Source organism: Tetrao urogallus, assembly GCF_951394365.1.
Source record: "Tetrao urogallus genome assembly, chromosome: 21".
NCBI lineage: Eukaryota > Metazoa > Chordata > Aves > Galliformes > Phasianidae > Tetrao > Tetrao urogallus.
The window spans coordinates 5,128,849-5,273,027 of record NC_136834.1 but is presented as its reverse complement, the minus strand read 5'-3'; the positions used below and the strand labels follow the sequence as shown (position 1 = coordinate 5,273,027).

At 44.7% G+C, this 144,179-nt stretch overlaps 1 protein-coding gene across 2 annotated transcripts; it reads right to left on the bottom strand.

Annotated features, from left to right (window-relative positions):
• Nucleotides 1–40,019: 40,019 nt before the first annotated feature.
• SKI (SKI proto-oncogene) lies at nucleotides 40,020–131,432 on the bottom strand (the record flags this gene model as incomplete). 2 transcript variants are annotated; one of them, XM_079545672.1, is made up of 8 exons in its annotated part: nucleotides 40,020–40,208; nucleotides 41,953–42,183; nucleotides 44,353–44,654; nucleotides 45,569–45,834; nucleotides 47,444–47,559; nucleotides 48,057–48,182; nucleotides 107,160–107,270; nucleotides 130,521–131,432. In XM_079545672.1, the coding sequence occupies 8 exons, from the start codon at nucleotides 131,430–131,432 to the stop codon at nucleotides 40,020–40,022; spliced, it is 2,253 nt and encodes a 750-aa protein (XP_079401798.1). The 2 variants fall into 2 exon arrangements, with proteins under 2 accessions (XP_079401798.1, XP_079401799.1); XM_079545673.1 differs by lacking the exon at nucleotides 107,160–107,270 and having other exon boundaries at nucleotides 45,569–45,831.
• Nucleotides 131,433–144,179: the final 12,747 nt, after the last annotated feature.

The following is a 144,179-nucleotide window of genomic DNA, read 5'->3' as shown; positions in this document are numbered from 1 at the left end:
AGGTAAATGGATTTACCAAGGCATTGATCTTCAAAATGATGGGGAGCCAACATTTCCATTTATTACAGGATGCATACCAGGGCCTGGCTTTTCTAGAAGTGCAGTATAATGTTCCTTGCCCAAGAGTACACAATGATTTTGCACAGAATGAGGAACAGAACTTTACTCTTCTGAGTTACGGTGCTCAAACCAAACTACTTCTCTCAGTGTCATACAACTGAGAAAAAAGTTGAATGTTTTTTGCTCCTGGATACAGTGACCTTGGTTGTGATTTTCTCAGCTGTGTCAGGTTATTTTTCCATACAAATCATGAGACAAAGTTGGGGTAATTTGGGTTCTACCCAATCGTCTCCAGGCAAAAAGAAGTCTAAGTTCCTCGAGAGCCATTCTCACGCTCTGGTTAACCTCAGCTTATGTGTTACACACAAAGTGCATAACGCACTGGATTGCTCTCGTTTCTTCCTCTTTTTGTTGTCCATCTAAATGTGGCAAGATCTGGGAAATGCAATCAATGAGGAGAATATACAGGAAATAGAAGCCATAAACAAAAAAGATTGGTTGAGTCTCAGCGAGGTCTGGAGTACAGTTGCTGAAACCAATCACTGGTGACCCTGAAAGATCTGAAGCTAAACAGAATGCTTTCAAGATGGAAATGTGCAACAAAGATGGCAGAGATGAGCTGGTAATGGTCTCATCTTTCCTTTTGTAGGCTTTCCTCCACATGTAGCTTTAAAATAACAGCAGCATGTTGGACGCGCAAGAGGACATGCCTGAGAGTGAGGAAACCTTTATCTGCTGTGAGACCCACAATGTGACTTTGCCTTTCTAAACCTGGAGAACTGTATTTTAAAAGATTCCAATTGTTAGAGCTGAAGGCACATTATCAGAATGATTCAGTTTCCATTTCAGGACTCATAAATATATATCTTTAAAAGCTATTACTTGATGCAACTGGGATGTGCTATGCAGGAGACACTGTTCTTCCCAGCCTTAAAAATCTATGAGTCTGCAGCGTCCAGATAATCAGCATCCAGAAGTTTCAGGTTTTATCAGTTAGCACAACATGAAAACAGCATTGTAATCAAGAAACAGAGTGTAGAATAAGGATGTAAGTTATAGATCTCAATGAGAGGTACGTGGTCTTGAATGTTTGAAAATCCAGATATTCTTCATAGAAGTTAGAACGAAAACAGAGAGGTTTGGATTCTGACTTTTGGTGTGGATGCTAAACTTGGTTGAAAATTTTGGCTTTTGGTTATCTCATTGGGTTTTTTGTTTTTTTCTTTTAGGCTTTTGAAGAAATTGACAGTGAATGCCAAAGTTTGCTTTACCTTATTAGATTAAAAGTTAGTTATTTAAACCATGAAGTCAACAAGTAAAACATCCATTATTTTCACCAGCATGAGGCAGTGATCAAGCAGGTGCCTGCAGCTTGAGGTGGGTTGAAGCAGTGGTACATCAGTGACTGGGTGTTCCAGGTTTTGTGTGCCAGGCTCTTACGAACCCTTTGCAGTTCTGCCTCTTTTTGCTGTTTGATCTCTGGCAAGTTACATCCCTTTCCTGTCTCGATCTTCACAGCAGTGAAATGCAAACTACATGCGTCAGAAATGGTGTAACCAGGCCAGCAGAGTTTAACATCAGTAAAGTGGCTGGTGGGCAGAGCTCACCCCCAGGCAGCAGCAGTGGCTGCCAGGCAGAGGCAGTGAGGCATGCTGCAGAACTGGGCTGAGGACCTCACAAAGCTCAGCAGAGGGGAGTGCAAATTGTTCCTGCACCTGGGGAAGAACAACCTCAGGCACCAGCACATGCTGGGCTGACCGGCTGCAGAGCAGCTTTGCAGAAAGAACCTCGGGGTTCTGATGGGCACTGAGCTGACCAGGAGCCAGCAGCACATCTCACAGGAAGGAAGAGCTCGAGTCTTAACGTTAATTTCAGTGGCAATAAGAGCAGGTTCCAAGGTGTCAGGGTTGCAGAAAGCTCTTTATCTCGTAAGGCTTCTGGGCACCTTTTACTGGAATTAACAGTTAGGTTTTTTTCCCTTCAGATATTCTCCAGCCTTTGCAAAGGAAACTGCAGTAACAAATCAGATTCTGCAGTAACACTTTTTAAGTCCCAAAGCAAAATTCAGCAGTTTTATAGGGACAGTATAAGAGGGAATGGGGCGGGGGAAGTGGGGTGGGAAGTATTTATAATCCCTTTAATATTTTAAAATTTAATTATTTCCAAATTGGGTTAGCGAGACTGACAAGAATACTGCATCTGAAGCATGGAGCCCAGAGGCAGCATTGGAAAATGAGAGGAGAAATTAATAATAAAAAGAAACCTATTGCTTCAAGGCAGCAGACTGGAACACTGACATTCCATTACTCCGTCTGTCTGCTGAATTCATTTAGCATCTGTGGCCTAAATAGGCTAGTTTTAAAGTGGCATGTTCCAGATTTTATGTTTAGGGCTGCTGGAAGGGGGTGGGGATTGCCAGAGGATTTTTCTTCATCGAAAGCTGCCTCAGGAAAGCACATCAGATTTGTAGTTAATAGGGTAGAGTAACGCAAGCCTCTTAGCAGTTGTAGATAATACAGTATCTTGGAGTGTTCTGTAATGCCTTACAGGATAGGGGCTGCATCTAGCATCTGGACGACCGCCGTTAGCTTCTGGAGGTCAGTGCTGGAGCAGCAGTGTTGAGCCTTCTGCTGAGCACAGAACTGAAGCCCATCTGCAAGGCATGCCATCAGCCCATTAGCCATCACTGAAGTGCAGCCACTCCTGACATCTCTGAACTCAAAGCATTAAAAGTCTGGATTTTCAAACGGTGAGCCAAAACACAGCATTGTCCAGCTGCATCACAGTCCTTAACAGGTTCTGTTTCAGCAGTGCCACCCACAACCTGCAACATGCAATTTCTTCCTCAGGATGCTCCTTTTCAGCTGCTAACTCCAGTGACTCTTGTGTGCATTTTGTAAGATCTGAGATCTGAAGCCTGAGGCAGGCTGTCTGTAGCACCACAGAGAACTTCCAGGCATGTACTGGAGGCAAGGTAGACGGCTTGACAGCAGTCTGGAAGGGAGGGAGAAGCATGATTCTCCATCATCTCCTAGAAACCTACAAGTGTTTCACTTCTGGGCATTTTCTGAAACATCTGGATACAAGGAGGATAAAAGGTACCAGTGTAACCTCCCAGTAAGATCAATTGCTCAGAGTTTTCTGTGTATTTCTAATCTTCTTTGGCTTCCTTCCCAAGATCATAGAAACAGATCTGTGAAGTTCCTTGGAGTAGAATACAACATATTCTGCATATTTCTACTTTATGCAATAATCTTAGATTGTCTTCTCCCTAATTTATCATCAAATTACACAGAAAGGAAAAACAGGAATTTTATGGAAAGTCATATACAAGCTGTTAAAATTGTCTTTTTCTCCTCATCATCACAGTTCTTCACTCTCAATGTGGGTTTTTTCAAAAGTTCTTGTCAAGTTTAATGGAGCTTAGCCAGCAGATGGAAGTCATGATAAAGCTTCAAACGATTTTCTTGTTGCAGTCTCCCATGAAACATGGCCACACTTATTTGTTTCAAGCATTTAGGGTCTTAACCAGCAAGATTCTCAGAGCTACCTACAAAGTCAAAATCTTGAATTACCCCCCAGCTAGGTGAGCCCCTTTGGACCTGATTAACCATGCATCTTAGAGAATCAGTTCGTACTTCTTCATCTGTTTACCTTAGGCATTGCACTGTGCACATTACAGTAACCAGGACAACATCAAAGTTGGACCAGTGTCTTCACTCATAGTCTCTAGGACTGTGACAGAAAACAGTTTATTGTTATGTGGTTGTGAGAAACCTTGAGAATTGGTCTTGGACCTGGAAAATCTGTCACCCTGCTGCTGCTGCTGCTTGTGTTCTGCTTTTAATTTCCTTGCCTTCTCATCGACCAGAGTACTGCAGACCTCTGTAGTACTCATAATAAAGGGCTTAATTAGGTGACAAGAAGAACATTTAAAGGGCTAAGACCTTTAAAAATAATGGAAAACATCTATAACCCCAAACATGGTACACTTGACACGGTACACTCACTGTTCTTTAGGGATTTATCTCCATCACAAAGGAAATGTCCTGTAGTGTTGATAGAGAACTTAATTTCAATTATCATTATTTCAAAGAATGAGAATTATAGTTACAAGTCATCAGAGTTTGGGGTTGGTTTTTTTTTTCCAGTTTTCATTGAATTCTTTCTCCTTTGAGCACACATCTATTTTTCCAAATCAGCCTTTTCTAGTAAACATCATTCTTTCTTTATCCAGTCACATCTCATCACTGCCTTTCCTTTTTCCTCCTTATAGATGAATAATTCCCAATTAGATTTCTACCCAAAATTATCCAAGCTTGTTTGTTGTCTTCTTATTCATTTTACTTACGTATCTTAATAGCAGCATCTGCCTTATCTGTATTGATAATGAACGCTTCAGGGCTTATCTATTATTCTGCAATCACAGAAAAGCTAGAACAAGAAGACTTATTGTTGGTAAGCATATTCACAGTAATGTTAGAAATGTGTTTACTGATGATAATAACAATAACATTTTAAAAAAAATCATTGGTTGTAGTGATTTCACTGATTTGTATTTATCTGTGAAAAAGCAGAAGCAGCTACAGAAGTAATCTAAACCTGATGTAAACCCTAATAACTGCTGGAACACAACAGTTTACCATTAGATGGTGTTTTAATAGTTTGCCTCAAAATGCTTGGACACTTGCACCCTTCTGTAAAATGATATCAAGATGACAGAAGAAAAAAAAAGGCAAAATGTTATATTCTAAATAGCAGGCATATCCAGTGCTGCTATGACTTACCCTGTAGTGAGAGGGATCCTACCATCAGCAGGCATATTACTGCTAGAGCATCTCAGAGGTCCCAGCACAGCCTTTCTGCACTGAATGCAAATCCAAACAACCTCTGTAGGGTGGTGACCCACAGGATCCCTGCTTAGCCAAAATCCTGTAGAGCCATGCAGGTAAAAGTTGAACGTTTAAAAAAAAATACAGAAATAAGCTGCAAAAACTACCTTTCTAAATAATTTCAAACATCAGAATAGGTTATTAAGATAGAAGTGATCATGAAAGTATTTTCTGTTACATGCTTTTTACTCATCTTTAGTTTAGATCACTGCTGGCTCCATTCAGTGCTTTGAAAAGTTCCATCTCTTTAAAAACTTTCCTTTGGGGATCAGCTTAGTTCGTTTTTCTGCAGAGAAGCAATGCCCTCCCCCAGGTTGTTTCTTGACTGAAGTAATTGCTATGACTCCTCAGGTCCCAGACAACCAACAGCTAATTAGTTCAAATTAAGTTCTCTCACAGGTGCTTCTGAAGTTGCCATTTGGAAGCAGCAGTTTCTCCTGAAAGGTGGAGAAGGCAACACCAAAGTTCAGAGAGGAGAAACAGCATGAGATCAGTCCTGTGGTGGCTTTGGTTTTTGCTTGAGCGAGGTACGTTTGGGGAATCCTTTTTTGCTTTTGGAGATGTGATTGCTTGATGTGGGCTTTGCCCCCCGTTTCAACTGTAAAATCAGATAAGGGTGATCTTGGAGTAATCAGTGTGTGTGAGTCTGCTGAAGAGCAGCTCAGTGAGTACGTGGCACTGGGGTTTTACCACAAAGTAAGCCAGAGAGGATCAGTCCCAGCAGATTGCTGGCCTCGCCTGATTCACCTTGTGGTAACCCTGCAGCCATGTCCTCCTTCAGCAGTCGTGTGTGCTTGGTGGATTGAGTTGGGGTGAACTTTTGAGTTGCCTGAGAACTCCTTGGTGCTGAGCCTGACCCTTCTCTGATGCTGGCTTTCTAATGGTGTAGCTGCTGCGTTCTTGAAGTTGTCTCTCATCACTGAATGAAGGGAGAGATCATGTCTTTTACTTGCTTTAGCCTGCTGCTTTACATGGGAGGCAGGAGGGAGTTGCAGAAACATACTTATGGCATTATAAGGAGGAAAAGCATATAAATCTGGTGTATGAGTAAAAGCAGAAGAAAAACTGCAAGTTTTAATGCATTTCCCAACTGTCTTTATTTCTGTTTGTCTGCCTTTAGTGGTGATGTCAGTTGTGCTATCTTTTTAATACTATATGGTGTTCTTTAGTAACAAAAATGCCCAATGCTGGACTTGTAAGGTGTGATGGCTGCTGCTCTCTCTGCTTGCATCATGTTATTGCAGGGCCTGTTGCACTAGATTTCAGTCTGTGGAAATTGTATGAGCCAAAATAATGCTTTTTTATTATAGGTTTTGGAAAATAAGTGTAAGTAAAATGCAAGTGATGTTCATCTCTTCCCAAACTAGTGCCAGAATTGCATCACCTGCTCCCCCACACAGGTGGCACTGAGGCTTGCTTGTTTGTACTGACACAGCTGGGAAGAATAACCCTCAGTGGCGATTGCTGCAGAGTGGGGCTGTTTAACCCCAACTATGCAAGGAATCACATGAAATGGCCCTGAAGGTGCTCTCTAGACTTGTTGTCTGTGAATCCAGCATGCTCCTTGCTCTCAGTAGCTGCTGTAAGCACAGCACTTGGCTTAGGCTACACGAGCCTTTTGCATGTTAGGTTAGATATGCAGGCGCCTCTGGAAGGAACAGAAAGCTTCATGGCTGTGTATTTTCTGGATTGTAAGTATTTTCTCCTTTTGCCACCTATGAGCTCCACCAAAACATACATGTTAGCAGACATAAATAAAAACTGAATGTATTTCCCAAAGCGTTAAGGTAGGGCAAGCTCTGACAGCTGAGCACCGTTAATCTCAAATATGCTCAGACCCAGGCTTACCTTAGAGGAGAAAAAAAATCTCAGGGTGCTCAAGAACTCTGACATATAATCATGGATGAGGCCTCACCTTAGCCACTCTGTAGACCTGCAGCTGGTATTTGATTGAGTAGTGCAATTTTTCCATCTTATGATCATTAAAAATAAAAAAAAAATTAAAAACCTGAATAAATTTTGAAGTGTCTGGTAATTTAGGGATTGTACTTCTTTACTACAGATTGTGTATTAGATATTCACTGAAGATTAGCTAAACCTCCCTGAGCATCTTGCCTTTGAAGGCATTCTTCTGTTGGCTGTTTAGCAACTTCGTGCCATAGATGAAGTTAAGATAACTTCATTCTATAGCATTTGGGGCTGTGTCTTACAGCTGCAATAGTAAAGCTGTTACATGTATACTTGCAGAGTTCTGCCTTCAATTAAATGCTTCAAATAAAGTAATGTTAACCCCTACTTAAAAAATGGAAAAACAAACATGGCCATTAAAAAGGACTTGCTCAAGGTCACAGCAGATGAAAAGCAGAAATAGCATTTAGTTTTCCTGATTCTGTCATGATATTATCCAGACTACGCTGCTGCTGCACGTGTGTCTTCTATTGCAATTGAATGTTGGTAGGGTTCTTAGCTTCAACAAGTAACTGATGAAACCTCAGACAGCTGTAATCATCAAAGCATTAAAAGACTTGTTTGCCAAGCAGAAATATGTTTAAACAGCTCGCATTAGATAACTGAGATCAAGCAGGAGCAGCAGATAGGTTGTTAGTAATGATGGAAGATAAACATGAGTCGGCTAAGTAGAGGATATGTTTGTTATGTCACGCAAGTGAAATAGATACCTCACTTATATGGTGGTTTTTAAGGCAGCAAATTGCTACTAGAAATTGTATTCTGTTCTGTCACTCTTGTTTCTGTGTTGTGCTGCCTTCTCATATGGTATAATACTCAGTTATGAGAACGAGAAGGAAGACATATGGAGAACGCAGCTATGCAATCTAACTCTTGGGGTGAAAATTATACAACGCTTTTCCATGTTATTTATATGATTCATTTGATATTACGGGCTTCACTTATATGATTACTGACTCTTGGTACTTGATTCAGTTGGTTAAAGACAGATTGAGGAGAGTAAGTGTTTCAGTTTGCAGGCTTCTCTTAAAGACGTGGTGTTCCTCCATCTTTGCTATTGGGTTATGCCAAGCACAGGCTTTGCTCAGGCAAGGATAGGCATGTTTAGAATAGAACTGTGTGCAATGTTTCATCCCATACATATGTCTGAAATCCTGGAAAAAAAAAAAAAAGACTTTAATAACTGGGAGAATATTTACTAGTTCCCCTCTTCTATCTATGAATGTAGGGTTTGGTTACTAGAATTCAAATGCACAGGCCTCAGTGGCAAAGGAAGCATAACCATTCTTAAAAGGGAGGTGGGGGGAGGAAGGAAGGAAGCTTTAATATATGAATATTGTGGTTTAAGTTACCCTGTATATCACAATTTATTATTAGCCCAAAAGAAAAATATTTTCCCCCTTTTTCTATTTTTTTAAATCCAGGAATATCTCTTTCTAGTGATATAACTCAGCTACTTCTCATCTTGAGCGTGTGTAGATTCTGAGCCTTAAACCTATCACTTTCCTCAGGCTGCAAAATTCCTAACTTTGTATTCAGGCCAGTGCCGTTTTGTGAATAAAGTGCCACACTTTATGTGGGAGGAAGAAGACAGAAAAAATGTTGTGGCAGGTGGCTTAAAATAAATAAGAATAAAACAAGCTGTGTTTGAAACTGCTTGCAGCTTTGAAATGTATGAAGCAGTCTCTGCAAACCAGGGTTGCTGTGGAGAACACTTGTGGGAAGGTCAGTTGCAATCATCATATGGTTTTGCAATATTTTTTTTTTTTGCCTGGATATTCTTACCAACAACACAGTGTGTGTGCATTTACATCCTCAATGCATACTGATACTCAAACTAGCCTCTACATACCTCACCAAGACCTTAATTGTAAATCCAGAAATAGGGTATGTCTCATAGACCTGCGTGCTGAATATAATGCACTCGAGACTAGAATTTGGCCTTAAAGCTGCAGTCTTACTTAAGTTTTGCTCAGCTTGGATTATAATTTTAGTAATGTGAATAAGAAACTGTGCAGATGCTAACCAGATGTTAATATCAAACTAGTTCAGCATGTTTCCATGTCATAACTACAGCGTTACTATGGTGATAACAGATTCACTAGAGGTTTCATTTAATAAAGCAGGACTGCATGTTATATCTATACAGTTACCATAGTTTTAGTCACACAGTTGTGCTGCTTTTGAGTCATTTGATGGCGTTTCCACTGAGCTTTTGGTTTCCCTTGTAAATCTACTTCTTTAGAGATAAATTTGCTACGTAAGCAGATCTAGTATATTGTTTTGAATGACCTCTGTTCTCTTGTATCACAAAAAAAATATGAATATGAAACTAAAGCTTAGAGGCTTTATTCTTTTTTTCATTTATGCTGCATTTAACTTCAATGTTAATGATATTTGGGCCCAAGACTTCCCAGGAATGCCTAGAGAGGTGGAATAAGGGAAGGATCTAAACTGCCTTTCAGATGTATTTGCAAGTGGCAGAAAAGGGCACTCAGTGTTATTGCCACCCATCCACGCACCTAGGTAATAGATTTACATGTTATTATTTTAAGCTAATAGATTACAGATATTTAGGGCCGAGTTCTGCCCAAAGTTTGGAATTACCAACTCAATAGATTTGTGGTGTTGGTCTGAAAGCACAGCAGGAGAGCTGCCTGTACTTCATTTTGGTTCCCATCTCCCCTGCCTTGTGTCCTGACTAATCATTTACAATCTACAGGGCAGCGACCATCACTGTGAGAGGAGAAATCAAGTGAGTTTTCACTTGCAGCACTCAGTACAAGACACAGGGAAAGCTGGGTCCCAATTCAGGCAGTTTCTTCACTGATCTCAGTCCAACTGTTCCTTTTCTAAGCAGCAAAAAGCTTTGTAGCTTTTTATGGTGCCAGATCTTCTTAACCCTCTAGTTCCATTTACACTGCTGCTGTTGCACGAAATTGAGGGCAGTGTGTAGGTCAGAACTGGGAACTCATCTGTTTTCTATGAGACCAAGAGGAGCTTTTGGCTTTTTTTTTTTTTTTTTTTTCCTGAATAATAGAAGTAATAATAACAATAATTAATAACCATAATGATAGTGATAACCTTCCAGCTGAACACGTGCAATTTGTATTGCCTCAGCATTATTCCCAGGCACAGCCTCATTGATATGCGGAGCGCTGCCACGTCTGTCACTGCTCTGTGCACTTCGGGTCTGGAATCCTTGGGGAGCCTCACAGCTGTCAAATTGACTTCCATCATTTCTCTCTGAGCTGAGAGACAAATTATCCAGCCAGCCAAGGGTTCACAATGCAACCTGCGATCTCTAAGTGATAAAACACCGCATCCCGGGTCAGACAAATAGTTTGGCCTGTGAGGAGGACGAGACGGGCTGGCAGTACTGATGCTGTCTGCTTCTCAGTGTCCCTTTTTTTTATTATTTTTTCGAAGCTTTAATAAATCAATAACGAGGTTTTCATGGTGAGCCACAGACTCTGCGGGCTGCGCTGTGCTGAGGGAGCGCCGCGAGGCTCAGCCCGGCAGGCACAGCCCCAGCCGAGGTTCGGGGCAGGGGCTGCAGCTGAGGCTCTCGCAGCTTGCTGCACGTGCTGAGCACGCGGGTGCGAAGAAGCCTGGAAAGCCGCGAGGCAGCGGACGGCCTCCGTGCACAGAGATGGGGCGTGCCTGGGAGCGCCGCTCGGGGCACCATCCTGCAATGCGAGTGCTGACCCGAGCTTTCTAGGACCCAGCTTTTTTTTATTTGTATCTTGCATTCGCTTGCTTTTGAAACACGCAGCTGCTTAAAATGGCGGTGGGGCGCGCGTGGCAGCGCTGCGGCTCCGTGGGTTCCTCAGCGAGGGGGCCGCGGGCCTGTGGCACTGCCTGCACTGCCCGCCAGGGGGCGCAGCCGAAGCGGGCACGGGGGCTCGCCTCCGCTCTGCCGGCGGGGAGCGGGCGGCAGCCCGGGGCCCGCGTAGGGGCAGCTCCGCGCCCGGCGCTGCTCCGCCTCCGTGCTTCGCCTTGGCGGGAGCCGCCGGGCAGCGCGCTGCTGAACGCCTCGCGCCTGAGGAGGCTCGGCATCTCGCTGAGGGAGCGGCCCGGCACCAGGCTGGGCGGGCGGGCTCCTGCCCGGAGCTGCTCCGCTCCCGCCGGAAGCAGCATCGCTTTCTTGTCTAACGAGGATGTCTGCTTGCTGCTGCTGAGGGGCGTGAGGATGGAAGAAAGGCTGCAGCTGTGTTTGGAAGCTGATCGTGCGGGGAAAGCTGTATGAAAGGAAAGTAGCTGAGCCGCTTAAAAAAAAAAAAAAAAAAAAAAAACAAAAAAACAAAAAAAAACCCTTAGAAGGAAATCTCGGTTGCACTTGCATTCAGTTCTAAGAGCAGAAGAGCCAAGTGTAAAGCAGGAACTTCCTTCTCTGAAAAGTCTGGGTGGTGCCAGGGTGAGGAGGAAGCACCCATGGAGTGCCCAGAGGAGCTCAGAGCAGCGGCTGGGCAGCACAGCAGCGCTGACCTGGTCCTCTGCTGGCATCAGAGCAGGACTGGGAAGTGAAGCAGCAGGGCAGGTTGGCGGAGCGTGCTGACATCCATGTTTAGGTTGCTTTAGAGGCAGGCTGTGTGGTTTTGTGTCAAAAAAGGGCAGTTCTGCAGCCACTTGTGTCTTCCCCTAAAGCTGAGGTTGCCACTGTACCTGAAGTGAGGTAGGGATCTTAAAGCGTGACGCAAGAAAGCTTAGACCCTCAAGCAAACTATCCAGCATAAATTCCTTTGTCCTTGCTCGCCTCATCCTCATAGGCCTTTCCTAGGTAGTTGAGATCCAGAAGAACTAGCACCTCCAAATCCCTGCTGGGAGGGAACACAACATCTCAGTTTCTTAAGGCAGCCGTCACAGGGACAACAGTAGGTGCCCTTATCCAGGAGTTTTGCTTTTCCCCAGAGCATGTGTGAGGTCAAGAGTTGAGCTCAAATGAAAACATCTAGTGAAAAACCAGCACTTAATGGTAGCCTACACTTTCAAAGTAGCTCAAATTACACAGAATTTTCATGTCCAGGTTTCATAAAGCTTGGAAAACTACGTATGATGTTGCACAAACAAGCATGCAGAAAAAAGAAAACCCCACCTAGGCATTCCCAAATCAAGAGAGCACTTTTAAAACTTTCCTTTAAATTTGCTTAAAATGCTTGAATAGTAGGAGAGATGCATGAGTCATTCTCTCTCTGTCTCTCTCTAGAACAGGAAAGCTAGCAGAGGGTGGAGGCAAGTCAGCACATAGTGTGGTACGCTTTAAAATACCAGCTAAAATGACTAGGCTGAAGAAGTAGGAGGACTGATATTAGTCACACACTGTTGCACAGTTCAGAAGATAAAAGACAGAAGGAATTACCGGACAGGCAGATGCCAACTGGCCCAACGTTTTTACAACCTGAATCTTCGCTTCAGATCTCTTAATTCTTTCTTCAGAAAGCCTCTTTTTGCCTTACATTGTGAGTGTGGACGTTTATCTTGGCTAAACAGAGAAAATGGTAAAGGTTACCACGTAGTATCAGCACCTTGCACCCGTGGTCATTTTGCTCAAGCCCTTTGCTGCCTGTCTTGCTGGACAAGCGCAGCAGTTGTTTCAATATTCCTGTTCCATGTGAGTTATTATGGAAAGTGAGGATCTGTGTAGGAAGAGCCAAGATCACGGAGAGATGTCTGATATGATTTCCTTCCCTGCTGCAAGCAATTCAGTGTTAGCTATTTATCTGCACAGTGAAATAATATATTCTGCTTTTCTCAGGCCCTGTTCTTTCACCATTCTTGGCATTTACAAGGTTATATGGAGTTGGCGTACCTTGCAGAGAATTAGACTGCATTTTTTGTGGTGACCGCAATCCACCGGCCAAGAACTTGGATTGAAGCAATACATCACGCTTTGTGATTGCAGTAGTAAGAGAAATTAACTTGGTTCAAGAAAAAGGACAGTTGAATGTGTGAACTTCCCAGTTACAATGGGAGAAAACCTCCAAAGCAGCTGAAAGCTTTTTGGACCATCTGGAGTCCATTTAAAGTCACAGGAGTCTAACGTTGAATATTTACTTTTCTTCAGTGTCTGCAACTGAAGGATTTTTCAAGAGCTTTACAAACTTGATTTCACCTCTGCGTGCCCATCTTGCTCCCTCAGTGCACGTGAAGCTATTATTAAATCTATTTTATACGCAGAACTCAGGATAAGGGGACGGGCAAAATTGGCAAGAAATAGCTGGATTCACAGGCACTGGTTGAGCTCAGGAGCTATCTGGGTGAATTTGCGTGAGCTGCTTGTCCGTGATACCTTTCAATAGATTGCTAAAAATGCGGAAGCCACAGAAATGCAAATGACACAGCATGAAATCTTGTCTTGTCCTGCTGTATGGTTGAGATGCTTCCAAATGCCTACAAGGCTCCGTGCTCATCCCATCTTTCCCACATGACCATATCCATTTTCAGTGGGTTTTACGTCTAAACTGCAAGACTGTGCTGTGCTGAGCAGCTCTGGAGGTCAGTCCTTTTTGAGATGAATTCTAAGCTGATACTGGTGGCAAGACAGGTAGGGGGTCCCTGGTTTCCTAAGTCTTGCTGGAGTTATGTTGCTTATTGGTTTGTGGTTGGTTTGTTGTTTTTTTTTCCCCAAACGTGGAGAATTTTGTGCTTGGTTGTCTTTGATAGATACAACAGTTTGCTGATCAGGCCCTCAGCTTGTGCCTGTGGAGGCTTGCAGGATCTGGTCTCTTTATGTAGCTCAGATTTAACAGAAGGTGTTTCATTAAATAGCCCAGATCTTGTCTCTGTACTACTGCTATATCTCTCTGTAGTACAGCTGATAATCTTATATATCACATTTAACCAAGCCAAAAATAAAACCTGCAACAGACCTTCCCAGTTGTCTGTGACTATCTAAGAAATATATCTATCCATCCGTCCTGTGAGCTGTTTTGGATTTAGTCTTACACAGATTTCAGCCTGTTTGACGTGCAAGTGTTTTCCCAGTACCGCTGTTGGAGAAATGATGTAGATGTCAGCTATAGCACTTGTTTTCTTTAAAAAGAGGGAAGAAAAATCACCATCGTTTTCTCTTATATTCTGAAATTAATTACTAGCATTGTGCCATTCCTCTACCCTAATTGGATGGCTGGAAGGTATATTAACAACTGTCAAGAGTTCTCAAGTGAGTGAAATACTAAAGCTTATGAAAGATTTTATAAGTGTGCTGTATTCACTGGTGTTGGTGTATCATTTAACTTGGTGGAGTACCCGGAGTAGTTCACTCCAGAGTAGTTCATCCTTTCCACTTGTTAACATGCTGTGTCGGCTGGCCATGGCTTACCTAAGGTATGGATTGATGCTGCTTTTCGCAGTGAAACTTGGCTTACTGAGTACATTTGTTTGCTTTTCTCATTTATTTTCTTTTCATGTGAACCATCCAGCCCTTTCCTTTTTCGAGGAAAGTTCAGATTTGAAGTCTGCCTATTATGTGCCAGTTCTGCAGCCTGGAGCAAAAGAAGGTGGCACACACATCTCAGCTGACACTATGAAATCTGTCTCTCTTGGCATGCAGAATCCGCACCTACAGTCAATTGGTGATACCCTTGGTGCCTGTTCAGGGCTAATAATCCAGGCTGCAGTGTTACAGGTTCCCTCAGTTTATCAGAATTTTGCTTAAAAATGCAAAAGATGGTAAGCTGTTTTTTTTCATGAACCTTTCCTCATAGCGTTTGGAATGGCAGCTTTGTTACTTGCTTTGAAATACATTTTCCTTTTTCTCTGCACAGAAAATATTCCCAGCTTTTCCATTTCACAAGCTGTTTTTAAAGGCAAAACCAAAAGTGTTTGGATGCTAAGAGAAGTGCACCCAGCAGTAAAAGAAAAATATGTCACCAGTTTAGCTAGTGTGTACCCATTTGTGTGTAGAACCAAGGTGAGTGATTTAGCAGTGAGATCATAAGGCCTTCAGGAGGAAGCAAGGAGAACTGAGATGGGGATTGCTGTACTATCTGTGCTGTGTTTACTGTTCCACGAGCTTGATGGTCAGAATAGAGCAATAGAGTTTGTGTTTATGGCAAAGTGACAAAGCAGAGAGAAGTTCTGGGGCGCACTTGCTGTGTTTTGAGGGTGTGCTTCATTTGTCAGGGAAGCAGGGCTGTGCTGGTTTTGCCCCCAAAATGATGTCGTCGTTTGGAGTTGATGTGAAAAAATTGTTCACAATTTTTGGTAGTGAACTGTGAATGTACACCGCTGTATTTGTGAAGGGGTTACAGAAAGAATTGAACTGTCACGAGTTGCTGCTTCCAGTTTGAAATTCCTGGCTCTTAATTCAGAACTTGACCTCCTGAAATTCCAGAAACCTTTCAGGCAGCTGTTCACTATTTAATTTTATAAGCGCACCCCTGTTTTAATTTCTGGTTGGAGAGCACTTCTTTAAGGAGTTACTTTTCAGTATTCTGAGCTGAGGTTGGTGTGGTTTGTCTCTGGTTCTCTGTGCTCTGCAGATCTCTCACAAAAACGACAGATGTGTTGAAAGTGAGCACTGTTGTATGCTCAGCACGTCTCCAACACAAACCCATGCAGGTAGTGCTGGGGAGGTCTGTGCTGAGCTTTCCCTGCAGTCAGTGACCAGGTGTTTAAGCCTCTGGATGCTATTCCTAGCATCTTATTTCCTAACCAGACATAAAATAGGTCACTTTGTTTCTTTGAATTCTATAGTGGATCAGTGTGGGTGACCTCACAGCAGCATCCTACGATCTGGCATGGTAGGTTGGAGCAGCAACAATTTCTTCACAGCATGAACTTGCCACTGCCCTGCCTGGTTTTCTTTGAAGTAGGTCAAGCCTATGAACTGCTAAGGCTCTGTGTACCTCTCATGTATTATATCATTCTGCCCCCATAATGTGGAGTACAGAGATCACCTGCTTCATTCTGTCTGAGCAGTAGCGGCTTCTGTGCAGAAAACACAGATACTGCATGTTGGGTCTAAATCAGAGCGTCGTGCTTCAGCTGTCAGTGGAAGTGATTTTTATTTGAAGTCAGTAAATGTTGGATCCTTTGCCTTGTTTGTGCATGCATGTGTGTGCACGATTTTTGGTCTCAGGCATACTTTTGGGTGGAAATACAATAATTGTCAGCAAAAGTTACTCATTCATTCTAAAGAATGTTCAGAATTTAAACTAGGACTGCTTTAGAGATTATATTCTCTATCTTGTGTCTGGCAGGCTCCTACACCTTGACCACAACATCTGTACTTCATGTGTTTGTTTCTGACATAGTGATAATGTTATTGTAGCACTGTTTTGTACTGTTCTGGCATGTTTGGGTTTGCACATCACCAAAGGCTTCGCTAGTGTTAAGTACAGTCCTTTGAAGTCATTGTCCAGGTGTCCAAAGGGGCACAGATAGAAATACAAAAGCAATAGAAAACTTTTTTTTTCTCTTTCCCATTTCCTTGATGTCTCATGGTTTGGCTAAGACCTTTCTGTTTTTCCCTTTGAGTTCCTACTACACAGCTTTTTACATAGACCTCTTTGAAACTGTTCTTTGATTCCTAGGCTATTTAAGCCAGATTCCTATTCATTTTTTCCTGGCAGCAGCTACTTCACAGCAAGTACATTAATTACAATTTGTGCTTGTCAAAGTCTGTGCCTTCAATTTTTGTGTTAGCAGAATCAATCTTTTTTTCTAACCCAACTATGCAATCGCAGTGCAGCCACAGAGACAGTGTGCATGTTAAGATGCAAAGAACCAAGTATCACCTTGGGAGCATCGTTGTAAGCCTCATTGAGCTGATATGTCCTTATCCAGGCACACAATTTGCACTAGTGCAGTTCACCAACATCTGCCTTATTGAACTCAGAAATTACTGTTTTGTACTTAAAACTGTACAAACTGAAATAGAATTCTCCAAGTCAACTGCTTCAGACTGACGTGCCAACTGAAAAGTTTTGCATGCTCGTAAGATAGTTGGAATAGAAGAGCGCTGCCCTCGTGTTGTTGATTGTTCTAGCCCACTGCCAAACCTTTCAAATCCCTAATTTACCTTTTGTATACTTTTTGCACTGTTTGTTTGTTTTAAATTCAGATCCTGCTTAATAGCATTGTTTGTCCATTTGAAGCAAACAACCCAAAGGAAATCTACAGAAGCAAAATCCCTGTGCAGTTACATCCTGGGGCCTTCATGGAGCATCTGCCACTGCCTTTTATTTTTGTTCCCTTTTAAATAAGGACTTGGCTTTCATGTCTTTGAGTTGGATTTTTAAGCTGGTAAAAGCGAAGTGTTACTGCTGGTTTGTTTCATCTTTACTCATAGTGAGAGAAAGCTGATTTTCCTGGGAAAACAGGTATTCCCAAGGTTCAGTACTGAGTGTTGGATGAGAACCCTAAAGAAGCATGTACAAGTTTGTCACTGATACGGATGGGAATGTGTCCGAGATCCTCAACAGCTGGTCTCCTCCTTTATTAACGATATAGCAAAATTAGCTATTACATAAAGGTTTGTCATTGCACGCATTTTTAAGGAGGGGATATAAAATCTTCTTCATTTTACTGGCTGAGGAAGTTAAGACCCAGAGAACGGAAGTGATTATTCACAGAGACGGAGGGGATATTTAGTCCCAATTTCTGTATAATAGACCGTGTAGAGCATGTAACAGGCCCTGAAATAACCGTCACATTGCAGAGATGCATGTGTTGCTTTCCACTGCAAAGACAGAAGATATCCATTGCTTTTCTTTTTAACCAACTCTACGATCCCTCTTTTCTTTTTGCCCTAATTTTTTATTTTTTTTTTTTTTAGCTGGTATCTTGAAGTGATAGGATAGATGATTTGTTGCCAGCAAAACATTGGTGAATCATTTGAATACTTCACTAGAAGTAGTGTGGTCAGTGGTCAGGCTGTAAGGTCTTCCATAGCAGTCCATCAGTCACGATGGAACAGGAAGCACGCAGCTGTCTGCTCGGACATTGCCACTGAGCGCTTGTGATAGCAGGTGAAACTGGGGCTTCTGGCAACGTGGGGAGCTTAGCCTGCTACAGCAAAGGTGCTGAAGAGGAAATGGTGCTAGGAATATGGTGTCACTGGAGCCAGGAACACAGAAGCCCCGTTATTTGCTCTCTAACTTCAGGTCTCAGGCCACTTCTTTGAAAGTGCAACTACCAGCACTCGGCAGAGGGCTGATAATGTGTTGCCACAGCAGCACGACTTGTCCCTGTTGATGTTCTGGTGCGAAACACTAAAGGGAAACATCTTAAAGCAGATTGGCTCGGAGCAGCTAGGTGAATTCAATGTCTTCTGAACCCTCTTGCCTCCTCGGGGCCCTTATACAGCATGAGGACACCAAGCCAAATGCTTACAGGCCTCTTGGGCAGTTTGTGTCTTTTCTGCTTGTGTGACACGAGGAAGTTCAATGGACCTGGTCTTGTCAGACTAAAGCCAGCTTTGTATTTCCTTAGCTCAATATTTGCTGAGGTCCAGGAGAGCTGCCTGCACCTTGTGGTCCACGGCACTTAGTCTGCTGAATTCAGGAGGGTTCTTGCCATTAACTTTTCCAGAATTCTGAAATCATCTGTGCTTTCCGTCCATGGATACTGAAGTGGGCAACCATCAGTAGGCACAGCAATGGTTAAGAGGCCATCTTCCCATGTGCTGTAAATCAAGACTGCCACAGTCAGTTAAAGTCAGAAATTGGGATGGCTGGAGGAGGGGGGAGAGGCAGAAAGCTTGGGGATCTTGCAGCTGTTTTCACGTCTTTTCTCCAGCAGAATTTCTTCAATTAGAAGCAAGGATTTTATGCAGGAAAACTTGGGAGAAATCAGATTGCACAAATGCTTTTTTCTTTTTTTTTTTTCCCCAGGAGCTGCCATAAGTTGCATTATTGAGTGTTATTTTATTCCTCTCTTCTCTCTCTCTGCGGAACTGCAAAAGTGACAGTGCTTTAAATGGAAAGATTTGCAGCAAGCCATCAGTCATTGTGCATGGAGGATATATCTCCTGGTTTAGTCTTGCTCTTGCTTCCATAAATCAGCATAGCTAAAATATTTGTGGTTGTCTGTAGGAGATTTATGCAGGTGGGAGATTAGAGTCAGTCTGTCATTTTTGTGGGGGAAGTGAGAGATGGAACGGGCTGGGGAATGCTGGCTTGCAGGAAGGAAGGATTTATAATAATGTCAGTGGATATTTAGAGGTTCCATGGAGACAATTAGCAAAAAGTGTATGTATGTCTCTGTGTGTACGTGTCTACACATCTGATTTGGAAGCAGTTGTTCCTCTGCATCATTTTTGAGTTAATCTAGATGGAGAGTGACATTATACGGAGGCATTCCTTTTCTCAGATCTACATTCAGTCTGACTGGAGTACGTGTAGTGGTTTTTCTTAGGTCTGAAGTGTTGTGTATGTGGCTTATGCCTTGCTTTTGCTAGCATGTGCTTATCTTGCAAATGTGTTGTATTAGTGATCGCCAGGTTAAAATAGGCTGTCTGTTGTCGTACGGTGACTGGACGTGAGCTTTGCTACTATTGCTAATAATTATGACCCAGTGAGTTTCTTTGAGTAGAGAATGGAGGTGAAGGAGGGACATGAGTAATACATGCTCTAATATTGGCAGCAAAATTCAGGTCAGCTTTTCAGGTGGTTGTAACACTGACTCCGCTGACCCTAATGATGTTTTGCTGGTTCACAGCAGTTCTGAGTGCGGCCCGCTGACTGCACTGGAGACGCTCTGATTTACACAAGCCGACATCCCAACACTTCATTTCTGTGCAGCACAAGTGGCCCACCTGGAGTGCTGAGGATGGAAGGTCTCTGCCTGTTAATCATCCCTGTGTTATCTGAGGCCTGTGTGAAGGTCATTGCTGCAGCTTCTGTTTCGCCTTGTTGCTGATGAGCTCTACCTTGTTTCTAAATACTTTCCAGGCTAGGCAAACTTCAGTGGGTAGGGATGGACGCTGCAGAGCCCCAACATCTTGTAAAGAGATTCTGGTAATCTTAAGAGTTTGTAAAACATAATAGAAATTCTCTAGACTTCTCACTCCTTTTCTATGAAAGTGTGTTTCTGATTTTCCAAATACCTCTGTTTTGTGCCCTCTGACCTCAGTTTTTTTTGGGTTTGGTTTGGGTTTTTTGGTGGTATTTTGTTGTTGTTGTTTTCCAAAAAAACCTGTAGTGCAACACAAGCAGCAAGCAGCCTGCCTTCAGAGCACAGCCTAGGGAGAGCTGCACGGTGCCAGCAGACATCCTGCTCAAGTTTCTTTAGGATTTGAGGAAGGAGCAAACTCCACCTGCAGAGCTCCCCAGGTCAGCTTACTGAGCAGTGTCAGGTCTGACCCGGTGAGAACCCCGCATGCTGAACCAAGTGAAGATCCCCAATGCTTTACTAGGAGAAGAGGGATATCCTGTTAGTGCTGTTTAGGAGTAGTAATTTAAAAACAAAAACAACAACACAGAAGGGAATCCTACTTTGTTGAAGTAGCATTGCTGTGCTTTGTCACTATACTACTAAACCTAAGTGAAAATAATGTTCAGGAACATGTGTAATATGAAGGTACTGGTGGTTAGATCAGCCTTTTTTCCTGTTAGCCGTCTTTGCCAAGACCCTATAAATCTTTGCAGTTGTAGAGACAGCCTAAAAAAGCTGCTAACGTTTTCAACTACAGAGCATAACACTGAATAAGGATAGCTGAAAATTTTCTGTCAAAACTGTGTTTAATGGAAAGTGGAGTTTTGATAAAATAGCATTTTCACCAAAAATATCTGCTTTCCATGGAGAATGTTAGTTCTTCAGTATAATATTTTGACAGAAAATTTGAAATCTTGGGCTGAAGTATGTACAGCTGTTCGAGTCCGTCTAGTGCCATTCATATTTCTTCACCTCTTCAGATCTGAGGTATTTTGCCAACTCTGATTCTTAACATTGTGACACTTGGGATTTTTCTTCCTGCCCATCTCTGGAGTCGTGACATGGGTCCTTTGGCTTTTCCTCTCCAAGCACTGAGTTCCTATGGCTTCTGAGGTTAGAGAAGAAAATCCTTGTAAACGCAAGCACACCAGGAACTGGAAATCGGAGGAAGCAAATGAAAAATTCATTTTCTTCTTCCAAATGACTCTCAAGATCTTTCAGTTATTTAAAAAATTATTTTTCTGAATCGAAAGCGTTTCACAGTCTGACTAAAGATTTTGAATAACTTGAAGTTGGCAGTGCTTTCCCACATGAATGAGCTGAGAGAGTGCTGGACTGGGGCTGCACAAACTTTGATATGGCAGGGATGGCTGTGCATTTATCCTGTGACGTCTGGCACAGCTTTTTCTCCGCTCCATGTTCTGTTCAGTCAGTAGTTTAAAATCCCTCTAAGGCTGCTGTTGTCACGGTGCCAGGCCCTGGTTCACCTGTCCTGATGGTGGCATTCGTTTTAGGTCATTTAACGCATGTTGCTCTCTATGCTGACTAAATTAAATCAAGATAGGAACCGCTGTATTGGGTCAGGCAGAAGGTTTGTCTCTCCTAATATCCTGCCTCAGGGAACTGCCAGCATGGTGTCCCAGGAAAAGAGGATGAGATCAGCCCAAACGCATGGTGCTGATGTTTGTTTTCCTTTACTAGTGATTCCTCGCCTTCTGTTTGCATTTCTGAACATCGCTGATGGTTTTTATGATGATGATTTAATGGAACTTTGTTACAAACTGAAGATGTATCTGTGTGGCAGCTAGAATTGGTTTGTCTCAGTGTGTTAAAATTACACCTTTGTTGCACTGATCAAAAGAGACAAAGAGGATGAAAGAGGTGAAAAGGAGGAAAAGAGAAGCCTCAGACCTGTGGGCAGGAAGCATTGCTGTGGTTGTGCTTTCACTAGCAGAGACGCTTGACGTTCTTCATCATAGTTCGTTTTAATTCAAGCTTTAAGATCTCTTTTAAATTCCAGAGTTAAAATCTTCTGCCAGTGGTGTTTGCATTTCATCTACAAGCTGTCTTTCTTAAGTACTGTGGTTGTCATTGTTCATTCCAGAATAATAGTGCATCGAATGAGGGTGTCAGATAGCTGTCTGATGAACGTACAGCTTTCTGGCAAGTGAGAAATGTGCGTGTTCCAAACTGGACCAAAAATCTCTTTTTGGCAATACTGTTACTGTAATGTTCATTTCTGCCATAATCAAGCCTTTCGTTTTTATTTTGCATTGGGTCCTTTGTTCAGAAGATAACGTCCAAGTAGCAAAATGTTATTCTAGTAAGCATCTGGAAATCTTAGACTGTGTCCATGCTAGTAAAACCAGGGATGCCTGGGAATGTTCCCAGGAATGTTCTTCAAATGTGGAATACGATACTACACTACTGAAGCAATGGAATGCTTCTGGGTAGAGCTTTGGCCCATGCCAGCTAATGTTTTTCTGAACTGTTCCCAGGTACGGGTTGGAGTGGGAAACCATTCCCAACGAGCAGCTTATCTGCAGGCACCCTGCATGAGAGAGCTTTCTGATACAGGCAGGAGCCATTCTCTGTCAGCTGCCCTTAATGTGTTTGGGAGCATTCTCACACACGTTTCGTTTATTAGTGTAAGTATCTGTTACACCAAGTTAAAATCTGGCTGTCCCCCTCTCCCCCACCCCTTTCTGTGTGTCATCTTTTTAAAGAACATGCTGGTACCACTGAGCACATTCCAGGAAGTTGTTTACATGATGTTTATTTGAAATTAGTCTCCAGTGTGTGTCACTGTAGTTGATTCCATGTTCAGTGATTTCCTTTGATCAGACAGAATATATCAATTAAAAATGGTGTTTATGGGCATGAACTTCATGCAGCAGTGTGTGTGAATATGTTATAAACTTCTGAACTGTTTTCATTATGTTGTATTGGCTGTAAAGAAGGATCAAAGATGCACTTTAGGACAGCTTTTGTATGTAGTAGGAAGTTCCCACCCCAGAATAGTATGGTTTAGAGAGGTAATCCAACTAAAGAAACGCTGTAGATTCATTCTTATCTGTTTGAGGGTCCAGGAATAGTGGCTGATGTAAAATTCAGGCACTTCTGACATAGACATCAAGTAACTCAAAATTCAGTTGATTTGTCAGTGGGGCTCAGAAATGAGTGCTTTGGGTTCCAGGATGGGAATTCAGGTGTTGGCTCCGTGTTACTTTCTGACAGCGTCTTTAACAGCCAACAAAGAAGGGGTTGTAAATGGGCCCAAGTGATTCTGGTGAGCACCTGAGCATTTAGAGTGTGCGGTGTCTCAGTAATAGGGCAAAGCTGCAATGTGAAATGTGTAATTGAGACATGGAAGATATAAATGCTGTAATGACGGGAGGTGCACGCTTGCAGAAGGTTTTCCTCTGTGACTGCAAGCAGCTTTGCAGCTCCTTTAAAACAAGACATCAAGCAGGTGCCAGTTTGCTGGTTTCCATGGGGACTGTTACTCTGATGTGCAGTATTGTGGCCTCAGCAATCAGTTGAGGACTGGTACAAATGAAATTGGTAAAGAGCTGAGTCTGACCCTGCACTGAGACCTGCAAAGCCTGTTCTTATCTGATAGACAGCAACTCTTGCCCTTGGCTTGGCTCAGTTGATGTTTTGTGCAGAGTCCCCTGCCACTAAAAGCTTCTGGTCATGGAGAGGCTGTTGTCCTCACCTGAGCTCTTGGGATTTTCCTACTGAGTCACAGGCAAAGGGAGAGGCATTAGCAGGTACAGAATTCAGAGCCCATTAATATCCATGCAGCCCCTTCCAGTTGCTTCGTTGGGCTCCAGGTCAGCCCACAGAACAGGACATCAAGCATCCGTGCTTCCACAACAGAATCCAGGGCTCATCAAAGAGAATTTCCCAGATTTATTTGTAACCAAATTTTTGCATTGTTTGAGATAAAATAGTTGTCAAGTGTTTTATAAGCCTGCCTGGTAAATTTTACCCATGTGTTGGGGAATTCCCTGCAGGGGGTGGTAAATGTTGAGGAAAGAGCTATAATGTAATTGTGAAAGCATGAGAAACCATAGAAGGTTTTTCAAATGAATTTTCAGCTTCGTTCACAGCTTGGCTGAAGAGCAGCTGTGGGAAACAAACCCCCTGCGAACTGAAACCACTGAGTCTAGCTCAGAGTCACAATTCTTCTGCTAAGCAGGGAATTTAAGCATTTTGGTGTTGGGGGGAAATGAAACTGGCCCTTGCTCTATTTTGCTGGGTGAGAACTCAGCCTTGCTGTAGGGTTTGGACTTCATTACAGACCAAGTGTTCAAGAGACAGGAAGAAGAAACGGTTATTTTAAATTTTCTCTTGCCCTGAGACAGGGAAGCATTCTTGTTTGAAATTTCAGAACTAATCATCAATGACTTAATTTAGAGAGACCTCGAGTATTAGTTTCGAAAGCGTTGGGTCCCTGAGCTGCCTCTGAGTCAGCTGGAGAGCCATGGGTGTTCAGCACACGGGGTGCGAACAAAGACTGCTTTGTTTTTGGGCCGCTCTGAGCTGCTGCCCTCCTTGAACCTGGTATCTGCAGAGGTGTATCCTGAGCACCTACTGACTGAACGGGACATGGAGACGTGGTCAATATCACCTTCTCTTCAGCTCTCAAAACGGGAGGCTTTATCTCTCACAGGTCAGTCGTGCATTTACCGTGAGGTAAAAATGCATAACCTGTGGATGCAGCAAAGAGCAGCTGGAAGGTGGTTGCCCTGACGTGGTGTTTTCCACCAGACTGCGGTAGCAACCCACCAGTGCAGGAGCAGATTGAGATCAGCATCACCACAGACCTGTGGTTCACCTTATTGTTGGTAAGCCATCTGATGGGCCAAGTTTGACGCAGGTTATTGGTACACAGAAAGTGGGTGTGTGTGTGTTCCTCCTGTGCCGTAATGCTGACTGGAAAAGGAAAGTGTCATCTCAAACACTGGTACTGTATAATAAATTTGATTGTGCTTTAAAATCAGTGCCACGAGGATCCAGATTTTCAGAGATGCTTTACTGCCCAATGATTTAAATCAGAGTGAGGCATCTGTCTATCTTTTGAAGGTCTATGACCTTATTATATTGGCAATTAAAAGATAAAGAGGTGGTGGTGTTGTTAAGTCTGCTTGTCGTTCTGATAACTTCATCTTCTGTGTCTGCCCTCCAAGGCCTCCTCAACTTTCATCTCAAAAGCACAAAGTTCTCTGAATGAATTTCCATTTGTTGTCGGGCAGATCAGCAGCATCCATGTCGTATCCACCTGCTGCACTGCCTTCATTGACGCATGCAGTCTGTGTGGCTGAGACTTTATCAGATGAGCACTTATCAAACTGCACAGACGCACCCTGGACTCTATTCTTGTATTTCCAGGGTTACGTTGTAGTTTAGTCTGTCCCACAGGTTAACAGTCTTCATTCAGGAAAGGGTTTAAGCACGTACTTAGGCGTGTGAAGCACCCCATTCAGTGGTAATATGACTGCGATCAGCTACCAAGGCATGTATTTAGTGGAAGGAGCAAGTGGGTCCTATTCTCTTGCTCTCCAACCTGAGTTGCTCAATATTTCTCTGATCACTGATGTAACTGAGGCTGACAGCTATCCATCAACAGTGCAATCCTTGTGTGTGTGCTTGCAGAGGTGACAGACATTCAGCCCCAGGAGGGGAAGATTTCACTGTTTTCTTCCAATTTGCAAGCCAGATTGTTTTGGGGAAGGGAAAAAAGAAGTGCTGGAAGGTTGGCTGTAGTTACAGGTGACAGTGAATCAAAAAGAACTAATGCTTTGGTTGTTCAGTAAGGAGTCCTGGCTGACTTCACAGTATTGTCTGCAATCCTTTGAATCATGGAGGGTGTGAGCCTGTCACAGGTCCTTCGGGGGCTTGTAGCTATTTCTGCCTTAGAAATGTGGTTAATCTTTGAGCTGCAGGGATCCTTGGACCGATCTCCAGTGTGGTCACCCAGATAACAGCCATTACACGTAGTGATGCATTATACAGCATTTCAATTCATAGATGTTTTGTAAATGATTAATAGTTGCTTTAGTAAATAATTATTAACCCTAGCATGTTTAGTACCCCGACCTGTAAAATGTTTATGACATCTGCAAATAGTTTATTGCCTCCATATAAACTGCTTATAACTGGGTGCTCCGTGTGACTGAGTGCAGGCTGGCAGAGCAGAGATGGGCTCTGACCTGTTACCGAGATCCTCTCCGTTCTCATGGCGTAGCATGGAGCTGAGGACACTGTCTGGCTCTGTGACCAGAGGAGGAAATTGTCTCCCTTTGCACTTGGGCTATTTGCTGTACGTTATCTAGAACTTGTCAGGGCCCTTTGGTCTCTGATACAGATGGGATTTATCTGGGGAGCACAGATGAGTTGCTGTTATTTGAGTGCTGGCCGGAGCAAGTGCTGCCTGCTTCAGTGCTGGGAGGCACTGCGTGGTTACGTTTCCATCACTGTGTGATGTGGCACTGGGAGGATCAGTTCCTTACTATCTCACTGCCTTTCCTTGTCCAACCACTTTGTTTGACGTAACTATCTAGATTATGCATCATTTGAGGCTGGGTCTGAACTTCATACTCTGTCTGATCCTCTAAATTCTACTCAACTCAACAATGTACCAAATATGAATTACAGAGAATACAAATACCTGTAGTGTAATTGTGATAAGCACGTTTTACTTTATTCTTCTCTTTCGTCTTGCATTTAATGATGCTTTTGTGTCTGGCTTGGAGCTCCTGCGTTTCCTCCATTTGGATTGGCTTCTGGTGTGAAGTTTAGCAGCTGTACCTTTTATCCATGTGTTCTCTCTCACTGCTGTGTATGTGAAACTGCAGCTTTCTGGATGACAGACAGTTTCTTACGTGGTTACATCAGCCAGAAAACTCTTCAATACCAGATAGGAATCTGTGCCGCTGTTGTCTGGGGCTGGAAGGGCCTGTGCTCCATCCATCCAACAGCAAAGCTCTGAGGGGCAGAAGGATTCTGTAGTGCTCAGTTAAACCCCCCAGCATCCTGGTGTTTGTGTTGGCTGGTCATGGGCTCTTTTCCTTCTATAGATCCAATCACGATGCATCGTGTCTCTTCGCATTCTAACAAAGCAGGATCTGAGTTCAATCTGAAGTAAAAGGACAGGCTTTCTGGGACATTCAGGAGCTGGGACTTGAATTGCTGGCGAGAATGTGCAGTCCTGCAGCTTCTCAAGCATTTCTAGAGACCTTTGGTGCAAAACTTAGTTGGGTTTAGTTTGGTTTAGTCTTGTTCTTGTGTGTGTTGTTGCCTTTGTTTGTTAGTTGTGTTTGAAAGGCACCTCTTTCAGCCTAAGTGACTTCTGAGACTCAGCATGGATGTTTTGGGCATCACAGAATCTATGAGAGTTAGAGAGCTGCCAGAATTATTATTTTTTTCCCCACTGATGGGTTTACATTCGATAAGTATCTGGATTGTTTTGCTGTGGAATCCTCAGAGGATGGGGACCAGGAAGAAAGAAGAGGTTGTCAGCAATTCTGTGTTTCTTGGTGCCATTAATTTAGCACCTGTGTGAGATTTAGCATGGTAATTCCTTAAATCTTAGCACGCTGCTCACAGAGGTAGGATGTCATAAAGGTGTCTGGTAAACAGATGTTACATTCTTTATAAGTTGTTAGGAAAGTGTGCATCATTCTGAATGAATAGGGAGGCATCTGCAAATACTTGGGAGATCTTTTTCACTTTGGTAGCTGCGGCTTTGGTGATCTACAGGTACAAGCAGAGCGTGATGTACAGTGATAACAGCATCTTTTATTAAACCGATAATTGATTAATGGAAATGTGGGAAAATTAGCACCCTTAAATTTGTGTTTTGTGCAATGAAATGTAAAGGGTTTTCTGCTGAAGCCACTCTAGAAGGCTATGAGATCCAAAACAAACTCAGGGCTCTCGCCTGAGCTCCCAGAACTGCTCTGAGGTTTGAAAGAGACACGTGCAGGGAGAAAGGGAGCGTCCCAGCATGGCTGTAGTGCCGTGTCCCATGCTGCAGCACATAGGCCCAGTGGGATGAGCTGGGTGGGGGTTTCCACCGTGAGTAAAATTCTTCCTTCTTGGAGATAATTCAGCCTCCTTCGTTACACCATCTCTGGGATGGTTCATCCTTTTTCCACGTAGCTATCCATCATTTTTTGACACAGAAATTGCTATGACAAAACGCTGAAAGCTTTCGCTCTGGGCTATTTTTAATCTACTGTAGGTGAAAGATCAAAACACGTTTTTGGAAGATTTATATGCTGTAGCCTTGTGCTGTGCTGGATAGGATAAACAGGAGTTGACAAACTACAGGACAGGAGATTTAAACCATTGACCTCTGACACTGAGTCATCACAACTGTATGTTATGGCACTTATGCTCGGGAGCTGAAGGCTTTGCTCTAAGGGATTCTCATAAATGATTAGTAGGGGTATAGAAACAGTTCTTATTCAGTCTTTAAGTTTTATTGTGGCAATCAGTAGTTAAATCTCCTTTCGGGCCCTTGTGGATTTTAGTGCAGAGTATTTGTGAGCAATTTTTGAGTGTAGCTCATGTGCAGCAACACTTCTCTGTTTCTTGGAAAAGGTGTAACTACTTAATGACAGTTCAGCTGGAGCAGACTCACCGCTTTCAGCTGATCCTTTTACAGCCCACTCTCTCAAGCTACTTCCCCATCTCTGAACTATGTCCATTTTTGAAACAAAAGCCTTGATAAAGCAAAAAAAAAACAACCCTCCCCCCCCCCCCCCAAAAAAAAACAAAAAAAAAAACAACAAAAAAAACACAAACGTTTTCAAACGAAGTATGCCTCAGTATCCTGCTGAAGTAAGTCTCAGATTTGTGCAGTGCACTATAATGCAGGAGGAAGAGGATGGATGCATGTAACTGCTGCTCTGCCTGTAGGTCAGGAGTCGTCTAAAACACCTCCAAGCCTTCTTAGGATGCAGGGTTGAATGAAGAAAAGAGGGCAAAGCTGCTGGCATGGAAAGTGCATTGAAAGGTGATGGTGATGGGAAGGACAGCTTTGTGACAGCCGTTGGCAGTCACCAGGCTGGAGCTTTTTTGGTGTAGAAGGTCACAGCACTTTGTTGCCTTTATTGCTGTCTGAGGTTTTTGGGCAATTGTAGCTGACTAGCTGACCCTCTGGGTTTGCACACAGGCTCTGTGCAGTGTTGAGGACTGTTGGTGATGTTCAGAACGCGTGCTTCTTAAATTATACATCATTATGAGGAGCACATAGCCAATTAGTACATGGATTTGTTCTGCTTGTGCAAATCTTTTCTTGGGCTAAGGAAGTGTCATACAGAGACTTGGCTGAAGAAAAAAAGAAAATAGTTTAATCTTAAAAGGTAATTGTCATCCTCCAGCTAATGATAAGCAATATTACAGCCTGCATATCAGCTGTAATTAAGCGGTGAGACACAACAAGGTGTATGTTACACAGAGATAACACGGTGTTTAGGAGCCAGTGACCTGCAAAGCACATTATCTCCCAGCTGCACAAGCCCCACAGCCCATGTGTACATGTGAGCCAGCAAATCCACTGTCCCCTCTTCCCCTGCCTTCGCTCTGCTTTCTAAGGTGCAAAAAACTATGAAGGATGTTCCTATTTCCTGTTGTGTCTCATGATGCTTTTTTAAAAAGCTCTTTTTACATACATACATACCTACATACATACAAGTCAACTTCTGTGCATGTAAGAAGCCAGGGCGAAAGATTCTGAGGAGGCATTCACTGGAGTTCTGGGAAATCACTTAAAATGGGGCCCATCAGTGCTTTGTGAGACACGTAGGTGTGCAGCGTGCAGGGAAGGATTCTCACTGATGATGCAAGTACCAGACTGACAGTAACTCTTAATTTGCTCCAAGAAAGATTTCGTGGTGTTCTCAAAGATAGAAGAGGGAGCTTTCAGCTGGAACATCGTGTTAGATGAATCTTGTTTTAAAGTAGCATTGATTTTTGGTTAGAATTAAGGACTGGAAGTGTGAAGCTTGTACTGCTTGTACTCAACATGAAAATCTTTCCTATCAAGATGCCATTTCTATGTAAATGTCCTCAATAGACTGACTAAACCATGATCCTGCATGAACGACTGAATTGAAACCAGGGCTGACAGTGTGGGGTAAGCACTGATAAAAAGCACCTCGAGAAAGGGAATGAGGACATCTAAGTCCTGTTAGTTTGAGGAGGAAAACACACAGCTTCTGTTAGGTAGCACAGGAACCCTTAGTGTGGAACTGGTGTTGGAGGAAGGAACTGTTGTTGGAGAATGATAGCTCCCAAACAGCAACAGAAAACAGAAGGTGAGGTGGGATGACGTTGGTTTTGTCCTGCTAAGTGTGATCAGTTTGCTGAAGGAAAGGGGAAGGGATGGGAGCCTTTCATACAGTCTCACCTCTGAGGAAGGCCACGTGCACATCTTTGCTAGGTTTCATTGGCATATTCCTGGTGCAGGATGAATGCCTATGAGCATGTGAGGCTTCATTTTGGAACAAGTGGATATATGAGACTTCCTCCTTATATTTTTCACACTAAATTGTGCAAGGCAGAAAACTTTGTTGATCCAGAAAAATGGAAGGATAGTTGTCTTGTAGCTGGAGCCATTCTGTACATCGTCAGATGCAGAGAAAGGTTCTTTGGACTTAAATAGCACTTAGCCTGTCTGGATGCTGGTTTCAATTGGACATCCTAGATATTACTGTAATAAAAATGTAAATAAAGGAAGTTAGGCTTGATATAAGAGCAGAGAGACAAAGCAGAGGCACTAGGAACAGCTGTCTGTTCCTCAGAGCCCTTCTACTGGGTGAGACTGTTTCTGATTACAGCTGCAGCACTGTAAATGCCTGCTAGATGTCTGGTGATAATCCATTCAAAGCAATTACAAGGCATCCGTCACCAGCAGGGTCTGAGCCACAGGCCTCTTATCTGGGAAAATTGATGGAAGAGAAAGAGGCAGTGGGGGAAGAAATCAATGCCTTTCACCAATGTTATCTGCCAAATTGAATTAAGCAGCGTGGGATCCCAGCTTTATACACTGTGAGAGTCAGAACTTAAAGAATCTGTTTATAGTGAGCTCGATCGTGGGCAGGGCAGGTGAGGGATGGACACTTTCACTTACCTGCAGTTCCATCCATGCCTCCTAACATCAGCAGCACTTCTGTGTGCAGAACAAGTCCAGAACTCAACATACAGAATGCTTAACCTCACGGCACCACTTCCAGATGTGAACCTCATGTCTTCTTGAGGTCAGAACGTACCATTCCAGTTCTATTCTAATGGAGTGTAGAGAAGGCAACTATGATGACGATACAAGCAGGGGTACAATAACTAGTTCTGTTTCTAGGCGTGCAATGAAACTATTGCTTAAAAATGATCTGTTTATTGAACCTTTTGGCAGTGCACTTGTGGTATGTAGAATGTAATCCAGGACTGAGAGCTATGGAAAGTCATCAAGTCTGGAGTTCATGGGCAGGGGCACGCTACAGATGGTGGGGTTTTTTAGTTGCTTTTTGAGCCCGAGGGGTTGGGAGGGTGCAGGGTTAGGATGGCTGACTGGAAGTGGCCCAAGGGATGTTCCATAGTGTCTGACATGTGGAAGGAGCTTTGGAGGGGGTGGGACTTCATCTCTTCTGCTGCTCGGGGGGTAGCTGGGCATCAGTTGTGGGGTGGTGAGCAAGTGCTTGTGCATCCATCTCTCCAGATAGTCCTAGCTATTTTCCTCCTCCTTTATCTTAGTAAATATTTTATCTCAACCCACGAGTTCTGCTTTTATTTATTTATTTTTTTTAATTATTCTTTTCCCCCATCCCACTGGGAAGAGGGGAAGTGAGTGAACGGCAGCGTGGAGCTCAGCCAGCTGCTGGGTTAATCCAGCAGATGTTTACAGTGTGCAGATTTTATTTATTTATCTATTTATTTTAACAAATCTTTGCAGCAGTAACCCTGATTTTTCCTTTGGTCTTTGTAAGTTCAGTACTTTTTCTGTGGTTTCTTCCTGTCCTGCCCGTGTGGTGGTGGTTGTTGTTGTAGCTCATACGAATGGCAGAGACAAGAGTAGTCATTAGTGATAAGTGATGGAAAGGCCAGAGGACTGAGCTACCAGGCCAGAATAGGCTTTGGGGAATTATTTAGGAGCATGAAATTCTCAAGCTTCCAGATTAAGGAGCTGACTCAGCAGACAACAAATACAAAAGTAAATCCAAGAAGATGAGCCAAGAAAACCCACGGATACTGTACAGAACAATTCAACTCCATCAGTTCAGCACAGAGATCTGTGGAAGCTTTTTTTCCTCCCCAACACAAGTCTGTGAGAATTTGCATTGCAGTCAGGTATACTTAAAGTGCACATAAGCCATCTAATAAAAATTCCACTGGAGTGTACGTCACACAGCTGGGTTTTATTATATTTGTGCTCTCTTCCCACTGACAGTGCCTTTATAACTGGATTACTCACATATCATCATTAACTGTGACACTCCTGGGTTTTTACTGCTTCCCTGGTTCCTATCATCTTCTGCAAGTTTTATCCCTTCCTTGCAGATGTGCCAAGATGTATTTCTTTAATATCTTTTCAGCAGATGAACATGGGAGCACATAAAAAGTGTGGTTTGGACACCATGGGCAGCAACAAGAGCTGTCTTCATTTCTGCCCCAAATCCCTATCAAACCTCTGCCCTGTATGTGCGCTGAGTTTTCCCTTTGCTCCATCTGTTAGGTATAAATAAGGGTTGGAAAGGAGCGAGACACGGTGCTGAGCTCTTGTTTCTGGTTTTGATATTTCATAGCCATTTTTACCATTTGTCCTCCATCCAAGAGCTTTCGTCGAATACAGGCACCATGTTTGCAATTGGTGGCTTTAGGAACGTGTGACTTTGCCCTGTATTTTTGAGAGCAGTCTCCTTGCTCTGGTTACTGTGTGCAAGTGGATATTTCGAGTGATACAGTGATGAAACTATCCTGGTACCTCTTGAACTGCAGCTGTGTGGGCAGAGGCAGGTTGCCAAAGGAAAAGACTACAGAAGTCCAGGAAAGGTGAGGAAATGGAGAGAAAGCAAAGCTTTGCATGGGCGAGTGAGTATCCTGGACACCTCCATTTCTTGCTGCCTGCTAAGAAACTGACAGGCACCTAACTTAATGGTGTTGGAAAATGCACTACTTCTCAGCGTGGCCCCAGCTGTCTGTCTCAACTCACAAACCTCTTCTGAACGCCTCATTTACGATGTGACATTAAACTGGCATCCTTGTTACAGCTAGCAAATCAGCAGCTATGGATTTCTCTTAATCATTTTTGTTTCTGTATGTAAGCAAGTTAGTATTTAAAATAAAAAAAAACAAGATAGTAATTGCGTGTATTGTTTTGGGTTTTGCCAAGTTTGACCCGTGTCTCCATGGTCTTCTATTACAGCAGCCATGTATTCATCCTCCCTCCAAAGGACGTGAACTCAGAACTGCGGAGGAGGCGAACGATCTACAGGGGTCTGCTCCATGCGTTGGTGCCTGTGATGTGGGTCAGTGCAGTGAAAGCTCCTGGAGTGCAGAGCAGCCAGATGAATTTGGGATAGCTGCGTAGGGATAGTCCAAGAATAAGGACAATGTCAATAGCACTGGGAGCTGGATGCAGACATCTGAGACTACTGTATGTGCGGCCAGGCCTGACTTCCAAGTTAGCCTCAGCTAACTTCAGAAATGAAACAAACGCGATTTACTCCCAGATTTATTTGAAAACTGTCTTGAGTTCGATGTCCTTATCTGAGCTGGGAACCTGGCTCTAACCCAGGACTGCATCACAACAGTTCCGTCTCAGTGCTGGGCGGTGGGTGAGCTTGAAGCTTCCTGTTCTGGAAGGTAACTCTGTCTTGTCCTTCTCTTCTTGCATAATAATTTTGAATTATTGCTACACTGTTCTTTATCAGTGTAGTAGGATCCTTTCAATCTGTGTCTGAGTTAATTTACTGATTTGCAGTGCAATGGTAAATGAGGTTGAGGACTGTCACCCTATTCCTAAAGGAAGGAATTCTGCTGTGTCCTGTTGAGCTGGGAGTGTGACTGCTGGTTGTGCCCACTGCTAATGTCCAGGTGGTAGAAACAGGAAATAAGCCAACACCTTAGAAAACAAGGCCAGATGAGTCAGAAATAAAAAGTACCATTTTTTTTAAGCTTCCTTTGATCATTCTCTGGCTTTTCCACTGTTTTACAAGGGCACATTAAGAAATGTACCAGAGCTGTGGAAATTCTGCAGCCATTTCTCAGAAAACCATGAGAGAATTACTTTAACATATGTTTCCATCTCCTGCTTTTTGCATTTTTCCCCTCTTGTATTTCTTTTTCTTTGACCTGGTACAAACTGTTATGTGCTTACACGTCTCCTCTTCAAAGGAAATGTACTGAATCCGCTGTTAGGATTTTCCCGCGAAGAGGTGCGCATCATTTCTAATTAAATTCCTTTCTTCTATCAGTATTGCCACGTGCAGACCTGAGAATGCCTGTCTAAGTGGTGCCTCAGAGCCTCGTGGCAGGGCTGGCTGGTGCTCTGGTTAGCACGCAGCCTCAGGTTGCCTGTGGGCCTGAGAGCGTTTAAAGCAGTCAGCCTTTTTTGTTGTGTTTTTTTTTTTTAGGATGCTAAAAAAGATAAACCATGGCAGGAAATCCGAGCTTCCCTCCAGCATCTATGACAATTTAATGCCACTTCCACCCATAGGCAGAAGGGGTTTTGTGTTTTTTTTTAGGGTGTGTGGGTGTGTAGCAGATGAATGCATGGCTACATTGCATGATCTCAAAACTGGAACACAAGGAATTGGCTTGCAGGCTAAAAAAGTTTGCTGTTTGACAGAATATGACTCGTCCAGATCTATATGCACGCATGCAATAAATATACATATAGTATTATTAGCACATAATAATAAATTGTTCTGTCATCAGACTTGTGAGGTGGCTCATGCCATGTGAAGACATCTGGCCCATGTTAGTCACGAGCTCTGTGTTTGTTTCTCCGCAGCTGCAACACACTGAGCCAAGCAGCCCCACGGGGAACCTGCTGAGGACGCAGAGCTCATGCTCAGCCCTCACCTCTTCCACACCTCTCCTTAAGCACAAGGCAGAGCACATCTCCAGCCTGCAGATCTCCAGGTGAGTCCGGCGTTCTGTTAGCACTGCTGCTGCCCAGGGACGTCTGTTTAATCTGCTGGGTCTGAGAGGCTCAAGGAAAGGAAGCACAGCTGGCACTGGTGCCTGCCCAGGCCAGGCAGTGTTTGGTGTTGGTGCTGTTACCTCTGCTGCTGCTCTAGGTAAATATATTGTCACCTGGGAAACTGTCACAAGGGAAATGACAATCTGAACAAGTTGTGTGTGCGTTTGCATAGCAGAGTTTCTGCCTGTTGTAGTGTTTAAATTAGACTGCTTTGATAAGTCCTGACTTCTCACACAGAGATCCCTCACACCTTTCCAGACACCTCTCACATCTCTGACATCTGTCCTGAACAATGAGGGCCCAGCTGCAAGCAGAAAAAACTCAAAAACCATTGCATATCTATTTATTTTTTTCTGGACAAACAATTTTATTTTAGGTAATGCGTCTATACACTGTACATTCAGTCACTGTGGTATATAAGCATAGCTATTTTCATACATAATCTCATAAAGTCCTTTATTTTACAATATTATCTGCTTCGAGGGGAGGGGATGTGGAAAAGGGGGTGGAAAAGGACTATCAAGGTACACAGCGAAATAGATAAATATGCCAAGCTTTTTTCTTATTTTTTTTTTAAATCAGGCATTTATAAACAAGAAAGCATACATTACTTACATAAAAATAGTTCTAGAATAGTAGAGTAAGTCATAATATTGTCATTAGCAGCAGCATAGGAGAGACCAGGATAACAAAAATGTGCTGAAATGCTATTGGCTATTATAAATGTATAGATTTATTTTTCTTCAATTGAAAAAATGTCATTTCTGTGATTTTTCATTAAAAAAAAAAAAAAAAAGAAATAAAAGAAAAAAACCCAAAACAATAACAAAAAAAAACCAAACCAACAAAAAAGTCCTAAAACATCTGGGCTGATTCTGAGGGGAGGGCAGAACAGAAAGAGAAATCAACCTTTTGGTAATAAAATACTTTACAGTGAAAACATGGACAAATAAAATGCAAATGATGGAGAGAGTTTAAACCCACACTGAAACTCGCAAAAAGATTTTTTGTGGTTTTGTTTTTCCTAACAGACAGCAAAGGTTCTTCTTAGTTAAAAACACAACTCATAAAACAAGACAGCTACCAGGTAAGAAAGAGTTTTGAAAAAGTAAACACCATATACACTTATAATACAACAGTGTAAAATGAAAAAAAGTATTTACATGTTGAATTTACTGTTAAGTTTTTTTACATTGGCTAGTTCTGTTTGAAAAGCAGAATATTATGTTATACTATTAGCTGCTCCAAAGATATGAATGTTATTGCTGTTGGTTTTTTTTTTCCCTTCGTTAAGTCTTCTTTCAGTAATAGAAACAATGAGTGATTAAACTGAATATACAAGTAATATATTTCTAATTACAGGGAGAGTCAACAGCCTGTGTGAAACACCTCTTCTCCCTTTTAACTTCGTAAAGGAAACTAAAGAGCAGATGGAGTGAGAAATGGCCTCTACAGTTCCTACACCTGCGGACTGAGCGGTGAGTGAGAGCTGCCCCACGGCAGGGCAGCAGACACAGAAATTACACACAGAACCCCCTCACCTCAACGCCTCCAGCACGGCTTCCCCTGAAGGCTCCCCCCGCTTGGAGAGACGTTTTTAGGAAGTGTCTCTATGGCTTTATACTGACAGAATTACTGTAAAAATAAATTACATACACAGGAATTCTGAATTAGAAAATAATTATTTCTGCAGAACGTATCAAGATTTCATTGCAAAAGCGTACTTAGGAAAGACACACAATGATTTACAGTTCCTATCCTGTAAAAACTCCCCTGTCAATTAACTGCTGGTGGAAAGGGGTTGCTGTCAGCCTTTGTGCACCTTATTCAATCACAATGATTTGTAAACCTGATTTTGCAGACGTTTTTTACTAGGATGTTTCCATTCCCTAGAATCAAACGCTAATAAGTCTTAACTTCAAATGCTGTGATTTAGTCACGTTTTACACTTCATTGTAAGACATGGCAAAAGAAGAAGCCGTGCTTTTCTAGCAATGGTACATAATTCATAATGTAATTCATTTTAGAAAGATTTCTTGCAAATCTCATCTGATCTATGTGAGAAACAAAGATGATGATGGTGGTTTGACAGCTAAGAAAAATGTTTCTTATTAATTTCTTTGGGGAAAAAAAAGCAGAATTCATTGATGTTGGAGGGTAAAAGCATCATATGCACAGAAGTTGTGGCAGTGAGTCACTATCCTTCCTGAGACACGAAATAAATAGTGCCATGTGCTACACGTCAGTGGGCGCCGCTCCTGGAAGGAAAAGCAAAGGGAGAGGGCTGTGCTGCCCATGAGTGGGTGAGTCACAGCAGGAGGAAAACAACAGTATCTGAAAAAGCAGATTTCAGGAATCTGATATTGGGGTGAGAACAGATGTGTTCTATGTGTAATTTCTTGACACGGCAGCAAAACGTAGCAAATGGGAGACTTCTGAAATGCACAATGATCAACTAAAGCTAAAATTGTTCAGTTTCCCTTGAAGAAATCAGTGAATAATACAGATCTGGAAATCATAAGGCTGAGAACATTTTTATGCATACTGCATAACAAAATAAACCCTTTACATAAGACAGTAATAATGCCCATTAATGAATATACATATGGCAGAGATTTTAATTCCATGCATATGATTTAATAATTGCAGAAAAAAAAAAAACATACAAAGAAGCAAAAAAACAAAACAAAAACCCACATTAAAAAAACCCAACAACGTTGTCTAAGCATAATCAAAATCCTTTTGCATTGCACTTTAGAAGAGGAGTTCTGCATCCAGCCTCAGGCTCCAGCATCCCACGCACAGGGCCAAGCCCTGCACAACCAGGCAGGTTTGTGTCATTTATTTGCTGTCACTGTTTCTTGCTCCCAACAGTTCTACACTGTCCCAGTAATTCTACTCCTTTCATATTTCTTCTTTTTGTACCTAAAACGTATATATGAACTTCTCTGTTAATGCTCACAGTTACTATAATGGTTATTATAATGGTTTCAAGCAAACAGCTCTTGTTTAAAACAAACAAACAAACAACAACAACAAAAAAAAACAACAACAAAAAACCCTCTAATGTACTGTAAGTAAATACTGTAATTTTAGGATTGGAAGCCGCTTTCTGTCTACAGGGAAGTAATTTTTAAGCTTACATAGTTTGCATTAATGTCCAAAAGCAAATAAAGATTACTGGAAATACATTTCTTTGTTTAGAATAACTTCTGGGTATGATGATGCATAGGAATTTTTTTTTTCTTTTTATTCTTAAAGTTTAAAATAAAAAAAAGTCGGCATTGCCTATAGAAGACGCGGAGAGGAAAAATGAGCTGGAAGGCACAACTGCAGCCCCAGATCAACTTTTCACTGAGCTTGAGTGTATCAGAGGTGAGTGTGTGTGGGTGAAAATAACTTCTCTGTCATTCGGTAAAGCACCAACTGAATTTGAGCACTTCCCAGCCTCGACAGACACAGCTGTGAAACCCTTTGTGCTTGGTAGCATTCTGTACCCACGGAGTTCCCCTTCTTCACACATGGAAATGATGGTGCGTGGTGGAAATGGTGGTGATGATTTTAACATCTGCAGAGTAGAATCGAGAATGCTTAACTTGTAAACTTCCAAAATTTGGAATAAAATGCAGAGTAATGTTCTGACAAAGTGCAGTTTAAAAAAAATTAACGACGACGACAATGACAGTAAGAGTAAGACAAAGTGATGCTATGCTGCATTTTTATTCCGGGGCTGCGGCTTGGATCCCAAAATTAAAGTAATTTCTATTTTTAAAAACAGAAGTTTTTCTTTTAAAAAAGATGTAGGCTTATTCACAGCAGCAAAAGTGTCGTTCTTCTTTTCTGTAGTATCCAGTAATGCGATGTTGCACTCTCCTTGGGCACAGAAATCCTGACAAACAGTTCAGAATAAAAGTAGGTAAATACTGAATTCTATGGTAAGATGGTGCAACAAAGATGAGTCTTCCAGAGAACCGAAAGCTGACGCAAAGATTTCAGAATGACTTCAAAACACATCTTCTGCTTTATTTCTCAACCAACTTAACAGATCATCCATTTCCTTCCTTTACTTCTTTCTTTTCCTAAAGCTGAAGTGCTCTTGGATGAAGTGAGTCTTTTGAACACATCGATTAATGAGATTAAATAAATTAAAGAAGATGTCTGTAGAAAATATGGTGTGATTTGAAACACTGAAGTCTGTAAGGCTGGGTTTGTAATTCTGAAGCGTCCATCTTCTCTTCCTGCCCCCCCACCCCCCCACACACCCTTACAATCCTGCATCTTCCTTTCTTCTTGTGTTCAGGACAGGAAATGAAGGTGATTGTTTCTAAGGAAAAAATCAACTTTGAAAAGCACTCTGAAATTCTCATACAACCACAGGACAGGATTAAAACTGTGATGGCTTCCTAGACGGCTGGAAAACTGCTAATGAAATGGCATCATCACCAAAGGGCTTCTGCGTTAAGAATCCCAAAGCCTTTAACAAGTCATAAAAATTGTGCATCGAAGGTTTTTGTTTTGCTTTTAAAGGTTCATTATAAAAAATCTTGTTAATTTTTTTAATACCAAGTCTGTGTAATGAATTACTTTAAATAGCTTATAAGAAAAGTTTGTTTTTAAATTCCAAAATGTTCCGACAGGCAGAAGGGCAACATAATAACAGTGCCATGCTTGCCTTTTTCTCTGATTCTAATTGGACGATGCTGCTTGCTTGGAGTTTGCCAGTAGAAAATTTGCTGTGGACTTAAAAGTATTTTGTTTATAAACACTTTGTGTTTTATAGGCACAGTAAGATGTTGTGCTATATGGATTGGAAAAAAAACAAAAGAGGCGTAATTCAGTGCTTCTGTTATAAAGAGTAACATTTGCCTTCCGACTAATAAGAATCCGTATTCATAGATCTGTGTGTTAGGACACCACTACTCACACATGCACTTACACACGTACCCCACACATCCTCCCTTACTGTGCATATTTGTCATTCTGTCTGTCTGAGACGACGTGGTGGTTTAATTCTCAATGTTGCTCGTTGTGTTTTCACTGCTGGATTGACTGCTTGATTTAGGCCACAGCTGTTCCTGAAGTTCCTTGACTACTTTTTCCAAGTGTTCTCGAGCCTCCCTCTCATGCATCAGGTCAGCTCGGAGCTGCTCCCTGTCAGCCTCTGCGTGCTGAAGTTTAACCTGTAGGTCCTCAATCTAGAGAAAAGAAAAGCCAGACATGAAACTACCAAAGTGGAGGTAAGGAAAAGAATTCTCTTTTTCCCTACTTTGTTTCCATACGCTATTCTGCAATTATCCAAGTGCATTACTCAAACTGTTTAGCTTAGAAATTCTTCTGATGTATTCTTTGTATCAGCTGCAGTACCCTCACAAACAGGAACCTGTAAACCTCTCCCATTAAACGTGTGGAACTGTAAAGAAGCACCTGTGGATTTTCAAAGCTCTGTTCAGCCTGTGAGGAATTCTGCTTATCTGCACTTGTTGCCTTGGTTTTTCTTTTTTCTTTTTTTTCCTGCTAAAGTGGAAGTGAGCTGCAGGTAACGCCCAGAGCAGCAGTTCTCAATCTGGTTATGTTTAGTCTGGACACCTCTTATCAGTGAGACATCCTGTGATGCTGGAGAGGAAGCCCACATCATTTCCTGCTTCTGGTCTCCGGTTAGACGTGTCTCACAGTGGTAACAAGTGAACCACTCCCCTTCCCGTTATTGAGAGCCTGGGTTAGACAAATTTCTGATTTCTATTGCTTTTTCTTTTCCTTTTTCCTTCTTCCTTAAAGTAACCACATCAAGTATTTGTATCTTGTGCTTTGGGCATAGCAATGCCTTCATAAAGTGTGTGAATCTAGCAGCAGGCACAGCAGAAACACAGCCATAGTAAATGTGATCTAGAAGAACTCCCTTTACCATTAACACAGGTGTGTATACTAGGTAAGTTAAGCGAATGTATGATGATACTGTGTGGCAGCTGCCAGTGGTACACATCTCCTGTGTGCAGCATTTTAAATTTAGGCAAATGTGCCCCATTTTCCTGAAACTTTCTGTGGCTAACTCCTGACCCATGCCTCTTATTTACGGTGCAGCAAGGAAATGGCCTTAAGGCTGTCATCTGAAATCTCTATCAAGGCCAGGGGCTCTCTGTATGTGAGGTGTGGGTTGTGAATATGGGACCATGCTCTTCTGTAGGAAACGTATTACTGGGGAACTGGGATTCTTTTTTTTGGAGGAAGGGGAAGGCAGGGCATGCAGTGGATTGCTTTTCAGTGCTGTTTCTCATGGCAGCCTCCTGGATTTCCTGGGGCTGGGTTATTTCAGAGGTTGAACAGTGAACTGCCTTGAATCCCATATGTCCTGCAACAGCAAGACACAACAAGGTGATTTAAGGACGCGAAGCCTGAGCTCTTGGGTCACTGCTGGGCTTTGGTTGCTTTAAATAAACAGTGAAATAATTTCTTACATAAGAATCTGGTGAAGAAAGGGCAGGGAAGGATTTATAATTCAAAGCTTTAAGCATACACCTTACATGTAATGGCATGTTCCTGCATTCCAGGAACTATCCTGAAGTGATTGCCTATTGTGTACTGTACTGAAATGGATCTCTAAGCATTGGCACAGCCAACAGAGTATTAGTGGAACTGAAGTAATGTCTTAGTCTTGTTGTCTTAGTTGCCTGTAAACAGTAATTTTTAATGGACAAATGTGTGAAGTTCAGGGCAGAACTCACCTGAACTGAAGTTCAGGCAAGTTAGTAAGCCCTGAATTAGGACCAGGGATGTAAATTGACACGATGGGGACAAAGACATTATATAGATAAGAGCTGGACTTCATCAAATTAGACAAAATGAGGCCAGTTGGCATCTGAGAAAATACAGACACAATCTAGTGCTGAGAAGTGCACAGTCAGTGGGTTTGCTTGCTGTCAGCTGTCAGTGTTGAGGTCTTACCTGGGCAGAGTACTTGGCCCGAAGCCTGCCAGCTTCACAACCCTTGTCGCAAACCCGGATCTGCCTGGCTTGTTCCAGCTCCCTCTTTAGCCGTATCCGAGACTCGTTGGCTTCCTTCATTTTCTTCTCATTCTCAGCTCTCAGACGCTCAATCTCTTTCCTCAAGTTGCGCTTTGCCTCCGTTGCTTCTCTCAGTTTCTCCTTCTTTGCCACTCTTAGGAACTCCAGCTCCTACAACACACCAGCAGTAAACGTGAGAACTGAGGGGCAGAGGCTGAATTATTGCAAATGCCATATTTAACTGAAGACAGCAAAGAGGCACAATGCTGTGATATGTGCTGTTTGTGAATGTTCTTTGTGTGCAGCAAAGCTGAACAAGGAAACTTATTGCTTGCTGAAGAAATCCTTACGCAGATCCATTTTGTCAACCCCCACCAGAATACTTTGGATAAGCCTGAGAAAAAGCAAATTGTGAGTATTCTTTCTAACTGAAAGGAATTCTATTCTGCTGTGGGTAAGCGGTGTGCAGCCCTACCTCTCCTGGCTCCCAGCCAGCAGGCTGCTCTGTCACAGCTCTTGGGAAATCCCAGGCTGAACCCTTCAACTGAGTGCAGACTGTGCTTTGCTCTGGGAACTGCCACCTCTCTCAGAAGTCATCAAAAAGTTGTTAGAAGACGAGTCCCTCAGCATGCTTTGAAAAACATGGCTGACCAAAGGCCAGTCTCCCAAATGGTTAAATTAGGAACTTTTTTTTTTACTTTTTTTTTTCTTTTTCAGAAGCAGCATTTCCTCCCTGTCAGACACAACCCTCACAGCAGCATGTTTCTGTTAAGTACCACTGCAGTCGGGTCATGGGAAATTCACTCTTCTGACAATCTCACTTCCTATCCAGGCCATTGTTAGCTCAGCCCTGCCTCTGGAAGCATGCACAAATGTATTTGCTCTGTATGTGGAACTGGAAGCCCACAGCTGCCCAAATGGAAAAGGATGGTTAGGATAACAACTTCTACCATGTGCTGGATTTAATGCCTCAATGCTCAGTTCTGCTGCTTCATCACTTACTTACCTGATATAACTCCTATTTTACTTTAACTATACACTGTGTATGTAGTTAACAAGCTTAGCAGTTAGCTTCAAGTATATATACTTAAATACTTCTTATAAATATTTTCAGTTTTAAATGCATAACATGAAGCAGATTCACTGAAATGCAAAGGAATGAAGTGATTGATTTTGCACAAAGTGATGAAGAACAAAAAAAGCAGCTCTGTGGAAAAGACAGTGCTCAGTCTCCCTTCTCCAGGACCTGACTTGCAGCTTGCACAGAACAAGCCATCTGCACATAAGAAGTATTCAGCACAGGGAGCTCTGCTGTAACAAAGCTCTGCGAGAATCTGAGTTGGTAAATTTCATTACAGCTCTAACTGTGATCCTATCTACGTACTTCACAATCCAACTTTTTCACCTCCTCTTACTTGCTAGTAGAAAATCTCGACTCGGAGTTGTTTGTTTTTCCAGTTTTTAACACAGCAGTGATGTTGCACACAAATTGTGTCCCTGAGCTGCTGTCCTCCGTTTCATTCCTCAAAGAAAAGCCAGACTGCATCCACCTGCTCTTGACCAATGGTACAGATACCAGTGCTCTGTCCCCTGGGCCCTGCTTTACAGCTGACACCCCACAGCTATCTAATGGATTACACTTCTAGCTTGGTTCCAGCTCCACAAACAATATTCAAAGAGGACAGGCAAAGCTTCTAATCTGGTGCTCTCCTGCATTCCTATGTCCTAATTCTGCCCTATCTCCAATAAAATAGAAGTTCACCCACCATTCTGTGCAGCCACTGTCATTTGATAATGGCCACATTATCTCCAACTTTTTTTGTCTGACTACTTCCTGATGTAGCTGGGATTTACAGAAATAAGGAGTTTCTCCACTGGATGAAGCAGGAGAGCTGCAGTTCAGTTCTTCATGAGAGCTTGGGCAGGCGTCTCCCAAGAACCCCTCCCTCCAGCAGCTGGGCAATGGCAGGACTTTTGAAAATCTTTTAAACTATGAGTAAAAGCTCCAAAATGACAGAGATGTTTCTAGTTCAGTGAAATTAAAATAAAATAAACTGTGCTGGGATAGAAGATTTTTTCAGTAAAAGAAAAATGTTGATTTTGGTAACCATGGATTTATACTCTAAAGCAAAAACAGGTGGCAAGCTTAAAAAAAAAAAAAGTAAGAATGGTTCCTGTATACTTTGGTTTCCCAGCTGAATTTACAAAACGTTCTCCAGTAAAGGCTGTTGCTATTTGGGAAAAATGAGGCAATTCTTTCTAACATGAGACAACTTAATGGTTTCTATCTGGAAGAGCATCTGCAGACAGCGATAAGAGAAAGCTATTCTTCAACATTACCTGATGTAGGCTGCGTTTGGCTTGCAAGGCAGCATTTAGCTTCTCTTCCTGCTTCACTCTCATTTTAACAACTTCATGGAGGAATTTTTCTTTGGCTTCTTTTGTATCTAGGCCACTGTCCAGGGCCTGCCTTAGGTGCTCCAGCTCAGCTTCCAACCCACTGCTGTGAGAGTCAGAATGTGCTGCAACCTCATATGAACTGTTGACTGGGACTGGGGCTTGCATCCCAGGTGAGCTCATGTCCTTTGCAGAGCTGGATGAAGTAAAGGATGGGGAGGAGAGCGAGGATAAGGAGGAGGTGACTGAAAAATAGAAACATCTAAAATTAATAAAAAAAAAAATGTAGAAAACAAACGTAACTCAAAATATGCTGAGCCCCATTTCTAAAGAGGAGACAGTCAGTAGTCAATGAAAAAATGGAAGAAAGAAAATACTCGTTTTATACTTTGAAGTGTGATGAAAATGCAAACCTGGGTATCTTAGAGAACCAACTTATTTGAATTGTGATTTTGTCTTACATCACAAATCTACATGATCCTGACATTTTCAGTGGGCAGACCCTCTTACTTTGCCAAAACTACACAGCAGGTATGGACTGAACATACTGAGATCAGCAGCAGGATTCTCTAAAGGATACATTGGTAAGGCAACAGTAGTATCTTCATCCTTCACTGAGGGGCCCAAGATGTCAGTACTGTCTAAGAGCATTCCACTCCTGATCCCTGCCTTATGTGTTGAGCTGCATGGATGTAGCTCTGAAACTACAACTGCACTCTCTGGCTGACATAAAATTCCATGCTTAGAAGTGTGTGTGCACTGCTGTGGGCTACGTGTTCATACACCACAAAGACTTTGCTCTGAACTACACATCCATTATGTTCACCTCTGCACAACACTTACCTGCTTTAACTAAAGGCTGTCTGTTTTAATGAAAATCTCTTGGTTTGTGGAACCCTGTGGTTCAGATACTTTTTGTTGATGCACCTCTGTTCCTGCCCCAGGAGAACACTCCCTCAATTTACACTCCATTCTCATTTTTCACTATTACAAACTCTTCATTAGTACCAAAAACTGTATCTTAATGTGCCATTGAGGTATCAGGCCTCCAGAATCATGTTGGAACGCAACAGAGTTGTGAGTTGTGAGCTAACTCCTGGAGGTTAACCAGAGGAAAACAGAGCACAAATAAAGCAAAATCAGGCAGATATACACTTACATTCCTCCCTGGTTTCTACTTCAATTTCTGCTTCTGATTCCTTATCCTCTTCAGGCGCAGTAACAGTGGCCACTGGCTCTGGGACAGCCGGGGTCTCTGCAGCATGTTTCCTTTTCCGTGGCTGTGCGGCGCTGCTGGGCGGCTCGCTGCTGCGGGACACCACTGTGGCACAGGGTGGATTGCTCACAACTTTCTGTTGGGCAGGAGGTGCGAGGGCCACGTTGGGAGCCACAGCATTCTCAAAGCTTTTGTAGGAGTAAAAACTGCTTGAGAGGGGGAGGCAAAAGGAAGGAGAAAAGAGTCATATTCCTGACTTTAAAAGCCTTCCCAATCCATGCGTTACACTGAAACTGCAAGAACTGGAGTGATGGTGAAGTTCCACCAATTCACACCAGCTAAGAATCTGGCTATTTGTTAAGTACTCGATTAAATGTGGAGGGGATGTTTACTGCTAATTCCCATCCAGGTCAGGAGGGATCATGTACTCTGAGTACCAAGCTCTTCCAGAGTCTAAAAATGATGCTGTTTCCCCACAGTCTTTGTGCATTATTGATTTTCCTAACTGGACTTCTTTAGTTCTGTCTATCCATAAATGTTTTGTAAGCTTGGAAACAGCTTCCCTACAAAGGCCACAGCAGACAAGAAGTGTATCCTTGTGCATCTTTACTTTCTTGACACAGAATGCATCTGAGTACTTGCACATAAAACCACATTAAAAAATAACTATGTTAAAGAAAGTAATACTGTAACATTAAATAGAAAGAATGTAGCAGGAAAGGCATCAAAGATGGCCTTGCAGCTTCAACTCAGCATGTACAATACAAAGTATCTTCAGTTACCTATTAAAACAGGGGAACATGCTGAAGGTCTAAGTATTTTTTCCCCAGACTTCAGGTGCCCAAAGGCCTACTCCGATATTTGCTCAGCCCTTCTCTCCCAGCCTACTTCAACAATTCTGTTTAAAGGCAAGGATATGATGGTAGACCTCTTCTTTTTTCCCCTATTTTTTTCAATAAACCCCCACACCATCTAAGAAACTTGTTCATCACAGCAGCAGAACACTTTTCTCCCCAGCATCACTACAACACCTGGCAACTTCCATCAAATTTTCCAAAGAAACCACTACCCTGAGGCAGAAATCTGGCACCAAGGGTTTTCAGACTGAAAGCTATGAAGGCTGGCAAGGGAACGTGTGACTGCCCTGATGCTTTCTGTGACACCAGCAGCCCCTCCTGTTACGGATGGTGACTCACTCTTGCAGCAGTTCAATCATGCTGCTACTCAAGAGCAGCTAACAGCACCAGCTTGCTTTCTGACAGGGCTCACACCCGGAGTTTCCCCCAGGCTCTGCTGCCCAACATGCTGCCATGAGCTCCCCCAGCCACGTGCCATCGATGGGCAGGCTGTGCTGCTGTCCTCACACCTCCGTCCTCTTCTGCCAGCACAGGAGGGGCACAGCAGGGCTGGCAGCCTGCTGACCAGGCAGTGCTTCACCAGTCACCTGGAAATGGCTGGCTGCTTCCTGACCAACTGCCCCAAGAGAGGAACTCAATCTTTCTTTAAACAGCCTGAGAACTTCTGATAACTGCCCCCCAAAATCATCTGACGATCATGGAAGCAGCCATCATTTCAGGTTTTTATGGTATGTTTCACCTAAGGGAGCCTACTTAACAAACACGATTAATGAATGCACACAACACCAATAATATTTTTGTTTCTTTTCTGCTAACTAAAACACTGCAGCTGCAAACACTTTTTATTCCAATACTGGTGAGCTAACAAACTAACAAACAATGCAATGCAGCAAACATAAAGCAACTTGCTCGCCAATTACTCTCCACAGTTGCCATCCCCATTCCTCCCTCAGCTCCTTACCTGTCTCGGATCAATGCAGGAAGATGGCTTGAGAGCTCTTTCTCATTTGCTGATACAGCAGGGGACCAGGGCCGGAAAGCTGAGAGGCGCTGACGGGGATGGACACAGCCAATGCTCTGGGAAGGAGGAGAACAAAAAATAAGTACAAACCATCTTTAAAAAGAAGTATTCCCAACAGGGCACTAATAATTTGGTTAAGTTCATGTTCGCTTATCTCTAAAGCTGCTCCCCCACTGGCTAAGGCCTACTGGCTTAGCGGGTTCCACTGGAAGAGGTAACTCTACCAATGAGAAAGCCCACGTTTTTTTCTTTGCCAACAACTTATCCGTGGTTTGCACAGACCACATGAGGCTCCTGAGTTTCAGGATTCTTGTACCTCTAAGGCATGAAGGAATTGCTTACTCCATCAGCACAATCAAGGTCAGTGAACACTGGAAGATGGCAAGGAAATTGGGAGGACCGCATAGCTCAATGCTTGCTAGGAAAAGGATAGAAATGTGATTAATTTAGAAAGCCTGGGCAAGGTCTTTCTCACATTAACTCTTCTGGTTTTAGTAGAGGGATGTTACACGCTAATTCTATCTCTTTTGATCACAAAATACTCAGCAATCACCTTATTAGATGAACTGGATAAGGACCGTAACCAACTGGACTGCTTTTCCTTCTCAGTAGAAGCTGGAGATTGGGAAGCAGAGTCATCTATTTTGGTTTTCTTGGAAGCAGGAGGATCTGAAGGGACCTAAAGAGAAAAAATCAAAGACAGTTATTAATTCTGCAATCAGTTTAGAAACAAGATATAAAGTAAAAGCAAATTTTGTATCTGAATGTAAGAAATATCACTTTTTCCTGCATTTTTAACTCTTAGGAACAACAAAGGAGTGAAAACATGGGACAGGCACAAATTACAACATAACGTGGTTTCATTCCTCCATTTAAAACACCCAGGTAAAGCGTAGGTGGTGCAGGAGTGACAGGCAGAAATGTGAGACATTCACACCATGTTGCAAAGAAGTATCTGCCTTTTATTATTTTTGTATGCAGAAAGGTAAGTTTTAATGTGGTTGCTGAACTGGAAAGATTATTTTAAACGAGAACAGAACAGACTTTGTTATTCTGTTTGCAGTGGTTGTTATGCCGATGACTTCACTACCCCACAGCTGCAGTGGATTCTGGGGGTGCTGCCAAGAGCTGCTTTGCCTTTTCCACAAGTGGCTCAGCTTGGCCCATAAATCATCCCCAAGCATAAGAAAGCCCTTTGGCAAGCAAAACCCCTTTCCTTCAACACTGTGAAGGAATAAAATTCCTATAGTCCCAGAGTGGCTTGCAAAAAAATTGGTAACTACTGGTTTAACTGGTGCACTGGGGACACCAGCTTGAAGCCCTGCCAGTACAAACTCGTCTGCCGGCAAGGAGGGAGAAGGTTCTGGACCTTGCTCTGCACCATGGCTACAAATCACAAGAGCAACACGCTGCCTCGCTTTCTCTTCCATCTTCTCATCTTTCTTCTCGCAGTTCTGAGCTCTGTGTTTCCATCAGTCTGGTTCTAAGTGAGGTGGCAGAACCATGCTGAAGAACCACCAGTAGCTCATCTTTGCGTTACATTTTCCCAGCCCAACATCTCACTTCAGTTTTTGTACACAAGCAGTTATGCTCCTTTTACAGACACACCTGTATGGCAAAATTTTGAGAGCCCAGAATACTTGATTTGATGGTGATAGAAGGTTAGGACCTCACTGGTCAGCATCTCACTTTCTGAAAACCAGTCCTTTCAAGGCATCTTAAGCTGGGAATTCTGAGACTGCTTCTCCAAATTGTTATTCACACCTGAAAATGGTGACTTTACCCAAATACACGAGGAACTGAAGCAGTGTTGCTAAACTGCACTGATTCAGACTCCCAGCTGACTTCCAGGCCAATGAAACCAGAGCAATTCCATCCCTTCTGCACACCTTAATTAGGAGGAAATTTTGACATGTACAAGAACAGCCTGCTCCTTGCATGGAAGCAGGGCAGCAGTGTGAATATCCAGCTCAATGCCAGTTCATCTGGCAGCACGCACACTCCTAGGGCTTCTATAGCCCAGTGTGCATAGCAACATAATCAAACCAAGTCTGGAGGTTTTAGTAAAACATTCCCTGGCACTCTGGAGCTCGGGGCAGCTTTCCATATGTAGCAGATGAAGTAGAATGACATGGGTGTGTATATGTGTAACCGCAAGTACAAAATTAGCCCGTACCAGTGCTAAATGCCAGCTTCGATGGATTTGCAAAGAATTCTTGCAGCACAGCCTCAGGCTCACTTAGGGTTGACTCCGGCACTGGCTACGGCACCTCCCATCCAACCCAACCGAGAGAAGGCATTTCTGAATGCTTTTTGTAGAAATCACAGGACAATGCACTGGAACAGATCTGTTTCTTGCTTTCAGAGATGCTGTCTGTGCAGAATTAGTGACAGCATTCGAAAGGTATTTGGCAAGTGACTGCCGATCCCAGCCCTATCCACTGGGGATGGTGAGCGGCGTGGGGAGGGGAGCAGCGCTGGAGGGCGGGGAGGAGGAAGGGGGCTTGGAATGGGAACGGCAACAGGTGGTGGGGCTCACAGAGCCTCCTTCCCCCCACCCGCTGCCTTCGTGCCCCTCGGCACCACCCAGCTGGAGCCGGACTCGGACTCGTCCCCGCACCGAGCGTCAAGCAGCGGCTCAGGGAGAGGCGGGTTCAGAAGGGGCTGGAGGGGAGAGATTTAACTAGAATGATCTCATTTGCATTTTTAAAGAAATCGTGCCTCCTCTCCAGCTTTCTCCACCGTCACCCTTCTTTTCTCTTAAATCGAGGCTGACATCCGAGGTTCAGGAGGGCTCTGAGCACAAAAAAAGCAGCAGACGTGGGAAGGATGCTTAACCTTTTGTTGCCAGGAGCCAGCACCGATCTGACAGCGTGGGATGCTGCGAGGAGTAAAGCAGTAAATGTGTGCATGGGGGGAAACGGTTTTACCCTCTCCACAAAGAGATGAAAACAAGGTGAAAAAACGGGGAAAGGAGACAGGTGCTCAACAGCTCCAACACTCATCTCCCATCGCAGGGCTCAGCAGCACTGCCAACAAACTGGTGCCGAGTGGCACAGCTCACCAATGGGACTCAGTCACACCTGAGCTGCTGTGATGACCTCGCACACTTTTCTTTCCACTCTGCCCCGTTCTATCTATGCAGATCTCACATCCTGCACCTCACGCTTAAAACAATCTTTGGGTTCCATTTCAGCAGTGCCAAAATTCTCGCTTTCACACGCTATGAAACGCTCAGGCAATCCATGCTGCTGCTCCTCAAAACATGGAGGTAGGTGTCCAGGAGCCTCAGCCACAGGAGGGGTCGCTGCCCCACTGCACTGCCTGCTGCACACCCCATCCCACGGATGCACTTCACACAACTTTCTGCCATCTTTTGTAAATGACTCATCAAAAACTTCAAACCAAACCCTGCAAAACCAGAATAAATATTTCCTTATTCCTTGATTTCTCTTCCATTCCAAGCAACTTGGTGACTTGTTACTAACCAGGCTTTTATTTGGCAAAGTGGTTTGTTACTGCATTTTCTGAAATCCATAGAGAAAAGAAACTCACTGATACAAAGTGGGCCCAGAAATATAATGTGAAGCGTTTCCTTAAGCTTTCAGACTGTTGTTTTCTAAAGCGAATGACATTTTGAGGGGGAAAAACATATGGAAAGATTTACAATATTCCCTAATTTTTATTATTATTATTATTTTTTAAGTAAATTCCAAAGGGAAACTTGGGCATGTGAACTTCAATGTTATCCCTTTTAAGACAAACTGATAATAAGCAGCCTAATTTGGCCTCCAGCCAACCAGGGCCACGTTGGACATGTCAGATCAAATTTTCTGGTTCAATTCAGTAATACAGTAACAAAGCACGAAACCAGCAGAAAGCATTTCTGACCTCGTACCTCTCTGACTGCCTTCCCTGGCACACACTATCAGGGTGGAAGTGGCTGACCAGGAGGCACAGCCAGCTCAGTGGGTGAGAGAAGGCAAAGCTGGGCCCAGAAAAAAATGCTTTGCTTTGGTGATTTGGGCTGTTCATGGATGTGATTGCTGGTGCCTGTGGGTTTACCAAATACACTCCCGAAGCAATCTGCTGCCTTCCCCTACCTTATTTCCAGCTCTGCAGGGGCTGGGCTGGGTGCCTGGCTCGTGTTCTCTGAGCCCTTCTCTCCTGGCTCTGCTGCACTCAGCGACTGCCGCATCTTCGGGCCGCTCTGTGCTGTGAGCTGCCATCCACTAGGGGATAAGCTAAGACCACTGAGAACAGGACAGTGCTCCCTTGGGAAGGAGCTGAGTGCCAGCCAAATGCTGCAGAATGGCCAAGTCAGTGGAACCACACAGAACACCACGGGCTCGCTGCCATCCAGCCTGGCTGACTCCTGTGCTCACTGGCTGGAAATGATGTTCCCGCATCAGAAGTCCCCACGTAGCACCCTTATAAAGGTTTGTCCATCCTCACCGTTGATTTGATGTCCTCAAAAGCTATCCCAATACACAGAACTCTGTATTTCAGTCTCTTAAGAAAAAAAATTTGGGAAATATCTAGAAGCTGAAGAACTCAATTTCATATTTCTACCTCTCGTGGAAGTCAGAAGCATCTCAACTGAAAACCCTACCGCTAAAAAAGCCTGCAAACCCAGAATAGGCAAAATAAAAACTGGGCTCTCAATCTATAGATAGATGCTGTCATTTGTTCAAGCTATCGCTTCTGCTACGAGTTCATGCAAACAGCTGAGTTCGGTTACACCAGGAGGAAGGGTGGGGCTTCCTGCCTCCTCTGATGCTCGCCTGGCTGTGAAAATCAAGCAGCTTTCTCATTAGGGGCGCAAACCACAAGACCAGACGCCGGTCTGATACAATGTGCAGAAACCCCAGAGATAGACTGCTTGGGTTCAAAACGTGTCAGACATCCGAAGAACACATTAAAGATGAAAGAACAGCGCTTGTGGTGAGCACACAGAATGCCCTGCTGGCACCTGGGTGCCGCAGCCCCGCTTGCGGCACAGCCTGAGCTCACCAGGTCTGTGCCTGAGGGCCCAGGGTCTCCCACTGACCCCGTGAGTCTCTGCTGAACCGTTACCTGCTTGCTCTTTGGTGTGCTTCTCCTGTCTTGCTCTGGACCACCTCAGCTCAGATTTTACCCCAAGGGAACATGAAATTGAGGCAAAGTCCTGAAACAGCAACTATCCTCCAGAGCAGTGCAGGCCTGCTGCAATGAACACACCTGCACCAGAGGCTGTGGCAATTATGAAGGGCCAACCTACCACCTGTTATCAGTCTAATGTTACTCTTTGGGTAAGCTGGACAAGACAGGTGGTTTAGTAGAGGACACGGGCAGAGCACGTGCAAAGAAGGGCTTGGGACCCCAAGTTTTGCTACCAATTGAGCCTCCCCTAGGAAGCTAACTCTAATTCTGTTCCACTTCAAAAAATGTGTCAAGAATAAAACGCTAGACAGTAAAAATATTCCAGTCAAAAGAACAGAGGGCTTCCCAATATCCCATTTTTCATAGCTCTGGTGATGCACATGCTCCCCCTTTGCCCCTCCATTTGGGGACACACAATCACAGTCACCTCACCTCTCTCCAGAGCACATCTGTCAGGCACAGCACAAAGTGTGAGCCTGCCTGGAGCCCAGCTTCCCCTGACCCCGTGCTGCCCATCCCAAAGGGAGATCTCCTTGTGCACAGGGCAGCTCGTACTGCTTTGGCAACAAGGTGAACGCAGCTGCCCAGCTGTCAGACAGGATGCTATGGACACAGGCAGGGAGTCTTAGGAATGTGTGGAGATACAGCATGCTCATCTTAAACAACTGGAAACTGGGTTACTCTCACACCAAACTAACTTCAGCATATTCTTCTTTGTACTACACCAAATTCAGATAAAAGATAACTTACTCATTCTATGCAGAAGACAACATTTTGGGATTTATCTGCATCTCTCCAAAGGAAAACCACACAGATACACACCTCACTAAAGGGAGCATCAGCAAACCACTCATGCTGGTTTCAGACCCCGGCTGCCCTCTGAGCACACAGCCCACCCCTCAAGGCAAGCCTGGCAGCACTGCTGCAGCCCTCAGCCCCAGCACCACACTGCTGTGCTGTCCTGCCCCACTCACGCAGTAGGACTCACTGTGCCCTAGGCAATTCAGCTTAACCCATTTTTGTCATCAGAAATTAAGCTGAGTATCCCTGGGCTGTTAACTCGGGGGCCCAAGGAGAAGTTCCCAGCAAAACCAGCCATCTCCCCTTCTCGCAATTCTTACAGCTTGATGAGAAATGAATTCAAATCTCAGGCCTGACAGTCAAATGGAAGAAGAGACGATTCAATCACATGGAACTGAGCGGTAGAAAGGTGGAAACATTTTCGGAGCGGCAGGGGAAGGAAGGAAAACCAAAACAACATCCTCTGTACCACAGAAGTGTCTTCAGAGAGCACTCCTTCCCTTCAAACGCTGTGAAACCACCCAGTTTCTTCAGCCCTACAAGTTTCCAAATCTACAATCGCTGAGTTTTTCCACAGCCACTCTTTGACTCTCTTCAGCAGCTGCTCAACAAAATGGGCATTTCCCAAAGTGTTCCTGATCCCCAAGCGCTTGCGCTGGGAAGCGGGGTGCCATGGAGGCACAGGGAGTGAGGTTGAGGCCCATGCCAGGTATGAGCACAGCGTCAGCATCCCGAATCAGCAGCTAAGTCCACTGAAAAAAACACTGCTCTGATTTTCTCTCTTCCTTTTCTACTTTTATTTGTTTTGAAGAGACATCTGAAAAGATAGCTGATTATTTGCTAAGCAATGTACTTGGGTTTTGGCTCTTGGTTGGAGCAACTGGAAGCCTCTTTTCCACTGGCTAAGAGCTTGTTTTGCCCTTCCAGTGGAAACTAGAAGTTATGGCTTGAAAAGAATTCCCTGCCCTGTGGTTTAAAACAAAACAAAAACTTCAGCTCCCACTTCCCCAGCTGAGCTGAGCCAGCAACGGGGAGCGGCGCAAGGAGGTCGGGACTGGAGAGGAAAAGGGCCCCAATCCCTGCCTGCTGCTGGCAGCGCGCCCCGGAGCAGAGGAAAGGGGCTGGCAGAGGGCAGCACGCAGCAGGGCTGTGCCTGCACACAACCAGGCAGTGCTGGCAGCTGGAAGGAGCCCCGCGTCCGGCCCCTCTCGTAACTGAGGCCGAGGGGAGCTTTGCCATCAGATTCAGCAAGGAAAATCAGAATTTCCTCTACAAACAGGTTTTGCTTTGCCCAGTCCTTGCTGAATTGTTTGTGGGGTCATGGTTCTGGAAATTAAAAAGCCCTCTGTGGATGAAATTTTCTCTTGGTGTTTTCTTTGAAATGAAACCAGCATCTCTTGCTCTAACTGCACTGAGGTTTCAGCTTCAAGCTCTCTCCAAGGCCTCGGTTCCTGCGCTGCAGAGACATGTCCACTCTGCCCGCCAAGAATCTCATTTTAATTTCAAATGTTACATAAAAGGGCAAGCATTCCCCCCGAGGTTTCCACTAATACCGGCCCCACCAGGCACTGCTCTCCCTCAAACACCAGCTGATGCACGACAGACCAGACGGTGCCAAACCCCACAGAGGGCTGACAGAAAGCACCAAGCTCCTGGCAGCACCTGGGCAGCAGCCAACTCCGGGTGCTCAATTCGGATCCCCAGTGCCATAGGTTTTATGGCCGTTGGTAGGACGTGTTATATTACATGCTGGGTACAAAGACCCATCCTGCCAGAATCGAGCGTCCTTGCAGCACAGCTTCTCCCAGACAGCCCCAAGCACCGGGCAGCGCTCGTTGTACAACATATTCTGACAATTCGGTCGGAAAAGCAGCCACCAGCCCCGTCCCCACTAAGCCCAGATCTGCAGCCCGCCGGGTCGCTCTGCCGCCCTGCTGCAGACGCCTGGCACGTGTGCACTCGCATGTGGCACCGGGGGGACAGGGCCTGCTGCCAGCCCGCGCCAGGGCCGGCCGTCTGACACGTCGTGACAAATTACTTCTAAGGCTGCAGAGCCAGCGGAGCGCAGCAGACGCAGCCCTGCTCGTCTGCACCGCGCTCTGTGCTTCCCTGTGGTTATTTATAGGGCCTTTACTGACAACCTGCTCTGCCTCCCCGCCCTTCTTCCACGTCCCAAAAAGGCATTCTGTCAGCAGACCCAGTTTGGTGTCGTTGCAGGAACCAGCAACACACTAGAATAAGAAGTAGGAGACACCTGGGTTCTTCTGGCTGCACAACAGCAGCACTGCCCAAGGGCTGCAGTAGTTTATTTTTCACTTGTGTTTAATCTGTTGGAGGCTGCTTCAGGAAAGCTTCAGACTTTTGAGTAAGAGGCAGCCTGTGTCACATCACGGGACGGAGCACAAGAACACCTGCAGTCGGCTGTAACACTCCTGGGCAGGGGCAGTGATGTTCACGCAGAGCCCAAGCTGCCCGTTCTGATGCCCCAGCCTGCATTAAGCAAATGGGTGAAAGTGGACTGTCAATTCATTGATCACGGATTAATTAGTTCCAAATCCTATTAAGGATGAGACAAAGTGCAATGGAAACCCCTAGTCCTGGTGAAAAACCGGTGCAAGGCCCCATTTATCTCCCTGGTTCCTGCAGGAACTGCTCCCCGCAGCATCTGATGAAGACAACTGCATTTTTTGACTGAAGGAGCTGAGCAGCAACCATAGAGTTAAGGACAGCTCGGGTGCAAATGGGTTTAGGTGAGTTAGATCCTCAACACATTCAAAATCATCAAGAAGGAGGTCTTTTTCTTGGTGCCTTTTCCATCAAGACAGGCCATTTCTATAAAGACACAATTTCTGAGGCCTATATTCTCACCACCCGTATATATAGAAAATAGAAAAAATTAATTCTTTGCTTACAAAATGTTTTGAAAGCTACAGACAGGCAGATGCTTCCTTAAGTCCCCAACAACTAACGTGCTCTACAATTCAAAGAAATTCACAAGAAGCTCATCTACTTTAAGTAACAGTTATTACTTCTGAAACCTCCCCAGAGCTCTGAGGATAAAGGCAGACAACCAATTACCGTCTTAGACTTCCAAAGCTTCTTTTGCTGCCTTCAGAAATAAGCATCACGCGCTGCGGGCACCAGATGTGGAGTCGAGGGGTGAGGGCAGAGAGCAGACGGCCCTTCAGCTCACCCTGCCCAGCAAACCCACGCTGCACATCCTCCTGCCAGAGCGGCTTTGCCTGGGAGAAGCCCTTCAGCTCCACAGGGTGAGCAGTCCATCCAGAGCTCATTTTAGTTGGAGCATTTTCCACGCAGTACAGATAGGAAAGGACTCGTGTCCTTTAGCAGGGCGGTCACCACACTCACCAACATGGCAGACTGAGCCTTTAGCAAATTGCCTCATTCCATACACAACATGTTGGACCCATTTTTATAATTCTGAGAAAACTCACCTTTTGACCGCAGGTAAGAGCTCTAAAGGGAAATGCCCTTAGTGTATGTGCAGACGTTTATAGGTAGAGTCACAATGTATTTCAACAACTTCATTTTGTATAACCAAAGGAGGCAGTAAAAGATAATCTGAAGGGGAAAACGGGAGGGGATTGGGATGGACAGGAGGTGAAAATCTGGGGCACCACAAGAAGGCTTTCAGCTCTTGTGTAACGTGACAGATTTTAAGCCTTTAGGGGGAGAACTGGCTAAGCAATATTGCAGTGCAGCGTGACTGCGCAGCCACATGGGTTGTGTCTGCTATGACTATTAATAGGATGGGAGATTAGAGAGGTCTGACTACGTACGGCCTCTATCTACCACTGCAATTCCTGCTTTGTCTCTGCTCCCTCAGTGCCACAGAGGCTGGCTGGGATGCCAGAATGGGGTCTGCGCCACCAGCATGGGCTGCCCAGGGCATCTGCTGGCCCCAGGTCATCCTCCAGATCTGCCAAAGCACCCAACCTCTCCTTCACATCTATTTAAACTTATCAGGCTTTAAGCACAGTTTTAAGTGCTTAAGTGCACGGCAGAACTTAGGGCTTGGTTGGCACACACACAGTGAGTCCTGTCTGTCGTGCCCAGGTAATGGATACGAACACCCACCAGGCACAACCAGCACTGTTTTTTCCCCCTTACTTCTCACTTCTGTGTTACAATGTGAGTTCTATTCCACATCCTTCTCTGTGTGTGTAATGTGTCTGACCCCTATAAAGACGGTCAAATAAATATCTGGTGACCTCACAAGTATGAAAATAAGCTTATTTGAAACAAAAAGTATATCTTCAGGGGGTTTGGCAGTAACTTTCAATTATTTTTAATTGCCTGGAAAATTAAAGTAAGAAAATAGTGTGGTATAAATGTTAGGGAACATTATTAAGTAGTTTTCATAATATCTTAGCCATAGCTTAATAGACAAAAACGGTTTTTTAAGCCTTCATCATCTGTTCAATATGAATGGACTGTCTGTTCCCATACCTCCTCAAGGGGCAACTGCACTGAAATATCTCATGATAGAAACCAGACTCAGTTTGACCCGGTAGGCAACGAGAACTCCGCAGAACCTCCACGATTAGGGTTTAATTACAAACCACCATAGAGTCTGGCCTGCAGCCTGAGACCAGAAACACGAGGAAAGGAGTTCAGAGAAGGTTTGGAGCCACAAGCACTGACCTCCCTTCCCCCATTTCCCTTTTTTCCTTTCCTTGCACCATGGGATGGGCTTTTCTCTTCTTATCACCAACACAACTGACATGCGAACTGCAAAGTAAGCAAGATTTCCAAGGCAACAGTCTAAGCCTGCCTTTCTTCCTTCTTGGGGAATTGTGCCATCACAAGTCTCTGACATTCCATCAAACACATCACGGGAATCAAGTGAAATGAAATTCAGCCCTGGTATCATGATGGCTTCAAAGTCTCTGATTTTATTTTATTTTCTTTGTCAGAAACTTTCAAGCCTCAGTCCCAGGTGTGAGCTGTAGTTTACTGATGAAGCCTATAATGCAGAGAATGAAAAGCCACCATAGCAGCCTAGCCAAAACGAAGCAAAACCTCACATAAGCCCCCGTTGTGGCCTTCCGTATTCTGAGAAGAGCAGAACTGTGCTACACTAGTGGTGAAAGTTGTGGTATAAATCAGCAATAAACGCCTGACCCTCAAATCTTAGGTCACAGCAAATCCTGAATTAGGCCCTCACTCTATCAAAGCAAACACAGCACCATCCCTGGGGCAGGAGGACGATCAGAGCTGGGTGATGGGAACACAAACAGCAGGCGCACGGGGTCTGTGCTCAAGCCTGTTCTCACACAGCCTGTGTGCAACGACCTTAAGTGAGAAAACTTCAGGGAAAGAGATGGTGTGCAGCCACCTGGAGCAGGGATGGGTGATCTTCTAATGGCCGAGGCTGAAACAAGGGAGGGTCAGGCACAGAAGGGATCCTGATAACACAGGGCTGCATCCCCCATGGGAAACCAGATGGACCACCAGCCGTTTTCAGAAAGACAAATCTAGGCAACAATTCCTGTGCTGCTGGTCTTCGCAGTGCTGCTGAATGCTCCTGGATGACTCAACATGCATGCACACCACATGCTAGACTGTGGCACTCACTGAGCTACCTGCACTTGATGCATGCACAGTTACTGTTCCTACAGAGAGACAAGGATGACGACTATGAAAAACAAAGCAAGACAAAACAAAGGAAATGAGTCTCTAAAAGACTCTCTCTTGTGTAATGTTCTTGAAGCTGATTTCATGCAAAAGGTAACAGACAGGTAATGGAAATGCAAGCAGACAATATATCCCAGCATCACACGCTGTGCCAGCACAAGCAGTCACAAGCAACAAGACACAAAACTACATTTTACCAATTCCACCACCAAATCTTTAACCTATCTCATCTTAAGGATACCTCTGTTCCATTTTTCTCAGATGAGACCTAAACAAAAGAGGTTAATTTCAAGGTTTAATGGAATATGCCTACATCAGTCGAAGCCCAAGACCTGCACGGGAAGCAGAGCAATGCAGTATTACAAAGGTCACCACCCAGCAGGGCAAGGCTCTGGATGGGAATTATTAACTCAAGGGCAAAAGCAGACCTGAGAATGTGACACACCATGCAGAAATCGAGCAACAGTGGGCAAAAAAGGCCTGGTGGAGATACGTTTTGCCTCCCCATGCCTTCTCAAGGAAGAAAATAACAACCTGCTGGTATAAATGCACCATCCTGCCTACTGTAAGCTCAGTTTGGAAAGTGCAGATCAGCCTGGTAACACTGTTCTCTACAAGGCCAAGTTTAGTCAACTTCCATAAGAAAAAGGCTGAGCCATTACTGTACAGAAACAAGATTCTGAAAATGGAACACAGTGTTAGCACAATGGAGATAAAGCAGCAAATTTCAGGAAGGGGGAAGGAAGGTTATTTAAAACACAGAACAGAATCCCAAACCTTTATTAAAGAATACAGATTAATTCTGTGGGAGAGAAGTTTATCATTCGCACTGCTGCTGCTGAAGTGGGAGGAAGGAACTGCGGGAAGCCAGGCAAATAATGTCTGGCTCAGCTGTTAGGGTAGCAGCTGTCCTGAAATCCTCATTGGAGGGAACAAGCCAGGAGGTCAGGGAAGTCATGATTATTTGGAAAGAAGAAGGAAAACAATAGGTTGGGGCCCTCTGTCTTCTTGCCTTTCTCATGTCTTTTGTTAGCTGCTGACTTGCCAGGATAGCTGGCTCGCTGTGTTCCAGGCAGAGCTGGGGTTTGGCCTTGCACATGCCTTTTCTCCTCACAACTTCCTCACTAAAAAAAAAAAAAAAGACCCCCAGCTCTCTGTGTGGCCAGGTATCACTGTGAGGCTTGGAGGCTCCAAATGCTTCAGCAATCATCGGCAGAACTCAGCCCACGATGGGGCCAGTCCCTTGGAAGTCTTAATTTTCACTCTACCCTGAAAATGGTTTCTAGTTTTAAAGGATTTTTTGTCTCATCCCTGTCCCATCCACCTCCCCTTTTTTTTTCTCCTCCATGCAGTTCTACTGCTGATCCACAGATGAAGGATTTTTGTTGGGTACCACCAGTCGTTAGTCGGATACTTCTTGTGTTTTAACACTGGTAAAGAGACCTGTGCACAGACTTGAATAATGTCTTGAAAGAAGATGGAGAATTTAATAAGAGGGCAGATGGATTGAAAGAAGATTAAAAATTCATTTGATCCCCAACTCCCAGGGAAGTACCTCCTCCCTTTCACCATCCTACACACCCCTGATTCCTGACCCCATATTAAAAGGCAGAAGGCACAAGAATAAAAACCTAACAATCCAGGTTATGTTTTATGCTCGGGATGGGTTTAATCTGTTTGTGCGGGAGATGAAGCCACAGTACAGTTACATGATTCCATTTGGATATTCACCATCAACAGACTTGAAATATCCTGTTGCAAAGCAGTGCTATGTGATTTACAACATCACCATGCTATTTGTGAGAGCTAAAGCTTTTATTTTTTCTAATGGTATTTGGCTTGGCTTGTTTTTTTGACCTGCTGCTGCTCCCAGGTTCAACAGGAGACATGTTTCTGTAAGCTGATTTCTCTGTGGCTGAGGGTTTAATCAGGTCAAAGTAGCGATTAAAACCCGCACTATAACCACAACCTTAAAGGGATAGCTGTAAGGTTAAGCCTTCCCCCGCTCCCCATCAAAATCAGAAGTGATGCTGCATCTGTCTCTGGCAAACAGAAGCACCTTACCATTTGCTGCCTTCTGGGTTGCCTTTCCTCTGAATAAGGTGTAAAACTATGGGTAAATATTCAGAGATCAAAATTTGCAAATGGATTAAGGGCTGTACTTAATGTGAATGCACTAACACTGTCAAGACACCCCTGAAGGTGGGCTTTCTGACACCCACTCCACTCCAACACACACACTGCAGGTTTCCAGCACAGCTACCTCAGCCCTGTCAGTGCTCCCGACATTCTTTCCTCCAGTTTTCCACTTGCTATGTTGTAGGTCTGCGGTTCTTCTCATCCATCCAAAGACAGCACGATAGCATGCTTGGAGTGGTGAGAAATGGAGTAAGAAATGTAAAAGGAGCAGCCTTTCCACAGCTCTACGCAGCGGTCACAAACATTAAGGCCAAAACCACTTTTCTAATGACAACTAATTTCAGAAATCAGGCCTTACTTTCAAGCAGCCTCAATCATGGCCTGTATGAAGAGCCAACGAGCCGTGCCACCACGTGCACCAGCCCTGTTCCCATCTTCACTTTACACAATAAAAGCAGGCCTAGTGACTCCACCAGGGAACCCAGAGCTCAGGAGGAAGGCTGTGAGATGCTGGCTCCTAATCCTAACCACCAGAAATCACTGGCAGCACTGATGGGTATTCTTTTCAGAGATGGAGAGCAACAGCAGCTTCCAATCTTAATGGAAGACCTGCACCAAATGTACAAAGGATGCTCTGAAAAGCATTCCGCTGGAAGGCAGCATTTAGGTGGTAAGCCTGCTGCTTCTGTCTGTCCTCACTCATATCACTGCAACACCTTCCAGATACCAACTCTCTTCCAGTATGTGGGATAGCATCTTCTTCCAAGCTATTCTTGACACCCTACTCCCACTCCCTTTCTGTGTTTTTAACCATTTTAAGGCTGACTTGGGTCATGACTAATAAGATTAGATACTAAAATCATGTGCTGCTAGCAATACTGCTGTGGAGCTGTCAGGACCCATGTGGAATGCAAGTGGTGGAGCTTTAAGATGGGTGGAAAAGCATTCACACTAACATCTTCTTTCTTCCCTTTCTTAATATTAAAGCTGGGCAAAAATCCCACAAGAGAAACCTCAACTTTACTCTTTCTGTAGTTCATTTCTAGCTGTTGGAAACTACATGCTCAACTCACGGATAAAATAAAACAGAAGGAAGAGAAACCCCTCCTTACTTCTGATGCTTGCAGAATGATCTGTTTATCTGCTTCAGGGCAGGAAGAGCTCTCTAATAGTTACAAAGGCCAGGATTACTGCGCTCTATTCCTGGCTCTGGTACTGATGCTATTTGAATATCTTCACGTAAATCAAGTAAACGCAAGTGCTTCATTAAACCACATCAATGTAAATAGTATCAGAGCCTCTACATACCGGTCTTTGCCTTAAAAGCACAATGCTTAAGCATTTTTCCTCCCAGACCTCTTCTCTCAGCTGGCTAAGATTTGTTAACATCCCAGGCACCACCTGCACGCCTCACACACATCACATTCATTTTCTGTACTACTTTCAACTCATTGTTGCCAAAATGTGCTACCTGTAAATGCCTGAAACAGCATCGAAAGTGCAGATCACAAACTCAGCTGTCCTTGTGTGAAAGTGGCAAGTCACACAGTCCTGAAGGCTTTTACCACCCTGACTGCATGCGTGCATCACTGTACCTGCTACAGCTGTGCCTCCAGCCATCCTGCAGCTCCGTTACCGCATCCCCACAAGGTTGCAGCCCCGCAGCCCAGCAGGGCTGTCTGGCACGAGGCTGTCATGCAGCTGCACCACACGTACCCCTCCCTCCTCTCCTCCTTCCCTAGAAGGAACTCTACAAATCCATCTCTGGGAGAGAAAGGGAACGCCAGCCTGCTCTGTAAAGTCACAGCGCTTCCAAGCGCAGTGCTGAGGCTGCAGTTCTCCTGTCCTCTACTTCCACTTTCTCTCACGTCAGATCACATTAAAGTAACAATCAATTTTTCTGTCTGGCTCGTTCCCGCGCCGCACAAGCACCACCTCTCTCCCCCCAGCCTTCAGAGGCAGGGAAGCCTGGCTGAGAGCCCAACATTCATCAATAAGCCAGCTCCATGGCTGGTGGAACAACCTGGCAGCAGCGTGTCTTCTTTCTTCTTTTTATTGGCTTATAATCAAGCCTCACACCTGCTAAGCATGATTACAACAAAGATTAAAATTTGCAGAGGTGCAAAATAAAAATAGCAGACATACAACCTGGGCAAGGACAAGGCTGTCCAAGCAGCCAAAGGTTTAACCTGAGAGACTGAGCACAATTAACCTCTTCTTACGGCCCCAGCATCATGCTTAGTTTTAAATAAAAGCATTTCAAACAGTTGAGGAGGCACCGTGCAGCACTGCCCATCGAGTTCTGTAGCTGCAGCCCATTATAATGACAGCAGTGTACTAATGACTCTGATGCTCATTAGAAGCTAAGGGCAAAATCCTGTGTTCACATCTCCAGGCACACAGAGATGAATGTGTGCCTCCTCACTCTGCAGGAACTCCTCTATCACTGCACTTTTTCCTTTACCAGGCGTAAACCAGTTCCACAAGCAGAAACGTTTCACCAATATTTTGTGAAGAAAATAAAAACTAAATACAACACATTGAAATTTTCACTGTTACCACTGCATTGCCGAAAATACATATACTGGTTAAGGAGAAGAAGCAATCATCTTCAGCTTGGGCTTTTCCCTCAGGATAACAAGTGCCCTTCTCCTGGCCTCACTCCTCCCATTGCCCACAGCCCCGAAGCGCAGCAGTGCTGGCAGCCTCGAGGCAGCTGACAGCCAGCCCTGAAAAGGATTGCTGGGCTCAGCAGGACCATTTCCCACCACCAACGCAGGGTTTGGATCAGAGGAGAGGCACCAGACTGCTGCTCCACAAGCTGCAGGCCCCCTGCTCCAACACAAAGCTCCAGCAGCACAGGTACCAGGCAGAGCAGCCCCTGGTGCCCTCCCAGGCTCAGTCTTCCTCCTAAAGGGCTGGCGCTGGACCCAGGGCCGCTGTCCCCAAACCTTGCTGGTGACGACACTGAATGCAGGTGTCTGTGGAAATAAAGAGCAAGCACCAAGTCTCCTGGGAGGACGGCCTGTGAGGAGGAGGGGAATTATTGTGGTTTAGAAAAGGGTAGGGGCTGGTAGAGAGAAATGCTATAAAAGCACCATGACGACAGAGGAGGGTGATGGAAAGGTCAGCCTCTTTCAATAATGCTCCTTTTTTTCCTTGTCCAAATGAAACACTTGGCCACGTCCATCGGCAGAGTTCAGCCGGAGGTAAATGGCCAGACCTGGGGCCATAAAGCGTCTGGGGACACTGGGATGTGCTGCCCCACGGGGGGGGGTTCACCAGCACTCCTCTGCCTCTGTGCCCACAAAGGCGACCGCTGCAGCAAAGGGCTCTGAAATTGCTCTGAACAAAAGGTGCTGCTGTGTGCATTGCAGGCAGAGCTGGACTGTGGCTCCTATTTACCTCTGACAAACACCTCCTGATGCCCAGAGCCTATCACAAAGCGTTGAGGGAGGGAAAAAGAAGGTATTTTCAATAATGAAACAGTGATTAATCCTGATAGGCATGCAGCCCTTAGAACTACTTTTCAGCTGCTAGTGGTAGGTGGTCAAATTATACCTTTCCATCACATTTCCCTCTATTGCACATCTCCTCGGTACATTTTCTCATGAAACACTGTAAGGAATCAGAACAATTAAACCTAACCACTGAGTAATTCCCACTCCTTTTTTCCCTCTAATATGAAATCACTCTTTCTAGTGCGGTACTGAAGTGCTTTAGGAAAATAGACGTAAGCTGTGGAGTCGCAGCTCAGTATTAATGCACAAAAATGGTGCATTACAACAAGAGATGTGATACAAAGATTTACTGTTCGGTGGTAGTGGGTGCCATGGCCAGCTGAACCATTATTCCATGTTTTCTGCTGTGTGTGACAAGTGGAAAAGCTTCCAGGAGAAAAAAAAGAAACATTACTGTGCAGCAAATGTTTTAAAAATTACACAAACAAGGCATTTCCTGCCTACCACAACCTTCCTTAGGGCTGAGAGTTTTGTTACAGACAACGAAGCCTTCAAACTGATTTGTTAAGAGCACAGGAGTGCCGGCACATGGGCAGTGTATGGAAGGAGCTGTAGAGCCCCAATAAACCCTGGGCAGCTTTCCATCCAGTGCTGGGTTCCTTCACCGCCAGAGGATCCGTGGGAGCAGCTGCTGCTGACCCCCAGCCCTGCAGCACCATGTTGGGCACCCGAAGCAGGGCTGGCTCACACCGCTCCTTCAGAAACACTCCTGCTGGGGGAGATGGGGTTTGTTTGCTTTAGAAAAGGAGAGGGGGTGGAACAGTGTGATCATTTCTCACTTCTACTGATTAAGTTGCTTTCTATTCTATTTATCACTTGTTTTTTAATGCGGTTCCCTTCACACGCTCCTTTGGAATCATAAAATGGAGTAGTTCCTTCCCACCCAAGTTAGATTCTAGTAAGCACAACCTGGAAATAAACAGAGAATATGCAGGGAATAAAAACTCCATTTTTTTTCTCTCAGAAGGTAACCTTCAGCCTCTCCATGGCAAGTTCTCTGCCACACTCATCTGTGGCACTATCAGCCCTCCGGTCACCTACAAGCATGCAGGGGCCCAGCCAGCTGGGCAAGGGGCAATAAAGGGACTCCTGGTTCCCTGCTGCCTTAAGGATCAATGACACAAAAAGACTTCGCTTTTCCATTCCTCCAAGAATGAGAGGAAACACTAAACATAAAAATGAAATGGGGTGTGGTGGTTATTCCGCTTGTAAAGCTTATTCACTAGGAACCTGAGTAAACCAAAAAGGAATGTTCTGTAAGAATATGAGGGTTGTACGGCTGTGCTTACAGATCACAAACTGTTCTTAAGCTCTTTTGAGTTTTTCTATTAAGAAAGCTTCACAAAGTGTCTGGGAGGCTTCCCTCCCTTTATGCTTTGTATGCCATCAGTGAGTGCATTTGCATGCATCTTTTTCGTGAGTACAAACGTTACAATTTCGTAGCACACAACTGCTGCAGGAGGAGCAGGCTCTGAAAGTACCGAAAGAATGACATTAAAGTGGAGTGTCTGCATGCACCAACCAAAAATAAAGGAAAAAACAAAAAGCAAGGAACGAGCAGAACTCTGCAGGCAATAATTATAACAGTACCTCTCTGCCTTTCCCAGTGCTCCACAGCATGACTCACTGGCTGCTAACAACGCCTGTAAGACAGGAAGTGCCACTGTGACTGCACAGTGAGCGGGGAAACCGAGGCAGAGAACAGGGATGTACATGTCCAAGGTCGTGTCCCAAGGCACAGCCACAACACCGACGGGCATCTCCTGAGCCCAGCCTTGTACCCTCCTCCTCTGCAGCGAGGCTCCCTTGAGCTGACAAACCGCTAATGTAAGCTGCACAGGTTGCTGATATTCTTTCGGTAGCATCCACTCTGTTATGACTTCGTGAAGAGATCACCAGAATGGAAAAGAATTTGAGCTGCTAAATTACATAAGTGTGTAGTCACCACCTAGCAATGGAGAAAAAAAGGGCTGGATATTTTCAGTTACAACTAGATTTTCTAACCAGATGGCCAGAAGAACTGACGTCACTCACATTCCAAATTACAGAGCTGCTTGAAAGCAGCTCCAGCGTTAAGGATGCAACCAGGCCTCCATTCTAAGCCGGTTTCCAAGCCCCACTCTGTGAAGATACCAGAAGGGCTTTTGCTGTCATTTTTGTTACCGCTGGTGAGAATCTGCTTCTTCTTGTTCCGAGCTCCCTCAGGGCTGCCCACAGCTCCTACACCTGGACAAAGTCCCAGTCCAGCAAGGCATAAAGTGCAGGTTTCGCATCCAGCCCAGCCCTCAGAATATGGCTTAGCATTTCCTGGGTCCAGTCCTCAGAAATCCCCACCTGGGAAGTATTCTGACCTTCACTGACACCCTGTCAGTATGGGGGAGGGAGCACACAAAGGCCTGAAGTTTTCAAAGTCAGCTTCAACGTAGAATCAGATGAAATATTTTGACTCTGCTATACTTTTTGCTGATTTTTTGTTGTTTCTATTTGTTTGTTTTGTTTTTAAATGTAAGAGTGAAAAGTCATTAAGAAAGCAGCAGGAACTCTGCAGCACTGGAAGCTGGAGTGAATTCAAATGCAAGAACCCCCCATCCCAGCTAAGAAAAATGTCTGAACAAGTTCCAAAATCACATCACTCACTGGCTGGACATTCTCCCACCTTTGGTGAAATCCAATACACGAGGGGCCCACAAAACACTTTTAAACCAACCCATTTCCAACCCGTTTCAGACTTACAGGAGAACAAGAGAGAAAAGCAGAAAGATCTGAAACCACAACACAGTGCATTTTTGTACTACAGCCCTTTAAGAATCAGGAAAGTAACCTTACTTTACAACACTATTCCTGAGATGTGATACTGTTACAGTTCAGGACAGCTGCCCACATCTGCACTAACAGCAGCACAGTACCCAGATATTGCACACCCAGCTGTGACACAGCCCACAACGTCCCTCTGCCTCCCAGCACTGCTCACAGGGTGCGAGGCAGCTTTTGAGCACTGGCATTACCAATTCTTGTTATTTTTCTGTTCGCTGCAGTAATATCGTAAGACCACCCACCAGGAGTCTGTAATTAACACGTGTTTGCAAAGTATTCTGAGATCCTCAGACGGAATTGCAAAGCACTATCACTATTTGCATGTACCCAAAAAGGAGCAACAGGAATCAGCTATTTCCACTGGCTATTTTCCTTAAAGACAAACAAGAGGAATGTTAGCAAAAGTGATCTAATTGTTGCAAAATACACGATTATGAAGGTGGTAAGGGAAAGAGCTAGAAAAAATAATGGGAGGAAAAGAAGTTCTAACATTTCTAGCAAGAGGTGTAATTCTTTAAACCACCCCTCTGTGCAAAATAAGCCCAGTATTAGTTGTGTCTGGAAGCTGGCACATGAAAGCCTGCCAAGTTTCCATGCAAAATAAAACCTTTTATTTGTTCAAATGTCTCCATCTCTCTCTCTTTCCACGCAAACGATTCATGGTTCAGCATGGTAGGGTAAATTATACATTATAGCTCAATTCTGCTGAAAAGCGCTAAGGAGGGATCAAAATTTGAGGGGGGAAGGGAGGAAGGAAGGAAGGGAACGTTGGATAAAGTAACAAGAAAGAAAAAAAGAAAGGAATTCAGGCAACTTTTGGAAAGCTGAGAAAGGGTAGGACGTGCTGCTGCTCACAGCTTTAGAAGAAAAGCCAAATAAAACAGAATGGGGAATGAAAGAATTCAGAGATGTACAATACCAGCCCTAAGCTACAAATGGAGATGCACTCGGGGCACAGCGCACCCCACAGCTCCCCAGCAAGCACTGGGCAGAGCTCCCACCCCACTCCTACAGTTTGGGATCTGCATCCCCCAGGAAAGGAGTGGTGGTAACCTCATGACAAAACACTATTGCAAATATAAGCTATCTGCGAGGGGAGAAGAAAACCCCAGCTATGGTATTCCATTATTTCCTTTTCCATAGTAACTATTCGTTGTAAGGCCGCTGGAATAATGAGCATGTGCTGGGGCTGCAGGGGCTGCAGGGGCTGCAGGGGCTGTAGGGGCTGCAGGGGCTGTAGGAGCTGCAGGGGCTGCAGGGGCTGTAGGGGCTGTAGGAGCTGTAGGAGCTGTAGCAGCTGGCCATGCAGGCCCAGGGCACCCCCAGCCCCGCTGCCCCCAGCACACGGCCAGGCCAAGCAGGCACAGTGTGGGCTGCCACTGCCCTTTCCTCCCACAGACCTCTGCTACAGAGACACCCATCACTGATCTACTGATGAGAAGGCTTAACTATTTCTTTCACCAACGTGTTTCCTAACACGAGCCACAGACAGAACAGCAATTAGCAAAACCTCTCAGAAGGCCGAGTGAGTCACTGCGATAGCCTAATTAAGCACTGCCGTGTCTCCTTCACCTTCAGAAGGGAACAAGATATAAAGCAACAATCTTTTTTTTTTTTTTTTTTTTGTCTTATTCAACATGGTTCAGTGCTTCAGTTCCAGTCTTACCTGAAACCACATCTCCTCACACAGGGGTTCCACTGCAGCAGGACCTCACGGGATCTCTGGCTGACGGTTACAGGAGTGCCACAAATCCCACCAGTGACAAACCAACCTTCAGACGTCTCACACGGAGCTTCACCAACAGCATACATAAGGAGGTTTGCAGTGTATCAAATTATTTTTCCAACCAACTAATTTACTCTCACTGAACGAAAGCATAGTGTCTAAGGGTGAATTTTCAGACTGTACCCCTAAAAAAAGAAAGTACATCTTGCTCACTTCTGTCCTATTTCCACCAAAGCAGCTGTATGTACACTACAGGCACAAATAACTCCATGGAGAAAACCACTGCCTTATTTATAAACACCAGAAGCCACACGTATACCTGAACTCACTCGTTGTCTCACACCGTCGTACTTGAATAGCTCTAAAATAGCTCTTTCTTTGGTGAAAGCTGGCTGTTAATTGCAAACCTAATGTTTTGTGGACTGAGACAATTCTATAAACTTAGGAACTCTCCAAGGAACACACTGGGATTAAATAATGCTCTTGCAGTCATTAAAGGTTCTCTGCTGCTCCATGCCCTGGGCCTCCCTGCACTGACAGGGATCTTATTGCACATCAGTTGTCCTGGAAAATTGATTATCTATCATTATCAAGGAAGGTGAAGAAGGGTTGCTTGACTGGAACCATTAAAGATCCATAGGATTTGCTATAAAGTGAATAATTACTCCGTTGTTTTCTGAGTTCCTCTTCAAATTCCCTTCCCCGACTCTACGAAAAGCCCATAAAAAAATACAAAAGTAAAATATTTGCCTCTGACAGCAAGTTCTCAGTATTTGCACTGTATACAGAATTCATCTACTAAGCATGAAACAAACTTAATTAGTGTGGAAAACTGATTCGGAAAACTGATTCAACCTGATAAAACATTCTAGGGTCCTGCTTGTACTGAGTTAACTCAGTATAAACTCAGCAGGCAAGTGGAAAAAACGATCCCATGACCATCAAGAAAGGACTTCATGGCTTTTCTGCACAAGATCTGCCACCAAATAAACTTTGAACTCTGGGGCTCATGCAGTAAATGCTGGGCCAATAAAATGCCTGAATTCCTGCATTATTTCCACTATAGTTTATTTATTCAATGACAAAGACTATCACAGCTTGGCAAACCCTGCTCAGTTCAGTATTTTGCCAAATTTGGGCTTTAAGAAAACCAGACCCAGAAGACAGAGTCACGTAGCCATTGACTACAGTCATCTCCAGAAAAAGGGAATAATTCTCCTTGAGTAGAATAATAGCACTTTATTATCCACACATCTCAAGCCATTATCCTAACAGGTAATTATTATCATCACCAGCACTTCACACACGCAGCCTGTAGATAAGTGAAGCAACCTGCCACGTGGCACAGCCAGCAACAGAAGAAGGCTGCCTGAAACCAAGCTTGGTAACTTCATCCTCAGGGCCGCAGCAAACACACAACCCATTTCCCTCTAAATCATGTGCGGTCTGTGGAGACGAGTCAAGTCCTTGAAAGAGTGAATATTCCAGACATACAGACAAAATAAACAGCCTTACAACCCAAACATCCAGCACAATTAGACTAAATTGTTGATCATTCCAACAGCCTGAAAAGAATAGATGATGAAGAAACATCTGTGTAAATTAAAAGGATACTTACAGCCAGAGGAGCCTTATTTGAGATCTCAGGATGCACTATAAACACTCAAAGCAGTATTCCTAGAGCCTGTGCTAACTGTGAGACAGCTGTTACACATTTATATTCTGTCAATATAGTTTACCATTGCTATTCAGACTTACAGTAAGGTTGCAAACGCTTATATTATAAACAAACTTTCGGAGAAACAAATGTTTCTGCCCCAGTTCAATGTGAACAGCTGGAATGATGGAATGCACAGATAACATGGGAAGTGAAAGAAAGCAAAGTAGGAGTTATTATTTTTACTACATAACTGATGTGCTTTGGAACTCATCTTTAAAACAACCAGCAGCAGCAAAACACAACCTCCAAAAAGTCTGATTCTCCAATCACTTCTGTTCTTCCCTGAATACGAACCATTTTACTTCATAAAGCACCTATTACAGAAAAAGTTCAGGGCACAATCTTCCAATCTGTACAAGAATCTCTGTGGAAGATGCCTGGACTGCCACATGCACACTGTTGTATGGATATGCCACCTCTGCACACAAGAAAGCTTTCATTAGATGGAATTTTCCTGCTTGAGGTTACTCATGAAGCCGCCACACAGCTCTATGTGAAACGTGGCTCTGCTCTCACACCTACATGGCTGCACTGGGTGCAGGCAGTTGGTATAGTTTACATTTATATACTCACATTTAGCATTCTGAGGAACAACCAGGCTGCACAGCAACTATCTTGACTACTGCTATGCTACTGCCGTGCAACGCACCCGTAATCACAACGTAAGATCAGAAAGGGTCACACTGCTATTAGCACAGAAAGAAATGCCAACAAATGAGTGCTGAGGTGATGTCAGTGGAGACATTCCAGATTTACAGAACTGTCACAGTGAACAACGTTTGAAACTTGGGCAAAAAAAATCGGACTATTCACTTGCACAGATGATCATCCGTGACCACAAGCACCCAGAAGTGGGAGAGGATTCAAATTAAGTTCAATTCTTTCAACTATCTCACCAGCATTCTCGTTTGACACAAACCTGGAGTAATTCCAAACTCTCGTTGAGAAGAAAAAACTAATTACAATGACTAGCTGAAACTTAACAGTGACAAACCGACCGACGCAATAGGAAGGATGCTGGTCTGCACTGCTCTCAGGTCTTTGCAATGGGAGGTTTAACCCGGTTGGTTAGCTGTAGTTAAGCTTAAGCTGAAGTTCTTCTGTTTTTTTTCAAAACTATCTTTTTAACAAGGTCTCTTTGTTAATTACGTACCCATACGCAGTTTACAAACTGAGTCAGGGGAGACATTTTGTGCCATTCTTGATAACAGTTCAGTAAAGGCTCAAACACCTATTTAGCACTCAATCTATGAGTCAACACTTAGCACACCGACTCTCTAAGCTGCTGGTTTTTTTCCTATGGCAACCACCATAATTATTTAAATGAAAACAGTCTTAAAAAAAGAAAAGGAGGGAACGGGATTAAATCTCTGCCAGCTCCGTTTCTTCTACGATCAAATTAAAAATAACAAACCATAGTTACTAGATGGTGTACAGTCATCTACAGTCTTCTTTAGGTCATACAGAAACGCATGGGAGAGCAAGAAGAGACAATGCTGGGAAAGGACAACATCGAGCTCATTTTATGTGCTCTATAATCTCTTCGTTTTCCGTACCAGCTGTGGCTCAGAATGCTGATGCATGTGTCTCTTGAAAGTTAACATTTAACAGAGATTTCAGGTCTACCGAATTCCAAGAAATAAAAATAAACTCTTGTCCTGCTTCAGCTGCCAGCTGAGGCCAATGTTTATGGAGGGGAGCACTAGGAAACAAGGAGATTTTGGGGAGGCAAAGCTCCATTGGACTCACTGCTTTGTGCCCACTGCATCCCTGCCATCACTGGACCCAGTGCTGCTTTTCTCTGCATCTACCTGCCTCCCTACCAAACTTTTCCGGCCACTCATTATTAGTGGAGTAATTACGAATAATCATGTTTGTTGTGGTAATATACAAGGGTAAACTGCACAGCCTCCTTGCTGTGTCAGGTGCTATTCAGATGCCACACCTCAGCCCCACACACAGTAGCACTGCAGCCTGCCTGTCACTGTGTAACTGCACGCCTTCATCTATTCACCCGGGGCCAGGCTGATGAAATAAGGAGGATTACAACAGAAAAGTCTCACCCTGCAGACCGTGTTGCAATTAAGATATTTGTAACTGCCCTCCCTGCAGCCACCACCTGAACTGTTAAAATAAAAGGGCAAATGTGGTTGTTTACTATAAGCTTAGATTTCCTTCTAAATCCAACCCCTACCTGGAGAAAATCCTCATTTCCAAACTTCTTTCAATCCTGAGCTTTTATGCAGCTAAAAAGCCAGAGATTGTCTTTAACACACAACATTCTGGTGGAGTTTTTTTTTTTCTTCTTTTTTTTGAAAGCATCTTTTTGCTGTAAAAACAACATACAAAATGAAGCATGTCCTGTGAGTTCCTTCTGAGAAGATGTTATGCAAATAAGTGTGCTTACAGTACAGAATTTGTTCCTGGACTTCTCATGATTTCTAATTCTAATGATTTCCATTTCTAATGGAAAATGAGGAAGCAAGAAGAGCCCAGAATGTGACGCAGTTATCAGCACAGGAAGGTCTGCACACCCCAGAAGTACTGATTTCTCTTAAAGGCAGAGATACCAAACTTTTCTGAGTCAGCACTTGTAGAGTTACCGTTAGGTCCTAAAAAGAGGGAAATTCCTCACGATGAGGAAGAACCAAATAATCTGCTGTGTGATGGGAGATTCTGCTTTGGCCATATCTTCTTATGTATACTCTTTGACTGTTTCTGGTGGCAATAAAACCAAAACTCAACAGGAAAGAAAAAACACAAATTTTGCCTGGTTTCTACACAAAACCATCAACTGCCCCCAGGCTTCCGTGAAACCTGGCTAAAGGTCTGCTCAAAAAACAAGTTCCCAAACCTCAGTGATCCTGGTCCCACTTCCAAGTGCTGTCATGGCACCTGATGACTCTACAGGCTGCCTGTGGGATGTGGCAGAGAGCGAGCAGCTCCGATACTGCTTCAGGCTGTTTCATGAGTGAAACAGGCAGGGGTCTCAGCTCTCACCATACAGCTGCCCAAAGCCACCAGATGGAGGATCAGATCCTGCCAGCCTGCTGGATCTCCCTGAATACAGAGAGCATTTACAAGAACAGGACAAGTACATCCGGCTGGAGAAGTTCTGCCTCAGTAAGGCCAGAGATGCAGTTTCAGAATCCATCCAAACACACAGCTGTGAAACGATATATTTAAAAGGTGACAAATCTCAAGGGAAGGGAGTCCAGAGTATTATTCTGAGGGCAGATAATTTCTTCGTGATTTGTTCTGCTTTCTTCTGCATCCTGATCAGAACATGTAATGCATGTAGTGCTCTGCCACATTACAGGAAGCTACAAGAACTCCCTAGAGCCAAGATCTCAAGAGACATCTTCCAAACCAGGCAGATGGAGAGCAGTACTATAAAGCCCATTCCCTGCCATTAGCAGAAACCTTGCAGGGGCTTTTATCTGATGCCGGAGGTTGCTACTGAAACTATATCTAAGTAGCTTACAATGCTGAGGGAAACAAGTGCAGATGGGGTGAGAGGGGCGGCAGTTTGAAATTGCTCCTGGAAGAGTGGCACAAAGCTTGCTGATGGACTTAAAGTCTAAGAAAAGCTGGAGCTACACACACGAAATGCGAGCTCCACTACCCTCTAATCGTGCAGCCCATCCGGAGGCTTGGCAGAGCACAGCACACAGCTCCCTGTGATCTACCATGGGTGAGCCCTCATCTGCTTCCCACAGCACAGAACACCCCAGCTGGTCTTGGCTAACCATAGCAGCGGCTTTGGGATCAGAAACTACCCTGCTGAAAGCACATCTTGGGTAAAGACATGTGGATTTCAGTCTGGCTTTGCAAGCCTGGGAAGACAAAACCCACCCTAACAATTCAACACTGGGAGGAGGGGGCAGAGTCAGGCTTTCACCCTCTGAGCACACTAGGATCACAGGATCACATTTCTTCCCCACCCCATCCCTCCCCCCGACACTTTCTTCTTCTCCTTTTTTAATACTCTTTCAGGTCTGGCAACCCGTATGTTTTTTTTTCCTCCATAGAAACCGACATAACAGCGAGTTCGAGCCAGCCTTCAGCTCCACAAACACAGCCTGGCCCAGGGCAGGCTCAAGAGAAACACAGAGACATGGAAAGAAATGTCCAGGATAGCCAGAGGCTGCCAAGCACATCTGATCCTTGAAGGTATTGTTCCGAACTGCTCAGGACAGAGGCAGCAGTCCCATCCGCCCCGTCCTGCAAGCAGCAGAATGCTCTGCCCTCCTCAGATACAGCTTTTCAGCAACAAAAATGGTGTAACTTTTGGCTTTTTGTCTGCCTTTTGCAGCTTGCAGGAGAATGAACGCTTCCAGAAGGAGGGGAATCAGGTATCCACACTGCTTTGGGCTTTGAGGGTCTTCTGCAACATGAACCAGACCACAGGGTCATGAAGTCCTCACATAAAAACCGAACGGTTCATTCACTTTTCTTTGCAAATAGAATTTGCAAAAAAAACGGACATAAATACATTCTGTTCCCTATTAAAAAGGCATCTGTGGTATGGGATAAATACAAAAACAACACTCCAAAAGGTTTCCAGGGAGGAATGAACGGTAGTGGCAATGGTAGGCCAGCAGACTGCTGGTCTAAAAGCAATGAAAAGCTTTGCTCCCACATGACAATCTCTTTGAGCAAGTAACACCTCCAGGCCTTACCTGCCCTGGCTGTGATTGAGAAGGAAAAGGAAACAAGACCGCCTTGAGGAGCAGCTGCACAGGGCCTCCACGAGCAATGCCTGCAGCCCAATGGACTTCTAGGTTTTCTCCCATCTACCACAAAAAAAGCAACACGTTCCTGCAGAAGGACTAGCAGTGGCAGCAGCTGCTGAGTGCTGCTGTGCACGGTGAGCAATCCCCATTACTTCAACTTGTCCTTTCTCTCAGCTAGGGCAAGGCTGCCCAAATGGGACTGCCTTGGGAAGCCCTGGAAATTTCCCTAGAACGTTCTGACTCCCTCTTAGCACAGAAAAACTCACTGCTCACCTAGTTCTGTTCACACAGCACTGCTGACATGTTTGCTCTTGCAGACAGGACATTTCTTCAGAGGTTTTTGTACCAACAGGCAACAAGGAGGCCTGCTGTGGATGGCACTGCCCTTACTCTGAAGATGCTCACACAGCTCTGAAGCTTCTAGCTGGACTCAAACAACACCACGGTCCAACCCAAACATGGTAAATATTTATCTCTTATAGTAAATATTTATCTGTTCCTTCCCCTTCCCACTTTCCCTTAGAGTACAAAGGAGAGCTGAATGAGAGAGGTCAAAGGTTTTTACGTGGATTGTACCCACTGACATGAGCACAGTATCTAATTTTGCAGCTTTTACTGCCTCAAGTTATCTTTAGATTAAGATCAATCTTGCAATTAGAAGAACAATTTCACCTTTTCACATAATTCATACACTTGCTATTCTCCTACCTTCACCAAGCTACATGTGCCAATAAAAATAACAGCTCACTCCAAAATAGAGACAACACAGAAGAAGACTGTGAAGACTGAGTGAAACCCAATTCTTTTTGGAGCTCCATTTTAGCTCTTCAGTGCACAGTGGCCCACGGTGAACTTCACAGTCCATCCCACCAGACATCAGCACTCTGTTGCCTTTGAAGCATTTCTGAAGCACCACTGTCAGAGCCTGTATGGAGCACAACACATGCTGTCCCTGCCTTCAACAAGCCTCTTGAAGCTACGTATCAAAAAGAACACTGTAAATCACCAACTGACCTGAAACTGTTGTTCTATTTGGGTCATGTATTTCTAATACAGCTTAGAGCAACGGCTGCAGCTAACAAATAATAACAGAGGTGAGGGGATGTGACACAAAGGGCATCACTCTTTGAACAAAAGCTTATGAGCAGAGCTCAAGGATGCCCAGAACAACCTGGGATGATTCGCTGCCTTCACACTACTGCGCGGTGCTGGGAAGTTCAGCCTCCATCCTGATGTGTAACAGCAGACACTCTGGAACCTGTCTGGCATGTTTTCATGCATCTATTAAATGAGCACAATGGTATTATGAAACTACCCATCACAAATAATTAAGAACAAATCTGAATGTGATAGAAAGAATAAAGTGCACAGAACTGCACTAAATAAGCAGCAGTTTGTCATAGTTCACAACATTGCAGCACACATCATTCATATATAACTTTGCATACAAAGTGCATGAAGTACAACAGACACTGTTAGCCAGTACTCTGCATTTGGAGCAGAAGACTTGGGAGGACACAACAGTTTGCAAGTACTTGCAAAATTGCAAGTAAGAACAAAACCCAGTTCTCCTAAAATCAGTGCTACAGCCCACCACACACAAGAACAATTCAGATGTGCTGCTGTTAGATGGTTGTCCTTTATCTAAGCAAGAACAGCTTACACTGCAAGAGCAGAAGTGTGTTTCCAATGTTAAAATGAAGGTTCTGAGTGGAGAGACTGTAAACAGATACCTTACTGGGTACTGATCCGCTCCACTACTATATGGCATTTCATACAAAAAATATGGATACAATAGACTGAGGCAGGAGAACAACTAAGCAGTAAGAGGAAGAGGTGACTTATCAGAGTTTAGGGCTCTCTTTAGTATGCTTGGTTTGCTTTTCAAAATCAAAAGATTTTGAAAAGGTCACAGCAAGCAAACTCCCAACCTTCCACTGCTACTATTACTGCTCTGCAATAGCAGGTAAGAAAAACAGCATGGCTACAGAGCATGGAAACGCCAAGTGAAAACAATTCCTGCAACCACAGGAGGCCAGCTTGGAGCTCCCTCAGTGGTGTAGGAACGGCTGGCCTCTCTTGGACACCCCCAAGGCAGTGAGGGACAGCAGAGTACACTGCAGAAGGCTTGTTTGCAGAGAGATAAAGGAATCCAGCCTTTTGGAGAGAAGGAAAGGGGCTGTGACTGCTCACCGCCAACCACATTATCCTGTAGGCTGCGAAAACAGCATGTTCCAGACAAGTTTGGTGACTCCTGCTTTTGTGGGCTCCTTCAGGGCAAATGATGATTCAGCCCTGGAAAGGAGGAAGCTTCAACACTCACTTCCCCTCCTTGCTCAGAGGAGAAGGCCAGGAGGACCTCCAGGGAAGCTGGCATTCCTCCAGACCCCATCTGCTCCTCCATGCTGCTCGAGAAGGAACACTGATAATAGGTAAAGGCAGCAACTGCAGATCTGGGTCTCTTTGTGGTAAGTCACAGTGGGGATTCCCCTCAATGTACTGCCACATGATTTCTAGAAAGATGCCTCAGTGACCCTACATCGAGTGTGACTGGGATCAATCCAGCTGAGCTAAGCTGCAGCCCTCACTGTACCTCACCAGCACACACATCACCTCCTCATGTGAGAGAGAAGATGCTTCTCCTGCACCACTGCCATTCTACTCCCATTTTCCCTCTTGCCTGCTGTTCCTCTGTGACCCTTGCACAGTCACACATTTGGTTGGAGTCCAGAATGCAACTGCACCAGCAATAAACAACTTGTGTCAAGATTTTATTCCCCCCACCCTTCCCTGTCCTGTGTATTTTGTCTGAGACTGTGGTTCAAAACACCCAGACAGCATTACTGCAACCCGTCTTTTTTACACACTGTGCAGACTGTCTCCTCAGCATGATACATTTTTAATAGGTTTTCTAAACGCAGACAACCAGGCTGCTAATGACAAGCTTTTTTTTTTTCTCCCTCCTCCTTTTAAAACCTCTTTTTTTTTTTTTCACAAGGTAAGCTGCTGCAGAGCTTTGATGTCTCACTGCACCTTACTCCAAGGAACACCTTTTATATGGCAAGCAATTGCAAAACACACAGCACTCGAGCTGCTAAGACTGGAATGTTTACCACCAGGAGGATCCCAGTCTTTGCTTGCTGCTCCCATTAGGTCCAGCACCAGTTTTACTCTCACAAGTCTGTTCTATTTGAACATAAGGGAACAAAAGAGCTCAGGATGCTGGGCATGGAACCAACAACTGCGATAAACTCCAAATTTAGCATGCTACAAGCAGAGCCTGCTCCTCTTGAAACACTTGGACAATGTGGGGAGAACTCCTCCTCCTCGCTGGGCTCAGATGCAGATGACAAATCACACTATCTGGTTTGAACACCTTTCATCTTCTGTCCTATCTACATCTCTCTTCTTCACAACTAATCCCTCTGCTTTCCCAGCACCTCGTAAATTGTAAGGCTATCCTTGCACTGATCGAGCTACGAAGTTTCTTGAAAAGAGGCTGATTTTGCACTGCAGTGTGTGCACACCAGGTGTGACAGAGGGGTTACTAAAGCACCACCAAGCAGAGGACAGCCTGCAGAAAGCAGGAGGCTGCGGCAGGGCACAGAGGTGTGTGGTGAGATAAGCACAGCACAGACAGGCAGGCAGACACTCCTTGCTATAAAATAAAAAGGCATCGCCCTTCTTAAGCCTTTCTAAACTGATTGCAACTACAACCTTTAAAAGTCAAGCTATAATTTAGCCCTGCAAAGAAATCTGCATGTAAATAAAAACCAGGAGCACTGATGTCACTAACTTCTTTTCCCCCTGCTTTTCCAAAAACGGAACTTTCAAAATGGGCCAAAATTCAAGAGAAAAGGCTCTACTGTCTCCAGAGCTAAAATGTACCAGTTTGACTTGGCAGCTGAACAACTTTCCACTGATTTGATGCTTTCCCCCTCCTCGAATTCTCCCATCCAAATGCAGCTGGAAATGTCGTTAGAGAAAAGAAGAGGCATTTCCTGTGCGGTTCCCCCTCCCCCTGCCACATTCTTGGCACAAAAGGAAAGGGAAAAGCTAGAGACAGTGTGCATAGGAGGGAGAAAGAGCGGCAGTGTGGAGAGATTTCTGGCTGCTTACCAAAAAATATTGAACAGAATTCGTGCAAATCAAGAGGGACAATTTACCCCCTTTCTCTGCTGCTTTGCTACCCGGTTGCTGAAGCATTGGTTCGGTATGGAACAGCAGGCAGAGAACTGGGAATGGCACTGCATCCTGCAAAGGAGGCTCTCCAGATACCATGGAGTCCCTAGAGAAGAGATCAAGGATGCTTCCCACAACCAGCCACACACAGCTTAGCGACTTACACCTTCAATCCAGCTGCATTAAATTCCCTTAGTGGTCCAAATGCATATCAAACATATATGGAAATTAAAAACAAAAGGAAAAAAAAAAAACAACAAAGCTTGGTTTAATGCTATATAGCCCATATTTGATTGCTTTTTTTAATACCAACATCATGACATTTGAAAAACTGGCCAAAGAGCAAACATTTTTTGAAAGGCAACAACTGAGGTTTTTCATATGACAAGTTTCAAGCATCCTGTTTTTCAGAGTGTGTATTCAGCACTTTATGAAAATTAAATCCCTGTAAGGTATCCAAATCCCAGCACTCTAAGGGCTTGACACTTCTAGAAACAGTCTGAAGAGCCCCAAATGTTCTGTGACGCTGCCCAGTCATTTTGCACTTCTGTGCGCTGCAAAAAGCAGCCATTGTCCCGGCTCCAGAATTCATGATGCCACTCCCAATCTGCTCTGAACATGCAGTGTTCTTTGTGAAAACGATCCCACAGCATGAGCTGTAAGCTGGGGTACTGCAGGCTGACTTCTTCCCCTGGTTTCACTTAGTCGCTCTCCTCCAGAACGGATAAAGCCTTCACAAAGGTTGAGTCAATTTAAACATTCAGTTTGCTTCTTGAGCTGTGAATTAAATGCATTCTTTGGTGGCTGGGTAGGGATGGGTGACTCAGTCTGTATAAACATTAACTGACTATAAAGCTAATGGGAAAAAGAAATATGGAAGGAGAGAAACAGAATCATATTTAACTTCTTGTTTCAGCTGGCAGCAAAGCCAGATGAGGTTGGTGCACAATGCCTTGCATGCGCTCAGTATCACTCCGGCTGTTTTCCTAAGCAACCTGTCCTCCCCTACCTTTAAGATTCTTTTAAGTCTCAGCCTCAAATCCACATCCATGCGGGGAAGGGAACACAGAAAGGGTGTGGCCTAATTACTTCCTTCTTTGTTCAGCAATCACATAGCAGTGAGAGGCTATCTATATCCTTTCTTCCTCCTTGGCAGAGAGAAAGAATTCGCAGTTCACAGATAAGACCTTGCTTTAAAAACTTTAAATTTATCCTGCTCTTCCTGTATTAATACTGCAAAAGTTTTCACGTATCTCAAGCAAAGGCACAGCGTTACAAATACGTGCACACACCAGCAATTTCTGTCCCCAGAAGTTTACAGCCCCAATAAGAAAGATCACAGGTGTAGGTTGGGCTAACAGAGGATTTAAGAGACAAAGGAATGCAATTTCTGTGTCGTGAGTCCCACCTCTACTGGAGGGGCTGCATGACACTGCTATCCTCAGGTTTGACACGCACCACGCGAATGGGCCACCGACAGCCCCAACAACAGCCTGCCAGGCTGCCTGCCTGCCCAACACAACTAGGAATGTCCTACCTGGAGCTGGACTGCCCCCAGGTAGGAATAAGAGGCACAGAAACAGCGTAATGACGTGCTAAATTGGTACCGGCACCTTTGTAAACACCGCCCTACTGCTCCGAGGGCACTAACCTTTCCTTATCTGTAAATGGCTACACAGCTCGGAGACACCACGATAACACGCACTTGGCAGGCGGCACCGGGAGCTTTTTAATGCTGTTGGACTTCGGGATGGTTCAGAGGGTCAGCTCTGACTGCTGTGTTTCACCAGCACGTGTCACAATCATCTCCGTGTCCCATTAGAGGGGGAGAAAGGTGGTCCTCAGGAAATCAGCTTCGCTCGAGAACAGCTGTTAATTTTCCCATTTATGCGCTCGGAAGCTGGTGACGGACCGCACAGTGCATTCTAAATTGCATTCAAATTGCATTAAATCTCTTTACGGCAGCATAAAGGAGCTTCAAAGTAAACAAAAAGGGCCCCATAAGAATAGATGGCAAACAAATGGCTTCTATAATGGTGCAAGCTCTGCTGAGCCCGACCACGGGTGTAAGAACACGCTCTGCTTGTGCTTGCACAGCCCAAGAATGCACCTATGCCAAGAGACAATAAGGCTGCTGGTTCTAACCAACCAACAAAAGCAGCTCACATTGAGATGACTGCTGAGGATCCTACTTGCAGAAGTCCACTTCTCCATGGATGCATCATCCAAACCCCATATATATTGCCTTCTTAATTAATACCTGTAATGCTTGAAAACAAATTCAACAGAGGCGAGAAGCCAAAGCCACAAGCTAGATTATGGAGAGCAACTAACAAAGGCCATCTTGGCCTCATCTTCCTCCACCAAACCCAACGGTGTTCCAAACAAATTGTATTTGACCAGTGTACATATGCTTTAATATACATAGGACAAACTATAGGAAAGCTCAATAAGGCAGACTCCTATGTATTTTTCTGACGTCTTATGTGGGCATGCATTAATCCTCTCAGAGTATAAGGAAACCCACTGTGACAATTTCATACGGTTCTCCATATAGCAAGGCAACCATTACAGCTTTCAATATAGGAAAGGAATGTTTGGAACCAAAGCAAAAACAAGTTATTCTCATTAAACAGAGGTGATTTACTTATCTCCCCCTTGCCCACATTCTCCCCAGTGCTGCAGCATGCACAGGGGGCACACAGGCAATAAGAGCAGCATTTATCTACAGCTTGCTGTCCTTCTAGAAAAGGAAGTGAAAATGCAGTAACATGGAAGGAAGCTTAAATTAACGCTGCAGATCAACAAGAGCTGCACCACGCTAGCTGGCTGTCTCTTTTGGCTCCAACTTGCAGTATGTTCAAGCAAACTCTTTCTCAGCCATGCCAAGAACATGCAAGTCGCTTTCTTTTCCGGATGTCCTTCTTCTCTCCTTCCCTGCACGATAAAGGAGAAGGTGTCCATCCTCTAACACCAACCAGGGGCTGACACAAAACCTACAGCAAGCCCTGTTCAGCACACGTGGGTGGCAGAGGGAGAAGTGAGGCACAAGGCTGGGACAGGAGCAAGCAGATTCCCGGCTGCATTGATTCCACCAGCAAACTGCAGCCGCTCCCCTGTGCTTCACTTCACCCAGAGGAAAATTAGGGATGATGGTGACCTGCCATAGTAAACCATTGACCTGTGCAATATGTAAGGCTTAAAAATTATGATGAACAACTTAATTTTTGAACTTGCTTCAGAGCCTGACATTCCATAACCCATAAATTCACTGCTGATTAATGAAACCCATGGGCACCATTCCCAACTGACCCCAGCAGGACGTGCTTCAGCCAAGCGCTCCGTTAACGAAGCAGCTCCATGCAGGTTCATTACGTTAACGCAGCTCTTCCTTCTGAAGCTGCTAGCATTCATTCACCACAATCACCAGTGTGGTTGGATTAAGTTAGCGAACCATGGTTGAATATTTGTGGTCACACCAAGTAAGTGAAGAAAGGTGGCTAACTCAAGGGAAGTAGGGTGAATGGAGAAGAGGAGGAATAAAATCTGTGAACTTTTCAAATCTTCTTTGCAAGAGCAGCCACACTTAATTTGTTCTCTGAAAAATGAGGCAAAATACCCTTCTTTTTATTGGCGAATCTCAGTGGTGACAACCAGATGTGTTGGAATTTACCAAGCAGTAACACCCACATGGAAATAAACACGGCAGTTTTGTCGGGATGTTTATCCCTGGTGCGTGAACATCACTGCCAACTACACTTGGATACTCCCAGCTGTTATCACCAGCATTCTGTGATGCAGGACTGGAAGGATGGAAACTTCCGAGCTGCCAGTGCGTTATCAAACGGCAATGGATCTTTCCTCAGATGTGAATTACCAGCCGTTTTACACCCAGCTACTCAGATTGCTGCACCAGGTAGACGAGGAGCGACAGCCGACGGCCCTCAGGCCAGTCAACACCCCTTGGTGACAGCCAGCCAACACGACACAGCCTGCCTCCTGTCTGAGCTGCTCTTCCCAGGCCCCTCTGCCTCCCCGGCACTCTGTGCTCGCTGCCTGCCTCAGCTTCCTCCCAGGGTCGGCGTGGCGAGCCCCAGGAATGGGGCCAATTCCATGGGGGAGCAGGTGGTGGCCAGGTGGAACTATGGGAAAGAGATGAAATTTCCTCTATTCTGGATGATCTGCTCTCTCTGCACTGAGATCATACTTATAAAACAGGTGCTGCTGCACCATATGTCTCGGAAAAAGTCACACTAAGCAAATTCTATCCTGTAACAGAAGAATCCCTTTTTCTTTAGGTATCAAAACCCTGAGTCTCTGGGTTGCTTACATACAGGTTGCCAGGAACATAATGTGCATCAATGAATCTTACAGTTGGGTTTACATAATGATATTTAGTCCATTACTCCCTTTCTGTATGAAAGATAAGAAGAGCTCAGACTGCAGCAGTATCATATTAATGCAGCACTGAGAAATACACACATCTCTTCTGGTTCTGACTGCTTCTTTTTCATACCCTTCAAGACACTGAGCAGAAAAGTGATCCAAAAAAACTCTCATACATAATTATGTTAAACTTTATTAGGAAGCCATTAAAGAATTACAGGGGTTGTCAGAAAGGCCTAGCAGAAACACTTAAGTTATCTGCCTACTGTCCTCTCTTTCACCCCTACTCTTGGCCCTTCCTTTGGAGATGAGTATCTTGCACAAACAAAATTACCTTTGATTGCAACAGCTGAATTTCTCAAAGCAGTGAAAAGAAGCTTGCTGACTACAGGGAACAGGTTGCCACAGACATAAACATAGGATAGCAGACAAGAAAAACAAGTTTTAATTAAAGCTGCTTCTATATAATCAATTTTCCTTTTCGTATCAAGCAGTCCTGATAGAAGTCTAAAGAGCCTGATACATCTGACACACTGCAGTGTGAAAAGCGCCATCCTGAGAAGTGCTGAACACCTTCAAATCCAAGAGCCTGTGCACAGCACAGCTACAGGAGGAACAGAGCTTGTGACACCACAGGACGGAACAGCAAGAACATTTCTGCCTGGCTTTCAAGGCTACAGATGAAAACACAAGGGCAGTAACACTGCTGCAGCACTCCCAGAGGCCCCAGCAAAGGCTCAAGGGATGCCTATGCTTTCGCTGGTCACACCGTACAACGCTCATCCTCCCAAAAAAAGTTTGTATTTAGCCTTAATATTGATGGCAGAAGGTGTAGAAGCCAAGGTGGCTTGTTCTATGTCCCACAAGGGTCAGATGCAACATGATGTATTGCTCCTGTGTCCCTAACCCTGTGATCTCTATTGCCCGAATCACAGTGGCCCAGCAGCAGTAATTATTCTTAAACGGAATCTAAGGGCCTAACTTTTTACATCAAATGTTCTAAGTTTAATTTAAGTAATCTGAGAGAAGAATTTGGGGCTATTTTTAACCAATGCCTGTTGCTGCTTTTTATGTATATATACTAAGTGGACAGCCATTGCTAGTATCATTTTACATTATGTTAGTGCATAACTGGATAGATGGACTTCATATATACATGCACATGCACGTAGATACACTCTCTCGCCCTCAGTATCTCATGTACGTATTTTAACACGTATGCCAAAGAATAATCATATGCAGAAGGAGCCCAGGCATATCGCATATCATCCTTCCCCTGTTTTAAACAATTTCCTTTAAAGCCATCATCTACCTCAATCTTTAGAGACTTATAATTTGTCGTGGAATCAGAAGAGAGAAATTAATCCAGAGCATCATAAAAAAAAAAGAGCAAGCACGAAGAAATGAAATCTGCAATTCAAGGTCTGGGCAGTTTTGGTGGGGGGCAGAAGCCAACGGGATCGAGCCTTTAATCCCAGAGGAGCAGCACTGCTCCCTTCCTAGCTCCCTCCCGACACCCCCAACCCTTTTTCCAAGTGCACACAGTGCCTGTAAAAATTCCTGCGTGCTATTTGCAGGCAAGGTCACTGTGAAAGGGCATGGCTGGCAGCCAGGGTGTTTTTCAGCCGAGCTGCAGGGAGGGGAGGGGAGGCTCAGGAACTCAATTAGAAGTTTCTCCAGTCTAGCCAGGAGGCTGGGAGCCCAGACTGCGGCTGTTCCGTCCTGCGCGCAGCCGCCCCGTCTGCCCGGCTCACCGCCGCGCCAGGGCTGACGCATTTCGCAGGCATCCTCAGAGCCGCAGCAGGGAGGCCCGGGAACGAGAGGCAGCTCGGCCTCCACGGCCTGGTAAATCCGCGTGTGGTTTTCCGGAATGACACACCGGCATGCGAGACACGCGTCACGTGTCCTTCAGTAGGCATCTGGGCTCCGTCCAGCGGCGCTGACGGCGCCCCGGGTACCTGTGCAGATGCTACGCAAAAGCGACGCTCGGTGACGAGCCTGCCCAGAGATCTGTCAGTCGTGCACAGCTGCCAGCACGCTCTTGTCCGGCCAGCACAGCCGCTCCTTTGTCATTCAGCGACAAGCGGGGTCATCCCCAGCAAGCAGCTCGGTAATTCTCTGAGCCTTGTTTGTCTCAGGGCAGAGGAGCACCGCGCAGGGCTCGGGGCACGCACGGCGCATTTGAAATACAGTAGAATGTCACCCAAGGGGAACCTTTGCCCTAAAATTGTCGCGCAATTTCCCTGGCTGGGACCGCGGCCAAGGCAAACCCATTCACCAGCACTGCATGACTTCCTCCTGTGCCTTCGGGACAGGCAACCCCCTGCCAGTGGTTTAAAGGCGCATTTGCATGGCAGAGGCTTTCAACTTCTGCATTTCTGCGTATGCAGGCGCACATGCCTCCACCCCAACCTTTACCTTGAGCTTCTGTGGGGTTCTGACCTGAATGTTCAGCCTATAGACCAGCAGCAAAGGCTGCTATGCTGGTAGTGAGGTTCCAGCGCTGCGACCTGCTGCCACAGCACCTGAAAACAGAACATTAAAGCAGAGCCTTTGGATCCTACAGATGCAGGGCCTGCTGCTTTTCTAAAAGCCGTGGGCCCACCCTTCACACAGAAGGTTACTCACTTCCCATTACTGCCCATCCCTTCCTCTATGCTAGCTCTCTAGTTACATGTTCTAACTGGAATCAATCTGGCACATCACCTGGGGAATGGAACGGCACGCTTAATTACCACGGAGGGGTTCATATATAGACATTCTGAATGTGCATCCATATACAGACACACACATTCTCCTAAGCATTCATTTTGCCTGCTGAAATATGATGAGTTTCAACCTTCGGAACAATAGAGTAAATGAAACCCTGCACCAATAGGATTCTTGCCTGAAAAGAGAGCAGCAATTCGGGAATTATGCACAACGAATCCTCTGCTAACAGATGCACATAACAGGCCAGAAAATCCAGAAGCTCAAATTTGTTCTACACTGTAAGGCATTTTGCAGGCAGATTCTGATCTCAGCGAAGCTCCTATTGCTCCCCTGGAGCAAATGCATACCAGTGTACCTGAAATTACAATCCATTTTCTGAAGTTTTAAGGTCATGTCACCTTAGATTTTTTGATAAAGGAGGCTGAGTAGTGCTTGCCTGAGAATAAATGCAGCCAGTCCTCAGAGGTGCTGTTGCATGCCAAGTGGAGGAAGTGATTAAAAATTAATGCAAGCTAGGAGATACAGAAACCTGAAGGGGTGTGCCCATAAAACACACTTTCAATCTGTCTCATCAGCAAAAGAAAAAAGAAATCAGATTCTTATAATACCAGCCTTTTGGGAAGTGGTTGGGGCATGAACTCGGTGCGTACCAGTTCAGATGAAGGAACTCCCAGCAGCACACATTGGGTGGGTGCTGCCTGGGCAGGGATGGTGGTGGCAGCAGCACTGCTGCCATGTGCCTTCCTCAGGGCAGGCAGGGAGAGCTGTCCTTGCACTGTTTGCTTCTGGCTATTTTTTTTTTTATTGCTGTTTGTTTAAAATACATCATTAGACAACCTTGAAAGAATACAGAATGTTTCTCAAGGCTGCAAGGCATAGAAACCATAATATGTGTGCAACAGGAAACAGCCAGACAGCGACAGCTTTCCAGGAAGTCGGGGCAGTTACACCGTTTTACCTGCACACACCAACCCATGTTTAGGGTTCCTGGTCAGTGGGAAACTGCACCTGAGGTAGCACTAGGAGAACCTGACACAGCCTGATAAATGCAGGCTTATCCTCAGACTGGAAATGCAATAATCTTCCCCAGAGTAAGCAGTCCTGTTTGGAAATTTCATGGCTATTTGGGTTTTAGTAATTTAATTAGCAGATATGGTCTCTTGTTTGGTTTCCTGGAAACAGCAGGATTCAGTCTTATTCTCCTAGACAGACTGAACAGTTTATCCAGGAAAGGTTAATTTTTGGCATGGGGAAAAAGAACAACAAAAAAAAAAGAGGTAGGAGGAGGTATCCAGTTCATTGGATTAGCGGTAATATTCACAATTAAGCTTCTTGAGACTTCACAGAGAGCCTGGGCTGCTCTCCTTTCCCAGCCTCCTCACTTTCTCTACCCAATACTAAAAATCCCAGTCACTGCATTAACAAGCTCAGACTGCTTCTGTTCTTCCCAGTAAAGGGTCTTAACCTGTGACCTTTGCCATTTTCAAGCCCTCTTGACTCCTCCATGCACCATCATCTGCCCCGGGACTTCCATTTTTTATTGCTGCCTCTGCATTGCTGGTGGGATAATGGAAGCTGGGATGAAGAACAACAAGGGGCGATGCTAAGATGCTCAGCACACGGCTTTGCTTATGACAGAGATTCCAGGCTGCGGCAGGAATCCCTCACTGTTGGAACTGCCGCTGCAAGAAGGCCAGCAGTGGGACACGACCTGCACAGAGCTGCACCCCGGCACTGCTGTTATTAAAAATAAATTAATTGGTTCTGCAGCATCATCAGCAGGCCGCCCACAGAACCAGCAGGGCCAAACATGACAGGTTCTAACAAACATCCTTCGACCGCCGGGAGGGCATCCCCAGCACAGGCACAAAAACCCAAACAGAAGACAGCACTCGCAGGAGAGAAAAGAAAAAAATAATAACAAGAGGAACGGTTCCCCTTATCAGCAGAGGAATGGTCCCCTCACTGTTTCCCCTCCTTAGCACACAGCGCACTCTACTTTTCTTAATTATTCCTGATGTTCATTGTAGGTTGCATCATTTTGGAACACCGATGGTATCATTTTTAAAACTCCAGTTGCCATGGCAGCACAGAATGTGGCTCTTAAATGTACTCTGCTTGCACATTCCTCTGACAAGAGGCTGCTTTTTTCTCTCTCTTTTTTTTTTTTTTTTTTTTTAAGCAACTCTTCTGAGAAGCATGATATAATGACAAAAATCCTTGAGAATAAGCATATAAAGAAAATGGTGGCTTCAAAAAAAGATGGAGGGGGGTGGGCAGACACTGGGCTGAAAACAGAGCCAGAGGACACTTTTCTTTTGAAGGCAGAAGCTGGGCAGTGCATTTGGGATGGTCCCAGAAGGCTGTAAATCCAGGCATACCGAGCCGCTTCCTTAGTGGTTGCCTTTACAGCACTGTATTCAGCCTTTGTTTCCCTTTGTAAGGCCTTATGGCAATCTGGCTGCTCAAACCCAACTTTAAACCTCGAGCAGCTCTCAGCAGCAGCAGGTGACACGGCGCAGGGTGCAGCGCAGCAGGCAGGAGCTCCTTACCTTGGCCGCTACTCCCATGGGCTGCAGGCTGGGCAGCAACCAGGCCCTGGTAAAGCAGAACCCACTCGTCCCGTGCCCACGGAGCCTGGGTCATCACTTCCAGTGTGACAGAGAAATCTTCTCTGGAGCTTGGGACCCGTGGAGAGCAGGGATAGCCAGCCATCAACATCTGCTTGGCACCAGCAAGGACCTGGAGCTAATAGAAGTGACCTATACCCACGAGTTCTGCCATCACTGCCCTATAAAGGTGCTGCATAGCACTCCGGTATTTTTCTGGTCTTGTCTCCACTTCAAAGTCCTTTCATTGGGAATCTTGTAAGCAAGAGTTTTAGCTCAAATTAGCAATCCCTAATTGAAAAGGGATGGAGGAACAGAGTATTTTTAGCACCTCATTGGACTGTCCTTAAATACCAGTAGTGGGGTTTGAGGCTTAGTTTAAATAAGAATGCTGACTTGTAGGCAATTCTCCAACTTTATTCATTAAAATCAGGGGTTGCACCTCTTTCATAACAACTGCTGCACTCCCTGCTTTCCAGGAGCCCTAAAAGAAGCAAGCTAGTGAAGCCTGCTTTTTGAAATACTTCTTCCCTTCTGGCTTTCACTAGCAGCAAGAGTGAAAATTTAAATTAAAATCAATTTCTCCAAATGTTCAGTGCAGTCTAGTTTTGGCACAAGCACTCAAGTCATTTTATCCTTCTCTAAGAAGCAGCCTATCAAAAAAGATAACCCTCTAAGTGCTTCACAGAAGCCTATAGCAGCATTATCTCCATTTTTGCAGATAGGTTAACACAGAGGCAAGGATTTTGAGTCCATCACTCAGCGACAGAGAGAAATAGAAGGCAATTGTTCTGACCTTCACACTCGTGCCCAGTTCTTAATATCGCAACATACTCAGACCATAAGAAAATAAAAGATGTCCTAGGTCAGAAAATGAGCTGGAATGATGCAAAAAAGAAAGATACTGTGTAAATGAGAATTAGAATGACATAGCAATCTCCTGATCTTAATAAGGTCATGAGACGCTGCTCCATGCAGAACAACCATGTAGCAGCCAGTTCTGCCTGTAACGCTGCTTTAGAAATGGTCAGGAAAAAAGTATGTGATTTTACACGCCTTCATTTCCGGGGGCAACAGAGAGGTTCAACCAAATTCTGATTTTCAACGTTTGCCCAGCCATTACTTTCTTAAAAAGCTGGGTTCTCAGGCTGTCTCCTGTAGTCATCCCAAATTCACAAGGCGCTTTTGGAAATGGAAGAAAGTTACAGGACTTAAAATTAATGCAATTTCATTTCTTTTCCTGCAGATTTTCAAATAGCCAGTAATTCCACATTTCAAACACCCCAGGATGCAACCAGTGACCATTACATTTAATATAAGCTATGATCCAAGGAAACGTCTCACCTTATTTCTGCATTCCAATCCAGAATATTTTTTTCTGTTTTCTAAACTCTCGTCAAAGAGATACTTCTCATACAACAGACATGGAATACCATCAGTCTTGTTTGTTCATTTAAGGAATCCAAGTTTGAATCCAAGAAAACAAGACTTGCACAAACCTACACATTCCCGTGTTTTTCCACACAGGGAACTTCTTGAGAAGAAAACTTGGGAGGAGGTAACCACAACAGTCATGGCAAGGAAAGCGAGTTAACGTGCAAACTAAATAATAGGCCTCTGCTGATAAAATATCAAACACAGAGTCCCGACTGAGGCAGATTTTTCCATGCTGATGTTTAAATACTTCCGTCTGAACTCCGCTTTCATTCTGTGCTGCTCTTCCCCACATCCCTGCTTGTGCAGAGCAGGTTGCTCCCAGCTTGCTGCTGCCCAGCTGCATGGGATTGGTGTCCTGATATGTTGGGATGCTGCAGGCACCTGCCCTGCTTTCTTACCTGCTGCACGAGCACTTCGCTGTCTTTGCCAAACTGTTGCTGGCCAGAAGAAAACAAATTCCCCAGTGCCACTCAGCACAAACATTATGTTAAAAAAATAAATGTTTGATTCTCTCCAGGCCACTTTTAACACAACTGCAGATCCAAATGTAACACTGCAAATACTAAAATATACTGGAATGGAGGGAGGTGACAGAGTAAGGAGCGAATTTAAAAATTATATAAGAATCTCCTAAGTTTCATAAACCTGAGTTAAATACGCAGCCTCATATGAATGCTTTTTGATTTATTTTTTTAAAACATTTCTGCTTTATGTGCTTCAAAGAGCAAGAATAAAACTGCACACCTTCTTTGCCATCTTCTCTGGTGTAACATCCTACTTTCTTTATTTGAGCAACTTTACCAGGAGGAGCAGTGTCCTGACTCAGACAGACAGCTGATGCTGCTTTTATTGGTGGAGATTAAGGCATAAACTGGATTGTGCCCTGAGTTCACAGTTCAGCCTTATCTATGGAATCCTTCCCCTCTTTACACATTCCAAGGGTTCTTGCAACTTCAAGTCACTCAAGCCTATAACGTTAACCCCTAAATACACTTTCACAAACCTGCTTATAGGAAAAGAAGGTTTGGAAATTGTTTGATGACATTTTAGAATGCACCGGTTTGTATAAACAGAACAATTTTCACTTCCTTCAAAACAATCTGTATGTCCTTTTCTGTCTATGCTATCTAATGCAAATCACTCTGCTTTCGGTTGCACACAGATACAGAGAAGGCACTTGTCATTGGATACAGCACGATGAAAAAAGCCAATAATCTTGTAACTAGTCATGCAGCCCACAGGGACCCCTCCCTGCGACCCTTCATTTTTCAAATTTCCTCTGAAAGTGCAGCTGGGAATCAGATCTGTCCCATGTTCAAGCACTGACAGGCAGATCTGATGTGATCTGAATGTTGCAATATTATTATTTCACAGAACATAATGCAGTGTGCTTGCAATGGTATTTCTTCTATTTGCGAACTACTGTAGCCTGGCAGCCAAGCCGAGGGAAACGGGAGAGCATTTTGGTTGGTTTTGCAGTGTAGACACCATTGCTTGGGAGGTTTTTCTTTCTCCACCCACCCCATGTGTCCATCAGTTTTCTTTGGTCCTGCTTACCAACCTTCTCCTGAGAGGGAACATCTATCTGTTATACCTGGCACAGCGGGGAAGAGACTTTCAGTTTCTCCAGTAATACAAATAATCCGTGAATAAAGTCATACGCAAGGATTGAATGATATTGTGGAAGACTGTATGATGTACCGAAATACACAGAAGTGCTCTCAGCTTTTGACGTGGTTTTGGTTTGGCCAACCACAAACAGATACTTGCTTCCTCACTTCTGAAAACCGCTTCCAAAGATCTCTGGCTTTCTCAGAAGGTAAGATACCAGCAGGGCTCCACTGAGGTCATCCTGCCCTCAGCAAACTCTGCACATGTCCAGCATTTTGTGACAAAAAGGGAACAGCTTGAAAGCAGCCAGGATGCCAAAGTCTGGCAGCGAACGCTGGTAAGGCAGCAGCTCATCTGGTTCTGAAGTCCAGCACCCCAGGCTCAGCCCAAGCCCATCCACCCCAGCCCTAAAGGAAAGGGAGACTTCAGGAGGGAAGTCAAGATCTGACAAGCTTTAAGTTGGTCCCATTTGCATTGGGGAAAGAAATAGATATGTTTTAAATATTTCTGACTTGGTGTCTTTATATGAGATATGAAATTCGAGCACACAGAAAACAAAGCTCCATCTGGTAGCGGTAAACCCCAGAAAAGCCCATATTACAAGCCCTGTGGTCTGAAGTCAACTGACGTGAGGCCACGTTCCTCCAGCAAACAGGTTACTGTGAAAAGCCAAAATACCACACCAGGACGCTACAGGGATGGGACGGTACATGCCTCTCCTGTCCTGGACACTGCTTTCAAACGGCATCTCAGCAGAAGCTTTTCAGTGCCATCTTCAAAGCGCAACTTTATGAAAAAAGAAAGCCAACTTTTCTAATAAACGAGATTGAGGTTTCCCTATGAGAAGAGAGGGCAAAAATTACAACTGCAACTGCAGTGTAAGCCCTCTGCTTTTGTTAGAAAACAGAAGCAAAAATAATGCATTGCTGCTTGTCCCATTTTCGACCCCACTATTTCCCCTACACTCAGGCTGTTAATTCCAGGCAGCTGTGAAGTGTCTCAATTGCTTTGGGTTTTAAAGTTTTTGTCTTGTTTTAAAGTTAAGGTAAATACTCAGCATCCTTTAAAGAATAAAAATGTTTAAAAGGCTGATAGCCAGGGTTATTTATAGAACTTTCAAATGGGCTTGTAAGAAAGAGAAAGAATGACTACTTCTCCTAAAAAAAACATCCAAGAGTCATAAAGAAAGAGATAACACCCCTGACCTGTCTGATGCCCTGGCCAGGACTGATGGTGGTCATGAAATGGGACTCCTGAGAACTAAACTGGAGGCAATAAACACGCACACACAAAAGAGCTGTGACCTTTTGAGCCCTGCATCCATACAAAGGTACCAGACACCACAGCTCTGCAGGGAAGGGATACCTGGCCCCATGCAGCCGCTGTTCCCCACTCCTGGTTCTTGCAGTCTGGTAGGAGGTGCTGAGTTTCCAAACCGGGCCCGGACAGCCAGACTACAGGCTGCTATTTTCTTAATAAAATACATGTGATATAAACACCAGGTTGGACGCCAAGACAAACGCTCAAATGAACAGCCCACAAACAAGTCAATTAACAGGGGAAGATTCACACTTGACTGGATTACCCCAGAAGTTATCCAAGTAGAACATTAGTGGACTATTTCAGCTATCTGACATGGACTATCACATGCACTCCTCTCTGCCCTGCAGCACCATCCCATCGGCTGTGGCTGTGCCAGCAGACTCGTGAGCAAGCAGATGGTCCTGATGGTCCTGCAGCAATTGAGGAGGAACCGTTTCCTCCTGACCACTTTCACACTCACCCCCAAGTGACAGGCACTAAATCCTGACAGGAATCACTCACGCCTGCTTCATCTGCCCACCTGCATAGCAGCTCCTAACTGCAAAACGTAGATGTGTCAGCCCATTTCCCACAGATCATCATTCTAGCCTTGCATTTTACAAGAAATCGCGTGCCCCATACTTCTACCGTGCTTTAATAAACGTTCAGACCAGCCTTTCATGCTCAGCGTTTGATTGATAGCAATTAGTTGGCACTGACAGAGATACTGCTTGATGTGACAGACCAAGAAAACACAGCAATTTATGCCAAGAAAACGTGTTCAAGAAAAAAAAGTGGTGTGTCTAAAGCTCTAACAGTGTTCTGCAGTAACACACAAAAAAAGTAAATACAATGAGAAGATTCAGTATAAAAGAAGAGAAAGTAACACCTCACTGCACTGGTGCAATTGGATGTAGTAACAAGATGGGTATTTCTTTAATTTATCACTGTGCTAAGAATATCAGGGCAAAATTCAGTTTTATGCTAACTAGGCAACTTCATGGTGCTGTATTTTCATCTTCACACTTACGACCACTTCCTGCTAGGCCAAGTCATTCAAATTACGTGATTCTGTGTGCCAATAGTGGTGTTAAATAGCCAGCAGAAAAAGACAGTTCAATTGTCATGCGTGTCAGGAGCCTGGCATACACTCAGCTGGAGATATAAACTTCCTTTTTAAAAGAGAGCAATTAAACTGTGCGTGAGGAAAGGAACACTGACGTCATTCCTATACTGAAAAGCTGCACTAGTTTCAAACCAAACTCAGCTCAATGGACACATATTTTGCATTTAATTTTCAGATGTTTCTAACAGGTAGAAGTAAACTAGACCATCTTTACCAGGTCTGCTTGCACACACACACATCAAGCATGGCTGCACTGACTCAGGGGCAGGAGTTAAAATTCACCAGCTACATTACAAGCAATACAAGTCTTCCATGTGGACAAGGCACATGGTGGATCCCACGTGTGCAGGATCTCAGGGCCTGCTTCTACCAACTGCTGAATGCTTCACGTGAACACAGAGCCCACTCTGAGCTTCAGTGTCAGCTGGGATGCTAACCAATACTATTTTCACCTCTTGGCCAAACAAACAACAACAAAACCAGAAACTTGATTTAAGGTAGACTTCACAGTTCCTGTTATCTCAAGCTGTTACACTTAATAGCACACAGTACACTTTCTTCCTTTTCTTTGCTCACACTCCTTATATCCCATAAAAGCATTAAAATTAGTGTGATGAAGTATTTCAACCATCATCCTAAAACACAGACTGCAGTGCAGCTTTTATGAGCACAATAAACAGGGAAAAAAAATTTAAAGAAAATACAGTAAAAAAGATAGCTTTTTTTTTTTTTTTTTTAAGGTAAAGGTACTGGAAGTTCCCTCACATATGGGAAAAAGGGGAAGAAACAAAGGGAGATGTTTTTCATATGCCACATACAACTGGGGATTCGCTGCCACAAGATCCCGCAGATGCCAACGCTTCTAAAAGCTCCAAAAGCAGTCAGAGGAATTTGCATAAGAAAAATCCATTAAGACGCAGTGAGAAGGGCTGAGTTCTGGATCTGCATGCAGTACCCCAGAAAGATATGCTAGGAAGGTACTGGATGAAGGTACTGGATGTTTGCCTTCGTATTATACTGTACCTGGTGCACCTTCCTCAGCACTCAAGAAACAGAGTACACCAAATCAAACTCTGATCTCCTCTAACGAAACAGTTCTTGAGTAACCACTGCTGAAACAAGAAGAACACAGTTTTGCAATGCTATCTGAATCAAAGCACGTTGCCATGCTCAGAGCAGGGCTGTGACGTTCTGGGATGCCACAGACAATCAGGGAGGTATTTTCCCTTACGGCATAACTGAGTAACTGCAGGGAGGGCAAGGTCATTTTTCTGAAGATGTGCCTGCAGTACTCAAGTGCTGCCCTCCAGACACTTCACATGCCATATTCCAGTGCTCTTCAACTAGAGATACTTTTGCCACGTGGTCAGCATGCAAGTCACACGTGCTTCTAAGTAAGCAGCAACACTGTGCAGGCCATGCACCACTCACCAACCATACACTCTGGTGCCACAGGCACAGCACCTGAAGATCAAACTCATTCCCTGGGTGGGCACGCTTTCGTGTGCTAACACTGAAGGAAATATTAACACAAGGAAAGCCATCACGGATTGCCACTTTGAACTGAAAAGAACATTTGGTTTCTTCTGGCTAGGATGGACAGGAACTGCGTCAGTTTTCCTTCATCTGCAGGCAATCGCGTCTCTATTGTGAAACGAAGGAAATGGCACTGGAAGCAGATGGACTACCTGTAGCCCTTCTTGTTATCAAAGTCCTTGCTTCTGTATGTGACAGCCCTTTAAAACAAGCTAAATCGTGACAGTTTATGCCAGAGCAGGACGTAAACTTGCACACATTCAGTAACAGCTCCTAGTTCCCTCACTGGTAATGCAGGGTGAGTAAAGAGAGTGCTTTGCATGAGGACAGGCAGAACTGCTGGACAGGAAAAACCCACTTGGCCACCCAAGAATGTTGTGACTGGCTGTCTGTGTGGATGAAGGTAGGTTTCTGTGGTTTTCCGGCAGACAGTTGTGAGTGACACAATGCTACGAAACCAGCCCTCCTTCTTCCCCTTCCTGTCTTGTGACCTTTGGTACCAGTTGTTAGGCTTTACTGTACAGAAGAATCTAGCTGTTAATTGGAAACACAAAATAACAGCCTTAACTCAAGGCAGTATTATTTACTGAAAAATGCTGTGGAGGTTTTCCTCGCCTACCAAAACATCTCTTGATTCTTGCAAACATTAATAGAAGTATAGTTTTGCCAATCACTGCTTCAAACTTCCTACCAGTATGTCTAGATGAACGCACATTGTGTGAAAGAAGTTTCACTTATATTCATTAACCATATTTCACCGAGCCAAACTTCTGTTAGAAGTTAGACCCCAAGTCCCCCTTTAAGGTTCAAATTCTGGAAAGCACTGCTGGTCAGGACAGATCTGTATTCTAATGAGAAGCATGTTTAAAGCCCGTTGTAAATCTGACTGATTTTAAGTCCCTCGGAGAATTCTCCAAAGCAACTTCTACTATTATGTCATGTAAATTGGGATTTTTAAGTATGCATTTCTAATCTTCCATGCATTATTAAGAAACCCTTCAGCCTTCAAAGATTCCCCACTACTGAGTTCAGAGTACAAACTCCCCCCCTCCCCCCCATGAGCACTGAGTTTAGGCAGCAGTATTTTAATTTCCACATCACCCACATCTGCTGCATTTAGGCAAAACTGTGGTTACAGTTCCAGCTTCCAGATCCAGCCTGTGACAGGCAAAGCTCTCAAGATGGCAGCAACAACTGGACATTCCAATGAGAAAAGCATGAGACAGACAAAGCTCAGATAGCGCCAAGCCATCCCCTAAGCACACTGCTTACCCTCAGCCCACGGAGCTCTAACAATGGGAGTGACGCTGTGCATAGATTTTATGGTATTTAGAGCTCCTCAGCAGGACACTACATTGAGCATAAACTGGCCGTTTTAATAAAAATCGCTTGGCAACCGGGGTTTTGTATAATACAAACATTTCTACATAAAAACCCAAGGTAGCTTTCTCCATGTGATTACAGCCGGGCCGCAGTAACGAAGACCAGATGTGCATTCTGCATTCCAGCGCATTTGTTAATCTGGAGGCTCTGTGTTGTGAGGGGGGTTAGAACAGTTCACAGAATGATTCACTTTAACCAGGTCTGACTGCTTCAGAACAGCATTTATTCAAATGTTTCAGACATTTCTAAGTTTTTGTTGTTGTTACAATACCCTGCACCTCATTCTGCCTGCCCACTGATCCTGCCTCGGGCGTAGCAGCAGACATTCACAGTTACTCATACTCCTCATTTTCATTATGAGAAGAAGAATCAGGCCCAATGGTCACGGCATTCTTTTGATGCACAAAGCGGATCTGTGATCCCTGCCACATCTGGCAAACGGGAAGTTCCAGCCTTAACAGAGGTGGGTGCAGCACTGGTGAGCAGCTGAGCAGGAGCTACAACCTCACACAGAACACAGGTCGGCAGAAGAGCAGCCTCACAGAGCTGTGCCAACTTTTCCTTTCCTACAGTATACCTCACAGCTCCACCAGCTCTGCTGCATCACCTGCCCGTAATCCCACTTGTTTCTGTCACTGCTCCCCACACAGTGCTCTATTGGCAATGCTTCTGTTCTTAGACCAGCTCGCATGCTGCTCTGAACAGCAGTTCCTGAAATCTTCATCTGGTTGCTTTCCTCCAAGGTCTGGTACAGTGGCGTAACAACCTTTTATAAGCTACTAATTGTGTTCAGGAAAAAAGGTAACTGGACAGCCTGCACTTGCCAGTTCATCATCTGGGAGGCTGCCTGGCTGCTGCATCTCACTGCAGCATCTCACACAGTTAAGCTGTGTTTAATTTCTCTGCTCCCCATCCGAGGCTGCGCTAGGCAGTCTACCTCATACAACAGATATCACGGGGTGCCAACAGGGCCAGCACTGCCCAGGATCCCCATCGTGGTACGGCTCCCCATAATACCCACATCCCACCTTTTGGAAGGAAAAAACATGCAGGGGGAACAGCCTGAACTTTTGACCCCTACTACAGACACCCAACCAGAACAGAGAGCAGCCATAAAGGTGTCTGTGTTAGGGCCCCGAGCTCATGACAATCGTCTGCAGCTTGTTTCCTCACCATCCTCCTCCAAAAAACGTTGATGACTTGTTTTATGATTGCCAGATGGTGGGCTCACCGCCTGCGAACCTTCCTCCCACCCTGCTGACTGCCTGACCCCACATAAAACCAAGGGGCCGAGCCCTGCTCTGCCCGTCCCACTGCAGGAGGATGCTGAGCCCTACCAACCTCAAAGCTGATCCCATTTGTATCACTGTGGTTTCAATTGTGCAAGGAATTCACGCCCAGCTTTAGAAGCAGGAGCAGGTTAGCTATTTGTAAGACTGGACCGAAAGTATACAATCTCTTTAGGAGGCGGCCAGGAGAGCAGCTTCTCCCACTGCCCCAGGCCCTGTGCTCACAGTGAGGCAGGGATGATGCCACACATCAGCTGCCATCTTGTTCTGCCCTAACTTTCTGGCTCCTTTTCCCCCAGCTCCTCTTTCTTGCTCAACTCACAAGCACACCACAACAACATCTGCTGCCGTTTCAGAGCCACAGCGCTGGGCTGGATGGATGCTCAGGAGGGGCATCCCTACACACCAGTTCATAAGAGGTTTTTTCATTCTCGCACCAGCCCATGGCAGTTTACTCCAAAAGCAGAGGAATTTGGCCTTACTCAGTTAGTTCATTCCCTTTTCCTTCCATTCTTCCCTCTGCCATCTTAACCGATAAAACCACAAAGTTCACAACCTCGCTGTCCGAGGATTCCCCTCAGATATGGTGTCCTCCCCCACATCAGTGATAAACAAGATTTACAGGGATGCTGACCACATAATCCTCTAATTTCCCCCCCAACATACCAACACGCCATAAAGTTTAGTGTGCCCCCCTTTCTGTTGTTGTTTACAATACAATCCTGTTTTAGCTTCTGTCTTGAATAGCTATCACGAAGGTCAGTTAGATCTAATTGCTCTGGGTGCCTCCTAATGACCACAAATAGCGCCTTTTTAATGAGCAGGGAAGGAGGAGAAAGGAAGAAAACAAAAAGAATTCAGCCTTTCAAAACCAGAGAAAGCCACAACTCCGCTCTTCTCTCAATTACGCACATCTTTAACTTCTGTGAACTTTACAAGGAAACGCTCACGCAGGAGCTCAGAAGGCACCTTTATTTTTTCTATCTATATTTAATCAGGCTGGATTCCGCCCTCATGCGCTCAGCTGGACTGCAGTGCTTCCAGCTCTCCAGGGCAGCAGGGCCCACGGCCATAAAGCAGCGGTGCAGATTCACCCATGCTAGCAGTAAGCCAACAATTACACAGCCAAATGAGCACCCACGCTCGACTCAGGTAGAATTTCTTATCCACTTCTGTTCAGGCTCATCAGTTAAGCCTTAATTTTCTTGTCTGCCTTCATCCTGGCCTGCTATAATTCTCAACCAACACGCTGTCCCAGAAGACCTTGCAATGCTCACTACTTCTATTTCCCTTGTGCCCTGATCTTACCCTGCTAAATAACAAGCCCAGATGGCAGCAGGCATCCTCAAGATAACACAGAATGCATCGGAGTCTTTAACAAATAACAACAACAATAAATCTCTCCCCAAAAACTGACACACTGTGTTTGTATGTTTAAGACAGCTTCAAACATATTTCTGTATATTTTACAAAACAGAATTGAAACGGCCAATAACTCATGAATGAGTCCCAAAAATAAATCAGTTCAATGATCTGTGTAGTCCAATATTCAGTAATGACCACGACCAGAGAACATGAAGACAGCTTTCCCAATGGTTCCCTTGGGAATCCTGCTAATCTCTTCATCTGGAGGTGGACACTGTTCTGGAAAGGAAAATCTGTTGGCCTTAAAATTAGTCTTGAATTCTTTGGGAAATCCAGCTTCGTCTTTGTATTTCCCCCTTTCCTGCTTCCAGAGCATGGAAAGGTTTCTAATTCTGTTCCCACAACAGTTTTTTTAAATTCATTTCCATGACAAGGATTCATGATATTGACCATTCTGTGCTCTCTTACTACTTGTTATATAAGAATAGAAAAGGAAATTCTTACGATGTCTATTTTTTGCTCTTGTTTTTTTAATTCTTGTTTTTACATGCAGGATTTTGTAGTTTTTTTTTTCCCCTAGCATCTGGCCAGCAGAAGGGCTGAAACATCCCTCCTACTCCATGCATGTAACTGACATCCCAGCACTAAACAAAGAGCACATGAATTCTTCCAGTAGTGCCAAAAAGTCAGATACCAGAAAATGCTTATAAAAATGAAGGAAGTTATTTACTGATTTAACATGCAATGTTAACATTCTGCTTAAAAGTTAACACCAGGAGGGGGGGAAAAAAAAAAAGACGAGTGTCTTTTATTAATTAACAGTGTGCTGGGAAACCTTCTGAGAGAGGGGCATGTGGAATGTGGATACCAAAAGGATCAATGTCTTAAAAAGAGGTCAGGAATTTACACGTGCATCCCTATTTTTTTCTTCAGCAAAGTAAAGGGACATCCAGAATCCAGTCCAAATTAGAAAAAACACTGCCCTGTCAAATTAGTTCCTCCTGCACTCGAGGAAAGGAATACGAAATTAAGGCTTCCTAAACAGCAAGACACGCTAAGCTGATTTACACTCCATTCTTGCTAAAACTAAGAGGTTCAGTTTCTCCTTTGAAGTCTTCTCTATAAGCACCATTCATTAAGTTCTAGTTTGCAAAGAACATGTATGTTGAAAGCCTTCATAACATGCAATGCCATTTACTCTTCCCATGCAAAGCTGAAATAAAATTTGAGGGAGGAACCAGAGCTAAACAGAGCCTCCATTTTACAAATAAATACTGTATATGGGAAAGAACATCGTGATCTGTCAATCTAGTGCTATTTAATTGTCCCCTGTAATTTATGTTTCCAAGTAACTCTGCTTTGAATGCAGCTCAGAGCTATTTTGATAGCCATCCAAACTTTTATGTTTCTTCTCCTGCACTGAGATTTGGTTTCTGGGTTTTCTACTCCTATAAAGAGATTCCATGCTACCAAACAAGATCCTGCTTCATCTTTTTGTGTGCACAAAGGGCAGCAGTAAGTCTTCCCTACATCTCACCAGGCCAAGTGTGGCACATGGGTTTTCTTTAAGGTCTATTTTTCTTCTGCTACTGACTCGAGCAGCTCCTGATCCAGCTGCCTGCTGCAGTGCTGGGGGAAGGAGGAATTCCCAGTGCTGCATTTGCTCTCTCACCTGTCAAGACAGTACAGCATTTCCAAAGTCCATATGCAGCCACTCAAACGAGTAAAAGAAAAACAAACAAACAAACCACCACCAAAGCAGTACACAAATCAGGCACTTACTGAGAAAATGAAGGCAGGCTCAGAGGCAGCACATCAAAGGTGCCACAAAGGGGAAAGAAATGACTGCTTCAAGCAAAAGCAGAGCTGTACGTTGCTTAAGATAAACGAGTCACATATGAAGCCTTCAGAATTTTTTAAGTTCACAAAATTCTGAAGAAATGCTATCTGCTTAATAGCTTACTGGCTACAGCTGCATGCCAGTCAGGGCAAAGCACCCTAAGGAGCCTGTGGAACAAAGCTGGTCTTAAGGTGAGTCACTCCTAACTATGGTCTAGGTGTTCCTGACTTACATTAACAGTGTGAGCTGCTCAAAAAAAACCACAAACAACTCAGAACTCCAGTTGACTTCATGTGTCAATCTATATGGCAAGGAACCATAATAGAGCTTGCAGGGTAGAGTTCTGATGCTGTTCACATATAACATAAAATTACATATGCTTCTGACCAGTCCCAACTGCCTTCTAAGGAAGGGCAATGACTTACTTTGCGGCCCATTAAGGGAAAAACCTACATCCCAACAGACAGGAGATGTCAGATACAGAGCTTCCTTTATATGCTTGTTAACTGGGATCGCCAAAGTGAAATGGCATAACATCTATTTTTACACCTGGGAAACGACTGAGAGGAAGAAGAGAAGAAGCAAAGCTGAGAGAGAAGCTGCATGTGGTTGTGCACTACAGAAAACACCTCTTAAAGACATGTTTCTTCTCACAATTTTTAATAACATATATATATATAATCTAAATAATGCAAACAGTATGCATTATCTCAGGTTCTCTTATCTTAGCAGATCTCTGAAGCATCTGTGTATTTCATTTTCTACCAAAATTGTAATTTTAGAAGAATCTGTACAAATTTAGCACACAGAAATAAAGATGTAATCTTAATTATTTATATACAGTTATAACATATGCCAGCACTGACATATAAAGGTGAGTTGAGAGCTACGCTGTCTCCAGCACAGAATTGCCCCAGAAGCACTGGAAATACAGTTGAAGAGAAAATCTTTTTGTCACAGGTCTGGTTTGGGCTCTTTCTCACCTCTTCCTTAGGTTTCTCATCCTCTTTCTAACCCCAGAGACTGTAGAGCTGACTGCCAGCTCCATGCAGGCAGGGTCATACCCTATGATATCCCATCAAACTATGTACTCTTTCTAGCAACTATCACTTTCATTGTGGCTCATCTTGGGCATTCCACACAAGACCCCACAGTGTCACAGTATCACCAGGATGCTTGCTTTCATCACATTTGGTTCAGTTTCCAGATACACGAAGAACACATAAAAACACTAACAATTGCTTGATAGGGAAACACGAGTGAAGTGGCCGTTAAATAACTTCAGCAGCATGCAGGAAACATTTCCTATGACGATGATTTAGAGTGATTTTGGGAAGCTCTGTTTGGATGTTCTCCTGGAAGTATTCCAAAGCTGAAAACCCCAAAACTGAAAGGGACAGGAGAGGCAGGAAGAGAGAATATCTGTCCTTAACTAGCACTGTACTGACCAAAGCTACCAAAAAAAAGTACTAGCAGCGTCTAAGGAGGGAGCTGAGCTGCAGACCAGCTCCCAGCACTACCCTCAGCTGATTTAAGGCTGCACCAGGTCACTGGAAGCTGGCAGATCAACCTCCTCATCGACTCACCATTCCCTCTGGGCACTCGCGCTGCAGTTTGCTGTCTCAAAACAGAGGCTGGTGGTCATGACACCCAGCTTTTATTTGCAAGTCTGGAGCCACAATAGAGAGGTCAGAACTCGAGGCAAGAGGCGAGGACTCCTTGCTCCAGGCTGCGTGCCAGGGGAAGAGCTGAGCGTGCCCCCAGAGTACAGCATAGCCTGGGTGCTGGGGTTCTTACTGAAGGTCCCCAGATAACATCTTGCGTGGCCACAGACAAGCCACCAGGTCGTTCCCTATCTCAGTTTACTCCTCTCTGACACAGATAAAATAAAAGTCTTTGTCACAGGGTCACACAATGGCTGTTTAACATATGTAAATGATTCCAATAGGCTCGGGCAAGCTACGAAGGAAAGGCAGAGCACTGCTGGTGGTACTGTTGGAGCCGCAGTGCTGACAGCGTGTGATGTCACTGGGGCAGCAAATCTAAATGCTGAGCACACAGAAGTCTCTTTAAATGCAAAAGCAAAGCACTGTGAAAGGATTGTATTCCTAATCAGCCTCCTGTCAAGCCCTGGCTTCCATTTGCCCTTAAATCCCAGCGCGGCAGCATGATGTGTGTGCGTGAAAGTGCCTGCGTGCCTGGCCTCTTCTTTTGAAAAAAGAATCTAACAAATCCTTCCAGACAGCGTTTGAGAGGAGAGGAGGCACCACCAGATCAAAACAGCCGCCTGAAGTGACCCCTGTTCTGCCTCAGAGACAGTTGCATAAGCTTTGTGCGGGAGTGGGAGCTGGCAGGAATGCAGCATGACAGAACGAGAAGCTGAGGCCAGCAGGTTGGGTTCAGCTGCTCACAGGCAGGTACTTCTGCAGCCCGGCCCCTGAACAGCAGCACTGCCAGCCACCCTCCCTACACACACAGAGGTGCCACCACAAGCATCAGCTCCAGATAAACGCTGCAAAAAGATGAAGCAGCACCTTCTGATCACGTCTGTGTAAAATGGAACGTGCTGGACTAAGTTACTGAGACTTTGGTTTGCTCTCTGGGTACCTCACAGTCCTAATGGACTGTGGCAAAGGGCATTCTGAAGACCTAAGTGCTCTTTATCCTACAGCCACCCAAAATAGCATCTTGTGATGTACTTGTGAAATTCTGAAGAAGCCACACAAAAGCCTGGAAGCCACGGGCTGTGGAAAATGGAGCACAGCAATGCAACTTATGATCACACAGACCATGGGAACACACACAGGAGAAGAAAGGAGATATTCATTCTCTAGATGAGTAGTGAATGAGTCTGGGAACTTCATGTTTAGGAGAGCTCTAAAAGAGGGACTTTTAAAGGAAGGGCATGGGCTTTCCCAGCCCTGACCAGCCACCAGTAAATGGCTGTCTGTTTTTTTCACTGCTACTGACATCACACTGCTTGAGAGCCTTAAACATCCATCAGTATCTGACTTGAATTGCAAGCTGCTCCCAGAAGATACGAGGGCACAGATGAAAGAGCATTGAAGACTTCTGAAAGCTTTGGTCAAGGATCTATGCTGTAATTTAATTAATAGTTCAGCATCCAACACGCGACTACAGCCAACTCTGATACTTTAAGTCTTCACTTCCTTGGAGAACCATCTACAAACATTCCAGAAGAGAGACCTCCTCTTCCTTACAGATCCTTCCCAGACAAGGTCACTGTGCTTTCTCTCCTCATTCTCCTTACAATAAAAGGTTTTCCCTTCCTTACAGGAAGTTTTCTTTCCCTGAGGATGTTCCTAGGAAGAACGAGTGCCACTGCACCACTGCCCACCTCACTGCATTATGAATTAGCATCTAATGCTCCCAAAACACAATGCAGGAGATCACAGCACTTCTGGAAATGTTGTACAACTTACTGCTGAATCCAGAATGCTTACAGGAACAGGCCAAAAAGTATTTCAGTCTTTTCAAGTAGGTTTCACTTGAACCTGCTGACCACTCCTTTTGAAGAGGAAAGAGCAAAATATGGCAATAAAAGAGTGGGAGGAGAAAAAGTTCTGCAAAAGCAGAACTAGTTCTTTGAATGTGCATTCAGGTAGTTCTGCTTTTGCTTGCTCAAATGGAAAGCTAATAGAAAAACAGACACAAACAATACGAACAACTTCTGTGACATTTCTCAAATGGGCTTTTTTTCCCCCTCCCTCCTTCTCACCCATTTTCATTTCAGTGCTCCTGACAGCACCACTACTCAGCTACAGAAATCACGATACATACACTCCCTGTTTCTCACAGGGCGACAGAGGCTCATTGGTATGAGTTTACAATTGCCAGAGATTAAATGGAACAGTCACAGTTTTTTTTCTTCAAAGGTTCTATGTCATATTACTTTTATCATATCAAATTTTGCTTTGCCAAAAGATATCTAAAATTTCAACCGTATGAACATGCAGAAATAGGAGTTGGAAGCTTTGTTTCACTTACCACCTTATTTGAACTGATGATGCATTACATCACTACAGCCATTCCACAAAACAAAGCAATTCCATAAAAAGAAGCCAAAAAACTTGATACACCTTGCTCTGTAATCAGCTCTTCATAAGCATGCTCATTCACATCAGCAGAAATAAAAGACAACAGAGGACAAAATGTGGGCAATCACTGCTAAAGCCTAAGAATTTGAAAAAAGTTATTTGCACCTCTGAATATTGGTAATTTTGAAATGCCTGAGTTCGGCACTTCCAGAAATCCAGGCCAATGTAAGGCATGTCCAGCCATACACACAGACTCACTGGGGTCATTTGAAAATCACAGGCAATGAGCAAATTATGCTCTAGTTATGTCAGTGTACATCCCAAATCAGCGGAGTTACACGGGCTTTTCACTGAGAGCAGTCTCTGCCCTATTTACTGTAACAACCACACACAAAGCACAACTGACATCTTACTGGCAACTGAGCTGAATGAGAACATGCCTAGCATGGTTAGCATTTAACACTACAGATACACGTGAACGCATGTATTTCAGAATCACTGTTGTTTTCCTTTCCCTTTAAAGGGAAGGAACTCCCCACACCCACCCCTGCAACCCTCTGCACCTCATTTCCATCTGGCTGACGCTGCAGTACCGCTGAACCTCCAGCTGGATCCCACAGCATTGTCTTGAACATTTTGTTCCGGCGGAGCTGAACTCTAGGAGACTCACGGTTCTAAACAAAAATCACAAGGCTTTATGTACAAGAGCAGCCTCTCAATAACAGCCCGTGCCCCTGGTACCGTGGCGGACAGGCTGGAAATAGGGTCGGCTCATGGAAGGAGGCCAGTTGTTGTGCTGTGGGGCTTTTTGTTTTGGTTTTCAGACACTGCTGCTTTTCACATAGCGCAGACAAACAGGGAAGACTCTTTCTTTCCCAAATGCGAGAAGGGTAGCTCAGTATCTCTGCAAGCCTTCCCAGACTGTGGTGTGAGGGCGGGAGCCACCTCTCACATACTGCTATAGCAACAAAATGTTTTTCAAGCATGATTGGTTGAAATTGGTAAGTGAATTAAGACCCCACAGCACTGTAGTTAGTTCTATATATCAGCATTTTCCCCTTCCTTCAGTGAAGGACGGGAGGACCTCTGGCCACAGCAGAAGCCAAGCCACAGGGGTGACGTGGGAGGCTCGAGGGCTGCACTGCTGCCATCCTTGGTGCCTGCAGCCCAGGCTCTGGACGAGCACGAGAACAGTCCCAGCCTGGCTCACACACAGCACGGTGCCTGGAGAAGCAGCTCCCCCCTCCTCCCCCACCCAGGGCACGGAGCAGAGCTGAGCCCCGCTGCAAGGGTTAACAGAGCAGGCTGCTCCCATACCTCGCCCTCATCAAACATGGCAAGAGGCCTCCCATGCTGGAAACTCCTATGACCCAGTTAAAAAAGACAATGACCCAATTTCATTATGACAGGAATGAAGCTTTTCTAATTTTCTCCAGCAAGAGCTGTCTCAACTAAACAATTCAATTCCATTAGAAGTAGCCCTTTCACAGTGCAGAAATTTGCAAAATGCACTTTTATTGCCACAGCCTTACCCTTTTACAGCACATTCATGCCAGCATTTATTCAAATGCTTTACAAATTAAGAAAACACATTTAATATAGAGTAATTCCCCACACTCAAATTCCCCTCTTGTTTTCAGACATAAGGATTCCAACATCAAACCAAGATAAGATCTCCCCAGGTATTGTTATGAGCGATGAATGCAGACTGCTTCGGGTGGCTCGGAACTCCCTTTGTCACTCCAGCAAAAAGGTCACAGAGAAGTGCCATGAGGTGGCTATGGGCATATTGGAATGCACCCACTTCACAAAAAGATGCATTCGATGAAAGCTGTGTGACAAGACCTTTGCATAGGAGAATCAGGTGCTAAGTGACACGCATATCTCACTGTAAGTACAAATATGACAACGTGAAAAGTCAGCCACAAATGCAGAGAGGAAGTGCTAATCAGTGTGCTTGTGTTTAAAACAAGGAAACACGGCATTTGCCTAGTGTGAAATTTATAGATTATCTCAGAAAGTTTCGATTTAGACAAATCCTCAACCTGGAGCCCTCCTGATGATGCATTTTCAAATGAATTACTTGCATAAAGACTTTGCAAATCCCTCCTTGCAATACAAAGCAGAGCATGAGTAAGGAAAAAGAGAGTGAGGGTCAAGGCAGGCAAAGGAGCAGGCTAACCCCACCTCTCAATCCCCACCGGCTGTGCCACAGCTGCTGTTCAGCACAGGTCACCCCACTGCAGCCATCAGACCCGACTGCATTACAGCTGCACTGGGGGTAAAGGAGCACACATGGAGCCACAAACAAACAGCAAAACTCCCCTGAACCTCAAAATGAAGTTACTGGATTCTGGGAAGCAACTTTTGCCTCTCATGCTTAATCCATCCTACACTGGTTTGTTTCTTCATGTCACAAGCTTGCTTTTGATTTAATTATACTCAAAGCGTGTGCAGGAAATACGGTGAGATTTCAGAAATGACTGTTAACACCTTGCCCAAAACTAAAGGATGGCAGAATAGGAGAAAGAGGCATAGGCATCGATTTAAAGCATAGCTTTTGACAGGTTTCTGTCTGACCTGGACCTGCCTTGCCAACTCAACGGACTAAAATCTAAGCTTGCTGGCTCCAGGCAGGGACAGAAGATGCTACTTGATAGCTGTCATTAGGCAACTGGGACAGAAGATGCTGCTTGATAGCTGTCATCATACAATTGACTCAAGTCACCTGAGAAGACCTAGGACCTAGAAGGCTGGAACGTTTACTGTAAAGCACTTTGTACTCACATGTCTATTTTTCAACAACTGTAAACTCAGACATGAAGTTCTCTAACAGTCAGATGGAGGCCTTTTCATTTATTTAATTTTAAACAGACGAGATGACTTAAAGAGTGAAACACTGGAAGAGATTAGGAGCAACACCCACAAAACGTTAAGAAATAACCCACTCAATCTTTACATGGCATCTCAGAACATCAGTAGGTTGGACATCCCTGCCTGGGCAGCAGCAGTACCACATACTGGGGCATCAGGACAAGCTGAGGTCACAGCCATACTGAGTCACCCTGAGCTCACTTTCAGCCTCAGAACCCTACAGTTTGCATGCAGAGCACGTAAGGCAGGCTTACGGTCATATATATATGTTTCAGTTTCTGCCAAGGAAAATGATCCCTCTTCAGCAGTGCTGCCCTTTCCCCATTTCACGTAAAAGATGAAGTGAGATGAAGTGAGACAAGGCTCACACTCTCCTGGCCTTTCCTTGCCTAAGTGGATGCCTCCCAGCTATGCCCACTCATCCACAGCAGCACAGCTGCACCACAGGACTGATTAAAAGAGGAAGTTTTCCTTGACACCACCAGTGACACCCTGGAGACCGCACTTGTGCAACCTCCACAGTGTGGTCGGTTCCCTTGCCACAAGCTCAGGATTCAAAAATAAAACAACAGCACAATATTTTGTCATTATTTCCTCCTTTCTCCATCGCAAGAAGAGCTGTATTTTAGGATCTCACAAAGAGCCTACAGAAAAATAATCCTTCTGGTTTGATGGGAGCCTTTCCAGACCCCATGCCCCAAATGCCGGCAACAAGACAAAGTCAGAAAAAAAACAGAGAGCTACTTAGAGAAGGAGAAATGGGGTTCACTTTCTCTTCTGAGAACATCAACAGCTTCTGAGGATAATGCTCCTAATCTCTTCCATCTCTTCCATTACATAAATTCACAGCAACCGCAAGCTTGCAATGAGTTGAGTGTGAGGCCTAAGGTGAGGTAATGTCCCAGTGCCTTTCATACATATTCATAAAAAAAACAACACTCAGCAATAACAACATAATCCTGTATGCATGTAAAACAATCCACAGAAATCCTCTCAACAGCCCTGCTGGGCAGGGAGGTAAACACTTGCTGCTGTTTCACAGAAAAGTGAAGTAACTCGCCCAAGGTCACCCCTCTAAATGGTGTCAAGAGCTGGGACTATAAAACAGTTCTCTTGACTCAGTCTCCTGCCCTGCCCACTAAAGCAGTATTAGCTCCTTGCACCTTGGTAATAACAAGGGGAGGACAGTTCCTTCCCCACCACCCATGAACAAATTATACCTAGCAAACACCAAGTAATTTGAGAGGAGGAATGAATGAACTCCTGTGTAGTTAATTCCAGGAGTGGATCCAGTCCAGGCCTGCCCAAGAACAGAAAGAAATTCTTTCACATGCACGGGAGAGAAGAAAGGAAGAAAGAGGGAGGAAGACAACAGTTACGTGCTAAAATCAGAGTAAAGCTCAATAATCTCTGAATAGGAGATAAAACAGATTGACCACCCTGGAAACTGAGTTGCCTAAATAAGGATGTAATCTTTCAAGTACACAAATTGATTGCTAACCTGGCTTACCCTGCAGAACCTCTAAGGTGTGCTTGTGGCTTTAAATATTTTCTTGGTGCTGCTTTGAAGGCAAGAACAGACATGATCTCCAAAGCATCCGCTGATATGTGGCTGAAGGGAGGGTGGAGGAGGAGGAGGAGGAGAACACTGTAGCTAGCTGAGAACTGTCAGATCGTATTTGCCATCAAGGAATGCCATTTCCCAATGCCTGAGTTTAACTCTGGAATGAGATGCACGCTGCTGCTGACCCCTCTGCTGACATTCTATAGATTCCCTTATCTCATCAGCCCCTGAGCATCCCATCCTCACTCCTCCGCGTTCATGTTCCCAAACTGTCAATCTCCCTGCAATGACTCACAAGGTTCTGAACCCACCATTCGCCTCTACGAGTCTTACTATTTTTTCATACGTGTCCTTCTGGTTTAGATTGAGAGGTGTCTCATTCTTCTTAAAAGCTAAAAACAAAATTAAAAAGAATCACTGAGAGCAATATGCCCTCAGCACAACAGCCTCCCTAAGAGCACTGCACACTTCAAAGAAAAACACAAGAATCTAATTCTGTTCTTCAGTTATAGTGCTATAAATTAGGAATAATTCTACTGAAGTTAAACAAGCCACAATCATTATAAAAACCACTGTGAGCAAAAGCAAAGCTGGGCCTGAGTCTGTGGGCAGATTTCAGAAGCGACAACGCATTACAAAATACACAGCAAGGGTATATTAAAGTTTAGCTCAGCTTTGCAGATTCTCTACGTATTCCCCTTACAACCCAGCTATAAACACTTTCTTTAGCTATGCTATAATCCTCACCATTATATAGGACAACTGTTTATGCATTGCTGCTGAGATATCCAGAAGCAGTGGTGCAACCACCAGCTGTGTCACTGACACAGTTCTGAAGAAGGTGGAGTGGTTTGAGATGGATGCCAACCAAGATTCCAACAAAGGCTTCACCTGCTGTACCCACATCCCTTGAGGACAGCCTCAGTTCTTTCCCTTCTGTCACCTCAACTCTGAATACCCCATATTAAACCAAAGGCTTGCTCAACACCGCACTTTTTCAGCTGCAACTATTCAGTAACCAGTAAAGGAACTGTGTTAGTGCCCTCCCATCAAATATTGCAGGAAGAATAAAATAAGACTGACCTCCTCATATTTATATAGCTGCTTTGGTGTTCCTTAAGCTACTAAGTGGCTTGAGCAAAAGGGTTGAAGAAAACCTGACGTTATTTTTTCATAGAGCATAGACCCAAACACAAACATGCACATATCCATACGTTATTCAATTTGCTGGTTTAATCAGCAAGTACCAGTGACTCAATTAGCCTCTTAGCAGTGCCTAAATGCCACTAATTCAGCCCGCTGGCTGCTGCACCATACATACCCCAGCTTGTCCCTTTAGATTTAGCAGTAACAGCACAACTATTCTTCTCATGACAGCACCAGGGGCCCAGACAGTCTCCCTCTCTCTCTTTTTCTCTGTTCTGCCAACCACACAGAAAGAAAAGACCCCAGGGCTGAGTGTGTGTGAGCGGCGAGTAGGAGGCAAAAGGAAGAGGGAGACACTATTGCTATTCATTTTAGAGCTTCATCCACCAAAAGCCTTAAAAAAAAAAAAAAAAAAAAAGAAAGAAAGAAAGAAAGAAGGAAAGAAGGGAAGAAGAAAGAAAAATACTTTCACAGTAGCTCATGGTTTAGAGCAACAGCCTAATAAGGTGTTAAAAGATACTGGCCTAATCTTTAGCAGCCACAGCCGCTACACAAAGGTTTCACAAATGACAGAAGCTGGGGCTGAAGCAGCACTGCTTGATTCCATCTCATCCTCACTCTCACCATCACAAGTCTGTTCCCTGGACTGTCAGTACTTCAGGATAAAGCACTAACATGTACACCATCATTTTATCTGAAACTTCCATACCTTCGGCAATCCCAAATAATGCAATGCCAGTGAACAAAGCCGCCAACCCACCTTGACTGGCTTATTCTGCACACTCAACAGCACATTTGTTCAGTTAATTTTTGTAACTCCCCTTTATATAACGACTAATTCGGGCAGATCGATTCCCTGGTGAGCTGCTGCACATTGTGCAGCCATAAAAGCACCAGTGACAGACAGAGAAGGTGACAGAACAGTAGGCTGGTGTTAGGGCAGAAGCCAAAAGGAGTTTTGGCAGCAAGTAGGTATATGTCAAATTAAAGTGACCAAGCAATCCAGCTTCAAAAGTATTGACTCAGTATGAACAAAATGTGCTGTCAAAACACGACGTGTCAGAACGGAGCCCATCAGATCTATTCTACTTGATGACTATACAGAGAATTACAGGTCAGAAGAAATGCAGGAGATCCCAGAGGAGAAAAAAAACACTGTACTAATTAACTCGCAATGTGGAAAACAGAGCATTCTTACCCAGAAAACAGAGCCAAAAGACATAGGAGCTCTTCCCTCTCTTCTTCTTAATCTTTCTCGACACTTAAATATCAAAGTTTATTAATTCATGTTCAAAGTGGAGTCACTCTTATGTTTCAGAGCCACAACGCTTGCATTATGGCTTTAAATCCCTCCCATCAGCTTCCCTGCTGACACTCACTTGGCATCTTAAGACCGTGCAGGAACCTGGGAATAATGCAACTGTATTTCTAACATAAAATGAAACAACTGGAAAAGAAAAAGAAACCACTTTCAAGCACTAGACAGTAAACAGACCTTGCACTCCTACTCCCCTTTCCACATTAATATTCAACAGCTTAAAATAAAGATGCACAAAAAACAGGGAATCCATAAAATTAATTAAACTTTCAGCATTTCATTTCAGCAGTCTCTGATTTCCCAGCTGCACTGAGGTCAGAGAAAAGACGAGCATCACACCGAGCTGTCAGAGCTCAGGTCGGGCAATCGCAGGTTGTTCCTGGAATTAGATGGGGCTAAGGAGAATCAGTGCCTTCATTAATGGAAACAAACCAACCTGTCCCCAACAAACAAAGGCATATGCTCAGCTAGCATAAATCAGCATTTCTTAGCAGAAGCCATCAAACCTCCACAGTACAGCTGCAGGTAAATAGTAGAGGGGGAAAAAAAGAAGTCAGTTTCCTCTTCTCATAGGAAACACTGCCACAGCCTTGGATTGGAGAGATGATTAATGGATAAAGCTCTGTACGTCCTTCACACCTATCACACCAAAACATATCACAGACACCAAGCTGAATGTTATCACCTCGATACACACAGACTATTCCTGAAGTGACACCGGCACAGCTCCTACTTCCACCTGCACAAAAGCCCAAGCCAGCTTTCCTGTACAAAACCAGGGGAAACTGTTGTCACCGAGGGGAACTCCATGGGAAGAGTGCTTAGAGACAATATCCTGCTCAGTGAATCCTAGGAGTGAAGCCCAGCTTCTGAAAACAGTCACAGAGTCGCAGGCAACGGCTCTGGGCTGCAGTATCCCCTCACCACGTCCCTCCTCCTTTCACTGCTGACCCCCTGCACGCTCATAAAGCCAGCTGCTCCCAGGGCACCCCAAGCACAGACTGCTGCCTCCCTTACAACTTGGGCTTTAGGAAAACAATAGGACAGGCAGATCTTTGTAGGATTTTTTTTTTAAAATCACCAGAGCCCAGCCACCCAGGGTGTAGGTAAACGTCACTGTGAGATGTGCCCCTTTCAGAAGCTGGGACAGAAGCTAAGAGCTGCAGCCTGAGCCTCGTCAAAGCGGCATTTCCCTAAATACTCCAGCAAGCAGCCAGAGAGCTGCTCTACCCAAAGGAGGAGATCACAACCAGATAGAACGAAAACCAAGAATGTTCAAAAACGTTATCTTGAGTAGGTGATGCTACTGCAGCTTATGGACATTTTGTCTTCCCTTGTCAGAAAAGCTGGCTTGCTAATTTATGGGCAGAGTGGGAAAAGCAGAGGGAAACAGACAGACACAGAATACTTAAAACAGGACTCAGAATGGAGACAAAGCTCCCCTTTCACCTCCTGCTGCTATTTACCATCTGGGATCCTGAAAAGGGGGTGATGGGTAGCTTTGTGATAGGTTTGGCAAGGGGCAGGACATTTAGGATTTTCTATGTGTAACGAGGTCATGTGTCAGCGCCTTCACAGCACATGGGAACACAGTCCAAAAGGAGGTTCAACAAAAGGGCTGCCCTGGCCAAACAGGAAAGATATTCTATTAAAAATAGAACAGCGGTAACACGGGTTCTTAATAAGATTAACAACAAATTTGAATGAAACGTCTCCAGAAACTATCTTGGAAAAGCACAGAAAGAAATAAGGAATTAATACATCCCATTATTTTTACAAGTACAAAGAAGTTTCTAAATCACAACATCTCTGCTTCTGCTTGGAAACCAAACAGGCCAGGAGATTCCATGTTTGCTGTTAACTTTTGCTTCCTTGGCCCACTAACAGTGAGATCAGGAAGTGGGACCAGGACAGGACTACAGAAAACGCAGAGTGGCTCCTTGTTTAAAAGCAGCAGCACTCTGCATTATAGTGCTGAGATCCCCATTGAGGATATGGCAAAGACTGAACTCCTACATGTCAGAAGCGTAACATTTTTCTGCATTTCTAACACTGCTTTGTTTCACAAAAGCATTTCATAAAAAGCAGATGCATGAAACACAGAGCACTTGGTTTAGAAATGCCTCTCCTGTTTTTATAAAAAGAATTATTAATGGGGTGAGTTTCTTAACACTCCGTACCACAGTGAGTCTCTAAACAGGGTCCTTCAATCAAATGCTGCAGCCTTTTGCCCAGCCTGGATGGCTGCTGACTGAAGTGATTTTAACTGCACTGCTGCTACAGCCAGTATCTGTGCATTTGTTGAATTATTTAAATCTATCCGAGATGCAGAGATGCAGGAAATCGTCACTAAAACTAATGCAGCAGTTTCTTATCCATCTCTCTCAAAAAGCCTTGGTTGGTAAAAACCCCACTTTCCAGTTTAAAAGCTTTAAAGTGAAGTTGCCACTACTCAATCATCAATCCTACAGCGAAACTAAAGACTGTAGTAGAAGATAAATGAGGAAAATTTCTATGTGTGTTGACAAAGTTAAGCCAAATAATAAAGAAATACTTTAAAACAATGAATGGGGAGTACCTGTAAACTTGTGGAGCATTGGACTGTAAGTGCAAACGTTGTTCTTGTTCCTTCCTAGCCTCTCATCTGTGCATGTACACACACACACACAACTGCAGCCAATGAGCAGCAAAAGGAATTGCAGCCAGCGTTCTGCTCTTATACACCAAAACAGATGGAACACTTTCAGTCCACCACAGAAAGGCTTTTCAGTGTACCAGAGTTCACAGTGGTTCAGTCCTACAGCAGGAGTCCAGTTCAATAAAAACTCTGCTGCCCCAGAAGCCACGCTATCTACCATCCTAAGGAATGGCTGCTGGAGCCTCCCAGCACCAGATGTACAAATGAGAAATTGCTCATTTAGCAAACCTTGGCACCCAGCACTCTCCATCCTGGATCTCCTGCATACTCCTGCTGTGGCTTTTCCAAACAACAGAAACAAGCTGCAGTTGACCATAATGGGCATTGGGTCCTTCAGTGCACCACGGGATCACTGCCTGCACACTACAGCTACTCCAAGAAACAAGCCTTGGGGCTGCTCCATAATGGCAGATCTGCATGTAATAACATTAGCTTCTTCACCTCCTTCACTTATCACCTGACCATTGCCTAGAGATGCTTTCGAAGACAGACAAGACAGATGTTTCTCTAAATTTTTCTCTGGACTTCCACGTGAAGTGCAACGTGTGAAATGAAATAGTTGTAACATCTAAAATCCTGCAGCTGGGAGCTCAGAGGAAGCTCTCTGTACCAAACCAGCATCTTCCAAACCAAATGCTGCTTTACAGCATGGTGCTTCATGGCTAAATATCCTACAGACCTCTCATGAGCTACCATTCCTATTTGTTCATGCACATTCATGGCAGCATCCTGATATATGGCAACCTAGGCAGAGGAGGTGGGGAGCAAGGAAGAGAGAAATACCTACAGGCTGTGCATGGAAGCTCTCCACAGCCAGCATGCCCGAATGACAACAGATGATAAACTTTACTTTGCAATTCAGATCCACCTCTGATGTATCTGCTATCACTGGGATAAATGTTATTTGAAAACAGGTAGCAGGTATCCAAACAGCAGATCTGTACCCAGTTATACTCAATTTGCAGAGCCCCACGAGCCTCAGCTGGGCCATCTGCTGTGCTGAGCCAGAGGAAAGTGCAGTCATGTACTCATATCTGTCTGAAGTGCATTAACATGTGATGCTAAGGGAGGAAGTCACAGAAATCAATCCATCTTCTTCTCAATTCTCCTCTTATTCCCGCCATCACCTCCGCGTTTTGAGAAGCCAAACAAGGCCACAAGACACCACCACCCCGACAGGTGACTCAGAAAGGCAGGGATGGCCTTGGCAGTATCACCTGAGTAAATGTGCCCCTTTCACATGCTCAGGCATCTCTAATAAAAAGATGGGGATACAAAAACCAGCCCTAGTTCTGCACTGTCACAAACCTGTTTCTTGTAACACTGAGTTCCTTCCATCACTGCAGCCACACTGACACAGCAACGTGCCAACGTTCTGCAGCCGTGCAGAAAAGCCACTTGTTTCAAGTTCTGTCTGGACAAAAGAAACCATTTGATATAACGCACTGCAACTACACGGGGCAGTTAGACAGACACCACAACACTGGTATCATCTAGCTACAAGAGCAGGAACAACAGACAGCCTTTCACTCCAAATTTTTAGCACAAAAACCCTAAAATTTTTTTTGAAGTATTGTTCTGAAACAATAAACATAGCTTTGCTTTCTCTGCACAGCTTGGAAAAGACCCTTACAACTGAAGGGACACACACACACACAGCAGTACAAAGGTCAGACATGCTGGGCAATACTCACTATTTGAAAATGTTACAAAAAAAAAAAAAAAAAAATCACAGTTTCGATAGTTCTGAGGAAAAAAAATTAGCAAATTTGCAACAAAACTGTTAAGTAATTAAAGCAAGACACTTCACACATGAACTTAAACTGCTAATTAAATCCCCCCTGCTTAATTGACTAGATTTGCATATCATTCAGAGAGGAATGGGAATGGCTCGGGCATTACACAAGCCCTTCCTTGTACAGAAGACAGCTAAGAAATAAACCAAGAGTAATAGGAAAAAGCAATGTCAACTTTGGAAAGGAACAGAAGTTTTCAACTAACAGCATCAAAACATGACAACTAATTCCGAGCAGTTGTTATTTTAACAGTAATATTCATTTCTCCAAGATCAACTAGAGTCAAGGAAAACATGCAAAGATCTGCCATCAGCATTGCTAACAAATGACCAAAAGTGCAGAGGACAAAACCAGTCCTCCAAAGTCTGCCCCAAGGATGCCCAATAAATAACACTGCCTTCCATACTTTTTGCATCACTGCAACTTTTTCATCCGATCCTCAATGAAGAAACATCAGTGCAGAAAAAAGAAACAGCTTCAGCCCTCGACTCACCATTTGTTGCACAGACTTTACTGCTCCCAACTGAAGCAACGTTATGGTAACATTGGAACAACTACGTTACTTTTTCCTTTTGCTAAATATTTATTTGGCTGAGTAGGAGAAATGTAACTGAAATCAAATTACACACAGCTGATACTGATGCGAAGGACCAAAGAATGGTGGCCATCCCTCAATTCCAACCTTAGGGAAGCATACATCACAACAGACATCTGTGAGCTCGTGACTGCTGTGGAGGTTGGCATCACCTCAGTTCATTGCGCGCTCCGTTCACAGGGACCTACCATAAGGAGACATTTATTTCTTTCCTTCAGCTGGTATTAAAAAAAAAAATTCCACCTTTATCTCATTTTTAAAAGGTTTCTCCCCAACAAAGCCAGCAACTCCTCTGGCGGCCCGGGACACGGATGGTTTTGTTAAATAGGTTTCCATGTGTTTTTTGTTGTTTTTTTCCCCCAGTTCATTGCGCTTTGCATATGAAACAGGACATCTCCCCGCCCTCCTCCCCCATCCCCTCCTAATCCAGAAGGGACCTCACTTCCTCCCTCTTGAACAAGCAGCTCATTCAGCAAAAGGGAAATCCCAAGATGCACTCGGGCTGAAAGCCTACAGAAGGAGCTTGGAGAGGGAAAAAAGAACACAAACAAACAGAACCCCTCCACCCCACCAAAAGTGAGACATGTGTCCCAAACAGCTCGAAGAGCAACTGAGCTGCTCGCTGTGAATTCACTCCTGCAAAGCACTCCTTCAGGACACGGCTCTGCCACGCCAGTTTCTTAAAAGCTTTCCATGGTAGCAATTCAGTTTTGGTCCTACCGTAACACAGCCCAAAGGAGAAAACCAGACTGTGAAATGCCAAACAAAAAGCTCTCCACCAAAACCAAAAGGACGGGAAGCCAGCTCAGCCAATCTGCATGGCTACTGAAGCAGACTTTGGAGGGGGAATTTGGAGCAACCCAGTTCTTACTTCGCAATTATCATTATTTTTTTAAAGAAAATTTAAAAAATATAGATATTTTATTTTTAAGAAGTTTGTCCACACATCTCTCTGTTTTCCTGGGACCCAATGCTCACTTTGTGGTATGTGAACCATCTGCACATCAAGTAACAAGTCTGAAGGGAGGCCAGTAAGGACAAGAGCTTAATTCATGAAAAACTCTCACACAAAAAAATACAGCAACATAAATGTAAGGGTTTTCACATCTGTCGTGATGAGATCCAGCTGCTCTGTAAGGAGAGCATGAATGAGCATGAGCATCCCTCTCAGAAACAAAGAAAGAAATGAAGTTTGATTCGCGTGAATCGACTGAAATCAAATCAAGTTGCAACAAGAGAAAGCTGCACTGATAAATTCATCCAGTTAATGAGGACAACTTGGATAAATTCCTACATTTTCACGTGGCAAATCTCCGTGCAATGTGACCCTCACAGTACGACCAAAGCACTCACCATCACACTCAGGGTCTTCTGAAGAAGCTCCTGCTTCCTTCATTTACTTGAATCACTTCCTGGCATGGTTTGCACATCAGCACAGCTATACTGATGTCATGTGTTACTCTCACTGCACACCATGCAAATAAGCTGATTAAAGACCCTCAAGGTCTAGACCAGAGTAACTTTAGATATTATCTTCTGTACAATGGCAGAAGTTGAACGTCACCCACATGCTTACAGTACATCTGCAGTAACAGCACTCGGGGATGTAACAGTGCTTGCATGCTGCTCAGTGTCGGGACCAGGGTTAAGATGCTCCTGCCATAACTCCTGTGCGTTCTGTCCCTTGCAGGCAGCACTAACACAGCTTCTCCTACAACTACACGTGAACTGAGGAAGCTTTACAAACTACACCAAAATGAATTCATTTGCAGTTTTGGTCTCGTTGATTTCTTATAATTAACATGTGGGTTATCGTCTTGTTCACAGAATTAGAAGTTATTGTCAGAAAAGAACCCTCAGCTGGGAACACAGATGGGACAATGACCAGGCTGGCCTACCAGTGATCTGCTCAACGTGTGAGAGCACAGCTCACACTGCAGCTCTTTCCCACTCCTCCAGTGCAGCATTCATGTGTTACAATACTAGGAAAAAGATATGTAACATTTTTCATCCTGAGCACTGAACTTCTATACTCCAAATAAAATACAGAGGAGCGTGACAATCTGTACAAATGCAAATGTCCCAAATGCCAAGACTAACATTTCTAAAACCTAATTCAACTCTTTCATTTCTTAGCTGCAGGCCGTTTACTGCCACTCCTTTTTTCCACCCAAACAAAAGACGAAAGGGATGACTCAAAGCAACTTGAATTTCAAGCTAAAGCCACAAAGCACTGAATGCCTGATCTTTAATATTAAACAGGTGTGCAGATGATATTCATTCAAGTCTCATCATGGCTAGGTTAATTCAAAAAAAAACAAAAAACAAAAAAAGACCAAATGTACCTAAAAGACACGGGTTGGTTAACGCTGTAAATAACACTGCAAGTTACATGGGAACAAGGAAACATCAATAATGGACACAATGCTGCAGGCTCTCCCAGCAGCTCCAACACCGCTCTGAGCACATGTAGTGAACAGACTATTGCTAAGTCATACCAGCATGGGTGAGAATTCGCTCCCACTGAATTAACTGAAATTGCTAGTGGGGAGTTCAGAATGGGGAACCACTCAGTAAATCAATTAATTAACTTTAAAACTTCCAGGAAACTCCATTATCTTCCAACTCCGCTCAGTTTATCAACTGTGGAGTGACAGGATTTTAGAAGCCTGGAATTCCTCAATAACAGCAGTGTAAACTGGAAATCTAGAACGTCAAGGTTCTAGGTTACTGGAATCAGACCACACTGCAGCTTTAGCATTGCCTATTTTCTGTCCTATTACTCTGCAGCTATAAATACATAAAAACTACCTGTGTTATTCCAGAGGTTTCTTTTTTGCTGTTTAAAGTTATTTGTCAAATCAAATAGTAGACCTAGCCAAAGTTAATATTTAGAGGGTTTTTTTGTTTTTGCTTTTTTTAATTATTTGAAGTAATTTGCTGCTTGTAATTGGTACTACTACAGTCCCTGTTTTAGCAAGCAGCAGGATCCCCGTGCAACCGATAGACTTTAATACTCAGTAGAATTAATTTGGTTAGCTGGATCCTGAAAAAAGCATCAACAAGCATTATGCACTCAGTCCAAGACACTCAGCACTCCACTATTACATAACGACAGCAAGGACCGTCCCCATCCCATTCCTGCAATCTGATCTGCATGGGCAGCTCTTCAGATCTGTGCAGCTCCCCACTGAAAGCGATGAGGGCTGCACGCAGGGGTCAGTGCCAGATTTGGGGCTGCAGGGGCCGGTCACACAGCCGCACACAGAAGCTCACGTTAAGCCAAGAGGTTACTTTGGCCTCCTGACAGTCAATGTCCACACATGAGCAGAGCTGTTTTCTTCTCCTGCATGAAGTGTTACAAAACAGCTTAACTGTGCTGAAAACCAGCAGCAGAGCTTTTGCTAAATGGTCAGAGATCACTGGGAGCAGCAGAAATATTTTAGACTCTCGTCTTCGCTATCAGAATTGGGAAGTTTTACTGCCCTTGTTTTCTGTTTAATGGTAACAAAAGCATCATCTTCTTATAAAAGGAGAAAAGTAAAGACAGAAAACAGGTGTTACTGTTTCTGATTTTAACAGTATCATTGGCACGTATAACTTTTTTTTTCTTTTTGCAAGTATGCATCAAAACTCTGCAGATCCCTCCCCAGAAGCTCCCAAGCTGTGTGCCTGGTGCCTGCGCCTGGGTAAGCCAGACCTGCACAGACCTCGCAGTAGGCAGAAGGGGCTCCAAAAAAAATGCAGGTTATGGCACTGGAAGGATAGGAAATGTTTTTCTTCCAACCCTAACAGATGTTGTCCAATTAAGGATGCAAATAAATCACCCTCTGCATTGTGAGTCAGAAAACACATACATAAAAGCTCTCTAAATACATTTCAGTTTAAACTTGCATAATTCTCCCAGCGGAGAAATCATCTTAAACTTATGTAATCCTTCGAAAGAGACATTATTACAGACAATTCCGTGCCACTAAGAAACAAAGAAGACATCTCTAGAAAAGAGGTGCACCCACACAATTGATTATATGCATGCAGAGGAGCAGGGGGAAGGCTGGAAGAGCAAAGCCCAGAGCCTGCTGCTTCCACAGAGACTGAGCTGTAACCCAGCTCAAGGAGCTGCTCCCCTTTCACCAGCCAGAACTGTCTGTTATACTTAACCCAGACTTCCTAACACTTGATATCCTGTCTGCTATTTCAATGCCCTTACTCAACATTTCAGACAGACATTACACAAACTGGCTGGTGAAAAGGGTTGAGAAACCAACAAGCAATCCAAGTCAATGACCTTATTCTATAAAACGATGCCACTGGCTGAATGGAGGATGAACAAAGCACAGGGGTACGCGTCCTCTGAACCTTCCCTACAACAACTTAAGACAAGCTGCAGTCTCCATCTTGTTTTTATGTTGCTGCTGGCTTTTAATCATTAAAACCCAAGCAATTCTTGTGCTTCCAATTCAAAGACGTTCACGCCAAAGCAGAAACAGTTGCGATTTAAAAAAAATAAGTCACATTTTCTATGAAGCATATGCAAAGGTAACTGCATATCAATCAATAAGCAACAAAGCCAGGAACCAGGTTATCGATCAGCTCCTCTGCTGTTTATCTCCAGTATACAGAATGATGCTGCAGTTTCTACACATGCACAGAATCTCTGCCCACATGCACGTTACCCCTGACTCTAAGCAGAGCTATTTAAACAGCCAGAACACTGCTTGACACATGTAAGGGTAGCAGAACACGTCTCATGCCAACGATCATGCCAACACGCAGCACAACAGGTTGTTTTAACACGCACCCAGCGCTCAGAGCAACCCAAATACAAGTGAGAGCAACCAACCCTCAGGTGGAGCCAATGATAAAAGACCCACAGGCAGGAATTCCCACTGCCTCCCAGAAGAGCTCTGCGCACCAAACGCTGGCAGGACCAGGACCTGAATTTGTACCTGTTTTTGCTACCTCACCCAACCAAAGGTCAAAGCAACAACTTGAGTTGAGTGCACAGGGGCCCGTGTGTCAGCCAGCACGTTTGCCCAATATGGGCAAACTGAGGCATGTTCAAAGAGCTGCACCTGATGCAATTTTGAGGCCAAGTTTATAGTCCTCAAACTTGCATCAAGGAAAATAAAGCTGACCCTCATTTCAGCCTTAGAGATCTCTAAGGCAGTAGAAAAAATAAACTAAAAAATAAAGACCGACAAATCCTAAATAAGGGAAAAAGAAAAAGCCCAACCTGATAGATACCTACAGCAACTTGAAAGCACAGTCTTACACATGCGAGCAGCAAACAAAACCTTTTCAGTCTGAAGCCAGGAACCAGTTTGCAGCTCAGGAACCACTGCTCTGTTCAGTACAGTCGGCCAGGATCAGTGCATCGCCAAAACAACACAGCAGCACAAAGCTACAGGTTCACAATCACCTTCAGCACAGGCCATGAATGCTGGGTCTCACCACAAACTCACCAAATCTACCCTGTGTTGGCATCACTGTACCCTGGCTCAGAATCTGTTGCTCAACCCCGTGGCTGCCTGCACTGCCAGGCAAGGCACAGGAAGGAGCCTGATCCATAGACAGCTCTCTGCGGTTTGTGGGTGAACTGGTTCCAATTACTGAGCTGCCGATTGCTGTAGTGAGAACTGCAGAACCAGCCCAGAACAACCCGAGATTGAATTTCTACAGTGGCAACGAAGACAGTGAAATGTGAAAAGCATAAGACTAGACAAGGTGTATATAAGGGAGCAATGGAATGGAGTACATCCATTCGGAGCAATCCTGCTTCTTCATAATTATTTTGCAAAGAAAAAACATTACAACAGCTTGTTTCCCACTCCCCAGAATGACAAATACTGACTACGTTATAATTGAGCAGAACAACATTAAAAATAAAAATGTGGTGCCTATTTATTATTAACACATATATTATAATTGACAAATTTAAAAGAAAAGTGTGTTATATTACTACATTTTAAAGTAATGCTTCCTTTATGTGAAAATCAATTTGATTTAAGTGCTCTATGGCCACTCAGATGAAATAGATCAGCTGAGTAATTGATAATATTCTACTGATAGATTCCCTACAACTCGGATTGAGTTACTTTGTCTGTGTGTTCTTCCAAGAGCCTCCTGTTGGACGTAGCGACTCTTCCATCAGAGCTCCCTCTAAATAAAAATGACTCTGGAGTTCAGTGTTGTGGGGTTTTTTGTTTGTTTTTGTTTTTTTTTTTTAAATTTAATCAAGCTTTCTGGGTCCAAGTACTTTGCATTGAGACACGTTCCTAGTATGATGGCAAAGCAGTTGGGCTGGCTGAGCCAGCAGGGTGAATTCCAACCACCAGCTATCCCCAGAGCCAGCCCACTGCTCGCTGCAGTCAGTACAGGGAACCCCTGACCTTCAGCAACACATGCTGGCTAACAGACAAACCTGACGTGAACTTTCAGTCAGAACGGATGACAGACCTTCCTCAAACCCCCAAGCTTTGCTCAGCCTCAAGCACTCAGACGCAGCCCCCAAGCTCCCCGTCGCAGCAGTGCCAAGCGAGGTGTATTTAAGGTACCAGCAGCTGCCAGGATTTTACCCGCTGCATTGTCTAGACATGCTCTGAGCAGCCTCGCACAGACGCCTCCAGATGCTTTTACAACACTGGTGTCAACACTCATCTCAGCAAATAAAAGCACACCCTCATCGGTCAGCCAGCTCCAGCCAGTGATATCCGTGTTCATCTCCTGGCAGACGCACCAGGTGTTACAGGCTCTGAGCACATCCAAAAAACACACTGTTTTTACATGCATCTTCAAAGCACGCTACTGTTTTGGGCAGAACATCCACCCAAGCCCAAAACTACAGCAATGGAGAAGCAAGTGAGACAGCCCAAACAGTGAAAGGAGCAGCAGACATTCTAATATTTTAGGCAGTGATTTTCTAAAGAAGAGATTCTCTATAATTCCCTCCCTAATTCAATAGGACTGAACTCAAGAAACTGTTAATTTTGGGGCAAGAGAGGGCCACAGCTGACTCAACATCTCTACACTGCTATGTGCAGCACACTCTCTGTCTCGCACACATGCACGTACCTGCTCGATCTCAACATCTGTAAAACTGTTTGTACTCTTGGAAGAAAAATGCTGACGTCTGCTCAAACAGTGACACCTCCTCAGTGCTGCAGGACTGTGCTCAAGGTTGGCATCCTTTTTCAAGTCCTTTTGCTAAGCTGTACAATGACTCCAAGTTTAAATCACTCCTTGCAGGCTTCAACGTTTTTGTTATAGTCTTCAAAATTGTTACTGGATAATTCTTAATATAATTCTTAAACATTAGGCGAGTGAACAAATTACTTCTTTGCTGCATGGAAAAATACCTGAACCAACAGTTCTCAGGCAAAATTTTTAACAGTATTTGTTGAGGCAGTTTGTACAGAATAAATCCAGCTGTCTGAACACCAATACCTGCAAAAAAATACCAGAATCCCTCTGCTCTACACACTATGGGATACATACCATTAACAACTCAAGAAGTTTACTACTGCTAGAAGGCAGGACTTTGAAATACGCAAAGATGTGCATTTAAGATTTACTACTGCAACATTTCAAGTGGGCACGAAATGCAGCATAGCAACCACCACACAGCACCTAAAAGGCCACAGCTCCCTTAGAACTCACTCAGTCCCCCCGTTTCACTTCCAGCAGTTTCTGTTCTTTGATTTGGCTGCACACTTGACCTGGCTAAACCTTACTCCAGCTGAGAAAGCTGCATGTTGTGGCAGCGCTGGGCTGGGAGGCATTGTGAAATGAAGTGGGAGGCCTTACGTGCTTGGTTGTGTGTCAGTATCAGAATGTTGCTTCTAGCTTCCAGCTACTTCATAGAAGTGCTGCTGGGACATGAACCGTGGGAACACGGCGGTGCCTGCATGTGTGGGTGTGTTCACACATGTGCAAGGGAAGCTCTTGTATTTTCTGAGTGTCTGATCATACACAGTTTTGCTAAAAATACAGATGTCTGGCACACAGGTAGGAGATATGAAAGCACTGTCAAACGTTGCTCAGTTCAATATTTAAAAAAAAAAAAGTTCAAAAGAGACAGAGCCAAACGCACCCTCCTTTACTGGAAACAGCAACCAAAGAGCCTTCAGGCCTGCTTTTTGAACTAATCCAATTGTAGGAGACATGCTGATGTTAAAAAGCAGTGATGTATTACACTAAAGAGGAAAGAGAATATGATAGATGTACCAAGGCCCTATCTGTACCAGCAAGTGAACACAACATGCACCAGCAGCTGAGCTCAAGAAAAGTGCATTGGCACTGCTGATGCATTTCCAGGACCCTGTTTTGCAACCCCGTCAGGTCACTCACATTTTGAATCCCTCTAAATTCCCCCAGCACGTTACAGCTGTGCTCCATGGCAGTGAAGGCAGACAATGTGTGACAGGCAGGGAGGGAGGACACCCACAAAAGTAAGAGTAGTGCTGGTACGTGGGGACTCTGAAAGCCCAGGCAGAGATCACAGCTGAGAAACCGCATCAGCACATGAGAAAGTGGAAACCCAGCAAAGGATACAAAGGAAAACTGAGAGCTTATAATATGGCCCAAAACAGCAAGAGCTTCAGGAAGTGGCAGGAAGGTGAAGGAGCTTATGGGAGGTAAATCATTTATCCACGGATTAACAGGGAGGATATAACAATCTGATTTTTAAAAGAGGGTAAGGAAAGTGGCTGAGCCACCTACGGATGGTTCCCCTCTGCTGGGGCTCTTGTCACAACTCATCCCAGCTTTGGTTAGGACCCTTTGCTGACTTCACTGCACTACAGATGTAGATTAAAGCTGCTTCTGCAAGTGGCAAGACCAGAAAAAGCTCATCTGGTTCAACCAACCATGCTGAGAGACAATGTATCTATGTATCTATTTCTCAGTACAGATAAATAGATGGATAGATATGCACAATGGCTGCTCGATGCAAATACGTGGTGGGAAGTAAGCATCTAGGCAAAGCTATGCCTTGTAGCAGTGCTTTAAAACCACCCAACAGAGGGGGGGCTGGGGAAGGAAAAAAGGCAGTTTGGCCAGTATGCCAAATCTGCAGTGGGGGCTCATGCCAGCCCAGCTCCTGCATTTAGAAGTCAATCCCTTAAAAGGCAGAGCTGTGCTAGCAAAAGCCTACATACCTCATCACAGAAACCTCACGAAGACACAAAATGGTCTAAAAACTCACTGCTTCTTAACCAGCCACAGCAAAGGGCAGCTGCATCCCAAGCTGCAACGCACTGGCAGAACCCAGGGAAAGCACAACACTGTACAACATACACAAATTAATTGGGAAAGTTATTTCAGAAAGCCTCTTGCACATAGAAGAGAGCATCTGACACAGCAGATTATGGCATACAACACACACAGACACCTCTGCATAAAGCAGAACAAAGCAACACAGAGATCTACATCAAAAAGGAAGACCACCACAAAGACACATATGCTTCACCCTTTCATCCACAGAGACAGACAGACACAGAGCCCAGCAGACACACAAAACCCACACAGAGACTGACAGCGATTAACAGTAACACACAGAGGCAGACACAGGATCATCCTTTCATTTCCTTACTAGGCATCTAAACTTTACTCCAGTGTTACTTGCCCCTGGCCACAGTCTACCAACCTTACAGCCTGATTAAATCTCGCCGTAATTATCCACACACTCTGCTAGCACAAATGACCTTAGCATATGATATCCGTTGGCTAAACCCTATGGAAAAAGACTACAGAAAAAGGAAGGATAAGCGTTCAAAACTCCACCAGTGATGTCAGGGCCTCGTGAAGAGTGTGCCACATGAATAGGAGCCGAGAAGACAACTCAAGAGCCTGGAAACTCAAAGGCGTCCTGCACAGGATGTGTGCTATCCTGTCATCTGAGCACACACAACCACACCGTCCTTCCCACTCCCAAGTGAACCTACACAGGAGACTTTAAACATTTTATTACGACACTTGTGCAAAATCGTTTCAAAAACACCCGGTTATGATTTTCTTGTCTAATTTTTGGCGTCTCCTGCTAGGTACTATCAGATACCCTGAAGTCACTCTCCAAGAAGAGCTGCAAGCAAATGTTGGAGGGCAGGCGGAAAGAGTGCTTGCCACGTTCTGAGCCAGGACTGCTAAGGGGTCACCACAAGTGTAAGGCAATGCCAACACTTTGCAGTCTTGTCCCGTTCTCCACCCGCGTCCTCACCTGGGGCACCGGATAAATCACACAACAGAAAGTGCCGTAAGAGCCTTGTAAGAAAAGAAATGCAGACCTCTAAAAGCGTTCATTTAAATCACACTGTGGAAATGACCAACCCAGGCGCACAATCTCCTCCCAGAAGGAAGAAAGTGGGGATTCTTTTATTTAGTTTCCCAGAGCACGCCCAAGAAAATTCACCGCGCAGGCTGAAAGACGTCTCCGCCGCCGGAGCCCTTTTCTCCTCTCGCAGACATTCATGCGCATCTTCCCCAGCATCCCCTTAGCACATGACTGACGGAGAATAGACAAGCCATTAAAAACACATCCACCTCCAGCCACGGAGATAATGGGGCTCATTACAGCCCCGCTTTGTCACAGCGGCTCTGACACTCCGGCTGGAGGAAAGAGGGAGGGGTGAGGACAAGGACCGAAACGGGGGCTAAGCGGAAGAGCAGGGGAGAAACTGGACTTGGAGAGAGAGAATCCTAGAGGCAGAAACGCGGAGCCCAACCAAATGGATTGGCCAGGCCCCTCGGGCCAGCTGGACTGCCTGCTGCACTGCGTGCGGGGGGCTGAAAACCTCCCTGGTTTGCTTTTTGTTGTTTAATAAAAGCCATATTTAGTCTGACCGTGTATCTGCACGTCTAAACAGGTATTTGGGAAGTTAACCAAGAATTTCACCTAACATTCTCAGAAGGCTTTCGAAGTTCCTTTTCTTTTTACGTGATTGCCCTTCCGCTCCAGACACACAAAACCGAAGAAAACTTCCAAGATCTCTGATGGAGGAGGCAGAATCCGCCCCCAAACCTGCAGGCCAGACTGCTCCGGTTTGCTTTCACCTCCCTCCGGGGGGCTGAGAAGGGGCAGAAGCTGCCGCCCCCCCCCTGTTCCCCCCCCCCGCTGCCCACCCGTGGCACCGCGCCTTTCGCCCACACAGCGGGAATGGCGGGGCCTGCAGGCAGCCCAGGCTGAAAGAAAAACACCGGGCACCTGGAAATACGTTCGGGCTGTCCGGCCTCGGGACAGCGGGGGCACACCGCAACGAGCTGCTGCAGCTGGCCCTTCAGATCCATTCACTGAACGTACACATAATCCGATATACAAAAGCCTGTCTTGCTGGGATCTGGGATCCCCCAAAAGCACAGACTTCTCTGCTCCCATTCTGCACTTCACTGAACACCAGTAACCTGCATCGCTGTCAGGATTTTTCTCAGCAGCCACATTTTATTCCAGCTCAAGCATTTAAACGGCTCAGCCCCTGCCTCCATCCCTGGAGGCATGCAGTCGAAAAGAAAATTGCATGCATTTGTGTCTGGGGCAATCAGAGTTATTTTTCCCTCCTTTCTTCCTCGTCTTGACCTCCAGTGAAGCTCCTGGCACCCCAAATCACTTCCTGCTGAAGCGGGGCAGTGTGATGGGTTTCAAAGATCAGGTTCCGTGTACAACACGATATACAAACATATATATAGTATCACTGAACTCCAGCTCCTGTGCTCAGAATGCAACGAGAGGAAAAAGGAAAAAAAGGAGCCATGTCGAACGCTGGTCGTCTGCATGAACGCACACGTGGTGAGAATTAAGAATGCGATTAGATTGCTAAACGACTCTAAAAGGAAAACAGTTGGTAACAAATTGAGTACATCTATGGACGTCATCGAAAATCCCTCTTCTCTTTCTCTCCCCCCTACTCCTTCTTAAAATAAGAATTTAAGGCATCACTTACCCTGGGGGCTTTCCTCTTGTATTTGTTGTTATAGTCAAATTTTTCTTTCATTTCATCTAAGAGCTGGCCCAGCCTAGCTTTCTCCTCTTTCCCAGTGTAATCCTGGCTGAGGAGGATGTAGGACCTCCAGTTTGCAGAGTCAAAGCCCCAGTGGCAAGTCCTGTTTTCCAAGGATTTGTGAGAGTGGACCACAAATTTGTGAGGCGGGTACATGAGCCTGCAGTCCAAGCACTGGATGCAGGCTGCGCTGGGGTTACTGTAAAGCTCTGGTACCAGGAGTCCCTTACACTTCCCAAAGCACTCGTGGTACACCTTGAAGCTCTTCTCTGTAAGCTCCAGCTCGATCGTGCTAGAGAATTCCTTCTTGCAGTGGGGAGGATAGGTGCCACCATAAAGCAAGGCATTACAAAGCCTCTCAGCATCAGTTTTAGTGATCAGCCCGCAGGAGGGGGCAGAGAAGGGCAAGATGCCCATGACTTTGAGGATCTCCAGCTGGTCAGCGGTGCATCTGGAGCAGTAAATGTGTAGCTCATCGCACACCGAATTGATCTGCTGCAGGGAGAAGTCCCTGAGCACCGAGTTCAGGATCTGGGGCAAGCAAAGGCGCTTTTCCCCACCCACCACGAAGCAGGAGATGGTTTCCCCTTCCAGGATGGTCTCGCACCTCTCAGTGGATCTGTCCGAGGGCATGAAGAATGGACCAGGCATCACTGGGGGGGGCTGGATAGGGGGCAGATGCAGCACAGGTTCCGCCGGGTCTTTGCCATTGTCTTTCTTGTACATCTCCTGTGCCCATCGCGCTGAGAAAGCAGCAGGGCCACCCAGGGAGCTCATAGAGCTCAGATGAAACTGTTCCAAGGTCTTCTGCAGTCCTGGATGAGGCTGGAAGCTGCTTCTACTTACAGTCTCCATTTTTTAGTTTCTATTCCCAAAACAAACAACAAAAATCCCCAGTTATCTTCCACGCTGGTACAAATCCACTTAAGGGATTTTTTCTTTTTTTAAACAAAACAACAACCCACCCTTGTTTTCTCCCCTTCCCACTCAGGTTTAGCAATCCACAGACGGCGAGGAAATAAATCCTTCTCGGACGCGTCTCTTTCTCCTTTCCGTTCTGTCGCTCCGTCACAATCTCTCGCCGTGCCCGGCCCCGACGCCGCCCGGCCGGAGCGCAGAGTCACGTCGAAGCGAGGTCCTCATCCGAGCCGGCGGCCGCAGGCAGCGCGCACTGCCAGCCCCGGAACGCCGGTCCGAACCGCGCTCCGGACACCGCGGGTTAAATACGCGCTGGCGGCTGCTGCTTCTCTGCAGCGATCCCGCTCGTGTCCATATCCACCAGGAAGAAGGAGCGGGGGAGGAAAGTAAAAAGCGGGAGGAGGAAGGCGGCTCGGTGCGGGGAAGGAGCAACGCGGAATAGAATTAAAAGGCCCCAATCTCCGACACTTCCAAAGCGGCGCGGGGCTGCGGGCGGGCGGGCTGCCTTCCCCGCGCGGTCCCTTCGCTCGATCCGGGCGGGCTCCCCGGCGCCGCGCTCCCCTTTCTTCCTTTCTTCCTCTCGTTCTCAGCGTGCCGTGGGGAGCCGCGGTAACAGCGCGCACATCCTCCCAGCTCCTCTTTCCAGCAGAGACTGAGAGTGCCTGAGAGCTGAGCTAATGCGGGCTGGCTCAGCCTCCCTCACTCCTCCTCCTCCTCCCCCCCTCTGTTTGTTGGTGTCTGCCTCAGTCATTGAATCCCGGCCAAGAATGTGACCAACTCCCCAGGCCGGGCTCTTCCAGGAACAGCGGCCGCCTCCCCCCTCCCGCGCGGCTGCTGCACGGGCAGGCGCAGCTCAGCCTGGGGCGGCCGCGCCGGGGGGAGGGAGAACTGCTGGGTTCACAGAGCGGCGCGCCGCGAAGGAGGGGCGGGAGCGCGCGGGCTCGTTCCTCTCGTCGTTTTATTTCTGGACAACAGTTTAAAAAAAATAAATAAAGGGAACAAACGGCAGCGCGTGTATCCAGCGCGCACGCGAAGCGCGAGAGCACCACCTAAGCCCCGCCGCCGCTAAACCTACTTGCGGCAAGCGAGTTTAACGCGGAGCTGCAACAGCGGCGATGCCACACGTGCAAGCAGCGCAGCGCGGGGTCCGGCACCAGCCGCGCTCCGCGTTCACGCGGCGAGCACCGGGCGTGGAGCCGCCGCCACCGCGCGGGGACGGCGCGCTCGGCTCCCGGGGACCGCCAGCCGCGACCCGGGGGCCGCCGGCGCAGCTCCGGGCGAGGCGGCCACCGCTGCGTCAAATGGCGGCGCCCGGAGGGCCGCGGTCGGGCCGAAGCCGCGGTTCCGCGCAGGGAACGGCGCCCCCTGGTGGCAGCCCGCGGCACGCCGCCGGAGCGCCGCCCCAGCGCCCGCTCGTCCTCTCTTCCACGGCCCGAGGGAGCAAAACGGCTGGAGCGTTCCGACTAACGCTGAAATACAGACGTAAAACACACGCCCGACAGCTTAGCTCTGTTACCAGCGAACCTCACGCAAAAAGAAAAGGCTGGAAAGCAGTTCCACGTACACACAACTAAGATATTTCTGATGCAAGAGCGACTTGAAGCACTGCTCATAGCCTTGCTTCGTGATGCAGTGAGCGCCTGCTCTCCAATGGAAGAGCTTTACCACCGTGGTATAAACGAAGATAAACCCCAGTAAACTAAAAAAGTGAAGCAAATCCATGGTCTTCCAAACAATTACAAGAGCAAACAAAAAACCTCACCAAACCAAACAGGCTGAGGTTCAGCCAGGATCGATGCGGGCAAGGATCGCACCGAGCTCAGACACTATTTGTGTTTCTGTGCTCTGAAGTCCCCTTCAAAGGGAAAAAGGTGTCACAGCTCCGAGCCCAGCACTGCCGCACACAGCAGCCCAGTGCCAGCTCCAAGGATCACAGAGCAGCAGCGAGGAGGGAGGAACCCCGCACCATCAGCTGTGTCTCCACACCCCAAGTGCAGAGAACTCCAGGTTGGTGCTTGCACACAGCAACAGATGCCCCACTAGGGATGTGGCATCCAAACGGGTTTCTATCTGAAGTACTCAGAGCAGCAAATTCATGCCCTACATGGATTTGTTTCAGTCTTTGTTGTTGTTTTAAACTCACTGAAATATAAACATGCAGATAGACCCAAACATCAAGTATAGGGAATCCAGTTGTGTTAGGAGTAAAATTACTGTTTGCAGGAAGTCTGCTTAGTAATGGGAAAGCCTCTTAGTTCTGGGTGCTGGGTTTTTTTGCACTCCTTTACTCTTCAGGAAGAAAGGACAGTAGTAACTGCAGCTCAATTTAGCTGTTTGGTTGTTGGTTTTTTTCCACTCCAAATGACTCTTTAATACAAGTAAGTTACTGAATCAAGCAATAGATGAGTGATTAATTAATGGGGGTGTAATCCATAAATGGAATTCCTGAAGCAGAGGGGACTACCAAAAAGGCAGGAAGGATGGTCTGGTGGTTAAGACTAAACTCAGGACATCTGGGGTCCATTCCCAGGTCTCCCGCAGACTTCCTGCTGCCTTGGGCAAGTTGCTCAGTTCCTGTGTGCCTCAGTTTCTATGTCTGCTATTCTCAGATGGTAACTGATTAGGGGAGCAGCTTCTGAACCTAAATCCATAAAGCAACAGAAACCAGTTCGCAACCCAAGCAGTAACAGTAAAGCTTGTATTTCCTTGTACCCCAGACTTTGCAGGACTACAAAGCGGGGCAGAAGGGGGGAGCAATGAGCTCTGTCACCAGGGATTAAGGTGGCAATGCTTTCTGAAGCCTCTGCCACCCCGATGATGGATTATGAGTGCTGCGCATCTTAAAATCCTATTAATCTTTCCCCCAGTAACTGTTTGCCTTGCTTCAGCTCCAAACCCCTCTAGCCGAAGAAAGGAGAAAGAAAAAATATCTCAGAGAAGGGCCCCAACACCACACTGTTTTTCTCACTCTCTCCCTCTTCTCCTCCCCCTCTCCATTGGCTTCAAGGCCAACAGCTCCTGGAACACAAACACTTGTAAACTTCTGAACCACACAGCCCTGTGGTGGGTGGGTGTTTGCTCCCTGCCTGCCAGTTCCAATCCACCCACAGATTCCAAAGGCCCAGAACAAAAAGCAGACTCCATTTTCCATATTTAACAGGCAGTTCACTTCCCCCCACACCTCCACATTGCCTTCATTTTGAAGAACTCAATGCTTCTCACGAGTATCTTGTCCCACCCTCTACGTGTTTCCAGAGTACAGCACACCATGTTTATGTATACTTTTTACACGCTCACATGAGAGGTATTTTCTAAACAAATTCACCACAGTCCCCTTCTGGTTTTAGATGTCTACTTAGTCAGGAAGACCTGGGGACTGTAGAGGACAGCATTGCAAATTGCAGCTGTTGACAAACTGTTTGGGAAGAACCAGTTGTGAAGAAGGAAAGAAAGTGAAAAAGGAAAGCATTTGTACAAATGTGACGCATCAAAACTCCTACTGTAGCTTATGTTGGATTGCAAATTCATTAAAGCAGCAAGTATCTAATTTCTCCATGTTTGTGTTGTACATACTTAGTTCTAATTGTGACACACAGCTACTGAAGTAAGACCATTTCTATGCAGCTAGGATATTATTTCCTCCCCTCCTCTCTTTCCACTGATATTTCCCTTACAGTGGAACAGGGGAATGCCAAACTATCCACAACCTGCAGAAGAGGTTTCATACGCTCTGCTGACAAAGACATATCCAAGATTCATGCAGTCTTTCTCAACTTTGTGTTGTTTTTTTTTGTTTTAAATCAACATACAGATTCAGCTCACAGAAAATTATTTCACAAATGCACATCAACTTTCTACCTTTTTAGCAAAAACAGATATTTAAACATTAGTTTTTAAACAGAGACCACATTTTGTTGATGTGTTTCTCCTAGAAACGCACTGAAATAAGAGAATTTTAAAATATCAAGAAGTCACAAGAAAAAAAAAAAAAAAATCACAAACCAATGACATCAAGAAAAAATTCACTGCCTGAGAAGGGCAGCATTAGATTCACATCAAAACAGGATTTTCTCTCCCTTTTTTTTTTTCTAATTAATGGAAAAAATAACCATGCAACCTCTTTCAGGCCTGAGCTTAGTGAAGCAGCTGGGACTTCTATTGGTATTCACCACATATCAGGTCCCACCATTTTCTAGGTAAACCTTGGAATGCTGCATAGCAAAATTCTCTCCCTACATTATACTTCATACAGACTGATTACAGGCTTGACTTATGTTCTGATAGCTTATTTACAACGTACAGTGCAAGGGAGGGCAATGATATTGCTTTCTACCAAGATACAAACACACTCATAAAGGTATTCATCAGGATACAGTTTAGATGATACACGAACAAGCAACTCACCCTTTGTGAAGGTCAGAGAAGTCCCAAGAAGGGGCAACCTCTAACTGGAGATCCTACTCCCTCAGCTGCTAACCCTTAAACGAGAGTGAGGAGGGGTGGATCCAGGGTTCATTACTTGCACCTGTGTGCCCTGGGTTAGCCACACCTTCTCACCTGGTACTCAATAACTGGTTCAAGCTGTGTCTGGGCAATCCCCATACATGAGATTACTGTTAGATTTTACTGTGCTCCAAGTAGTGGCAAGATCCAGTCCAGGAGTGGTAAAAATGAAACTGGTAATTGTGAGACTGTATATGGGGAGGTGGTTTATAGATAGATGTGTAAGTAGTGGCCACTCCGCTGAGGAAGACAAGTGTTTTGTCTCTCTCTGTAACCCAAGGTAGGAATGTTTGTACTTTGAACAAAGTAAAGAAAACAAAAGATCTTACCTTTCTCCCTTTTGGCATCCATGATCTGCATGCAGAATGCTGCTCCTCTCCTGGGTCTTGCTTCTCTTCTCTCTGCAGAACAGATTGGTTTAATATCTGTTCTTTTAGTTGATGACAGCTAATTACATTACATTTTATGGGCTTAGTTCAGCTAACTGATCATGTTTTATCGTGTTTATAGCACCTTCTAACACCACTAAGCAGAGAATCTAGTATAAGACTCCAGTATATAAGACTCAGCTTTGTAGCTCAAGTTCAAAACTAACTTTTTTTTTTTGTCCAGAAGTCCCTGGTCCTGGCCAGGAGAGCACGAGCACAGCACAGCAGGCTATTCAGAAAAGCTGTCTGGCTACTGAACTTAAGAACTGACTTAATTCTTCATGAAGTTTGACTAATCTTGTGGCCTTCTATGATGGAGTGACGGCATTGGTGGACGAAGGGAAGGCGACCGATGTCATTTTCCTGGACCTGAGCAAGGCCTTTGACATGGTCCCCCACCACATCCTCATCTCCAAATTGGAGGGAAGTGGATTTGATGGGTGGACGACCCGATGGATAAGCAATTGGTTGAAAGGCCGCAGACAGAGGGTGATGGTCAATGGCTCTATGTCCAGGTGGAGGCCGGTAACAAGTGGTGTCCCCCAAGGGTCTGTCTTGGGACCGGTGCTCTTTAACATCTTTATCAATGACATCGATGAGGGAATTGAGTGCACCCTCAGCAAGTTTGCTGACGACACCAAGCTGAGTGGTGCGGTTGATACGGTGGAAGGAAGGGATGCCATTCAGAGGGACCTCGACAGGCTGGAAAGCTGGGCTCGGGTGAACCTAATGAGGTTCAACACGGCAAAGTGCAAGGTTTTGCATTTGGGCCGGAAGAACCCCAGGCACCCGTACAAGCTGGGAGGAGTGGTCCTTGAGAGCAGCTCGGCAGAGAAGGACCTGGGGGTCCTGATGGATGAGAGACTCAACATGAGCCAGCAGTGCGCTCTGGCAGCTCGAAAGGCAAATGGGATCCTGGGCTCCATCAGGAGAGGGGTGGTCAGCAGGGACAGGGAAGTGATTGTCCCTCTCTACTCGGCTCTTGTGAGGCCCCATCTGGAGTACTGTGTCCAGGTGTGGAGCCCTCAGTACAAGAAAGACATGGAGATTTTGGAAAGGGTCCAGAGGAGGGCGACTAAGATGATCAGGGGGCTAGAGCACCTCCCCTATGAGGACAGGCTGAGGGAGTTGGGCTTGTTCAGCCTGGAGAAGAGAAGGCTGCGGGGCGACCTCATTGCAGCCTATCAATACCTGAAGGGAACCTACACCCAGGAGGGGAGTAAACTCTTCATAAGGGCTGACAATAGCAGGACTAGGGGAAATGGATCCAAGTTGAAGGAGGGAAGATTTAGGTTGGATGTTAGGGGGAAGTTCTTTACGAGGAGAGTGGTTAGGCCCTGGAACGGGCTGCCCAGGGAGGTTGTGGATGCCCCGTCCTTGGACGTGTTCAAGGCCAGGTTGGACGGGGTCCTGGGCAACCTGATCTAAATGTGTATGTTTGGTGGCCCTGCTAGGCAGGGGGGTTGGAACTACATGATCCTTGAGGTCCCTTCCAACCCGGGTGATTCTGTGATTCTGTGATTCTGTGATTCTGTGATAATGGGCATACAATCATCAAACATCCTAGGAAGTACAGGAGAGGGAAGAGGTTGTTAAAAGCACATGAAAGATTTCTCCATCTTTTAGAATTTTCTTACTCTCCATTGCCTGCTATGTTGCCCAGGGCTGCCCCTTCTACCCACACTGCACCTACATGCCCCAGTGGACGCTGCCAAGCACTTCATTAAAAAAGCCATGCTTGCTACTGCCAATAAAAAAATTAATTTACTAGAAAGTCAGATGCAGAGAAGGACACACAAGCTGGAACTCTTGGGATTCCCAAAGGAGCTTCACAGAACAGCCCTGGGTCACTCAGGACTGCACAGGCTTTTTATCATTTATATTGACACATAATCTTTCCTTTCTCAGCACACCCAGCAAACCACGTATATACAGCCAACAGAGAAAGAGATATAAAAACCAAGACAAAACCTTATTCCTATTAAAAAAAAAAAAAAGAAGAAGTAAAAAAGCACTTAATTCAACTGTTACTATTCACCCTCGGTGTTTGTTCCTATCACAGTTCTTGCCCAGAAGATACCAGCACACAGTCACTAAAAAAAAAATCAACACATTTCAGACAAAGTTCAGCGTAAGACTTATGCAAAGCGCCTCGCCGAGTCTGTCCCCAAACAGCCGGTATCAAAGGAAACGAGCATACCAACCTTGTGCTCCAGGAGCTGCTGATTAGCAAAGCCTCAGGTTTGAGCTTCACCGAAACAAAGTAGGTTAACTCCCCTCTCTTGCCCTCCTACATACACTCGATCATGCAGAGAAGCTGTGGGAATACTGATTTGATCTGCTGCAGCTGCTGTGATGAGTAGAAGGGTAACAGAGCTGGGTTCTACAGCTGCATGTACCAACTTGCACAATGGTACAATTAATAACGCTTCATTTCCATCTCACCTGAAACCCACATGCAACTTTAAGGCCAAACATTTCCTTCCCAATAGCCTATCACATACTCTAAACATCTGCTTATCTTTTGGTAAGTTCTTCCATCTTTAAGATAATTTCTCATCGTCACAGTATCCATAGTTTGCAAATAATGTTTATATGCTAAAGTGCACCTTTCTCAGAAAGACTCTGTGCGACCTTATGTGCAAGCAGGGTTATCATAACTGCTTCTGGCTGCAGTCTATTTTCTTGTGTTCCTTGGTGTGTGTTTTCCAACAGCTTAAAATCCAAAACCATAGTGGGGAATGAGCCCCATAGTCTGCTTGAAATTTATGATATCTAACGTCTGTTGAAAAGTGATCCTCTATCTGCTGATCTGACACATGAACCTGCAATTTATTTTCAAGGCCTGAGTCTCCTATAAATAACACGTACAGCACTAGGCACTCTATGGGCAGAAGTGCTTGCATCATCACTTCAGTAATTCAGAACATACTGTCCTAAAACCTGGAATTTCTACACCTCTCCCCCAAATTCTCAAGAGTTGAGCCCATATTTCTTTTATTTATGGACTTTCTGAATGAACCTGTGATTAAAGCCCATGCACACCTCATTAGCATAATGTGATTTTTCTTACAAGCATGTAATAAAAAAGAAACATTCATACTGTCATTTTACAGATGTGGAACTGAGGAACAGAGATAATGTACAATTGGCTTAAGGCCATCCCGCAGATTTTTAATCAGAACCCAAATCTTTTATCAAATTCAAATCAAGTGATTTAACTTAATGACTACTTTTTTCTAACAAACCTCCACTGATATTCCTACAACTATTCACAGATTAAATTTATGTGAGAAGAAAATCCAACACAAGTGTCTGTGATTCAACGTTGCCCCATTCTCTTTTTCAGGAAGACACACTTTAGGTTCTAGACAGACTGGTTCTTACATAAAGCATTTTCATTTCAAATTTCTTCATTTTTTTAGTTGGCTATCTCAGAAAAGAGAAGTATAAAGGGCTGCAAAAGGAGATGTTAAGGCAGCAAGCAGTTCTCAGTATTACAGCAGGACATTTCAGCAACCTACCCCCTTCTGGCTGCACAGAGCAGAAAGCCAATTGGGTGTTTGAGCATGACTTGCAAGATAACTGTTCAAATGAGCTTGCACTGTAGACTTTCAGTGAGTTTCACTTCTGTTTCCAACAGTCTCACACTTTCAATTTTCCCTACATCTATGTGCATACTACCAACAAGAATTTGGTTGGATCTGTGTGCGTTGTGTAGCATTTGACAAAAGAAATGGTCTCTGAAATAAGTGGGGTTTATGATTGTTTTAAGAGAGCAATGAACTCATGTTCATAGGGCTGTAGGTACAATATTAGCATTTAAAAACAAATGACTGAGGGGTAACAGGAAAGGCTGGCGTTGCTTGGATTTCCCTTTTTCATGTACACCCTTTCAAAAACTTTCTGCTAGCTTTCTTTTCCGCATGTGGCAGGCCTGAGAATGGCCCTCTCTTCTTCCTGCTACCCATGGTGTAATCCAAAGCCCATGCTGAAGCAATGATCATGCCTGTGCCGTGCACGCTGCAGCATTACCACTAGGACCTAAAATCCATCAGCTAACATGCCAGCTGGCACCCTTCCCTCCCCTCTGCTTTCTTTCCCTGAGCAGGAGAAACCATTCATTGCCTTCTGGGGCTAGCACTGGACCCACACTGTTCCTAGTAATGAATGCAACCTGTTCTAACGAATGTGAAGCTTATTTGTGAGTGCAAAGCTGCACTCAATTGCCTGACATTTCACATTTCTCACCATAAATCTGGGTAACACTTTATTTTAATTACTGGGACATTTTCTAACTTTTATTGTTTCTGGCAAACACAGGCAAAATGAGCTCATTCATTATATAAGGTATGCAAGCTATTTCTTCAGGGGAAATTGTGTTCTATATCATTCTGGCCATCCAAAGAGACGCCACTCACCTCACTTCTAGATGTCAGTAACTACCACAAAGGTTGGGAATAATTAATTAATCTGACAGAGACCTTGTGAGATGATAAATCCATCCATCCATCCGTCCATCTTTCCGCATCTCCAACACACTTATTAACTGGAGTAACTAAGAGGCAATACATCTCATGCCTTACTTAACATCTCCAATCCAAAAGGGGCGTAGAGATCCTTAGATGCCACAGAGGAAGTTCCAAATAGCAAATCTCAGACCCTGATTTGACTTTTCCAAGGCAGTTTCGATCTAAATGCATTACAAAGACCAGTATAAAGAACAGCAGGCTGATAAAGCCAACAAACACCGCAGTGCTCTGGAAGATGCTACAAATTAACAACTGTGCACCAGAGACTGCTGTCAGGGCCCTGGAGAGAATAAAAGGATTTTACAAATATATTGAAGCTTCAACGTAACAATCCCTTTCTTTCCCCACAGCAAAGTCCTGTAACTTCACTACAACGAGCAGCACAATAGACTGGAGAGATGGAACTCCTCTAGCTCTCCCAGGTCAGATCAGTAGAGCTGCAGAAAATGACACTCAGCATCTCTGGGCCTATTTGCCCCACAGCAATCAGTGCTGAATTTCAGATGGAGTCCCAGCAAAGATTAAGTTTAGTCCGTCGCTATATAATAATGATTTAGGGGCAAGATGCAGTAGGTGCTGAACACCCTGCAGGCAATACAACTTCTGGTTTGTAAAAGCAGGCCATAACTTTTCAATTAGTGAATTCAGACTGGACTGGAGAGATGCTAACTCAGGCGACTTCTTCTGACCATTGTTTGAGTGCTGGAAATTGACTCCTGCCCTTGGACTTTCCCCTTGTCTGCGCATTACAATCCTTCCTCAGACTGTACCTTCCTTGTTCGTAGTGCTGAGCCTGAGATGATGGAATTGGCCATTTGCCCAGGTGGAGAAGAAAAAAAATCATCTGCTGTAATGGAACGGCTTTCTGACTTTTCTGAATGCAGTAAGTGAAAATCCCATGCAGATACAGCATAGCATGCTTAATGACTCACACTCCAGATTTTCACCAGGGAAAAATTTAAGGTCTGCACTCAAAGTTAAAAGATGGAATTTTTTATAAAACTTCCATTGTGATATGTTACCATCTGTTCTGAAATTAACAACAACAACAAAAAATCCAAGTAAATTGGCCTACTTGTTACTTTCTTTTTCTTAAGAGCTTTCTGTTTCAAAGATAAGAATCTCAGTGGGAGGGATACAAGTGTATACAATTCAGTACCAAAAGCCTAATTGCTCACTGGCTTTGGGCAAATTTAAATCCTGTGAAGTAAACTATTTTATATGTTGTGGCCATTTTCTCACGCGGTGATGGGCCATGTTTTCTATCAGTCAGGGAGTGAGTGTTGTCCCCATAAGCATGTGTGCACACATGTGCTCCACCCCACAGAGTGCACAGCCTCCAAGTCTTCTGGTGAGACAGTTCTTCAAAAAAAGGGTTCTGTCTTCCTTGGGAGCCAAACCACAATTTGCGTGAGTTGTGTGTAACAACACAAAGTTACAAATTGTCATTGGAGGAAAAAAAAGAGAAATAGTAGTCAGCAGTTTTCACATCTTTTGTTTCTCCTTCATTCTTTCTAATGGCTCATAAAAATATGTAAATTTTTTCTGCCTGTCTTTAAGCAAGAACATTTATTTCCTTCTTTTCAGAGGACTGAATTCTTGGAACTCATACCATTTTCATTTGGCTATTTTTACCCGCCCTGCTTCTTCCTGTATCCATGGAGTTTCATCAAAACATTGAATTCCAGTCTCTAATGACATAACCTTCCCCTTTCCTTCCTGTTCTCATGTCACCTCTCATTTTCTCACCAGCTCCATAGGCTTCTCTGATTTTTTAGACATTTTCTGCTCTGCACTTCTTATTTTCATTACTTACTTTGCAACAGTTGGGAGTGCTAACAAGCCATGAACTTCTGCATAAACAAGAAAACCAACTGCCTCAGCTAAAGAGAACAGCTTCTCTTCCTCCGTGCTCTGGGGTAAAAATCTGACTTCAAAGGGATGATTCTGTCTTACATCAGCATCAACCAGGAATAATTCATCTATAATCACTATGTGAGAGCCTGTTCTGCTGTGTTTTGGTATAAATCAGCAATAGCAAAATAAAGGGAATGACTGTAATTTGAAGTTGAGACAAAGGAACTATGAAGTACACCTGACAACTTCCTTGACTGTACTTAGCAGTTAAGTGGGACAGACAGCACGTGCTATTCTATTCAGCTCCTGTCTGCAGCTTCTTAACGGATTAATGCTAGCAAAATGTGTGTCCTAGTCTGGCCTACAAGGTCTCTCCACATGCATACTGCGCTTTGCTACAGCTGGGTATTTCCCCAAGACAGAGTTCTTTGGGTGTGTGATTTTAAAGGCAAAAGTAGGAGCAGCAATCTGGTATGAATATTCCTTGTCCTAGGAAAAAAAAAACCTGATCTGCAAATGGAATTCATTTACTGATTTGCAGAACAATGAAGTCAAGCAACAAACGATATTAAAAAATATACTCACAAGTGTTTTTGCAGGAGACAGAGGTGTTTATGAACCAAAAAAAGAGGTGTAGAACTTACAATTGCTCTAGGGCAAATTTTAACTGCTTTGCCTTCCTTATTAGATTTCTCATTCATAAAAATATCGTTAGCTGACTTAGCAGTCATTGCACCACATGGGATTTTAGGTGCTTCTAACCATCTGTACTTTTTTTTTTTTTTTTTTTTTTTTTACATTTCTCCAATTAATTTGTCTAATTTTATCTCTTTGTCTAAATAATTAGAGTTATCTGGAACATCAAGACAAACCTTGATCTCAGCAGGAGTATGGACAGGACGTTTGCTCAGAAGCAAAGAATATCAGCTCGAGGCTACCACAAAGTCCAGTGCCACTCTCAGCTGGCAGTGCTAACAAAATCCTGTCTTGATCCTGGCTCTTTTCCCTAAGCTGGATCCTGAAGTTTCCAGTCAGATTTGCTCTCTGGACACAACATATTCTGAATCAGAGTAACAGCACTAGGTTAATCAATTTGAGCTCCATGCTGACAATCTGCCAGCAATCTAAAGCCTTTACATAAAACTGCACTCTGTAGGGTGTCATGTGTCCCAGATTTCCATCAAATGCAATGGCTGAGCACCCTGTAGGATTAGAATGTTAACTTGAATAGTTATATCCACCCATAACTTCCATATGGAAATGCACTACAGAAAGGCATATACAGGGTAGCATATCTCCACTTCTAAAGATCAGGGTTATTTACCAGCTGAGGAAGAAAGCATCTGGGAGAAAATCATGCATAA